This window comes from Cibotium barometz, chromosome 57 (assembly GCF_041138505.1).
Source record: "Cibotium barometz isolate CiBa-2024 chromosome 57, ASM4113850v1, whole genome shotgun sequence".
NCBI classification, from domain to species: Eukaryota; Viridiplantae; Streptophyta; class Polypodiopsida; order Cyatheales; family Cibotiaceae; genus Cibotium; species Cibotium barometz.
Genome location: NC_141102.1, coordinates 32833216 through 32977394, shown reverse-complemented (window position 1 = coordinate 32977394; position 144179 = coordinate 32833216). Strand labels below are relative to the sequence as shown.

General features: G+C 42.5%; 4 protein-coding genes across 6 annotated transcripts; 2 read left to right on the top strand and 2 right to left on the bottom strand.

Moving 5' to 3' along the window:
* The first annotated feature begins 15679 nt into the window (after positions 1–15679).
* LOC147606665 (uncharacterized) lies at positions 15680–18268 on the top strand. Its single transcript, XM_086791673.1, has 2 exons — positions 15680–16728; positions 17474–18268. The coding sequence occupies exons 1-2, from the start codon at positions 16073–16075 to the stop codon at positions 18180–18182; spliced, it is 1365 nt and encodes a 454-aa protein (XP_086647799.1). The 5' UTR covers positions 15680–16072; the 3' UTR covers positions 18183–18268.
* Positions 18269–42148: 23880 nt separating this feature from the next.
* On the bottom strand, positions 42149–42722 carry LOC147606664 (protein STRUBBELIG-RECEPTOR FAMILY 8-like). The gene is made up of 2 exons (XM_086791720.1): positions 42568–42722; positions 42149–42467 (listed from the first exon to the last, which is right to left on the bottom strand). The coding sequence occupies exons 1-2, from the start codon at positions 42646–42648 to the stop codon at positions 42324–42326; spliced, it is 225 nt and encodes a 74-aa protein (XP_086647846.1). The 5' UTR covers positions 42649–42722; the 3' UTR covers positions 42149–42323.
* Positions 42723–42983: 261 nt separating this feature from the next.
* LOC147606663 (uncharacterized) lies at positions 42984–105221 on the bottom strand. 3 transcript variants are annotated; one of them, XM_086791718.1, is made up of 8 exons: positions 104882–105221; positions 104401–104533; positions 103792–103863; positions 103615–103680; positions 103389–103460; positions 103232–103303; positions 44117–44370; positions 43918–44034 (listed from the first exon to the last, which is right to left on the bottom strand). In XM_086791718.1, exons 1-7 carry the CDS (start codon positions 104958–104960, stop codon positions 44163–44165), a joined length of 702 nt encoding a protein of 233 aa, XP_086647844.1. In that variant the 5' UTR covers positions 104961–105221; the 3' UTR covers positions 43918–44034; positions 44117–44162. The 3 variants fall into 3 exon arrangements, 1 of the variants encoding a protein (XP_086647844.1); XR_015264938.1 differs by lacking the exons at positions 103232–103303; positions 103389–103460; positions 103615–103680; ... (1 more) ...; positions 104401–104533; positions 104882–105221 and adding exons at positions 42984–43116; positions 43332–43467; positions 43781–43837 and having other exon boundaries at positions 44117–50071; XR_015264939.1 differs by lacking the exons at positions 103232–103303; positions 103389–103460; positions 103615–103680; ... (1 more) ...; positions 104401–104533; positions 104882–105221 and adding exons at positions 42984–43116; positions 43332–43467; positions 43781–43828 and having other exon boundaries at positions 44117–50071.
* A 1834-nt stretch (positions 105222–107055) lies between these two features.
* On the top strand, positions 107056–109581 carry LOC147606662 (uncharacterized). The gene is made up of 10 exons (XM_086791940.1): positions 107056–107540; positions 107626–107724; positions 107833–107997; positions 108087–108241; positions 108331–108459; positions 108550–108723; positions 108815–108952; positions 109031–109127; positions 109205–109303; positions 109390–109581. Exons 1-10 carry the CDS (start codon positions 107394–107396, stop codon positions 109480–109482), a joined length of 1296 nt encoding a protein of 431 aa, XP_086648066.1. The 5' UTR covers positions 107056–107393; the 3' UTR covers positions 109483–109581.
* Positions 109582–144179: the final 34598 nt, after the last annotated feature.

Sequence of the window (144179 nt, the reverse complement as noted above, 5' to 3'; positions counted from 1 at the left end):
CCATACTCCTTCACATGTAGCAATAGCTGCACCCCTATATTCAGCCTCTGTACTACTAGATAAAGCAACACTAGGTTGCTTCTTGCTGCTCCAACTCACCACTGCACTTCCAAATGTAAAGGCATAACCGCTAGTAGACCTCTGTACATCCAAGCCTTTACCATGCTCATAAAGAAGACCATAATGTGCAGTGGTCTTTACATAGCGCATAATGCATCTCATTGCATCCAAATGAGGTTTTCTGGGGCTTTGTATAAATTGGCTTACTAGCCCCATAGCACAACTGAGATCCGGGCATGTGATAGTCATGTAAATAAGACTGCCCATCTTTCTATACATAGATGGATCATCCAACTCTTCACCAAAATCAGGCTGCACCTTTACATTTTGCTCCAAGGGTGTACTCATTGGCTTACACCCTGTCATCCCATATTTTGCCAACATATCCAATGCATATTGGCGTTGCACTAACCATGTCCCTGCATGGTCTTTGATCACTTCAATCCCAAGAAAATATCTCAATTCACCCAAGTCTTTCATATCAAACTGCCCACTCAATGCCTTCTTGACATGCATAACATCTGTAGCATGATCTCTTATGACAATCAAGTCATCCACATAGATGACAAGTAAGACAATCCCATGATCTATTTTCTTCACATAGAGTGAAGAATCTACTGAAGAAACTTGAAATCCAAGGGAGATAAGATATCAGCTTATCTTATCACTCCAAGCACGAGGTGCTTGCTTCAAACCATATAATGCTTTCCTTAATCTACAAGCAAGCATGAGGTGCTTACTTCAAACCATATAATTCTTTCCTTAATCTGCATACATGAGTGGGGTACCTCGGGTGTACATATCCTTCTGGCTGTGCCATATAAACTTCCTCTTGTAAATCACCATTTAGAAATGCATTTTTCACATCCATTTGATGCATTTTCCAACCATTTCCTGCAGCCATAGCAATGAGTGCTCTCATTGTTCCCATCTTTGCAACTGGACTAAATGTTTCATCATAGTCCAAGCCTTGGGTTTGTGCATACCCACGCTTTATGGCGCTCAATGGAACCATATCTGATTTTCATTTCACCTTATAACCCCATTTACAACCAATGATATTTTTGCCTTGTGGGGTAAGGCAACCAAATCCCAAGTTTCATTTTGAACCAATGCGTCCATCTCAACATCCATTGCCTTCTCCCATACATGCTTCCCAAGTTCATCAAACACCACATCTCGTGAGATAACCACTTGCCTAGTTTGTGGATTGTAACATTTATATGCCTTGCGATCCTGTGCATACCCAACAAAAATGCACTTTTCTGCCTTAGGATCCAACTTCTTTCTTCTCTCGTCTGGCACATGCACATAAGCCATGCAACCAAACACTTTGAAGTGTCCAATGTCAGGCCTAAAACCTGTAAGACGCATCTCTGGCGTACTTTCATGTATGGCTGCTGTGGGTGTCTTATTAAGTACATACACCACTGTGGCACACGCTTCTGTCCAATAATAGTCTGGCATGCTATTTTCATTGAGCATCGCCCTAGCCATATCACAAATGACTCTATTTTTCCTCTCAGCAACACCATTTTGCTAAGGTGTGTACCTGCAAGTTAGCTGCCTTCTTATGCCATGCTTTCTCAAGAAATTCTCAAAAGCATGTGAGGTGTATTCACCACCTCCATCTATCCTCAAACATTTTATCCAAGAGCCATATTGCTTCTCTGCAAAAGCTTTGAACTCCATAAACTTTCCCAACACTTCACTTTTCTCTCTGAGAAAGTAAATCCAAGTCATTCTACTGAAATCATCAATGAATGTCACATAATACAAGCTGCCTTTAATAGATGGGTTTTGTGCAGGGCCCCATACATCACTATGAACTATCTCAAGTGGCCTGCTACTCATGTTGCCTTCTTTAGGAAATGGCAACCTTGTTTGCTTTCCAAACTGGCAAGCATCACAGACATGCATATTCCCATTATACTTGAATCTAAGCAGCCCACTAATAATGCCTCTTGCCTACATGTTCTTTAACCTTTGTATGTTCACATGTCCAATCCTTTTATGCCACATGTCTGTCCTGTACCACATTTCGGCTTTTAGAAAACATGGCTAATTTCAACTCAGGAATCCCAGCATCTAACTTAAATAACCTGCCTTCTTTCTTGCCTTTGGCAACAATGACTCTACATCCATTTTTGAAATCCTTAAAACGAAGCAACCATGCTCGTTGAAATAAACATGTAAACCCTGTATACAAGACATCTGCCATAGACTTTGTTTCACCATTGTGCATAACCAATGGTACACTTCCAACATGTGTGATAGCATGTTGGGTATCATCTCCTGTCTCCACATAGCCTTTCACATCCATAGGCTTCATATGCTCAAACCATTCGCCATGAAAAGTCATATGGTTTGATGCTCTGGAGTCCATATACCAAGTGTCATCACTGTCACCATTTGTCATCATAGATCCCACGACATGTTTCATAGCAAACAAGTGATTTGTGCTGCCTTCATTACTGCTTGATGCAAAATTTCCACCATTTTCATAATTTCGACCATGTTGTGTATAATGTCCACCATGTTGTGCTCTACCCCCTCTCAAATCATTTTGTTTGCGGAAAAAGCCACGTGCCATACAAGGATTACCTTTGCCTCTCTGAGGTGTATACGACCACCACTAGCACCATATGTAGGCTGAAAATTCTGTTGTGGTGACCTATTCTGCCATCCACTACCATTACCATGACCTCGTGATGCAAATCTCCCCCTGCCTCTAAATCCCCTTTGTGAATGGAAAGCCTAATTCCTGCCATTATCATTATGGCTAGTAGATGCATCATGAAAAGAGTCATTGAGTTTGATTTCCTCAACAAGCAAGAGTGAAACCAACTCATCAAAATCTGGTAAAACTGTCCTCCGAACAGAAATAGATGTATCAAAAGACTTGTACTCCTTGCCAAGACCACGCAAGGTAATGTCTACCAAATCATCATCAGGCATGGGGGCATTGATAGTTGCAATGCATCTGTATACTTCTTTATCTCTTAAACATAATCATGGATACTCCTTCCTTTCCGCTTCACATTATGAATCTGTTGTCTCAACTGAGACTTACGAGCACTAGTATCTGTGTATCAAACAGCTTTACCAATGTATCCCATGCATCCCTGGGATTCTCAGCATCATGTATGTGTATGAGTATAGCATCCGAGATACATATAGACAAGTAATGCAAAACTTTGTATGCTCTCTCTGACCATTGCTTCTTATGAGCTTCTTCCGGCTCTGGCTCCACACCTGTAACAAGGTTCCAAAATCCTTTTCCCTTCAGAAAGCTTTTAATCTTGTACTTCCATGCCTAGAAGTTCTTTCTATCCAACTTCTCACCCACAATCTGTACTTGGTTGTCTGACATATTTGCTCAATGCAAATGCACCTTCCGCACACGTCCAATTCTGTAAACGAGCCTTCTTTAGCTCAACCACACTCTAATAAGTGTTCTAGATACTCCAAAGTACTCAACGAACTTCACTGTTGATGCATTCAAATTGAACTGGCATACGCAGTCCAAAGTACCCTGTTCTGGAGCGCTTTCCAAGGCTTCAAATTGCAATGTAGTGGTTCAATCAAGTGTGGATAACTTGCATTGACACCTAAAAAAGCTCAATGTTGCATATCAACAACAACCAAGGTGCGTACATACCAAAAATATCAAATCCCCTTCTCTGTTTTGAGAAAAACTAGTAAAAACCAGTAGCTAGTAAAAGTGCTCTAATTCCTTTGATTCTTGTCCAAATTGAGAGACCAGGCATTCATTAGCTTAGCAATGATGTCTACTAACTCCATGTAGGTAAAAGGAATTAGACTAATTGTTTAAGTTGAGAGAGTAATTAGCCGATTAATGACCCTCTGTTTCACTAATCACTATAGATAGCCTATTTAATCAGCTCATAATCAGCTCCTTAATGTGTAATTGCTTCAACCAACCACATAGCAACCTTCTCAAGTGTGTGTACCACAAAATTGCTAAGCAACTTCTAAATTTAATCAATCACCAAAGTAGAATTTGGCCTCCACTTTGCAAAGTATAGAGATTTCTGCTCTGTTTTTGCCCTACAGGTTGCGCCGCCGGCTCTTGAGGAGATTTGAGAGGTTTGTAGTGGCTATTGAAGGTATAGGTGAGTTTCCAACACTCTTAGGCATGTGCACAATCCATCAATGAGGTGATTTTTGTAAAACACCGGCTTTAATTTCATCCACAATGGACATCTCTTCTCTGTTTTTGTGAGGGCTTCAAACCAGTGAATTTAAATCACTTATATGCATAAACTTTGCTCAAAATTCAATGCAGGGCTTGCACATGAGTTGCCAATACATTCCCATTTGCGAGATACATGATTCTTTGTTAGATTTGCAACCATTTGCCTCATACATTCACCACACTCAAGCTTCAATGGAGAGCTTGCAAAACATTTTTCTTTGCTTTGGGCAACTCAAATCTGGTGTTGTTTGTGTTTTTGCACCTGCAATCTGCTCAAGGATGTTTAGTAGTCCTTACCTGGTAGGCCAAGCTCTCAGATTTGATGAAAATCGGTGTGCTCCAAGCTTCACAGCTCTAATGGCAAGCTTCACAGCTTCTTCTCCTTCTTCTCTCACTCACTCAAAAACCCTAATAGAGAGCACCAGGCTCTGATACAATGATGAAAAAAACAGGTAGAGGGAGAGGAGACACACACACAGGAGCAAACCCTAATGTATTATCAGACCCTAACCATAGAGGGAGGCCATCTCCCTTGTCACACAATGCATAAAGCCATAATCCATAATCTACAACACACATGTGTTGTGTCCACACTGCTAACCCTAGCTAATGTCCACACACTATGACCAGCTGGACGCGGTCATTTATGTCTCACACATGTTACTACCTAACATGCCAGCACATAGTGCAACTAGCACAAGCTGACATCGAGCTTGAATCTCAACACCATAGGGATATCATGAGATTAACTCAATATTCTTCTCTTCAAATCTTCACCTTCGAAAACATATAATTGGTTGTTCAAGTTCATCTTCTAATCTGTACCCTTAGATTTTCTTCATCTCCTAGGCTATCTTGCTTTCCTGCTTAAGCAAGGCAATGTGATAGGGATGAAGAATTTGTCAAATTTAATTTTCTCCTCGATTTTAGCATGTAAGGAATTGGAAAAAATAGCTATCGAGAGAGCGAGGAAGCTTTTTTGCTATGAGTGCATCTCAACTATATTCTCCTTCCATGATCTATAGTTAATCTCAAAGTTGAACTCTTAAAGAGTCTGCATCCATCTTCTTTGCCTCATGTTGAGTCACTTTTAGTGAAGATCCATTTATTATATGAGTCACCAAGATAAATTTTTTCCTCCTGAGAAGATAAGGTTGTCATAGCTTTAAGGTATACACTATTGTAAGCACCTCTAAGTCATGGACACATCATAATTTCCCTCATGAGGCCTCAACTTTTGGGATTCATATGCTATAGGGTGTCCGTCTTGCATTAGGATTCCACCAATAGAAAATCCATTAGCATAAGTGGTAACTTCAAAAGGCTTACCAAACTTTGGTAGCTTCAAAACATGATTTGTTACCAACACAACCTTTAACTTATCAAAAGGCACTTTGGCACATAAGGGGCTATCGAAACGGAGTATCCTTCTTGAGAAGTGTAAATAAGGGAGAAGCAATCTTGGCATATCGATGGATAAAAATCTAATACCATCTTGTTAAGCTTGAAAATCCCCTAACTTCTTTTACCATCCTTGGTTTAGGCGGGTTAATAATAGCTTTCACCTTTGTCATGTCAGCTAAAATTTCATCCTTTGCTACTATGGACCCTAGATATTCAATACAATCAATAAAGAAGGTACATTTACTCTTCTTAGCAAAAAGTTTGTACTTCTTGAGTGTCTCCAAAACTTTGCATCATGCTTCTCATGGTTAGTAGCATTTTTGAAATAGACCAAGATGTCATCAAAGAAGACCAATCAAAAATCATGTAGATGCTCTGTAAAGATCTCTTGATTGAAGGTAGCGGGGGTATTTGTTATATTATCTGAATGTCATTACTATAAATTCATAATGTTCAGTATAAAAGATAGCCTATCCTACTCCCTAATCCTAATTTGATATTACCTGAATATCTGGGCACTTATTTTAATGGTTAACTAAATTAATCCTCAACAATCAATACATAATCCTCTTTTGGAAAAGCATGGACACATCCCCAAGGAGATACACTAGGTTGAAGAAATCCTTGTTTTTCAAAAAGTTGCCCCATTGTTCCTTGAGTTCAATTGCTTCTACAATGACATCTTATATGTCCTTTTTATTTGGTTAAGCTTGAGGTATCAGATCAATCTCGTGATCTACTTCACGAGTTGGAGGCATTATAGTCAAGTCTTAAGGGAATACATCAGCATATTCACTTAGTCATTCAAGTTCCTTGGCATTAAATTCCTTGCCTTTATGATTTAGCTTAATAACATAAATTGTATGCTTCTTCTTGAGTTCCTTCAATAGCTTGGATGCCTTTACAAGTTGTTAGGTAGGAGCTCCAATTACTCTAATTCCTTGCACCTTGTTCTCATGTAGATCATGAAATATTTTTTCCTTTGTGGAAATAGATATCAGCTTGATTTTGGGTGAGAAAATATATCCTAACCAAGAATTCCATCATATACTCCCAAGGGAAAAATTATAATTTTACACTCGGTCAAGTTTTTGTCTACAGAGAACTGAATCATGTCTATATCATGGTATGTGAAAAGAACTTTTCCACTCACTAATTTCACTTACATTGGTTACCTTACCTCTGGTCAATTACTAATTTATGTAACCATCCAAGAGAAATGAATGTAAATGAATGCTTCTTGGTCAACCAAAAGCTTAAAGTTCTTACCTTAGTAATTTGTTGGGGACAGGATTACTAAAAACTATTGATTTGACCTTGATGCTCAATGGTGGCATGAATCTTACCTCTCTCTTCTTCCTCCTAGTAATTAGTAATTGTAATTACATCCAATACAATTGACTGGGTTAGAAATTATCTTCTTTGATTTCCCTAATTATGAGACAAGGGTCCTTGATTATTTTGCACTGAAGTTGTAGGTCTCTAGTCTTGGGATCCTACTTTGAGTTGGAAAAGTGAATAAAAAGAGAGTTCAGGCAAACCAATCTAGCATCTAAGGCATTGCTTTCTCTCCTGAGTAGGTATTACAATTCCGATACAAAATATAATTTCTCAATTACTAATGCCATGTTTCACTAATGATAGTATACAGTCCTATTAATCACCTCTTAATTAGCTCATAATTGATGTTTCCAACTCCAAGATTCTTCGAGAAGCTTCTCCACACTCACATACACATATTTTCTAACCTTCATGTGCATTCAAACCACTCATATGAATCTGGAGAGCATCACACTTGTAAAATCTCAAAAAACTGCTCCAAAAGCTTGTAGATATAGCACTGCTTGCTCCTAGTGGATTTTGGATGCTTAAGCCTTAGAAATTGACCTATGCATGCTACCAACACTTCAATGCTTCCAATATTGTAATAACGACCTCCAATGGCTCCGATTTTTGCATACATTCTCTGTTTTTGTGAAGCTTCCAAAATAGTGATTTTCCCTCTCGTATAATGCATAGATTTGCTTCAAAATCAAGCTGGGGTTTGCATACAAGTTTCTATTGTTCACCAATTCCACATACATATGTCCTTCACCCATTACATGCATTTTCCTCTTTGCATTCAAGATCTCAAGCTTTCCATTAAAGCTTGCAAAACAGAATTTCCACTTGCTTTGGGCAACTCAAATCTTGCTTTGCTTGTGTGTCAAATCACCTGCAATCCACTCAAGGGTGTTTAGCTTTGATTACATGTGGTCCTTAGCTTTCAGATCTGTTGGGTAGATGTTTACTCTAAGCTCCAAGGTCTAAAAAACAGAATTTTCTCTCTTCTTCACTCACTCACAAAACCCTAATAGAGAGCCCCAGGCTCTGATACCATGAAAAGAGAGAAGAGATAGACACAAGGGTAGAGAGGCAAACCCTAATTAGCTCTCATTATCTCAAACCATCAACACATACATGAAAGAGAAGCTCTATAACTTTCCTTCATTGCACACCACAAAACACAACACTCTATCCTCGTGATAAGTTCACACTGAAATAACCTAAGTCTAATGTCCACACACTTGGCCAGCTAGATGTGGCCATTATTGTCCACACACACACACACTGCTAGACTAGTGCCCACATGCTACCGCTATCCACCAGATCTCGATGAGCTTACATTCTCAACATGTTGGGGACTAGCCTAGGGCTTAGCTCTAATTTTTTAATCCATTCCAAGCTATTAGGATCACCCAATATTTTCCGATGTTGATTAGGAGGTCACTCTCAAAAAACATACAATTTAGGACCATTAGATGTGCTTTTTTGTTATGTGTGATTTTGATTTGCAGTTTATTTTACATTAGGGAATTCTATGTTCATTTATTAGTAGGGCAAAACCCGAGTTCTTTGGTGATTTACATGAAACTAGAGCCCAAGAGACTTAGATTTCATTGCTTCTTTGATCCAGGGATTACCTTAGCAATTGTGATTAGGAGAGGAATCCACTCCAAAAACATGAGCATTGAGCTCCATTAGGTTGACTTAAAGTGGGATTGTCAATTTTTATTCATACATTTTATATTTTTTCACAATTTGTTCATGCATTGTTGACATGGTAGAGTAGAAGTATGCAAAACTATCTAAAAATAATAAAAAACACTAAATTAGTTACATAACAATTATTAACTAAGATTAGTTACATAGCAATCATTAACTAAGATTAGGACCCTTAATCTCACCCCATCAAATCCAAAAAATCATAAAACCACAAAAAATCAGACTAAACTAGCTCTCGAGTAGGGGATGTGAGTCCACAATCCCACATAAAAAGACATGAGTCTAGACATGTGAGCCCATAGACATGAGCCGATAGTCCCATGTAAAAATATGTGATTCTAGACACATGAGCCTGTAGATGTGAGCCTAGATACGTGAGTCGTGAGTTTGGACACATGAACCTAGAGACGCGAGTCTTGAGGTAGGTATACCTAATATATATGTACAAATTATTAATGCCATAAGACTCGTACTACTATAAACACACCTACCCATGTCCTTGGAATATTTTCGTTATAAAATCTGTACTAGCTACAAATTCCAAGGAATAGTGGATGTACACATTGGTTTGTTAAGCACAGACAACAATTATTTGAGCTTTAATCTTCATCATATATGACATGGAAGATGTACACTGGTTTGTTGAACACAAATAACAATTATTTGAGCTTTAATTTTCAAATCATTCTTTGGTTTGTCAACAAAAAATTACCTCTGTGAACATTGAGATTAGTACTAATCACAATCAATATTTTGAGCCTTTTAAGAGTTCCAATTTACCATTGTGGTGTTGCTAAATCTTTGTGCATCATCAAATTCATTTTATCCCTTGGTTTGGTATTCCAATTTGCTCTCCCAAAATAGGGCACTTGGGCGAGCTTGGTCATGGCCAAATTTCTCATAAAGATTACAACTTTTAGAGTGCCTTTTTATGACACTATTATTATTACTCTTATGTGTGGTAGAGAGCCTAGTTAACCCAAAATGAGGTTTATATGTCTTCTCTATTGTGCTCTAATTTAATGTGATCTATCTTTAAGTTCCTCTATGTAGAATCAATCACTATCTAAGGACCTATAGAATGGGATAGATTGGGGCTAGCAGCTCCAATCTATCCCATTTTTATATTTTACAGAGATAATATAAGCATTGGTTTTTATTGTGACAAAGTCGATAATATAATTTTTTATGCACATCGGTATATTTGTTGGTATGTATCGATGTATACTAATTATAGAACTAGTATGAACTAAAATTCTCCCAAGTATATAACGTCAATATGGGGTTGGTCTCTTATAGTGGATCATACCAAATCTATTCTATAAAACTCTCACACAAAAGGTGCATCATAGTACATTATATGTAAGCTTCTCCGAGCCGCTCACTTTGAATGTATGCTTATCCATCCATCTCATTCATGTGGTACTAGATCCCTTTATACAAATGTACCTTAGCGTATGAACCACACAAATAGAGGACACATGCCTCCCCTTAAATACAAATTGTTAATGTCCTCTTTTGTGTACAATTGCTCTCAACAGGTCCTTTCACCTTGTAAGGATTAGGCTCTATATTGTTAGGCTATCTCTCAACCCTCGCTGAGCCTTCTAAAATTGGCTCTAAAGGTGGCATACCCTCATCACAAGGGCTTGAGTAAGAGCTTAAGCTATGTCTTCTTGAAGTTTAAAGTGGAACCCATTTGATTCTAAAGGTCATAATCTCTCATTATTATCATCACAGCATTAGCCCAAGCCTTGCTTTGAGTATTTATATTTTTAGCTGTGCCTCTCTATTTTCTTCCTCTATTTTCATTTCCTTTGTAGTAGGAAAAAATACTTCTCGAGTCCTAAGAGTAGTGGAACATCTCTCCACATTCTTTGAGTGATACAGGGTTATTCCGCGGCACGTCGCGCAAAAGTTTATCCTGGCACAAATATTGTTTGAGGAAGTACAATTTTTGAGTATTTATTTAATCCGTTGCTAATTGCAACATGCATTAATTCATTGCTCATTGCTTGACCATAATCACCTAATTGAGCTTCTTGTTTTGTTTCATGTTATATCTAAATAGTCCCTTGGCATAGTCCAAAAAGGCTATTGGATATAATGGGAGAGGATACACTCCTCTCGTCAATTTACTCTTCAGTTCTTGAAGCATTCTCAATTCCCTATACTACTGGTTTTAATAGATTCCAATCCTCTTTAGGCAAATACACTCAATCCTCTTTAGGCAAATACACTCAATCAAGTGCTAGCTCGAGTGACAAGGTCCATACTTAACTGGAGGATCTAGGGTGGTTAGATGCACTAACTTTTGGAGTGAAATCATCACCAATCACTCTCCTAGACTTTAAGCACATGTGAATGGGTCTAGATAGGCCAAATTCCACTCACCACACACTTTTGTCAATGTTTTGTCAATTTTTTGGTTTCCAAAGAAATCAAATTTTCATGCATGAAAAATTACTTGGTTTTTCATAGCATTCTCAATTTGCTAGTACTGGTTTTAATAGATTCTAGTCCTCTTTAGGCAAACACACTCAATTCTTAAAGCGTTCTCGATTCCCTACTACTAGTTTTAATAGATTCCAATCCTCTTTAGGCAAACACACTCAATCGAGTGCTAGCCCGAGTGACCAGGTCCCATACTTAACAGGAGGATCCTAGGTGGTTAGATGCACTATCTTTTGGAGAGAAATCATCACCAAACACTCTCCCAATTTTTAAGCACATGTGAATGGGTCTAGACATGCCAAATTCCACTTATCACACACCTATGTTAATGTTTTGTCAATTTTCTAGTTTCCAAAGAAATCAAATTTTCATGGTATGAAAAACTACTTGGTTTTTCGTAGCAAAGTTTTCCACAATGTTAACTCCACCTTCCAAATGATTTTTTTTTCAATGTATGATGTATGCTTGAAAAAACTAAGCTCTCTCTTAAATTTTGGTTTGGGGGTTTCTTTTGATGCACACTATTATCCTTTGAAGATCAAGGATGTAAACCTTTTCTTACTCAAAGAATTTTAAGATTTTTACGGGTATAAAAAAAACCAATAATTTAGTTTTTCACGGTGTGAAAAACTTCATATTTTTATGGATAAGAGGATAAGATTTTTTAGATAAGGAGTTACTATTCTTAGCTAGGTAATCCCTACAATCACGACATGATTTCAAGAAGTTTTTCATTATTCTTTAGATGAGGACTTACTATTCTTAGCAAGGTAATCCCTACAATCTCACGGTGCGATTTCAAGAAGTTTTTCATGACATGAAAAACCACTTTTGATAAATTCTTAGATTTGGAAGTGCAAATGAATGTTTCTCCTATCAAAAAGGCAACAATCATCATGGGGAGCTGACCTTACCTCCTAAAGCTTGGGTCTCTTGAAACTATCTAAGCTCAACTAGTGGTGAAAGCTCTCTCCTCTAAGCTATCACCAAGGAAGCTTCTTCGCCTCTCCTGTGTAAGGACTCACTCCTCCTCTCACTATCTACTCTCTCACATGAAGCATAGATAGTAACATGTACTAAGACTTATTCTAACCTCTACTCTCCACTCTCTCTCTCTCTCTCTCTCTCTCTCTCTCTCTCTCTCTCTCACACACACACACACACACACACACACACACACACACACATACACACACATACACACACTATCTACTCTTTCACATGAAGCATAGATAGGAGCATGTACTAAGAATTAATCTAACCTCTACTCTCCTCTCTCTCTCTCTCTCTCTCTCTCTCTCTCTCACACACACACACACACACACACACACACACACACACACACACACACACGATCAAAGAGCAAGTAGATCTAGAGAAATTGACTAGCACAAAGGTAGATTGTCTCCTTTCATTATGAGAAAATGCTTTATATATAACTGGCCTTTATTCTTCATGCTTGGGCGTCCAAAACGCATAAACTAATTGAGCTTAGTCAAGGCTAGCTTTCTCATAAATATTACAACTTTTACAGTGTCTCATGTGTGGCAGAGAGCGTCTGATTAACCCAAAATGGGGTTTACATGTCTTCTCTATCGTTTTTTTATTCAATGTGATCTATCTTTAAGTCACTCGATGTAGAATCAATCACTATCTAAAGAGCGCCTTTTCATAACCAGTTTTCTCATGAAGATTACAACTTTTAGAGTGCCTTTTCATGACACTATTATTAGTATTATCATGTGTGGCAAAGAGCATCTAGTAAACCCAAAATGGGCTTTACATATCTTCTATATTGTTTTTTGGATTCATCTTTAAGTACCTCGGTGTAGAATCCAGTACATGTAGAATTGGATAGATTGGGGGTAGCAACCCCAATCTATTCCATTTTCATATTTACAACCTTTGGTATATTTTTTTTTATAGAGTTAACACTCTAAGTTTTTTTTAAACACATTGGTATATTCATCAGTATGTACCAATGCGTTTACTAATGGTTCCATATTGCCATATACTAATGAGTGGACTAGTTTGAACCAAATTTTCTTAAGTAGATAATGTCAATATGGGGCTGATCTCTTGTAGTGTATCATACCAAATCTATTCTATAGAACTCTCACACAAAGGTGCCAAGTACATTATATGTAAGCTTAGAGCTACCCACCTCAAAGACTAACATTGAATGCATGCTTATCCATCCATCTCATTCATGTTTGTTTGGTACATTTCTTTATACAAATGTACCTTAGCCTATGAACCACACAAATAGAGGACACATGCCTCCCCTCAAATACAAATCCCATGTACAATTATTGAGAATGAACATCTCATCAGTCTACACACAGACCCATGAATTTTACCAATATGCTACTATATTCAATCAAATGAAAAACTCACAATCTTAGGAGTGCGCAAGACAGAAAACTATGTTTTTCAAACAACTAGTTGGCCAAGTTTCCAATTTCTTGCAAACCCTAAAACTTTAAGGCTATCCTATTTTGATAATTTTTTAACTTGTAGACCAACAATTGAGCCATTTGATCAAATTTAATCTCCAAACCGTAATCCAAGTATTCGCGCATGTAAAGCATTGATTCAAGTCCTTTACATCCATACATCACATGCATATCACCATGTTTTTGTATCTACACTAGGTAGTCTTCCACATGTCCTATTTTTACCCTTTAGTGTTGTCATTGCGCCTGACACTTTTGGTCAACTTTCCTTTGACTTATGATGCAAAAACTTGCACAAGTTGTTGTGGGATGCAGCTCTATCTAGACATCATCATGGCCAAGGTAGACTAGGATGATAGAATCAACAATAGTGACATTATCTCTAGGTTTTGGTTAGATAGAAATTGTTGCATATACATATCATCATGAACAATGGTTTCTAATCTCATAATTGTTGTCCTTTTTATTTGGGTGTTACAATAGGTTGCACATGGTGAGAATGGTGAACCCGTTGTTTCATTCATCACACCTCCTAATGATTTCCCTTGTTGGTTGCCACCTTGGTTAGGTTCTCACACTAGGTAGGGTTTTCCTCTGACTAGGGCTCTTTCCACATTGTGCTTGTTGCAAGATGGACCTTGGTGGGGATCTTGATTACTATGAAAAAGATTGAGTGAGTATGCACTATGAAGCATCAACAATAGTGATGGGTTTTCAAAATTTTGACTAGACATGTAAATTGTTGCACACGTGTGCTACTTCCTACCTAGTAGCATAGATCAAGCAAGTACAATAAGTGAACTTATCGCAAAACAAATTATAGTAAAATATTCCAACAAACAAGTTACAAATTATCATTAATTTGCAAATGACGTCAACCACCCCCAACATTCAAAGGAGAATACTGTTAATATGAAAAAAGGCAACAAAGAAAATGTAACATTAAGAAAATATAGAAATATAATTATTTAACCAAGATCATCCAATCATAGCCCTTGATGGCTGGCACATTTGACAAAACCACTTTTGACAAAGCCAATCCCCCCCACTCCTCACAAATAAGGAAGATTGCAAGACCAAAAATGAGTTGTAGAAGTAAAACATACTTATCAATTTTTGACATAAAGGCTACTAATGCATTTCAACTTAGGAGTGTGGGGGACACAAACAAGTTGGTGGGTAAGGCTAGGTTCATACTAGAGTAATGAAAAAGGGAGACATCTAAGGTGGCAAAAAAGGTTGGTTGAAATCCATGTCACTAGATTCCCAAAGGGTCTAGCCTTTAGGGGTCAACCGCACAACGAACATCTCACAAAAAGATAACTTAGGCCGCAATTCGTGGAATTTGAATTGAGGACCCACCACACAAAGGGAGGAGCTCTGACTACTTGAGCTATGCCCATGTTGGAGTACATATAACAATATCGACATTGTGTTAACTGTGGGGGAGATTCAGGGGGGTCCCTTTTTTGCCGCACGGTCTGAAACAACCCTTAGTGTTATAAGTCTTCGTGGGACTTGGCTCTTATATACACAACGTCATGACGTGGACAAATAAATTGTTATAAGTCTAAAACAACCCTTAGTGTTATAAGTCTTCGTGGGACTTGGCTCTTATATACACAACGTCACATAAATTGTTGCATCAGCATGCACTGTGCATGCTATCTTCGCATCATCTTGACCAAAGGTTGCGGTCTCACAGCTGGAAGGGTTCCCTATTCCGCCGCACGGTCTAAACCAACCCTTAGTGTTACAACACTCGGCTCTTATATACACATCGTCTCATGACGTGGACAAATAAATGGTTGCATTAGCATGCAATGTGCATGCTAACTACACGATGCTATCTACACGTCATCTTGAGCAAAGGTTGCAATCTCACAGCTAGCTGGAGGGGTTCCCTTCTCCGCCATGCGGTCTGACAAGTCTTCGCGGGACTCGGCTCTTATATACACGTCGGCATGACGTGGACAAATAAATTGTTGCATCAGCATACAATGTGAATGCTATCTACACATCATCTTGACCGAAGGTTGCTGTCTCACAGCTGTTGTCCTCTATATTTATGTGTATTGAGGGTGTGAGAGGACGGTGAGTCGTGAACCCTTCGTTTCTTCCCCGTCGTTTCCATGGACGACGACTATGGTGCTTCTGATTAGGGTTTGAATGATCACAATGAGTTAATCCTAATCCTCATCCTGCGCCTCTTCTGCGGAGTCTTGGCCTCACACTCCCGGCAAAAAGCATCATGAGCTTGGGAAGACAGCCTCCACGTGATAGCCTGCCATGGCTATGGTGCTTCTGATTAGGGTTTGCATAATGATAACTAGTTAACATGACGACTTTTGGAGCCTCATGTGCTTGGGTACAGCCGCCTCCATGTGAGAACTCGCCTAAGCATGGAATTGGAAGCGCTTAGGTCATCTCCGAAATGGATGCCAAGGCTTTTATTAGAGTGTCAGTAGGCTCGCTAGGGTTACGCATCCCTGTCGCTTCCAAGGCCGCAGGTGCAGGAATCCACGCAGCTGCTTCTCCCTGCTCGTGCGAGATTCGGCTACACAATTTTCCTGTCCAAACGGCTCCGGTTCCCTTGATTTCTGCAGAATCTAGCCCTAGTCCAAACCCTAATCCTAAAGCAAACAGTATTGACCCTATCCCTAACAGCATTGCCGCAAGCTTCTACCTCGACGAGCCCGCTTTGCGCAGGTTGCTCCATCTCACATGTTTTGGAGCTTCCAGCCCCTTCCTTGAAATTGTGGTTTTCACTGGACGCCAAGGAACATCATGTGGAATCAGTGCAGGGAAACAGCTTGGCAGTTGCAAGATTAGGGTTTGTCCTGAGTGGGCAGAAGGTAGGCCCTTTCAGGTTCATCATGGCTGGACTAGCATTGGGAAGAGAAAGACGGATGGTGGCAGTCCAAGTGCTGAGCTTCATCTCGTAGTTAAAGTGGAACCTGACCCTAGGTTTGTGTTCCAGTTTGATGGCGAACCTGCATTGAGCTCCCAGATCATCCAAGCCACCCAAGGGACCAGCACGCAACCAATTTTCAGCTGCAAGTTTAGCCGGGACAGGAGCTCACGGGGCAGGTAAGTTTTTGGACTCTATAAGATCGTGTGTTCTCTTATTAGCATACCTTTTGTTGCATTAAAATGGGGTTGAGAACAAACACCAAGGGATCTTTATGCTTACGGCAGCATCCAACATGCCTGGATGGATCAGCTGGTAGAGCACCCTACTCGGACTGGGGGAGGCATTCCCGAGCACGAGCCCTAGCTGGCGCTCCGGTACAGCACCTCTTCGGGCGTGCACACTGTACTCTACTACTAGGAGGAAAGGCCTAGATCCCGAGTTCAAATCCCCATAAGCCCCCATCGGTATTTTGGCCACTTTGTGGCAACTTAGTTGTAACGCCTTCAGGCAGGAAGACCAAGCTGTCAACTACAGAAGGATGTACATGGAAAAGAGAGGGCTTGGATGGGTGGGAGCTCTAGTGTGCATGCATATGGAGCCTTAATCATTTGTCCTTTCTGTTTGCACCCTTTCTTAAAGGGGGCATGTTTTCCATGTTTTATATAACCTTGTAATGAAACGGATGGCTGTGTGCTGTTCTATTACACTACTCTCGAGCCCCCTTGCATTAAATATAGAAGCCTTTGTCTTGGGAAAGGGGGAGCATGCCATTTTGAAAATCTTCCTTGTAAACCTCAGGTTTGAGGCTGTTGAAACAAAGTCTTTTTCCTTCGTGCTTTGAGTGAATTTAAGGGTTACCAGATAGCAAGGTTCTCTCTTCGTCTCTGCTGTGACAGTTGTCATGTGTGCCTTCTGTTACAGATTGGACAATGCTTTCAAGGGATGGACAATTTCATCTGACAGTGACAGAGACAAAGAGACGAGGGAACGCAAAGGATGGCTGGTCATGATCCATGATTTATCTGGTTCTCCTGTGGCGGCTGCATCCATGGTGACCCCATTTGTGCCATCTTCAGGTTCCAATCTTGTGAGCCGCTCAAACCCAGGGGCTTGGCTGATCCTCAGGCCTGAGCCAGGTGGGGTAAGTTCATGGTGCCCATGGGGACGATTGGAAGCTTGGAGGGAGCAAGGTCTCAAAGGTGGACTTGGCTACAGATTTCAGCTGGTGCCAGAAGGTGGGGGTGTGAACGGTGTTAGTGATGGCATCTTGATTTCTGAAACAGTCATAAGTGCACATAAAGGTGGGGAATTCCTCATTGACACAGGTAAAGCTCATCCAGCCCTCTCTTCTCCAACAGATAGTCCTCAAAGCAGTGGTGATTTCACCTTCAACATGGCTCTTTCTAGTTTGGATGGATTTGTCATGAGCTGTAGTATACAAGGAAAAGGCAGAAGTAATAAGAAACGTGTAAAACCAGTAGTGCAGCTTGCTGTGCGACATATCTCATGTGTAGAAGATGCAGCTGTCTTTATGGCATTGGCAGCTGCTGTTGATCTTAGCATGGATGCTTGTCAGCCTTTCACAAGAAAGCTAAGAAAAGAGCTTTCTGATGCCATTTCTTCCATGTAGTAGGATGGCTTTTGCAGACTAGAGGATGATGTACTGAGAGTTTTACTTGTTTATGCAATGGGAATGGAAGAGCAAGGTTTCCTGGCTGTTGATTCTATTTAATTTAGGCTGTGTATATCTCTACTTGGATATGATTGTTAAGGTCATAAGTGCTGCTTTTGCTGACCTTACACGCTACCACAGAAAGATATGTCTTGAAGTTGTGAGAGTGCTCTGTTGTACAGTTTGCACTGTCAAATTTTTGCTTGAACAGCCTGTGTGTGTGTGAAGACCTGTCTTTGCCTGACTTAGTGATTATTGGTATTTGGAGATTTGAGGCCTAGACATTTGTTACACATTGAAGCCTTCCTGTTGATGGGGTCTCGGTTCATGACCATCTGAGCTTAGTGAAGACCTCAGATAGGAGCAACAATGCTCTTGGTCAGGGCTTCACTCAAAACATGCTTGGAAAGTCTATACAGCTGCAGCTTTCTTTAAATATGGTGTGCAGAACTGAATATGTCTCATTGGTTGTAAGATGAGTGCCTAATCGATCAGCTTTACCTGCCTACTGTGGATGCGGTGGAGTCCTAGGCAGCAAGGATGGGGGAGGGTGTGTGTAATGAAGTAGATTTGGTGCATGTGCACATGGGGAATGGACTTAGGCACATTGGGCGTAGGGACATTCACATGTGTCTACTTTTTGGGGCCTTGGGCTATATTAAGGGCTCATGGTTATTGCATCACTTTACCATTTTATCATATGATATACCTTTTTGGCTATTGCCTTGAGATGGTGACTTACTTCATGCCTTGAGTAGATCCATCCGAGTATCTCAACTTGGTCATGTTTCTTTTCTTGCATTGGTATCAGAGCCCTTGGCTTAGATTTTGATTTTTTATTAGAGAGTGATTAATACTTAATCTATTTTTGGATTAGTATTTTTATAGAGTTTTAAAATTTTTGTGATTTTGTTTTGAGTGAATTAGCAATGTAATTAAAAATAAACATTTTTGAGTATATGCTAACCATAGATTTCAAAAACCTTAATTGTCTCACAAATTTGAGAGAATCTTGATTTTTTTTTAAAATTTTTTAATTTTTGAATTAAAGTTTTCAGTCATATTCAGAGTTATTTTCTTTTTAAATTTCTTTGATTAGTGTTTCTTTTCATCAAATCTATTCATAAATCTTGTTTTTCTTTTACATTTGTCTAGTTTTTGAGAAATTTAGTCATTTTTGGACGATATTGAGAGTTGCTATGCAATTTTTATCAAAAAAGAATATACATTTCATATTACAGTTTTGATGTATATTGAGCAGAGATTATAGTGCAAAGTGCAGATATGTTGTAAAATATGTTATGCAAAGTGGTGCAATTTTCAGATGTGTAGTAGATCTATGCGAAGTTGTGCATAGTATTGTTTACAAGTTTTTTAGTACAGATTTATAAAGAAATATAAAGACAATACAAAAATCAAATCTTGAAGTAATAGTGAGTGATTCTTGATCGAAACTTTTTTAACCTTGATCAAAATTATGTTTGTTTAAGAGATAATTGTTAAAATTGCAAGAAATCAAGAAATATTACATAATTTGACACAAGATATGCGGTGGTTTCGCTTAATTTGATAAAAGTAAGCAAGATTAGTATATCTTAATGAAAGATTATGATAATTGATTATGTGATAATTTAAAACAATTGGAATAGCTATTGATCAAGAAAAGTCATTAACATTACATTAGTGATGATCTTGTGATTAGTAAGTAATCTTGAGGAGACTTAATAAATTTGAAGCAATTTGGATAGTTTAATGATCAAGAAAGAGAAATCTTGCAATGCTTTGATAAAAGTTATAAAAGATTGAACACACAAGGAGGTTTTAGCAACCATTTCAATATGAGCTTTGCTGGGAATTGAATGGAGTCCATTGGTGAAACTAGTGTAATCTATATACCATAGGGTCTCTTAGACACTATGCGAGCTAGCTCAACAAACACAAAGTTAAGATAAGGTTTCGTAGAAGAGCCTCTCAAGACTAGGATCTATGATGCTAGGGAAATCTTGATCCGAGGTTGGTGAAACCCTATGGGTATGACTTAACAAGTCGTGGTAAAGTTTTTGGGCAAACATGGACAATGGTATACATGGCCTTATTTTCAACCCTTGACAAATACAAGAAACAACAATATTCAACAGTGAGCTGAAGATTTTTTAATATGTCAAAGATTTAGATCTTAATGTCCATCTCTTGTTTCATTGTCAACAACACAATGAGATGCATAGTTCATTAGTGGATGTAAGTAGGTGCCTAGCAATCCTTGAGCTTTTAAGCTCTCTAGACTGCACAAGCACCAAGAGGGTAGGTTGAGCGTATCACAGATAGTGCCTTCTTGCTTGGAACCCTCAACATTAGACGAAGTTACTGTTTCCTCCATTACTTGCTTCAGGGTTGTAATGCTCCTGAAGTGAAGTATCATCACCTTCCAGGCCTGATCCTATCGCCTTCCCATGGCACTCTTCCCAGAAGGATTGGTATTTTGTACAAACAAGGTTCCATGCTCGTCATGACCAACAACAAGCAGTGAGACTGTGACATGGACTCGTCACCACCTTCTCCAAAACGTATTAGTATCACCATAACTATCAAAAGCGCACATACTTCGAACTGTGACGCAAGGTAGAGACTGCGTAAACCCACTGTTCGATGCCATAGCTGCTAAGCATAGTGGACGTTTTAAAGAAAAGCATCACTGCCTTTGACAAGGCTCAACTCTCAACCTAGCGGCAAACAGAGCAGGCCACCAAGACAACGAGAAGAGAAAAAAAAAATTAGGTTGCTGCTTGCGTGTGAGAAAGAGAGAGCCTAGGGTTCTTTTGGCCATCTATATTGTCCATGAGCTTTACCCTACCCTTATCCACATCAACTTGTTCGACGGTGGTGTATTATTTTGGGCTTTTTACACATTATGCTTTGAGGTGTTCACACTTGACCTGCGGGTCTTCGATTTGTTTACACGCCTTGAGCATTTGTGAGGGATTATTCACACGTGACCATTTAAGTTGGCATCATTCACGCGTATTGGCACTTTATTTGGGGATTGTTCACACGCTTAGTGCTTTGTGAGTGTGTCTTCACATTTTTTGTGTTCTGTGGAGTGTTCACACATTTGGGATACCTTGTGGAGATTGTTCATGCACACTTAGGATTTTTCCTACAATTTTTACCCCTCATTGGATTGACACTCTACACCGCATCATCATCATTGACATCACTATGTTACCATCTCATATCTTGATATTAGGAGGTATACTCATGCATTATCTTTCATGGCTTTACACTCGTTATCTCGCGAGCTACCATTTCGTGTCATAGGGTCATATTTCTTTTGTCGCATTCACACATACTTTTGGCACTTTGACGTTTAGGCCTTCAAATCCTCATTCATCAATTTCATGTTATGATGACATAGCTTATTCATGCCACATGTGCTTTTCGAGGAATTGATGCCTAGTCACTTCAAACATTTGTTTGATGAGGTGGATGTTTGTACCGGATGGTCCGCACATAGGGATTTTATTGTGTCATTGCTTGACTTCTTTCACACGGATGGTTTACTCTTGAGCCATTATTATGTCCCTGAGGATGTGGACTACACCAACGTAGATTCAGATGATGATGTATCACACCCACATACCTATGATGGTGTATCTCATACACATACACATGATGTACCACACACACACTTATGATGATATTGGTACACGTGCACATGATGACATACATGCACGTGATCATAGTGGTACACATGCATATGATCATAGTGATACACATGCACATGATGCTATTGCCACAAATGTACATGATGATGATAGTGATGTGTGTGAGTTGGATCACGTGGGCATGATCACAAGGGAAGAGGGTACCGAGCACATCGAGCATTGATACTTTGATCACAAGGAAAGAGGGCAATGAGCACATCGAGCATTGATACTTTTACGCCTATCTTCCTTTTTACCGATCATGAGTACATTAGTTAATTGTGGGAGCATGTTAGAGGATAGTATGCATTCATTTAGTGATATATCTAGTATAGCACACGAGTTTAGTGATACTTTGCATGTAGATTTTGGGGATACTTATGGGCATAGGTCTAAGTTTCTTGTGCTAGATAGGATAGGGTATTCTTCTAGGGCTTTTGCATCTGGAGATGTTTATGCATAAAAATCTTTTATGATGAAAATCACACTTTAAATATATAAAATATCTTCTATGCATATATTTATGCATAAAAATCTTTTATGATGAAAATCACACTTTTAATATAAAAAAATATCTTCTATGCATATGTTTATGCATAAAAATCTTTTATGATGAAAATCACACTTTTAATATTAAAAAATATCTTCTATGCATATGTTTATGCATAAAAATCTTTTATGATAAAAATCACACTTTTAATATAAAAAAATATCTTCTATGCATATGTTTATGCATAAAAATCTTTTATGATGAAAATCACACTTTTAATATAAAAAATATCTTCTATGCACCCATTTATGCATAAAAATCATTTATGATAAAAGTAACACTTTTATTTAAAAAAAATCTTCTATGCATACTTTTATGCATGAAAATCAAATATGATAAAAGTAACACTTTTATAATAATAAAATAATCTTTTATGCATGAAAATCAAATATGATAAAAGTAACACTTTTATAATAATAAAATAATCTTTTATGCATACTTTTATGCATGAAAATCAAATATGATAAAAGTAACACTTTAATAATAATAAAATAATCTTTTATGCATAAAAATTAATTATGATGAAAGTAACACTTTTATAATAATAAAATAATCTTTTATACATACTTTTATGCATAAAAATCAATAATAATAAAAGTAATACTTTTATAATAAAACTAAATTTTTTTTATACAAATAATCAAAATGCATCTTCTATGCATGAAAATGACACTTTAGAATATAGAAACCATAAGGATTACTCTTTTAGAATAATAAAAGATAATACTTATTTCTAAATTCTTAAAAAATTTTACCATAACCTTCTTTGTATGGCTGACCATTTTTCAATTTTTAAGTCTTTAAAATTAATTAAAAGTGCACCAAGAGTATTTAAATTATTCTAAAGTAAATATTTTTCTACTTATTTAAGAGAAACATTGTGAAAAACTTGATTTTATTCATCATTCATCTAGGATAAAGAATGGTTGGATTTACTAGAGAAGAGAGGGGAATGCCTTTTTGTAATGAGGCATAACATCATTTTTAATTTAGAGAAGACAAAAATCATAAAAAACCATAAAAAGAATGAAAAAGAGAAGAATCTCCAACTTACATAGATAATTTGAGAGCTTTCCTTTGGCTTGATGGTTTGAGGGTTCAACTCTTGTTTGAAACAAGAGTGGCCACCAATCTTTTGGAAGAGGGAAGGTCAAAAACTAATGAATTATGAGTAAAATTCACTGTTTTTGGCACTTGGGAGAGGCAGGGTAACAGTGCAAAACACTATTGAGTTTCAACAAAGGGGAGAGCTTCTATTTATAGAAAAAAGTGAGCTTCTAACGAAGCCAACTGATTCTAGAATTTTCCATATGAGTTTGGTCAATTTTTGACCATTTTTAGGTCAGTTTTGCTCACTTTTTGGATCTAGTTGAAACAGGAGAGAGGAGAGATAAAAATTTCTCATTATTTGGGAGTTTAAAACTCATTCAAGCATGTGAAATAGGCACCTCCTTCATGAGGGAAATTCCCCCATGCAAAGGTGTCAAAAATGCATCATTACTTCTAAATATCTCCCTTTTTTAACTATTAACCTTGTCCTTAGTCAACTCTTCATCTTATGTGAGTATTTACTCATTTTTGGGAGATTTTTCTTTTATTTCTTCATTTATCTCCTCCCTACATTTGGATGAATCTTATTGGTCCATGGGAACCTTAATTTAAAATTTCGAAAAAATCTTCACCCCCAGGATAATGCCTCTTGAACAGATTATACTTAATTTCTAATGCACCTTCTGAAAATCTTTTTGAACTTCTGTTTCAGGGGAACTTATTTTAATAAGATTAGGTATTTGGCACATATTTCTTTAGAAGGCTTACATGAAATACATTATGAACTTTGAGATGAGGAGGAAGAAGAAGCTCGTAGACTAAGTCACCTACTTTCTTTGTAATCAGATATGGCCCACAATATCTGGGGGATAACTTCTTGTACTTCCCAAGAGATAAAGAACTTCTTTTGGGCCGTACTCGAATGAAGACCATATCTGCTTCTTTGAATTCTTTGTCTGTCCTCTTCTTATCTCCATATTGCTTGTGTCTATCCTGGGCAGCTTTTATATCTTTACGAATTTCGTGCATCTGCTGCTCGATGTCGTCAAGCATCTGTCTGGACATCTCGACCCTAATCAATGGGTCGGACCAAGTTAATGGAGTTAAGCAATCTTGTCCATACAGAGCTTTAAAAGGGCTCATCCCGATACTTCGGTGATAAGAAGCATTGTAGGCAAACTCGACTAGGTGCAGATAGCTTAGCCACTTCTTGGGTTCCCTGCCCACAGTATGACCGAAGTATATCTTTGATTACTTGGTTTACCCTTTCAGTTTGACCATCGGTCTCAGGGTGATAAGCTGTGCTGAGATCCAAGAAAGTTCCCACTGCTTCGAAAAATGCAGTCCAGAACCTTGAAGTAAACTTGGGATCTCGATCACTTACTATCCTCCTGGGTAGGCCATGCAATCTGAAGATTTCTTTGAGGAACACTTTAGCCACATCCACTGCAGTGTAGGTTTCTTTTATTGGGATAAGATGGGCAACTTTGGTTAGTCTGTCAACTATCACGAAGATGGAGTTGTAACTTGATTGCACTGAAGGTAATCAAGTAATGAAGTCCATACTGATACATTCCCACTTCATCTGGGGATGTCCAATGGATGTAACTTCCCAGGCATTTTTACTCTTTCAACTTTGACTTTCTGGCATGTCAGACATTGACGTACATGATTCAGTACATCTTTTTTCAGACCAGGGCAAAAGAAGCTTTTCTTCACAGACATGTAGGTTTTGATGAAACCTGGATGTCCTGCTACTATAAGGCTGTCATGGGCTTCATTCAGAATTTGTTCCTTGGTTTCCTCGTCATTAGGAATGCATAGCCTGCGATTATAATACATAATGCCATCATCCAGGCTGTACCCTTGAACTCTATTCAACTCCTGTGGAGTTTTGCTTTCCTGCATAAGTAGGGTAGCAATAGGGCCAAAGAATCTATCCTGCATGATCTTCTCTCTTGCTTCAATAATCAAAGGATTTGATATTACAGTAATTGCAAGCAAGGAGGCTTTTCTGCTGAGGGCATCTACTCTACTATATTTTCTTTGCCTCGGCGGTACTTGATTTCAAAATCAAATTCCTGCAGGGTCTGCATCCACCTTCTTTGGCGCATGTTGAGGCCCTTCTGAGTAAAGCTCCACTTTAAGCTCTGATGATCTGTCATCAAAGTGAATCTTTTTCCCAGTAGGTAATGTCTCCACAACTTTAAGGCATAGACTACTGAAAGTAATTCCAGGTCGTGGACAGCATAATTCCTCTCATGCATTCTGAGCTTTCGGGATTCATAGGCCACTGCATGACCTTCCTGCATGAGTGCACCTCCCAGGGTAAAACCACTTGCATCAGTTTTACTACCTCAAAGGGTAGAGAGAAATCTGGCAGCTTTAGAACGGGACTGGTTACCAAGGCAGTCTTCAGCTTATCAAAAGCACTCTGGCACTGGCAGACCACTGAAATGGGGTATTCTTTTTGAGAAGGTTAGTCAGGGGGGAAGCTATGAGAGCATACTTTGGTATAAAAATTCTATACCAACCAGTCAATCCCAAGAATCCTCTGACTTCTTTCACTCTCTTTGGTTCAGGCCAATCTATGACTGCTTGGACTTTTGCGGAATCTAGAGAAATTCCATCTTTGGATACCAGAAAGCCAAAGTATTCAATGTGGTCGGCAGAGAAAGTGCATTACTCTTTTTGGCAAAGAGTTGGTGCTTCCTTAGAATCTCAAGGACTTTTCGGACATGAGTCTCTTGGTCAGCTGCATTCCTTGAGTAAATCAGAATGTCATCAAAGAAAACTAGAACAAAATCATCCAAGTATTCTCTGAGGATGTCCTGCATTAGGCGATTGAATGTATCTGGGGCATTAGTTAATCCAAACGGCATGACAATAAATTCATAATGCCCATAGTTGTTCTAAGACTAGCTTACACAAGCATCCAGGGGAAATGAATGAATGAGAACTGCCAGAATCAATCAAAAGCTTAAAAGGCTTACCCTAATACTCTGCTTGAGTATGGATGACTGAGAACTGATGGTTAGGCCCTTGATTTTTAATTGCAGCATAGATCTGCCCTCTTTCCTCTTCTACTACATCTGAAATTGTGACTGCTTTGGCTGTTGCAGTCTGAGGCGGAACTCTTTCTCTTTGGTTGCCCCAGTTATGGGAAGGAGTTCTGAGGTTACTCTGGACAGAGGCAGATGGCTGAGTTGGAGTTCTTCTGGGGTTACCCTGGCTTGGGCGAGACGGACCCTGATTAGACTGGTATGAAGGGGTTGGTCTCTGAACTCGGGGTCCTTGACTTCCCTGTCCCCTTGACATGGCAGGAGTCGGGCAGTCTTTTAACTGCTGACCAAAACCCTGGCATCCAAAACATCGGTTTTCAGTTCTGAGGTCATCCCTCTGATTTCTTGAAAGAGGTGGGGATCCTGAGAAAGTATTCTGGGGGAAGGGTCTTCCTTCACTTCGAAATCTTCCTGCATCCTGATTCTGATTCCGGCTTTGCTGCCTCTTCGGGGGTGGAAAGTTTGAAGTACTTCCCTGGGCTTGGAATCTTTTAAAGTAGAGGGTGCAGGCTTTGGTGGGACCTTTACTACAAAGGCTTTGGCGAAATCCTTTGCCATTCTTATTGCTTCAGCCATGGACACTGGCTTGGCATTTTTGACCAGTGTGTCCAAGGGTTCGTTCATTCCCTGAATGAACCTGGCCATGAGTTGTTCTTCATCCAGAGGTGGTGAATATTTGAGTAGAAGAGCAAAGGCCTAGTGATATTCCTCGATGGTTTTGCTCTCCTGCTTTAGCTCTAAGAATTCGTTCATTTTGGTTTCCAAAAATCCAGGGGGACAAAATCTCCTTCTTAGATAGGTTTTTAGGTCGTTCCAGGACTGAGTATTTCTGTCCAAACGGTTGGTGTCACAGTGGTTCCTCCATGCTACCCTGGCTGTTTCCACTATTTTCAGCCGGACAAGAGCCATTTTGCTCTGCTCATTGTAGCCTGTGACGTCAAAATACTCTTCCATGGCTTCCACCCATTTCTCCACAGCCTCGCCCAGGTTCTCCCCTTCTCCCTTGAAGGGTCCTGGTTGAGTCCTATGAAGAGCCTTGCGAACATCAGGGTCAAGCTCGTCATCTTCAGAGAGAGGGTCTGGCTGACGACCACGGTTTCCTCGTCTCAAGATTCTGCCAAAAATTTATATATTATTAAATTTTTATTTTGATATCATCCACGAGATCCTAAGACTTAAGAGATTCGGAAAACAATTTCTTAAACAAGACAATGATCTTATTGGAGATCTATGACATGTCCGATAACAGATTTTTCTTTATCAGATCGTGCGTAAACAATCACTTATACAATAGGAAATTTTTCTTCAGAAAACATTTGTATATTTATATAAAAGTTGCGATATGTACATAGAGCAGCTCGGCTCCAGAATCACCGCCTCAGTCGTAATCATATAAAGAAGAGATAAAGCGGCTAAGAAGTCTAAAAAATCGGCATGAAGTTCTGAAGTTCCTGGGTGAACGATCACAGAGTAGAACGTGCTGAACAAGCCCTAGTCTTATCAGAATCATGGCCAAGGAAATATTTTGCCTGAGCCTCTGACGCTGACTGGTACTGATGTTAATACACCATCCTCCACAGAACCACATATACCGACGTCGCTCAAGAGGATCAGGGAAGTAAAGACTCTCAAAATGGCGAGCGAGTCTCACTCTGCTCATTCGGGTCGTAGCAGAGTTGATGAGGTGATCAAACACAAAAGCTATCATATCCTGACTCTAAGAGAGTCCAGGAATTCCAGATAGGTTGGGGGTATCCATCTATAAATTTCCAATTCAATTTATAAGTTTTCAATTTTTGAAGTTCATTCTCATAGTATTAACAAGTGAAAAACATTTCTTTCCCAGATTTCTATTAAAAATTTAGGTAATTTTCACTCTGATACCAACTGTGAGATCCCTCTGTCCCCCTCCGGACTCCCGGTATAGCTGACAGCGGAAGCAGCCCCCTCATGCACGGGGCAAGGTTTCTCACTCGAGGCCTCGCCCACGAATGTCCAGGCACGAGACTAGGCTGGTGGTCACTCCGAAAACCGAAACTGGGAAAATTTCCCATGCCCGGAAAGCGGGGACGATTCCACCTTTTTGAATTTTTCTTAACGAGTTTTCTAACGAGATCAAAATCTAAACTATCCTCCACCTGAATAAACCAGATAGAAGGAAACTATCACTGATATAATTTGATCATCTGAGCAATTCAACGGTTTTTTCTTAATCAAGATTAGGCACAGCCGTTGATCCACTCAATCGAGAAATTTATCAAGGAATTAACTATCTACTCGAATCCTAGCGTAATCCTAAGATTTTTCAGTTTGATTATTAAAACTCCACTGATTCCAGCCTAACCCCATCCGGCCCATGGGTTAGCCACCACCCTACCACTGGAATCGATGGAACCAAACAAGTACTCACCCACCCATAATTGAAATGCCTTTCTTAACTTTAGCTTTAGAAAACAGATACGCACACTCCTCTTTAAAACTTTCATATAAAATAATCCATTGACAAAACAAATATGGTCACAGATTTCATAATTCAAAATTTTCATTCAATCCCTTGTTTCACAAAAACAGTACCACTCTGGACTCTCCGTTGGGACCAACTGGTCAGCAACAACGAGATCCAGTAACAGATTACAATAATCATTTCGTCACCATACATATATATATCTTCCTCGACATACGCATGGGTGTCCTAAGCACCGCGAGCCCGTGCATCTCCTGGTCAGAACCCTCCAGGATCCTCCTTAGGTGTCCTGGCACTTCACTCAGGGACCGCTTCGTCGGTCCTCGCCCATCGTACCGGAAGCGCACCATTTTTCACCATACCCAGGTTGGTCAAGACCTGGGCAGGTTTTTGCTGCGTGAGCTATCCCTCGAACACTCCCCACCAGCTGTTGCAACCGAACTTCCCTTAGATAAACATATATGCCAAATTCTCCCTCCAGCATTCTGGCGTAAGACAGTCCTTCAAGAAAACAGGGTTTCTATGCAAGTTTTTAGTTTTGATTTTGTTTGAATACCATGAATAAATCTTAAATCCGTATCCCAATACTTTTAGATCCAGGTCTGAATTCCAAACAGAATTCCTCGAATTCTGTTAACTTGATCCTCAGATCAAAATCAAAAGTCTTAACTTAGTTTCAGATTCGGTGGGTGTTTTGAGTGCATTTTTCCTGAACTGAGCACATCGTCATTAACGAAGGAATTAGGTCTTGGTCAATAGTCTGAATCGGAGTTTGGGTCTGGAAAGGTTCTTCCTACACTATCTTTCTCGAAAGGTACTATTTCAATTTCTCTTTTTCTAAATTTCATTCGACGAATATTTGTTTACAGATTTCTAAAACATGAATTTCTTATGAGAAAAAAAATAATCATTTATTTCGATCTCCGACTTCGATAGTTTAATTGAATTTTCTCATTACCATCTTAGTGAATATGAAATGGTAGAATTTTCTCACATATTATCTACCTATTTATTTTTCTAATTTTTACGAAAATTAACAGAAGATTAAAGAGAATCCTTATTTAATTATAAAGATTCTATATGCATCTAATTATGCATAAAATCCAATTCTGATGAAAGTCACACTTTTATCATCATAAAAATCATTTATGATGGAAATCACTCTTTTAACATGAAAGAATTTCTTTTATGCATATATTTATGCATACAAAATATTTATGATGAAAATCACACTTTTAATATAAAAAAATATCTTCTATGCATATGTTTATGCATAAAAATCTTTTATGATGAAAATCACACTTTTAATATAAAAAAATATCTTCTATGCATATGTTTATGCATAAAAATCTTTTATGATGAAAATCACACTTTTAATATAAAAAACTATCTTCTATGCATATGTTTATGCATAAAAATCTTGTATGATGAAAATCACACTTTTAATATAAAAAAATATCTTCTATGCATAAAAATTATTTATGATAAAAGTAACACTTTTATAATAAAAATAATAATCTTCTATGCATACTTTTATACATGAAAATCAAATATGATAAAAGTAACACTTTTATAATAATAAAATAATCTTTTATGCATGAAAATCAAATATGATAAAAGTAACACTTTTATAATAATAAATTAATCTTTTATGCATACTCTTATGCATGAAAATTAAATATGATAAAAGTAACACTTTTATAATAATAAAATAATCTTTTATGTATACTTTTATGCATAAAAATCAATTATGATAAAAGTAACACTTTTATAATAATAAAATAATCTTTTATACATACTTTTATGCATAAAAATCAATAATAATGAAAGTAATACTTTTATAATAAAACTAAATTTCTTTTATACAAATAATCAAAATGCATCTTCTATGCATGAAAATGACACTTTAGAATATAGAAACCATAAGGATTACTCTTTTAGAATAATAAAAGATAATACTTATTTCCAAATTTTTAAAAATTTTTACCATAACCTCCTTTGTATGGCTGACCATTTTTTAATTTTTAAGTCTCTAAAATTAATTAAAAGTGCACCAAGAGTATTTAAATTATTCTAAAGTAAATATTTTTCTACTTATTTAAGAGAAACATTGTGAAAAACTTGATTTTATTCATTAATCATTCATCAAGGATAAAGAATGGTTGGATTTACTAGAGAAGAGAGGAGAATGCCTTTTTGTAATGAGACATAACATCATTTTTAATTTAGAGAAGACAAAAATCATAAAAAACCATAAAAAGAATGGAAAAGAGAAGAATCTCCAACTTACATAAATAATTTGAGAGCTTTCCTTTGGCTTGATGGTTTGAGGGTTCAACTCTACTTTTGGGTGCATCATTTGCTATTTGCAATGTTTGGTTTTTAACTATGTGGCTCGACATTCAGATGCACCTATGGCACATCCTAGTCTTGGAGTACACGATAACTCTTTTGTGCTAAGATATTTTGACATTCCGGCCATGAGTTTCGAGTTCATCATATGGGTTTCTTCAGTGTCGGATTCACATTATGACTGTGAGGATGGGCTAGTTGTTGGTCTTCCCTTTGACACACGAGGATTTGGGACTAGCCTCATGTGCGCTTTTGCCACACAGGTCATAGCTGGGGACTTGCCGAACACCGTATGTGAGCCACGAATGGCTGCAAGCATACAACCAGGGAAGCAAGCTCAAACAAAATGCAAAAGGTGTGTCACTCACCGCTCAACCGCCGCCTTGAAGGATTCCCGCGTTGCAATGAAGAAGGAGCCGGCATCGCCGCTCTACCGCCTCTCCGCCGCCGTGCCACTACACAGTGCTCGATCGCTCTCTCACTCTCTCTCTCTCTCTCTCTCTCTCTCTCTCTCTCTCTCACACACACACACACACGCAGGAGAAGGAAACCAAGGAGATAAGGCAAGAGCACTCTTGTATTCACAACACATGAGAATGAGGGTTTTAGGGTTACATTTGACTCTTATAGGTGACTTGGCTGTTCACACATGGGCGCCCATACATGGCCGGCCGATCCTAACCCTTACCCTGCTGATATTCAAGGTGCGCCTCTCATCGGCGATCACCCAATCCCTTTATCCTTAACATATGGTGCTGACAAGCCCGGCCCATGACTCAGAATATTTAAATTAATGATGTAAAACATAGTATGTCTTAATGTCCGTCTAGGTTAACATGCCCCCCTTCCTGATGTAGATTCCGTCCTCGGAAGCTATGGTATGGTAAGATTGATAGGGTGGTTGTGGTGGACTGTCTGCAAAACAGGAAAGTAGAGTGAAAGTATGCTGGAATTCAAAAGATATAAAGTGTAAAATTCAAGCATGTTAGACCACAATGAATGTTGCTATGAGAACTTAGTTTAAGGGTCACATGAATAAGCTAGTGTAGCAAATTAACAGGAGTTTAAAATTATTGAAAGTAAATCAAGAGTTAGCAAGGTGTCAAAGGTTAATCAAGGTTTATAACTGGCTTAAGTCAAGGAAAATAACCAAGCTTAATAAATAAACAGATGACCACACTGTGTCTACTCTAAGAACAAGTTAATACCACGAGCCTAGGGACACAAGAAACATCAGAGTTACAGAAGCTTTTTGCCTTTATTTCTTTACGCACGTGATAATTTTTATACACAATGGCGACCTTCCTAAGGCAAAACTAACATCGATTCTGGTACCATGTTTAACACAAGGCATTATCCAGGAATCTATTAGCTCACTTTAGGCAAGGCTACCCCCTACCAACATAGTCATCGGTCTGGAGTAGAATACTCCTCGCCTACCAAGTATCGATAAGGCGATAGGCCAACATTAAAGCACATCATAGACTTGTATTGCCATTTATTGTAGGCTTTTTGTTTTTTGTTTTTTTTTTAATAATTTCTTTTGATCTTCGCTCCTGAACTATAATTTATCTTGCATCCTTTCGACAAAGGGGTAAAAGCTATGTCCTAGAAGTCAACACACACATGGCCAGGTGTCAAACATTAAGATGGTTTGACCCTAGACCTAAGACAATCGTATTCCAAGGTTAACTAAAGACGTAATTCTATGAATAACCTCACATATCATTTGTTGCTACTCCTCTAGATTAGTGGCGCTAGATGTAGATCGTAGGACTTCTAACCAACCTACATGGTATGTGTAACCCGTGTATAGGTCAGTTAGAGTCTCTGTGTGTAGATCATATTCCCAATTTTCATTGAGAAATATCCCATCCAGACTTGGTGTGCCAAACGGTTCTCTTGAAGTGGACGCAATGTCACTTCTTATGGGTTGGCTTCTAGGGACCTCTACTTTAGGAAGAGCATAGGAAGGTGGTAGCTCAGTAGGGCCCTCATTAAACGAAGCGGGTAGAATATCCACATGGACACTCTTTGGGAGGGTAGGGTCTACATAAGATGTGAATGGCGAATCCACTACCCCTCCTTCTTCATTTACTTCGCTTGTCGCATGCTCAGAGCGTGTAGCTCTACTAAAGGTCTCTATTAGACGACTAAACATGCTAGATCCGGGTTGTGGGGCCCACACTGGCATGTTTTGGCTTGTCTCCTCAGGGTTCTTGGTAGGGTGCCCTTCCATGGCTTCTGAGTCAGAGGACGAGTCACTATCCACTATTCGTGGATCTTGGGTTCCAGCCGAAGGCCAAGATGCTAACGTGGAGGGATGGTGTGAGCCTGCGTAAACTGAAACGCTTTCTAGTGGCTCAGGCTCTAGCACCCGACGAGAACGTAGCTGCATGTGACGTGGTTACCCCACGTGCGTTGGTAACTACCCTTGAAGCCCACACAAGTGGTTTCTTGGGTATTTCGCACCCCTTTTTTACTTGTTTTTAGATTGTTTTTAACTCGTTTTTGACCCCCTTACTTACGGTCGAACTTGGACTAGGGCGTGTGATAGCTCAAAACAAGCGTATCGTTTAAAGGGTCCTAGCGTGCTTTACAGCACCGTGTTCGCCTATCCAGAGCTCTTGTGGTCCTCAAAACAGTGGGGGAAGGGGCGAAAGCTTATTTGCTTGTGGAGGAAAGGGTGAGGGCTTTATCCCACATGCTCACTTTACTCCTTAGGAAGTGGGCTACATATAGGGCACAACTTCCCATAAGCTCTCACTTGAAAGAAAGCTATGGAGGCTCACTCTCCTATATATATATATATCAAAAGACCGAGACCGAGGCCGGGGTCGTGGGTCAATTGGGGTTTTTTCTTTTCAAAATTTTTTTTCTCCAATTAAAAAATCTTTCCTCTCCACACGTTTGGTTTTTTCTTTCAAAATAAAAATTTAATTTTTTTATTTTTTTATTTTTTGAAATTAAATTTTTTTTGGGATAAGTTTTCTAGGGTTTCTTTCTGGGGTTCAGCCTTGGCCGCGGCGCAGTTCGCACACAGCACAGGTCTGGGGATTCAGAAATCCCCCCTCATACGCAGAAAACCAGATAACAGAACGCACGCCCACACGCGGAGCGAAAAAATAACAAGAGAAACAGAAATGCAGAAGACAAATTGCAGAAACAGATTACAAAACACAGAAACACCTCAACAACAAACACACAATCGCTTTCCTACAGTGTAAATTAAACTTCACGCAGCAGCCCGAGCTACAAACTGGAGCTTGGTGCAGGGCAACTCCCCGGCAGCGGCGCCAAAAATGTGCGCTTTTGCCGCACATGTCGTAGCTGGGGACTTGCCGAACACCGTATGCGAGCCACGAATGGCTGCAAGCATACAACCAGGGAAGAAAGCTCAAACAAAATGCAAAAGGTGTGTCACTCACCGCTCAACCGCCGCCTTGAAGGATTCCCGCGTCGCAGTGAAGAAGGAGCCGGCGTCGCCGCTCTATCGCCTCTCGTCGCCGTGCCGCTACACAGTGCTCGATCGCTCTCTCACTCTCTCTCTCTCTCTCTCTCTCTCACACACGCAGGAGAAGGAAACCAAGGAGATAAGGCAAGAGCACTCTTGTATTCACAACACATGAGAATGAGGGTTTTAGGGTTACATTTGACTCTTATAGGTGACTTGGCCGTTCACACATGGGCGCCCATACATGGCCGGCCGATCCTAACCCTTACCCTGCTAATATTCAAGGTGCGCCTCTCATCGACGATCACCCAATCCCTTTATCCTTAACATATGGTGCCGACAAGCCCGGCCCATGACTCAGAATATTTAAATTAATGATGTAAAACATAGTACGTCTTAATGTCCGTCATAGGTTAACACCTCATCATCGGCGTTGGTCTTCCATATTTTCTATTTGATCGAGATGGTTGGAAGGCCATTCTTTTGGAGTTTGGATGGTCCAGATTTCCCTTCAATCTAGGCGATTGCATGATTAGCTTCGTCAACGGGACTCTATTATCCTTTCCATTTTACCCTAGGAGTCATACGACTCCTTGGCTTTGCTTTCGACTTAGAGGATATATTGTTAGCTTCATTATCAGCTTTGCACTACATTCCTTTCCATTTGATCCAAGAGGGGTCATATGCCTTCATGTCGACATTTACATTAAGTTTTTGGTGGATATGATTTTTGGCTTTGTATATAGCCCTTTACGTGTGCACGACTATCCTTTGATTTTGAGGACACAATAATTGTAAGAGGGATGGTTTGTAATGAAGTAGATTTGGTGCAATGCACATGGGGAGGGCTTAGGCACATGGGGCTTAAAGACATTCACATGTGTCTACTTTTTGGGCCTTGGCCTATATTAAACATGGGGCTCATGGTCATTGTATCACTTTACCATTTTATCATATAATGCACCTTTCTTGGAGCTTTCATGGCCCAAACTTCCAAAGCCTTTTTGGCTATTGCCTTAGGATGGTTATCTACATCCATCCTAATATCTCAGCTTGGTCATGTTTCCTTTCTTGCAGTGTGTGAGTGTGTGAAGGGGGTGTGCCCATCTCAAGAATCTTATGGTGGAGATAAACTTATGATTGCAGTTGGGATGGGCACCTAGCTTTTATGTGAAGCACCTTAGAGTTGGCTAGACATAACTACACGAAAGGGTGGGGATCTACTACGAAAATGGTAGCCCATGAACCTTCCAATCTTTTTTGATGTGAATGTCTTTCTATTTAGGTTGGGTCCACAAAGGAGTGGATGACATCTCGACCAGCGGGGCAGTGTTCGAGAAACATTTTTTTAGTAGTAAACTTGACATGAATCCTTCTCACCACCATGAGTTGTAGAGGAAAACACAAATTTTGAACAAACATTTTCTTCATAATTTTAGCCAATTACTAATGTTTTTTGAAAACTTAGAGGCAACACTGTTCCCTTTGCTCTCAAGATGACGCGTATTTTTTGAAAGTTGACCAAACTCTAAGATAAAGCGAACCCACCTTTTCCCGAATCCTAGCTACAGGTTTAGATTCGCTGCCTATCCATGTCATAGACACCTTGCATAAGAGAAGTTTTCGGCCTCATGCGCTCAACCAAGCAGAGGACACAAATTTAGTTAAAATGCCAAATGTATTGTTGCCAAAGGTGGGGTCTGAACCTTGGACCCATAGAGCTGGCACAAGCACTCTAACCACCTAGGCTATTCCCATTTGTCGAATCCGTATAGTGTCAAATGTATTTTAAGCTGGCAAGAGTCCTTTGTGAATGGTCTTGCCAATCAATAATCATCTTAAAGATATTTGATAGATTAAACATATTTGATAGATTAAAGATATTTGATAGATTAAGAATTTTTCTTCCTTTTGGTGTCACCAAAAAATGGTCTTTCTTTTCCAAAGATAGATTAAAAATGTAATCACCCTAGCCTTTGAAGAGTCGTTCCCAATCATGTTGAGACATTTACATCTTGAATTGCCACTCAACCTTTCTCAAGGCCATTGACAACATGGGAAAGGCATGTTAAGGACTATCGATTGGCCAGAATACCACATCACATTATACTTAGATTTATGAAATTCATATCCTCTCTCTCTCTCTCTCTCTCTCTCTCTCTCTCTCTCTCTCTCTCTCTCTTTTTGGAAATATGTACTCTCTCTCTCTCTCTCTCTCTCTCTCTCTCTCTCTCTCTCTCTCTCTCTCTCTCTCTCTCTCTCTCTACACATGCATACAATAAAGTTTTCCTTACATAATATCATGTGGGTATATATCTTATCAAGCATGGCTTCAGGTGAGAAGCTTATAATTAGTTCAAGTGACAGATTAGCAAGAAAATATCCTTAGGTCTTTCTTACAGTTTTAGTGAGTTAAGTATTCTTTTTGTTGTCATGTTAGACAAAAGGATGTGTGTTGTTTTTGTGGTGTTTAAACAGTGTTTAGTGATGGCTTCTCCCTCCTTGTGTGAAGGTCTACAAGGAGAATAAGAGGCAAAAGCGTGGATGTTGCAACTGTTATGCGGAGCGGTCGCTCTGACAATCATATCCGCATTGCACCATAATCCAAAGCCCCTTGGTTTTCTCATCTTAGTGCAAAGGTTCTTGAAGCTAGCACTGTTAATTCCATTTGCATTGTGGAGCCCCTCCTCCTTCAAGGTGAGGTAGAACAATAGCCATCCTTGATCATGTTGAAGGGGCAAAGAGATCATGTTGAAGGGGCAAAGACAAAAGTACGAGGTAAGATCTTGGGTCTACTTGTTTTCAATGTTTAGCCATGTATTACTATTTTTCATTTCATACAAACTAATGGTTTAATGTGGATTGATTATTCTTGTTGTACGTGATGTTTGTAAATCTTGTGGGAATCTACTGAGACACACACACACACACACACACAAACAAACAAACAATGCCAAAAGAGGCTATTGTGGCTGACCTTATTTTCCTCCATGCATCATGGCGCAGACACAAGACCACCACCACATTCGCTTCACTCAACTTTTTTCGCGTGGACGCATCCCCTACCCACCTTTGTGACACCCTTAAGGTTGTGATTGCCCATGCATGTTGCCTACATATTTCACTATGGGTATCATTTTTTTTTTCAGATCTCACATCTCACGGCACACAAACACATGCACTTGTAACTAACCTCATCAATGCCAACCTTCTAGGTACATCTTTGGATGGGGGGACCATGGTGGACGCAAGCCTAGCCCGTGGTACGACCCATCGCCTAGAGAACCCCCTGACCTTGCAAGTACCTCAAACGAGCTTCAATACATGAAACCTTTGCTTCGACCCTAATTCAACACCAACAAAACCTCGCCATGGCTGATGTATGCACCACAAAGAAGCCCGATCTTTAGGCATCACACTATGAGCTTGGGTTATCATATCATATCGCACCAAGAAGATCCGAACCACCATTTACTTATGCAAATCATTACATGGTGGTCCTTGCCCTCATTCCACCAATAATAGGGTGAGGATCATTTCTACCAATAATCTAGTTCTGAAGGGTCCCAATCATTTCCCCGCAATAGAAGGAGGAGGCCATGCACATGAGAACTTCTACATTGCCTGTACCCTTCATGCAACCTCGATAAGTTACCTACCACTAAGGCTACCCACAACTTTTTACCAGCATGTCCTACAGATCGGTCTCGAACCATGCCACTTAACCTTGCATATGCTAACTTCATGGCATATCCTAGACCTTCCACACCTCCCTCCCCCACCAGCAACAACTTCACCACCAACTTGGGTGACACGAGGACATGGTCACCATATGTTAACATGGTTTCACCCACCCAACCAATCATAAGCTACTTTTCCATCTAACTCGCTCCAATAGGCACTTATCTTTTATAGGATGGTGTTGGAACATATGAGGTGGCCTTACGTTATGCTTAGTGTCAACTAGGAAAAGTCTAAGGATTTCGTGTACATACTTTCCTGAGATCAGACCATTTTTAAGTTTGGCTGACCTAGTGTGAAAACTAGTCACTTGTGTATAAGTCATTTTTCACAATAAGAAATACACAATCATTCCCTTGCATTTAGAAACTTATGAGCTCTCCTATTCCCTCTTCTTGCTTGCATATATGCTATTGAATCTTGCATGTTTGATGGATGCTTGCTAGATAAAATTGGTTGTAGGTTTTTTGCTTGCATTAGTTTAGCTTCCTCTTTATCCCCTGCCTTTTGTGAGAAAGAACCATCGCAAAGGACCATCTCTTTTTGCCTCCATCTAGGCTAGAGATCTCTACCTTCATCGCATTAGCAAGGAGCATTCTGGATGCGATGAGCGAGCTAGTGCACCCACATAGGGAAGTTGTAATTACAACTGTAAGGAAAGACCCAATGACATATGTTACTAAGGTAAGCTCTTTCCTTGAACAAAGTTCTAACACCATTTTACAAAAGATAAGTGCCCAATCGAGCAAGTAAGATAGCAAAGTGCCTTCGAGCGAGTGAAACGTTGTTAATCTACCAAGCCTTATCATCGACAACAATCTCTAAATGGAGGGACTAGGGTGGGTAAAATCCTGGCCCATAGCCACTCACATAGCTAGCACAACTACACTAAATCTCATCATCACAGGCTCAAGCACATCTCTGGATGGGGGGCCCATAGGCAGGTGAAAGCCTAACCATTTGCCTCGATTCCTTTTCAAGCGTGTAGAAACCTCCCAACATCCTCAATGAGAACAACTCCTTGTGGTCTTCATGAGACTATTTGTCTCTTCTTTGACTACACAACAAGAACCTCACCACTAAAAAACAAGCAACAACAACAAAGCACCCCAATCTCTAGTCTCCCCATGAGATCTGAGAATTATATCTTGCCAGAACAAATCATTCACGACCCCTATGGGTCATTGCCAATCAAATGAAAGTGGCCTTGGTGCATGAATTTACAAGCACCCTCGTTCCTTGTATGGGCCCAACAAACTCACAAACCCGAAGATGAGGCCTTGCATAGCATCTTTTCCTCCACATTACAATATATGAAGCCTCAACATACTTCTTGACTCCAAAGGCCAACCAAACCCTATCCTCCAATGGGCCTCGAAGCATGTGGACTAGTCTCTTCATCGACTATATCATTAATCCATTCACACTGCTTTGGAACCAGTAGCATCTGCACCACCCGAGCTTAACGACACGAGGACGTGGTGGGGAGTATGTTTACCACTTCACATGGTTTCACTTGCCCAACCTGCATGTTTAACACTTCATAAGTTAAAATGGTTTCATTTACCCAACCTACATGTTTACCACTTCACAGGTTAACATCGTTTCACATGCCCAACCTACTGTAAGGCACTTTGCCCTCTTACCCACATGCACCAATTCTTATAAGACGGCGCTAATATCTATAAAGTGGCCTCACCATGAGCTTAATGCCAAATAGAAAAGTGATAAACTTCATGTGCACATTTCATAGGCATAGTTGGTTTAGGACTAGAAAAAGTGCCAATGGACTATTTTTAAGTTTTATCTGTTCTAGTGTAGAAGCTAGTCACTTGCATATAAGTGAATTGTAACATTAAGCAATAGAGATTCATTCCCTTGCAATAGAATACTTGTTAGCTCTCCCTCTTCTCCATTCTTACTTACTTATGTTGTGTTGGATGCTTGAATAGGTATTCTTGTAGGTTTCTCCCTTCTCATTATCTTCTTCTCCATCCGCCTTTTGTGAGAGAGAACCACCGTGTGAAGGCTTGCCTCCATCTAAGCAAAGGAAGCTCTTCCTTCACCCCCATAGCCATGGAGCATTCCGAACAACAATAGAGTGAGGATGTGACAGACACACTAGCACACCCACATCGGGGAGTTGCTCGAAGCAAGACCCAATGCCACTTGATTCGCCAAGGCAAGCTACGACCTTGCCTTAATCGTATAATAATAAACAAGTGCAATGATCATAAGGACCAACATATTGGTTGGTACGTTGATTCCACATGGATCTTTAGTTATGGATAAACTACCCAAATTTCATGAAGCTACAAGCTGATGCCTAAAAGTCAGCTTAACATGGTTAACTAGTGTAAAATTTTAAAAAATTTGCTTCTATAAAAGCTTTAGGCTATTCTTATCCAAATAATCTTATTGGGAGATTATTTGTGGTTGGTGGGATATTACTTCTGCAAGTTGCACCTATTGCAATAGAACTGCATTTGAGATGTCTTTTGTTGCACCTATTGCAACAGAGCTGCACTTTATAAAAAAATTGTAATCCAATTGATTATATAGTAAGGAGAAGTGATTAGAGTGCAAAAAGCTTATTGGTTTTCTCTATCATCAGATATGGTGTTCAAAGTTATGTTGATACTTTCTATGTGTGCTCAAAAGGGAGCATTATGTTGATCCTTTCAGACCTATCAAGCTGAAACTTAGAATTTAGACTACAAATTAGGATTTTGGCTATAAATCAAGACTTGAATGTAGCTTAGGGTTTTTGTTGCAAATCAAGGTTTTGGAGTGCAAATTAAGGTTTTGATTATAAATTAGGGTTTCAAACTCTGCAATTAGGGTTTCTCATAACATAATTTGTGTTTAGAAAAGAATGCTCTATAGGATCACCAACTACTATCATAACATTGACTGCAACATAGCAATCTTTGTTTCCTTGCTTGAAAGTAAGGTACAGTAGTGTTTATGCAAGATACAATCACTCTTGAATTCACATAGATAGACAAGCACCATATTAATCAAAATAGACAATAACCTAAGAAGAGTCTCTCAATTTGAAAGGTGGAGACCTTCCAAACACTCTAACTAGCTACATTCTAATAACTTTTCCTTATTATATAATCAAGTTGGATTATGACAGGCAATTTTGTTTATAGTAGATTGTACAACAGGTGCAATTTGCAGACATAATATCTCACCAACCACAAATCAACTCCCAATGCAATTTTGTGGGTGGGGAGTAGAATTTTATGGAAGAGAGTTTTTCAATATTGATTAGGAGAAGAATTTTATAAATAAAATAATCAAATTAGACCTACCTAGACAAAAATAAAAGAAGATTCTCTCAATCCGAGAGGTGGAGAGCTTCTAAACAATCTAACTAGCAAGCTTGTTGCATTCTCATAACTTCTCCTTATTGTATAAGCAAACTAGATTAAAACAGATAGTTCTGTTTATAGTAGATTGTACAATAGGTGCAACTTGCAGAGAATATATCTCTCCAACCATGAACCAACTCCCAATGAACACCCCTTTTTTTTTTTTTTGGGTGAAACCACTGTTCTGTTTATTAATTAAATGTACAAAGGAGTGTGTCTCACTGCAAAACACACTGGTCATGTGTATCAGAGCTTCTACTGCGACACAAGGATGTAAGAACATTTGAGGAAGACACCTGGGGCAAGAAGATAAACTACTAGGCATTGTCCCCTTTCTTTGGTGGATTACAAAGAACCGTCCATAGGGTCATGTGTATCAGAGCTTCGTTGATCTTCACCGGACCTCCGCTTACTCAGAGTTGCACGCTGCATCAGTCTCACTAAAGACTGCACCACTTCTGACATAGGCGGCCGGAACTCAGGCTCAGGCTGACACAGCCATCTTTTGTCAGTTCCAAGATTGATCAACAGCGTCAAGCACTCCAAACCTGAACCTAAAGAATAATAAGAGGCAAGAAGTGAAGGATACCTGGACACACAGGGCAATAATGTCTGCAAACCGTGAGAGAGACTTGGCAGGGTACATGCCCTTCAAAACTGGATCAACCATCTTTTCTAGGGCATCAATGTCGTGAAGCTGCGGGATTGCCCATCTTACAAGAGACTGTTCTCCCCTTGGCCTTGCACTGCACAGGCAGGCTACATCAGCACTAGGACTTCAAGTAAAGACACTCTCACGCAAGAACATGCCAAGGATAAGGCAGACAAACATCACAAGAATCTGCTCAGATAGCTTGACCAACTTCATTTGTCATGCATGGCATGTATACCTTTGAAGTCCTCACTTCATGTTGCCAGTCCATATATCTCATGAATGCAATGGCTTCTCCACCTGTCCAGAGGCTTCCATCCTGTTAAGAGCTCTAACATCACCACACCAAAGCTATACACATCACTCTTCCACGCGTAGATTCCAGACATTGCATACTCAGGGGCGCTGTACCCAAATGACCCCATCATTTGTGTCGAGACGGAAGGGCAAAATAAAAAAAGCCCTTGTTAAGTCTCCAACCGAATTCTGCCGATTACAAATCCTGATTAAGCTTACGACCAAATTGCATATTCAAAACAAAAGATTCCAATACATGCTGAGCTACAGCACATGCACAAAAATTATTGCCAATGCAACACGAAGCTTATGACCAAATCAAAACCTTGCTACCAATATTTGAGATTTAAAACACAGCCAACCTGCACATGTGCGTGTGTTAAACTGAATTCAATGTAGAGTACCTGGCGCTCTGGATTTGGTGAGAATGCAGCAATGCCACAATCCGAAAGATAAGGATTCAGCTCATTATCCAGTAGAATATTAGCAGACTTGAAGTGCTTGTGCACCAGAGATGGCTGGCAAACCTAATGAAGGTATCTGTATCAGCAAAAAGATCAGTACCAAGATCAAGGTTGCACACACGAGCACCTGCTGTGGGTTCTTGAGAGACTGTGTTACCACTCAAGCAGAACATTGCTTAGGGGCTTTTACACACATTGTGTAGGCCCCTGGAAAAGTTAAATCTCTCACCGGCCTGTCCCACATAGGGGATGGGGCGGGGTCTCCCCCAACCAATCCAGTCCAAAGGGATGGATTAAACCCCCATAGCCAAGAACACAAGTTAAGCGGTCCTTATATAGATAGGAATATGCGTTGCTACTACGGAGCACAAATGGAGGGAAATGCTTACTCGAGGGCGCAAGCCATGCCCAAGGCGGACATTCCAGGTAAGCTCCCCCTTGGCAGTCTCATCAACAACATGAAGTATATCACTCAATGCCCCTTTGCCAAAATACTCATAAACCAACAGACACTGGCCATGCTCACCAGCTCAGCTATATTCCCATGGCGAAGCCTAGAAATATTTGATACAATTTCCATAAAATCCTCATCTCTTTGAACTGAAGTGGATGAGGTGGTATCGATCCTCTTAACAGCTAGTAGCTGCACAAAACAGAAACATCAGAGATCCCATCAAATCCCTTGAGAAATTTGAAAAAAAAGGGTTTAATTTGTGACAGCATACCTTGCCATCCGGAAGCTCCGCTCTATACACGCGACCCAAAGTGCCCTCACCCACGAGGTTCTCCTGACTGAAGCTGTTGGTAGCAACCTGTAAATCTGCCACAGAATACATCAAAGCAGTAATAGGGCTCTTTATTCTTTTGTGGGATGGCTTTTTCCCCGACGGTTTCTGCACTGCTTGGGCTAGTGGCGGAGGCTTCAAGACCAACTCTGTTGGTGAGGATGTTAACCTTTGCTCGAGGTTCTCCTTGATGACTGCTATATCACCAAATAAAGAGTTGGTTGGAATGCAGATTTGTCTAGTCATTATAGACACAACGCCAACCTCTCTCTCTCTCTCTCTCTCACACACATTACAGACATGTATGGCTGACCGCGAAAAAGACATCACAAAAATGCAAAACACTTTGGAATCATGTAAGGCAAAAGTGGCTACAGGTGAGAAGGAAATGCATTCATGGGCTGAAATTGCCAGTGCCACAAAGAAACAAATTGAGGAAGTCAACCCATGGATTGAAGTAGTAAAAAAATAGAAGGATACACCAGTCAATAAAGTAGAGGTGATGAATGCTACATTGGAAGAAGAAGCAGACGGGCACGTGCCTTACATGTACGTGTAGTTGGGTGGGAAGATAAGGGAAATCCCCAAGAGGATGCAAAAGCTCTTGCAACAAAAATCGGAGCCACTGATGGACCCATTACAGGAGCATGGCAAGTAGGCAGAGATGAAACCAGGGCGAAGATATTGATCATCAAGTTTGGTGACTTGGAGACCAAGAAGGCCTTCCTCTCCAAAAGGATGGCCCTTAAGGGGGAAAAGATTTATTTGGATGAGGACCTTACACCGGCACAGATAGCACACCGGAAGGAACACATGCCGCGTGCGCTTGAGGCAAGGAAAGAGGGGAAATGGGCGGTATACACGGATTGCCGAGTCATCATTACAGAGAGGAGGCCCGCTTGACGGTGCGCGGCCTATGAGACCTTGCGATTCACGGTGTGGAATTGCAACGGAGCCCTTTGAATAGAAGCAGGATACTTTGAGGATACTTTCAGACACAGTGATATTGCTATGTATACGGAGACCCATCAGTGCACAAACAAGAGGCTTCCTGACGTACGGGGTTATAGATGGGAATCAGTTTTCCCCCCTCAGCCACGCACAGTGGGAGGTACCAGAGGATCTAGAGGAGTGGCAATACTTTACAAGGAGGAGCTTCATGACAAAATACATGTGGAACATAGAGGTGCAGATGCGAGGTACATGTGGGTCCGAATATGCAGAGAGGGGCTCCGCGAGCTATATGTGGCGGTATGCTACTTTCCCCCAGCCCACTCCACGTTTGCACCATTAGGAGAGTCGCCCTATATACCACTATATGATGATATCATGAGGTTTGCCAGCATGGGAGACATATTACTATTGGGAGACTTTAATGCACGTACAGGCACAGAGCAGACAGAGCTGTATGATACTCAAGAGGCTATGTACCAAGAGATCACAGCAAAGCATGTAGGGTTGCAGAGATCAGCACAAGATGAGGAGGAGATTACAGATTATGGCAGGCATTTTCTCACACTCGGGAGTGCACATGGGTTGGTCATATACAATGGCTTATCGAGATGGCAAGGATCAGATGCTCTCACACACTAGAACTCTAAAGGGGGAGCGAGCACAATGGACTACTTGATGGGATCTCCTTCATTGATACCTAATGTGCGAGGGGTTCACGATTTCTAGTAGGCCCATTGGCATAGCAGTCGATCATGCATACCTGAGTTTCACACTAGTAGGTAGATCCCCGAGAGATGGGTCAGCCACTCATCTACCTAGGTACCCGAGATATCAGTTTACACGTGAGACAGTTGGGGTTTACTGAGATGCAGTATCTAATGGCTTGTTCGCTTTAGACCCGCATAGCCCTCTAGACGAGATCACGAGAGCATTGGCAGGTGTACTACATGCATCCGCCTCATATGCATTTCCCTGCACTATGATCCCTTCCACCCACCCCCGCAACACTGCCCCACAGAACAGTTGGTATCATGATGAGTGTCGTGAGACATGAGCACAACTACAGCGTAGTCCATTGTGCACGAGACACTTTGGCTCGGCTCATCGTACATGTGTTTAATCGTGCCATTTGTGAGGGTTTCCTGACAAGCTGGACAGAGCATATCATTGTACCACTCTTTAAGAGTGGGGATTCCATGGTACCAAGCAACTACAGGACGATCATGATTGGTCATTACTTGGCCAAACTATATGGCTCTATATTGAAGTCGGAGCTGAGCCGATGGGCAGAGGCGCATGGTCATCGAGCACATGGACAAGCTGGCTTCAGGAGAGGATTTACTACCTTGGATCACATACTGACACTTTGGGCACTTATTGAAGAGGATAGGGCACAAAAGAGAAGGATATACTGCTGCTTTGTGGACTCCCGCAAAGCCTTCGATACAGTACCACGTGCCAGGCTTATGCACAGATTGCATGACATTGAGATACCCGAGCATATGCAGTGGGGGATATATGCTTTGTATGAGTCTGTGACAGGCAAAGTCTATCTGATAGGGTGACCAACACGATAGGGGTGAAGCAGGGATGCCCGCTATCGCCCACCCTCTTTGGACTATACATTATGTAGACAGATTGGGAGGCCCAAGGGCATGCCTGGCAGGGGTGTTGATACCCATCTTCTTATATGCTGATGATATTGTTCTAATCTCAGACTCTCCGGAGGGATTACAGACACCTGGATGCATTACAAGCTTTTTGTGCGGATAGAGATCTGACACTGAACCTTGGGAAAGCCAAGGTTATGGTGTTTAACACCACACAGACATGGGTGACGAGATCAGAGCCTCAGTTCACTTTCCAAGGGGAGTCGGTAGAGTACGTCAGGTCATATGTCTACTTGGGAGTTACTTTCACAGGACCACGTTTCTCCCTGAAGCAGGCAACAGCAGCTAGATTAGCTCGAGGGCATGCAGCCTTGGGGACACTTGAGAGGCAGTGTGCACCTACAGTTTCAGGAGCCACGCACCAATTTGTGGCTATTTAATACACTTGTCACACCGACCCTCCTGTACGGAGCTCCAATTTGGGGACCCAGTATACATCACAGATCTCAAAGAGGGACATATGAGGGATGGAGGCAAATGGAGAGACCACTTATTATGGTGATTGCCTGCATGATTCGGAGCAAATAATCAGTACCACATGAGATTGTTCGGGCTGAGCTGGGTGCCCCACCAGTAGTAACCGAGGCCCTATTCCAGGCAGTTACCTTTTTATAGCGGCGGCTATGGGAGCTCCCTCAGCAGAGGTACTCTTGATTGGCATTGACCTCATCCATACAATTGGCAGAGGATGAAGATACTCATTGCTCGTACGCTCAAATGAGATCATGGTTTGCGGATAGAGGCACTACCACCCTATCAATACAGTCTGGATTGTCCATTTTTGGATCTCACCCGCTCAAAGCAAAACCGCGTGATCAGGATGGATATCATCGTGAGGGATGGAGGCAAATGGAGAGACCACTTATTATGGTGATTGCCCGCATGATTCGGAGCAAATAATCAGTACCACATGAGATTGTTCGGGCTGAGCTGGGTGCCCCACCAGTAGTAACCGAGGCCCTATTCCAAGCAGTTACCTTTTTATAGTGGCGGCTATGGGAGCTTCCTCAGTAGAGGTACTCTTGATTGGCATTGACCTCATCCATACAATTGGCAGAGGATGGAGATACTCATTGCTCGTACCCTCAAATGAGATCATGGTTTGCAGATAGAGGCACTACCACCCTATCAATACAGCCTGGATTGTCCATTTTTGGATCTCACCCGCTCAGAGCAAAACCGCGTGATCAGGATGGATATCATCATGAGGGATGGAGGCAAATGGAGAGACCACTTATTATGGTGATTGCTCGCATGATTCGGAGCAAATAATTAGTACCACATGAGATTGTTCGGGCTGAGCTGGGTGCCCCACCAATAGTAACCGAGGCCCTATTCCAGGCAGTTACCTTTTTATAGCGGCGGCTATGGGAGCTCCCTCAACAGAGGTACTCTTGATTGGCATTGACCTCATCCATACAATTGGCAGAGGACGGAGATACTCATTGTTGGTACACTCAAATGAGATCATGGTTTGCGGATAGAGGCACTACCACCCTATCAATACAGTCTGGATTGTCCATTTTTGGATCTCACCCCCTCAGAGCAAAACCGCGTGATCAGGATGGATATCATCAGAGTGGACACAGAGAGGACATGGAGTAGCCCCCTTGAGCCCTTAGGCACGAAAATGGCTCATTACAACAACCATTTTATACACCTCTCACCAGATGATTTTATCACCTGCCCGGCGTACATGGATGTACAGCTATCACATGGGATACGTTGTGCCATTAGACAGATCTGGACCTCATCACACCAGCTGCGGATTGAGACAGGGCGATATGTGCATCAGATCTTGGATGACCGCATTTATCAGCTATGCTACCAGGAGGTAGAGACACAGGAACACTACATTTACCAATGTACAGTCTATTATGAGATTTAAGGGAGATATCACTGCCTCTTCAGAGAGGGTTTTGGGCCGTTACGCATGGTCATGGAGTTTGAGGATCAGAGATGCCTAGGATTGTTTCTACTTGAGCTTAGGAGACATAGAGAGACCCTCTTGGCAGACACGCGGCCGAGCCATAATGTGTACCTAGACAGAGGACCCTGACAGATTTCTTCGGCACCAGCACCAACATCAGCAACCCAGCTCACACATCTCCTAATACCTCCTCCATTGGGCCATCAGGACACCGACCACGCTCCCAGGGAGTCACCACTGATCGAGCAGTTATCTTATGTCGTGCTCGTCGGCCACGCCCACCAGGATCCCGACCACGGCATCCTCACCATCGCCAAATCAGAGCCATTATTGCTCGGCATCGGAGGCGCCTACCTCGCTTCTACGACCTCTCCATTCTAGACAGCCCCATGGCGGAGATACTTGATTTAAGGAGAGGGCAACACTTCAACTAATTAGCATACATGGATCTACATGATATACATTTTTCAGTATTTTCTAGTATTTTCTACTCAGTATCATCTTGGAGTCTTGCAGTTCTGTTCTTATAACTGTAGGACAATCAGTTTATTGTACTTTTTAGTCTCATTTAGTTGTTCTCTTTGATGAGACACCAACTTCAGATACTCTCTCAGTTTTGGTCTCATAGGCCATTATGCCTCTTAGAGACGTTAATATATCATTTCATTTCTGTAAACAAAATGGGCTAACCTTTCCATCACCCAAGTGTGAAAGATTGGTAAGCTCATGGAGTTGTTATTCAACGTCTTGTGTTCGAATCTCACCCCGTCGGATAGATCATATTTGGTCTCTTGGGATTGTTCTTATGACGTTAAAAAGGGCTTCTTCTTCTCCTCCTCTCTCAATACCCGGACCACATGCTAGTGCAAGAGCTCAGCCGAGAGGTGTGACACTCGACAAAGCCACTGAGTTATGGAGAGCCCACGGCCACGCCACCACAGAAGGATCCAGGCCATTATCTCCCATCATCGCAGAACCACCTTGCGCCAGCTCAGTTTTACCACCTTAAGAACCATGTCACAATGGCCCATGAGGGATGTATTAGGGTGATATGAGAGCTCTCTCCTCATGTACCTAGATCATATTTTATAGATCTAGATTTTTGTTATCTTTATTTATTATTATTTTGTACCCAAGATGATGTACCTCATGGATATGATGTAACCTTTTGGTCTCATAGGTTATTTTGGCCTTTTGAAGACGTTAATACAACTTTCTTTCTTTCTCTTGTTGGGACAACTGCACGAGCTCCAGCTTCCACCAGACATGATATGGAGTGTGGTGGCTTTATATGAGGCAGCATGAATGGCAGAGTATGGGCACCAAGGGCTCTTTGGGGATACTTGTAGCACTATTAGGGTCAAACAGGACTGCCCACTCTCTCCCGCACTATATGGTTTGTATATTGACACAAAAGAGGAGGAGAGATAGACCTAATATACTGTGTAGCGACAAAACATGCTATATATACAGTGATCTTGCTGATTCATAGCTTCATGTAAATGATCTTGCTGATTCATAGCTTCATGTAAATGATTCACAGCTTCATGATGCATATCAAAGATCCTTGCAACCCTCTACTTGCAATCAGACAAGAGAAGCTCCTGTTGATCCACCACTGTGTCCTTGCTGTCTTGCAAACTCTGACAAATGGATCCTCTTGCTCTTTAAATGATGATACTAACGAATGCTGGATGATCCTATTTATAGGTAAAAGGTATGAGTTCGTAAAATTCATAATCAAGTCGGTTTTGCCACAAAACATTGACCAAAAAATTATATTTTGTGTCTAAACTATGCCCAAAAGGCGTCCCAACCATTGGGCTATGTCTTGGGCACTTCCAGGAGCCTATAGGGCTGCAAAATCTATTCTAAATCTGCCCATATAGTTGCTAATGAGAATAAACATGTCTATGAGCTCCGATTCCATTCTAGTCCAATTGAAGACTCCACTTCATATCCTTCGGCTCGATCCCCAAGCTCTCTAACTTGGTCTTTGGATCTTCTGAATCACATGTAGTCTCTTCCTCCTCCTCATAGAATTCGGAGAGATTTTTTGGAAGCTTCTCTGAAACTGTCATGCTGACCTCATCCTCCTCCAAATAGAATTTGGAGAGATCCACCTCCTTGGGAACTATCAAGCTGACCTCATCCTCCTCCAGATAGGATTTGAAAAGAACCACTTGCTCGATCTACGGTTCTGGTTTTGGATTGCCTTCTGGCTCTGGCTCTGGCATCGCGGGTAATGGCACCTCTTTGCAAACATCTTCCTCTATAATATCGTCTCGCAAGAACTCCTCTCTTGGAAGCTCCTCTTTCCTTGGGTCAACGCTCTCGATCTTGGGCTACTTCACAACCCTAGGTGATTCTACCGTGGCCTCTAGCCATGTTGCCATGGATGGTTTTATCGCTTTGAAGAGCTTTAAAAACACTTTATGAATCTGTGCTTGCCGTGCTTCTAATTGAAGCAATTTTTCTTTAAGCCTTGCAAGAAGCCATGATGCTTCTTCGTTTTCAATCTTCTCCAACAAAGCCTCTCTTCCTTGTCCAAGGTTGTTAGAGGCCTCAAAGGCGTTTGGTACAAGGCGGGTATGGTACGCACCTCGAAAGACTCGTATTTTTTAGAGACGTTAGAGGCGTCTGTTATAATATTTATATATAATATTAATAATAGATACATATATATATAGATAGTGATAGATAGATAGATTATTAGAGAGAGAGAGAGAGAGAGAGAGAGAGGGTGTCACCTAGTGTGTAAAAGAGAGGGAGAGACAGTGTGTATCAGAGAGTGAGAAAGTGTGTTAGGGACTGCCTTCAGCAAGGTTTAAGCCTTAAGGAAGGGGGAGAGAGTGTGTATGAGAGAGGGAGAGACGAGAGAGAGAGTGTGCGTGAGTCTTGAGAGCTTAGAGGAGCCCTTATAGCCACGTCTAGAGACTCAAACGGGCACAAACAGGAAAATCCCAAATGGTAAGAAATGGGCAGAATCCAGAAACAGTAAAAAAATAATAATCAATTATGCCCAGATGCCTTGAATGCTCGGAAGACTCGTACACCTCAAACACCTCTAACTATTAGAGGCGCGCCTCGTAACAACTATGTCCTTGCCAAATTCCTTCCTTCATATCTTCAAGGCTTTCTATCATGATCGAAGTGAGAGAGTGTCTAAAAGAAGCCTTTTCCTACCTAGGTTAGACCTACGCTATGTCTTTTGCATATCCTACCCTACATGCAACCTATGCTACATGAAAAAATAGGTGTAAACCCTAAAAATAAAAAACCCTAATTTGGTTTTTTCACTTTCCACATTGAATCTAGGACTGACAACACTGTTACTAGGACTGAACTCATGTGTGGTCAATAGACGAATTAGCCATTCTAATTCCTCAACATTTCCCTCGCTGGCTAGTACATCTATATGACCCAATTCGGTTTTCATTACAGGATAGCACATGTGAAATATCTGAGAAAGGTACAGATGATACCTCTCAACAAAGGTGGGAGTGGATGAAGTGTGTGATGCTCATGCATCTGCCATATCTGCAAACACAGATATAGCATCAGTAGGTTCATGAAGACAGGTCAATCTTGTTTCTAATTGTGTGCGGATAACTCTCCTCTTAATGTGCTCTTGCTCTTTTTACTATTTTTCTTTTCTTTTCTTTTCTTTTTTGTGTATGAAGTTATATATATACATTCCCTCGTATTTGGCAGTTACATGGTCAGGAGAGAAGGTTAGGGAGAAAGCACTAGAATGTTGAACGTGAGTACATGCTCCCCTCTTCCTTGGGTAGATCATTTTTTTTGCAATGATGTTGTAGCCCCTTGGAACCAATTTGTCCAGTGGATTATAGGTGGTGATGTGGGCAGATAGCTTGATAGCTTTTTATGACCCTTGTGGCCACATCAAGTTGCAGAGATAGTAGTGTACGCTCCCACGAACGAACGGAGCATATGGCCTCCGACGATACATTTACAAGGGGAGACGTAGACTCATCGGTTTCTTGGTGGGTATTGACAAAGGTAGGTGTAGAGCGTGCAGAAACTTCTATATCAACGTGTGAATGGCATGAGGAGCTAGAAGCTTCCTGTCACTCCCCCCTTCCTGAGCTAGATGGTATCGTTCGATATCGTTTGGGAATCCAAACTAGCTCTGGAAGAAGTGGTGTGAAGTACTCCGTTACCTTTCCCTTACCATGGTCTTGAATTGTCGTTGGGGTGGCAACATTTGGCTTACAAGATTTTACAGGCGATGCAGAGGAATTCAGCTTATGTTTAGGGACCCAAATCTGGTCATTCTCTTGGTACTACCCTTGGACCGCTAATAATATTTTAGGAATCCAACGTGATGTTACCTTGCCTTTTCTAGGGCGGATAGCTGCTTTCCTACTACGAGCCTTCTTGTCTGAACGAGATTGAGCAGTAGAGGTAGCCGTTAACGAAGCTTTTGGGACCCATTTGTATGTACTCTTCGGTAAAGTAAGCGGAGCCTTGGGGGCCACACTGCCTGTCTCCACTCTTGGCATTGAAGCGTTAGAGAGGTGCAAACAATCAAAGATGGTGTAGCCACTTGACTTTGTGATTTTTCCTTATCTAGCGTTTTGTCCTGAGTTGATGGCTTAGGTGCGGGACCCTAAGTGGTCAGACTGAGAGCTGGTTCTTGCGTTGTAACTCGCCTGGTTGCCCAATCAATATTGCACTTGGTGGCTAACATTCATTTGCGCCCTAAGTTTACAGTTTCCTGCATAGTATCAGCAGGCATAACTAAAAAGCTTTGAACCACAGTCCCCTTGTCATAGGCAACAGGAGTGTGCAGAATTCCCGAGACAGTGGTTTTCTTCTTATTGATACCCTTAACTTGGATGGTGCTCTTGGATAAGGGTGGTTTTCCAAGTTGACACCACACTCCATATGACAGCAAATTGTGTTGAGCTCCCGTATCCAATAATGTATTATATAGCACCTTCCCGTAAGGACTCTGTAGCTCAATTGAGTATCGTAGAGGTGGGTCAGATTCTAGTGAATCCTCCTTTGCCTCCTCGAAAAATGCTTGCATAATCTCCAAGTTGGCCTCTCGTTGGCACCTAACACGCTGCTGACGTTCTTTAGCTTCAACGCTCGCTTGTATCTTCTTAAGCTCAGCCTGTTCTTTAGCTGCCTTCTTCTGACGGATTGCATGTAATTCCTCTTGGCTTAGGGGATCATAGTATCTTTTGAATTTACTCCCATTGAAGAATCCAATGGTTTCAACTCCGTCAAGAGTCTCCACTCGGATGGTACCTTGCGGGGTAATTTCACATACTCTGTACGGTCCCTTACTAGCATATTTTAGCTTCTTCTTTTCGTTACGCACTCGATACATCAGGACTTTATCCCCAACTTTGATGTCCTTGTTTTTCAGGTGGCGATCAAACCATTTCTTCCTTCTAAGAGAGAGAGTAGAGAGAGGAGACACCACACTAGGGATCGAAATAGTCTTGGGCCGATCCTCCACCCCTCCCCCCCCCCCTCCCCCCCGAGTTATACTAAATAAAACTCCTTGGAGGAGTCTTGAGTACAGGTTCTCAAAGCTAGAGAGCTCTCTTGTCTTTTTACATGTCTTAAGAACTGAATTTATAGTTTTTGCCCAAAAGCACTTAAGAAAAGCACTTCTCTTTTTAGTAATTAAAAACAAACTAAACATTTCGCTTCTCTTTTACATACAACCGTTATATGTCAGAAGACACAAACTCGTGCACACATGCTATAAGAAAAGCTCTTACTAGTGTGGTTAGACAAAGAAAACTCACAAACAAGATCTTTACCTGGAAAATAACAGCTTATGCAAAAGTAGTAGACAAGATACGAGAGAATGGTGTATCAAAAGGGGCAAGAATACAAAGATGGCAGCCTCCCACGCCGTGCACTTCTGTGAAAGAAGCTTAGATGGTTGCTTGAGAAGCTAAGGGAGTAGAGTGGCTAACAACGGAGAGGGTATGCTAAGTGATGAACTCTAGACTTACTTCTTGTGTGTGAAGGAAGCATGGGGTGCCCTTATATCGAGCAAACAAGGCCCCTCCCTAGGCGGCACTATCCTAGGTAGGTAGGAAGCTTCTAGTGAAGCTTCCCTCTTGCTAGGTGTCATGTGGGAAGCTTCCTCATGCTGGCCCCTTAGTTGGAGTAGGTTCCCACATACCTTCTCGATCCAACTTGTGCAAGACCCCTGGTTAGGGCCCGTAGAGTCTAGGCAAGGGCCCAACTTTGATGCGTATCTACCCGACCTGCATGCCGTTAACTCCTCAACGGCCCGCTCCTATGAATAGCCAATCTGGCCATGTGCTAGACCTACCATAATCATCCAGCGACGTAGGCCATCGTCTAGTGTATAAACTAGGCTTATGTGTAAAGTTGATCAAACACGACTTATCCTCATAAAGGGGGCCTTACAAACATGAGCAAGCTTCACCCATACAAATGTAGAGTGAGGGTGGACTTTGATATCCAACACCCCCCTCAATGGACACCCCATACGACTAGGTATCCAGCCCAATGCCAAGCTTCCCCCAATATCAATCAAGCTCGTCCTTTATCAAAGCTTTGGTGAACATATCTGTGCAATTCGCTGACATATGGCAGTGGACAAGCTGCACCTCCTCCTGTAAGATAAGCTCCCACACAAAGTGGTAGTGAACCTCAATGTGTTTGATGCGAGCATGAAAAAATGGGTTCTTTGCAATTGTTATGTAACTCTGATTGTCACAATGTAACATTGTAGGTTGCTCCTGCTTTGCATCCATGTCCTCCAAAACCCATCTAAGCCATAAATCTTCAGGGGCAGCTAAACAACTGGCCTTATGCTCACTCTCTGTTGAAGAGAGGGCCACCATTGCTTGCTTCTTGCTAATCCAAGAAATAGGTCCTGATGCAAGCATAAAGCACCAACCTATAACTAAGCGTATGGTATCAACATCACCAGCCATAAAGCACCAACCTATAACTAAGCGTATGGTATCAACATCACCAGCCGAGTCTGAATCACAAAACCCACTGAGAGTTTTCCATGAAGAGTGGTTTGAAGTATAGGTGATGCCATATGGAAGAGTCTCCTTCACATATCGTAGCAATCGCATCCCCGCCTTCCAATGACTTTCTCATGGCTTGTTGTTAAACCTGCTTGCAACATCAACTGACTTGGCAATGTCTGGCCTAGTATTACACAGAAAAATAAAGCTCCCCACCTAGTGCATGTACATAGTCTCGTCGAACTATCCTCAGTAGATAGCTTTAACCTAACCTCCATTGGCATTGCCGCCGGTTTATAGTTAGTCATCCCAAATGCTGCCAAAATCTATGTGGCATATCTTTGTTGAGAGATGAAGATTCTCCCTGGCTGCTGATGAATCTCTAGATCCAAGCAATAATGCAAGAGCCCCAAGTCTGCCATTTCGAACTCCTGTTTAAGAGCTTTATTTGTCAACACAATCTTCTCATGATGACTACCTATAATGATCAGGTCATCCACATAAACAACAATATTCATGCACTTCCCATCCTCATGAAACACATATGAGTTTGAATCAAATGGACTCTGAATCAGACTGATACTCTTCAAGTAAGCATCAATCCGCTAGTACCACGCCCTTAAAGCCTACTTAAGACCATACAAGGCCTTGTTCAACCTCCATACCTTGCTTTCTGAACCAAGGATCTCAAAACCTTGGGGCGGTTCAACATACACCTCCTCCTCGAGGTCCCTGTTTAGAAAGGCAAATTTCACATCCATCTGATACACGAGCCATTTGTCCTCAGCTGCCAAAGCTAAAACTGTGCAGCTTGTTGTCATTCGTGCTGTCTCCTAGTAATCAAACCCTTGGAGCCTGCTGCATACCTTGCTTTCTGAACCAAGGATCTCAAAACCTTGGGCCCGTTCGACATACACCTCCTCCTCGAGGTCCCCGTTTAGAAAGGCAGATTTCACATCCATCTGATACACGAGCCATTTGTCCTGAGCTGCCAAAGCTAAAACTGTGTAGCTTGTTGTCATTCGTGCTATGGGGGAAAAGGTCTCCTAGTAATCAAACCCTTCTATCTGTGCAAATCCTTTTGCCACAAGCCTAGCCTTGTACTTCTCCAAAGTGCCGTTACAGTTGTACTTGGCTTTGAACACTCATTTTGAGCCTATGACTGCGCGCTTTGGGGATCGATCAACTAGACATCAGGTGTTATTCTGCATGATGGAATCATCCTTTGACTGCATGGCTTCCATCTAACGAGAATACCCCCAAGCCCCCTCAAAAGAAGAAGGCTCCACCACCTCTGATGTAAGGGCATAATTCACCAAGTTTGCTTGAGCCCTCCTTTGTTTCTCTATCCTCCTGGATATCCTTATGTCAAAAGTTGGCCTGTCATTGATAGCCAATGGCGGTGCTCCATACTTGTACCACTTAGGGAGTGAGCTATCCTTGTGATGTGGCACAATAGCCTAATCTTCCTCCTCTAATTCCACATAATGTTAGACTGCCTCCTTCCCGTCTCTGTGCAGAGGGGAGGCTGGCCTCGTAAGCATTGGGGGTGTGATGTCTTGGATTTCTTCATCCTCACTGTGAGATGAGGAAGTTGAGGGGGCTTCCTTCATCTCCTGAGACTCCTCTTGAAACTGGACATCTTTGCTCACAAGGACCTTCTTGGCCTTTGGGTCATAGAGCTAATATGCTTTTGACTCTATCCTAGAAAGATGCATTTCTTGCTTTTGGGATCAAGCTTCTACCTCTCTGCATCTGGAACATGCACAAATCAAGTGCAGCCAAAGACTTTGAAATGAGCAATAAAGGGCTTCTTACCAAAATAAGTTTCCTGCAGCGTCTTGTTTGCCACAACCTTTGTTGCACTCCTATTGAGGATGTACACAACTAAGAGTTTGTGCCATCTCCACAATAGTGCGGTTCTTGCACTCTCTAACACTATTCTGTTGTGGAGTATAAGCGGTGGTTAATTGGCGTTGATGTAGCATGCAAGAGGTTGATCGTCTTAACACACAACAAAGCCTTCTTTATACCCGTGAGTTTGTGCAATTCCATTTAGAGAGAGAGTAGAAGACAGAGAGAAAGCAGATAAGAGTCGACACAGTATTGGGTCCCAATTTACCCACAAAAGGGTCCCTCCTTGCAAGCAAGAGTATTTGCTTATATTTCTTTGGAGAACTTACATTGAGTATGAATGATGACTGAGGATTGCCAGACCCAAGGATGATGTAGACCAAACGCAAGCTGATCCGAGCCCTCCCCCCCTTCTGCCTCTCCAGAGCACTCTCGTCGCCCCCCAACAGCCCCTAACCCAGAGCGGAGGCAACCGGCGGGATCACTACGTCGCTTGATTTACCAATTTTCCAAGTCAATAGAGATAACCATTGCTGCCTCCCCGATGAGGGCTCTAGTCTTTGGCAAGTAAGGCCACTTTTGCAAAGGAAAAGCATGAGCCCTATTTAGAGCTGGTCGACTCAAAAAGGAGAGGGGTGCCTGAATCGTAAAAGGAAGAGGAAAGGGCTGCTTTTGGAGGATGCGCAAAAGCTGGCAGCAATTAATGCTCCCTTTCTCTCTCTCTTCTGGCCGCCTTCGAGCTGGTGGTTGCAGTTGTGTTGCATCTGCCTTTCTCTGGTTGCCTACAGATTGGCAGACTACAACATCAGTGTGTATTCTTTTCCTCTCTTTTCTCCCACTTTGAAGCTGGTCGCCTATAGGCTGGCCAACAGCTGTGTGCTACTACCTTTTTGGCTGACAACAGCAGACTGGAGAATCCCACCTTGTGGTTGCAGCAGTGTGCTGGCCGTACAGAAAACAGGCTGGTTCTCTATCTCTCTTTGTTGACTGGATTGTGCTGAGGAGCAGGCCGTACAATTAGAAGTCTTTTTCTTTACTGGCTCTTTACTGGCTGCTCTTCAAACTGGCTGTACAGCAATGTCTTTCCCTCTCAATAGTGGGTTGTTTTGGGGCAGGGCCTCAATGCTTTCATAGACGAGGCGTCCTACGAGGCGAGATTCAAAGAGCCATAGTGGGGGGACCCATAGACATTCTTTTCCTCCAAGAGCATCTTCTCTCAGAGGGGCGCACCCGCAGATGCGGGAAGATTCTTCCACGTAGGAGACACTTTCTGGTCCCCATCCTTCAGTGAGCAACTGCTGCCAACAGTGACTAGCTCAGGAGTCACCATCCTCAAGCATGCACAGTGGATTACCATTACTATTGGAGAGGATAGCGTTAGCTTTCTCAACATTTACTCTCCGAACGCTGTTGTAGGTAGAGCCCTCTTTTGGAGCTCAATACGGCAAACCCTCCCTCAGGCCGACTTTTGGTACTTGGGCGGTGACTTTAACATGATAGAGGCAACATAGGACAGACTTGGAGGTGACACGGCCATAGTTTTAGGAGCAGAGTACTCAGCCTGGGAGGAGATGATTCTTGCAGTCAGGGGACAGGACCCTTGGCGTCTTCCAGAGTTTGGGCATAGCCATGGAAGACTTTGCTTCTCGAGATCGGATAGGAGGAGCACCGGCCCCAATCTCTCTAGACTTGACAGAATTTATGTTGATGAGTGGGCTTGCAACCGAGGGGGTAGGATTGGTATTTTGGCAAATACTTCATTCTCTGACCACGCCCCGGTTATTTTGTCCTTAGAGGACCCCTGGAGGCATGATAGACATGTGAGCTCAAGGATTCCTGACAACCTCATTCAGGACCCCGAGATTTGCACCAAGATAGAGCAGATATGGACAGGACTGTATTTTCTTGCAAGCTCTGCTGCGTGCACATTGGATGCGGACTTTAGGGGAGATCAACCATTTCTTGCAGGAGGCAGCCCAGAGCCAACTAGAGGGTTTCGAGAGCACGAGAGGAGTTTGAGGAGTCTTGCCTCTTTACAGCGGCTTGAAGAGAGGTCCCCGGATAGCCAGTGGATCGAGAGTCAGCTTGCCACTACTCGCACAGAGATTAGATCCATAGAAGAGAGGAGGGTGGAGTTCAGGTATCACGCCAAGGCCTCTTTCTGGACTCAAGCAAGCGATAGAGTCATAGGGGTTTTGAGATAGCCGACCCCCACAAGAGGAGAGACGGTATTCGCAGCACCCCCCCCCCCCCCCCCGAGTGAGAGCCATCGTCACGGACTTTTTTCGATCCCTCCTCACTGGTGCTGCAACATCTCCACAGGTGGTGGACGCACGCGAGAGGGTCTAGCGGCATATGAGGGAGGTGGTTCCCCCTTCTCTTTGGTCATTCTTATTGACACCATTTACTGCTGAGGAGTTGACGGAGGCATTGACGGCACTTCCCAAGGGAAAATGCCCGAGAGTAGACGAGCTTCTAGTCTCCTTTCTTCGCCATTGGGACCTCATGGAAGGTGGCCTTCGAGCTGCCTTCAATGAGACTATGATCACAGACGTCATGCCCGAGAGGCTCTTAGAGGGCTTGATTCACTTGATTCCCAAGGAGGGTGGTGACAGATTGGAGATCCGACAGCAGGAGACTTCAACCTTTTCTCCCAGACTTGATCCACGGCACTCAAACCGGCTTTGTTCAGGATCGGAGCATTCTAGACAACATCTTCACCTTTTGGGAGGAGACAGCTTCGGCCAGGATGCGGCGGCAGATCCTCATTGTGCTACTCCTAGACTTTGAGAAAGCTTATGATAGGGTGGATTGGAGCTTCAAAAGCAGACAAGCTTCTAGTCTCCTTCTTTCTTTGCCATTGGGACCTCATGGAAGGTGGCCTTTGAGCTGCCTTCAATGAGATTATGATCACAGATGTCATGCCAGAGAGGCTCTCAGAGGGCTTGATTCACTTGATTCCCAAGGAGGGTGGTGATAGATTGGAGAACCGGGAGCAAGAGACTTCAACATTTTCTCCTAGACTTGATCCACAACACTCAGGCCGGATTTGTTCAAGATCGGAGCATTCTAGACAACATCTTTAGCTTCGGCCAAGATGCGGCAATAGGACCTCATTGTGCTGCTTCTAGACTTTGAGAAAGCTTATGATAGGGTGGATTGGAGCTTTCCCAAGAGCATACAAGCTTCTAGTCTCCTTTCTTCGCCATTGGGACCTCATGGAAGGTGACCTTCGAGCTGCCTTCAATGAGAATATGTCATGCCAGAGAGGCTCTCAGAGGGCTTGATTCACTTGATTCCCAAGGAGTATGGTGACAGATTGGAGATCCGACAGCACAGGAGACTTCAGCCTTTTCTCCCAGACTTGATCCACGACTCTCAGACCGGCTTTATTCAGGATCGGAGCATTCTAGACAACATCTTTACCTTCTGGGAGGAGACAGCTTCGGCCAGGATGCGACAGCAGGACCTCATTGTGCTGCTCCTAGACTTTGCGAAAGCTTATGATAGGGTGGATTGGAGCTTTCTAGACGGCACTATGAGCCGAATGGATTCCCCATGGAGTGGATTCGTGGAGTCTCGGGACTTTACTCAGCCTCACACAGCCAGGTTCTCATTCAGGGAGCCCGTGGCAACAAATACCCTCTCCCACTCGGTTAGATAGGGATGTCCTTTGGCACCTTACCTCTTCCTATTCGTCGCCGAGGCCATGAGTAGTTTTCTCTCCGCCCAAGAGACCAAGCTTCAGGGATTGCATCTTCCCCTCCACATGCAGGAGGAGCTGTGACTTGGTTGAACACGATGCTAATCAATACACTAAGATTTAATGGAGAACATGCTCAATGCAAGTAGTAGTTTGCTAAATTGACAAGAGACGCACAATGAGCCAGAACGTATGGCCTCTCCCTCAAATAAAGTATATTGATCTTGGGAGAATCAAGTACATAGTGTCATGGGCATTTCTGACCAGATTTCCATACCAATGCATATGAATACAGTATTGCAAACAAAGTTGTTGTCAGTATAGACTTGCAACTCACACTACCCTCTAGAGTGTCCATACTCTCTTCCATCTGCTCTCTACAATACATGGTAGCAACAATCTAGAAAAGAGCATGTAGGACAAGAGAAGACTACACAGGGTATGTGATCTTGAAATTCGGTTCCTCCCTCCTGCTACTTGCTTCCATATTTAAGCATAAAAGCTTACCAATTGCAGTAGAGTCGATGATAGCGGAAGTCTTCGCGATGGAAGTGCTTAAAGTGTTGAAATCTTCAATTTGTTGCAATTCTTCGCGACAAAGGTCTTCGAGAGGATGAAGGGAACCCTAGAAAAGCTTCCCCTATTGTTTAAATTGAGAAAGGAAGGCTAAAATAAGGGTTTTTAGCAAAAAGACCAAAAATTACAGCAAGAAAGAGAGCTGTTTTGCTGAATTTCAATCATTGGGAGTGTAGGAGAGTGAATAGCATCCAGAAATACTCTTGGAAGCTTGGAAAACACCTTAGCAAGCTTGGATATGGAGTTGAAAAGAAGAAAGTGCAAAAAATACAGCCCCAAAAGCCCTCATGAAGGAGGCGCCTTCTTCTAGAGAAAGAGGGAAGAGTGAGGTGGTGAGGTAGGTGCTGTGTGGAGCAAGCTAGAAAGAACACAAAATGGGCTACTCCCTTTGTACAAAGGAGATAAGGTCTAGACGGTGGACATTGGGTTTTGTCCACCTCGGGACATCAGTGTGTATGAACACCAAGCTGGTCATAATTTATAAGTGAGTTTTGGTCGTCCAAAACTTAATGAAATGTGTACACACTCACTTATAAATTAGTACTAATTTCTAAGCCTGGGTGTGCGCTCTTGCCGCACGTATCGGAGCTAGGGACTTGCCAAGCACCGTGTGCGAGCCACGAATGGCTGCAAGCACACAACCAGGAAACCAGCAAGCTCAAAACAGGGAGCAATGGTGTGTCACTCACCGCTCAGACCGCCATCGTGAAGGATTCTCGCGCCGCGATAAAGAAGGAGTCGGCGCCGCCGCTCTACCGTGCCGCCACGCAATGCTCGATCGCTACACACTCTCTCTCTCTCTCTCTTTATCTGCCTCAGACGATTACCAAAACCCTACAGGGCAAGATGGAAGCAGTAAGAGAAGGATGGGTGAAAGTGGTCAAGAAAAACATTAAGAAAGAAGTACAAGAGGACACGCACATGGTCCAATCCACACTAGATGAAGAGAAGATGAGGAGAATCCGTCGCCTGAACATACGCGTGACAGGTATTCCAGAGACAGAGGGGTGCTCCCCTGAGGCGGACGGCCGAAACTTATGCATAAAATTAGGCCATGCGGAGGATGCACCACTTCCATTCACCAAGATATGGAGGACAGCCCCACCCAAGGACCCCACCCAAAGTAAAGCCCTAGTGCTACAGTTCGCAGACGAAGTGAGCAGGCAAACCTTCATGAGACAGAGAGTTATTCTGAGAAACCTACCAGGGAACCCCATCTACTTTGATGATGACCTAACTTGGATGCAGAGACAACAGAGGAAATCATGCATGCCACAAATTAAAGCAGCACGTGCTGAAGGAAAAAAGGTACACTACAGAGACGGCCATGTATACATAGAGGGCAAGATGGTGGCATAGCGCCATATGGCCTATGAGACACAGGAAATTATCAAGAAGCACAAGGAGATATATGCAGCAGTTTGAAACTGCAATGGGGCTCTATGGACACATCCAAGCAGACTAGAGGAGGTTATGGAGAACTGAGACATCATGTTTCTGACAGAGACACATGAAAGCCCAGAGAGAGGCTTACCACGGGTAGTAGAGTACCAGTGAGAATCAATGTATAGATAAGGGATACAACAAGACACTTCCAGAGGCTCAGGTGGGATCGCTATACTATTCAGACGAGCACTACACCAACCTATCAGGGTGGTGTCGAGAGACCCAGAGGCACGCTACATGTGGATTAGCCTACAGCTCTCAGAGGTGAGAACAGTTTACTTGGCAATATACTACTTCCCGCCGAAGGGGTCGAGATGCAACACAGGTCACATGGAGGACCAGATTGGAGGAGGAGAGGAGAGAGGGGGCGCTTCCTAGTGAGTCTCCATACGCCACTCTATCCGTAGATATCCTACACTATTCGACCATGGGGGAGATTCTCCTGATGGGGGACTTCAATGCATGCACACAGAATCGACAGTGTGAATCATTCGACTTCACAGATCCCCTCATCCTACAGGCACTAGACGATGTAGATGCAAGGACCACGAGGATGTCAGAGGACAGTGGGCCAGACAGTACAGGTTATGGGCAACACCTTCTGGACCTGGGAGCTAGACACCATCTCGTTATTTATAACGGGATGTCACAATGGCCAGAATCGAGAAGACTCACATGTTTCCCATCATCAAGAGGCAGCAACACTGTGGACTACATATTGGGCTCGCGGGAGAGCAAAGACTTGATAGACTCTTTCACTATCCCTACATGCACCATTGGTGCGGACCATACTTATTTAGCTTTTTCTCTTAGGAGCTCTCTTGATCTGCCACCCCCGACCACTACGGCATCTCGTACCATCTTCTACTTTACCCAGGAGCTTGCAGACGTTTATGATTCAAAAGTACATGATGGCCTCTTTGGTATGGACCCTACAGCATCCATCGATGTACTGACGGCCCAACTTTCACACAACTGCACACAGCAGCTAGCCACAGCTTTCCACACCATCTCCAGACAGGAGAACCACCTAGATCCGAGGACATGCCCTAGAATAGATGGTATAATAATGAGTGCAGAGAGCTTCATCGACATCTCCGAGCCCAGATAGCGAAAGGGAAAATAACACAGCAACAGGCCAGTAGACAGATGCGGTCTCTTACACGCCATAAGCGACGCACATATGAGGAGGCTCAATACTGGGACATCTACCACATGCTCATGAGCAAAGATGCAGCCACTGCTTGGCGACGACTCAGAGAGCCACGCCTCCCCACCTCGATTACTGATCCTCAACGCTAGCAGAGTTATGCAAAAGAGCTTTATGATGTTCTGCAACAGCCACTCATCCCTCGCCCCACTGAGACTCCACCGACCTCATCGGTTTTCTTTACTACCGATATGGTATCTCGAGCTATACATAGATTCCAACATGGGAGAGCTGAGGATCACACCGGCTTACAGGGTGAGCATTTTATTTATGCAGCTGACACACTCTCTCCTTTTATTGCTTACCTCTTTAACAGGGCTCTGGTAGAAGGTTTCCCGACTGAGTGGATGATGCACACTATTGTACCGATCCACAAAGCTGGGGACATGTTGGACCCCGGTAATTACAGGACTATCATGATTGGTCATACCTTGGCCAAACTCTATGGGGCTATCCTGGAGGCAAAATTGAGCACACACGCTGAGAGGGAGGGGCTACGTGTCCCTGGTTAGGCAAGTTTTTGGCGAGCCTTCTCTACTATTGATCACATTTTCACCCTGAGATGCCTGATTGACCAAACTTGGGCACGGAGACGGAGACTCTATTGTTGTTTTGTGGACTTCCGCAAAGCCTTCGACACAATCCCGAGAGAGCGCCTCTTCCACCGCTTACACACACTGGGCATACTCCCGACATGATGTGGGGGATTTACAGATTATATGAGCAAGTGTTTGGACGAGTTAGATGCCCAGGGGGACTATCAGATATGATTGCCAGCACCATTGGTGTGAAGTAGGGCTGCCCTCTCTCCCCGACACTCTTTGGCTTATACATCGACGAGGTAGCAGACTACGTCATACACGGAGGAGGCTCTGGGATTGACATCTCAGGTACGATTGTACACATTCTATCATATGCTGATGATATCATTCTTGTGTCGGATACTCGGACAGGGCTACAAAGGCATCTACAGGCCCTGGATACTTTCTGTGCGGAGCGAGGACTCACAATGAACCTTGGGAAAACCAAGTTTATGGTCTTTCATACATGGCACCACAACTACACCACAGAGAGATCGCGGCCATCCGGTCTCGACACCAACAGGAGATCCAGGAGCAGCTGGCACATTTTCGCTCTGATCCAGGACGCATGTTCCAGACATTTACGGCATCCTCAGATCGGATGTATGACATATTCTACCTAGACTATGGGACTGAATGGAGTTAGGAGTAGATAACATATCATACTTGTATCACCCCTTCAGCATATAGAGATGCATTAGTAGCCCTAGTACTCCATCCACACCCTCTCGTTTGTACACCACCATTGAGTCCCCTATGTCGTGTTGTCATACTTGTACATTTTATTCTCACTCCACATTTTCCTCTTGATGATTGGAGGAACATCATTGTACTACTTGTTTGTCTCATAGGCCAATTTTGGCGTTTATTGCAGAAGTTAATATCTTTCTTTCTTTCACTCACTCTCTCTTACACACACACACACACGCTAGGAAAAAAGATCGAGAAGATGAAGCAAGAGCACTCCTTGTATTCAACACTCCGAGAATGAGAGGTTTTAGGTTACATTTGACTTCTATATGTGACCTGGCCGTTCACACATGGGCGCGCCCACACATGGCCGGCCGATCCTAATCATTATCCTAATGAAATTCGAGGTGCACCTCTCATCGGCGATCACCCAATCCCCTTACCCTTTACATGTGTTGCCAACAAGCTCGGCCCATGACTCAGAATACGTAAAATAATTATATGACGTAAAAAGTAATACATCTCAATGTCCACCATAGGTTGATATTCCCTTCTTCCTTATGTAGATTCCGTCCTCGGAAGCTATGGTATGGTAAGCTCGACAGGGTTTGTTGTGGTAGACTGTATCTGCAAAACAGGGAAGTAGAGTGAAAGCATGCTTGGTCTTCAAAAGATATAGCATATATGATTTAAAAAAAAATCAAGCATGTAAGACCACAATGGAAGTATGCCATGAGAACCTAGTTTAAGAGGTCACATTAAGGAGCTAGCGTAGCAAATTAACAAGAGTTTAAAACTATTGAAAGTAATTGAAGAGTTAGCAAGGTATCGAAGGTTAATCAAGGTCTACAACTAGCCTAAGTCAAGGAAAATTACCAAGCTTAATAAATAAACAGATGACCACAATGTGTCTATTCTAAGAACAAGCTAATCTCAAGAGCTTAAGGACACAAGAAACATCAGAGTCATAAGAGTCTTTTGTCTTTATTTCTTTTATGCACGTGACAATTTTTACAAACAATGGCGACCTCCCTAAAGCAAAACTAGCATCGACCCTGGTGCCATGTTTACCACAAGGCCTTCTCCAGGAATCTACTAGCTCACCTTAGGCAAGGCTACCCCCTACCAACCCAGGGCATCGGTCTGGAGTGGAATACTCCTCGCCTACCAAGTATCAATAGGACGATAGGCCGACATGAAAGCGCATAACAGACATACATTGCCATTTTTTGTAGGCCTTTCTTTTTATTTTTTATTTATCTCTTTGGATTTTTGCTCCCAAATTATCATGCGTTCTTACATCCTTTCGACAAAGGGGTAGAAGCTATGTCTTAGAGGTCAACACACACAGCCAGGTTGTTCAAGCATTAAGATGGTTTTAACCCTAGACCTAAGACAACCATATTCCAAGGTTAACTAAAGACATCATGCATTCCCAAGAATTTCTAAAATAAGGTTAAACTCAATTAATGATTTACACTAGCACCTTATGCAACTTCAAAAACTAAGTAGTGCTTGACAAATTCCATGTGGTCATGCATTATAGTTCATGCAATCAATTCAACAGTAAAAATGAAAGAGAGTGGGCATGGAAGAATTACACCTGTATTTTGGAGATCTCCTTTATTCGATGAGAAATGCCCGCAATTTGATGTAGATATCCATGTATAAACATTGCGACAGTCCCAAAACTATGAAAGCGAACCCACAAACTTTTCAACCTGTACAATTAACTAACAAGCACGATACCTCGAGAGGCATATCAGTGGGAAAAAATAAGAACTCGTTTAAGGACACAAAACTAGAAACAACTTGAAAACACTAACCTACCTACCAGCCACCACACTAATACTGAGGATCAAGGTAAGAAGATGTTGTAGAGTTCTGGCTGAAGCCCTAAGGCTTAGCCTCTATCCGCATCATCAAAATAAATAAAATCAGCCTCGGTAGTGCCATGAGTCTCATCCGTCCATTCATCGTCAATATATCTTCTTCGCCCTCCCATCCACATAGACTCGTCAAGAATGTAACTATGCGAGGATAGTCATCCTCTGGAAAAGTAAAGACTTGGACTATCGGAGATACATCCTCTACGGAGTAGGAGTCAGTCGTGGTCAATAGGCGAATTAGCCATTCTAATTCCTCAACATTTCCCTCGCTGGCTAGTCCATCTATAAGACCCAATTCGGTTTTAATTACAGGATAGCACATGTGAAATATCTGAGAAAGGTACAGATGATACCTCTCACCAAAGGTGGGAGTGGATGAAGTGTGTGATGCTCGTGCATCTGCCATATTTGCAAACACACATATAGCATCAGTAGGTTCATGAAGACAGGTCAATCTTGTTTCTAATTGTGCGGATAACTCTCCTCTTAATGTGCTCTTGCTCTTTTTACTATTTTTTCTTTTCTTTTCTTTTCTTTTCTGTGTATGAAGCTATATATATATATATTCCCTCGTATTTGGGAGTTACATGGTCAGGGGAGAAGGTTAGGGAGGAAGCAATAGAATGTCGAACGTGAGTACATGCTTCCCCCTTCCTTCGGTAGATTATTTTTTTTGCAATGATGTTGTAGCCTCTTGGAACCAATTTGTCTAGTGGATTATAGGTGATGTGGACAGATAGCTTTTTATGACCCTTGTGGCCACATCAAGTTGCAGAGATAGTAGGTTCGCTCCTACGAACGAACGGAGGATATGGGTTCCGACGATACATTTACAAGGGGAGACGTAGACTCATTGGTTTCTTGGTAGGTATTGACAAGGGTAGGTGTAGAGCGTGCAGAAACTTCTATATCAACGTGTGAATGGCATGAGGAGCTAGAAGCTTCCTGTGACTCCCCCCTTCCTGAGCTAGGTGGTATCAATCGATATCGTTTGGGAATCCAAACTAGCTCTGGAAGAAGTGGTGTAAGGTACTCCGTTACCTTTCCCTTACCACGGTCTTGAATTGTCGTTGGGGTGGCAACATTTGGCTTACAAGATTTTACAGGCGATGTAGAGGAATTCAGCTTATGTTTAGGAACCCAAATCTGGTCATTCCCTTCGTAGTACCCTTGGACTACTAATAATATTTTAGGAATCCAACGTGATGTTACCTTGCCTTTTCTAGGGCGGGTAGCTGCTTTCCTACTACGAGGCTTCTTGTCTGAACGAGATTGAGCAGTAGAGGTAGCCGTTAACGAAGCTTTTGGGACCCATTTGTATGTACTCTTCGGTAAAGTAAGCGAAGCCTTGGGGACCACACTGCCTGTCTCCACTCTTGGCGTTGAAGCGTTAGAGAGGTGGCAAACAATCAAAGATGGTGTAGCCACTTGACTTTGTGATTTTCCTTATCTAGCGTTTTGTCCAGAGTTGATGGCTTAAGTGCGGGACCCTAAGTGGTCAGGCTGAGAGCTGGTTCTTGTGTTGTAACTCGCCTGGTTGCCAATCAATATTGCACTTGGTGGCTAACATCCATTTGCGTCCTACGTTTACAGTTTCCTCCATGGTACCAGCAGGCATAACCAAAAAGCTTTGAACCCATAACCAAAAAGCTTTGAATCACAATCGCCTTGTCATAGCCAACAGGAGTGTGCAGAATTCCCGAGACAGTGGTTTTCTTCTTATTGATACCCTTAACTTGGATGGTACTCTTGGATAAGGGTGGTTTTCCAAGTTGACACCACACTCCATATGACAGCAAATTGTGTTGAGCTCCCGTATCCAATAATGCATTATATAGCACCTTCCTGTAAGGACTCTATAGCTCAATTGGGTATCGTAGAAGCGGGTTAGATTCTAGTGAATCCTCCTCTGCCTCCTCGAAAAATGCTTGCGTAATTCCCAAGTTGGCGTCTCGTTGGCGCCTAACACGCTGCTGACGTTCTTTAGCTTCAACTCTCGCTTGTATCTTCTAAGCTCAGCCTGTTCTTTAGCTGTCTTCTTCTGATGGATTGCATGTAATTTCTCTTGGTTTAGGGAGTCATATTATCTTTTGAATTTACTCCCATTGAGGAATCCAACGGTTTCAACTCCGTCGAGAGTCTCCACTCGGATTGTACCTTGCGGGGTAATTTCACATACTCTGTACGGTCCCTTACCAGCATATTTTAGCTTCTTCTTTTCGTTACGCACTCCATACATCAGGACTTTATCCCCAACTTTGATGTCCTTGTTTTTCAGGTGGCGATCAAACCATTTCTTTCTTCTATCCTTCTCTACAAGGGCATTGTACACCGCCAATTGTCTTTCTTCGTCTAACCGCTCAAGGATATACAAACGCTCTACTAAGGGATTACCATCCCAGCCCTCTTGAGTAGCAACACGAAGACTAGGAATGACAAATTCCCACGGCATGACTGCTTCTTGGCCATATACCATCTTGGCCACTTTGTACGCAATACGATAGGCCCATAAAGCTGACGTAAGCTTTAGATTCCAATCCGTGCGATGAGCCTCAACTGTCTTTGTCAGAATAGAGATTAAGGTCCTATTGGTACTCTCGGCTTGGCCATTCGCTTGCGGATAATAAGGAATAGATTTATAATGGGATATCATGAAATTTGTTGTACAACAATGCTTGAAGATCCACATAGAAAACAAACTTGGTGGCAAGAAGGTAATAACGAAATTTCTTTATTGCATATATCATTGCCAACCCTTCTCGCTCCGTAGTGGTGTAGTTCATTTCAGCATCGTTCAACTGGCGACTCGCAAAGCTAATGGGGTAGTCTAGTTTATGTTCTCCAGGTTGAGTTAGTACACACCCAATAGCAAAGTTTGATGCATCAATATGCACATGGAAGATTAAATCCCAGTTAGGCATTCGCAAGATTGGAGCACTCGCCATGGCCTTCTTTAATAACTCATATGCACGGTCACAATCTTCGGTCCAAATAAACTCGATGAGAAGCTTGTACAATGGTCGAGCTATCTCAGCGAAGAATGAAATAAACCTTCGATAATAACCAACATGGCCCATAAAGCGCTGGACTCCCTTATAGTTGGTGGGTGGGGGCAATTCCAGAATGACCTTGATTTTACTTTCGTCGGTGGAAATCCCATTTTTGGACACTATATGCCCTAGAATAACTCTGTGTTTAACCCAGAATCGGCATTTGAAAGGATTCAATGAGATGCGATATAATCTACACCTTTCAAATACTTTTCGTAAACACATCAAGTGCTCCTCCCAAGAGGAATGAACACAAAGATCATCTAAGAAGGCTTCACAAAAGTCCCTTAGATATTCCTTAAAGGCTGTGTTTATCAATCGTTGGAATGTTGCACGTGCATTGGTTAAGCCAAAGGCCATGACGCGAAAGGCAAACACTCCAAACTCCATTATAAAAGCTGTTTTAGCTTGGTCCTCTACTGCAATTGTGATCTGATTATAACCAGAGTACACGTCTAAAAAGCTATAAGCCTCCTTGCCTGGAACTCTTTCAAGCACATGTTCTGAATACGGCAAGGAGTAATGATCTCTTCTGGTGGCTGCATTAACCTTTTTGAGATCAACGCACACTCTGAGTTTCCCATTCTTCTTTGGTACAATGACTATCGGAGAAACCCATTCTGAGTGCTCAATACGGTATATGAATCCACATTTTATAAGCTTTTCAATTTCCTCTTGTACAATCTTTGCATACTTAGGATTCATTGGGTAGGGACGTTGCTGGACTAGTTTAGCAGTGCTAATCATTGGAATTGTGTGTGGCACCACAGAGGGTGGAACACCCTTCATATCATGGTATGTCCAAGCAAATATGTCCTTGAATTCTTTAAGAAGCATCTTAAGTGTAGCTTCTTCCGTCTTGGTGAGGTCTTGAGCAATAAAAACTAGTTTAGACTCCTCACCTGGATCTGCTAGTTCTATCTCCTTAACTACTGCCGGGCCATCGTAGACACCGCTACTCCCATTGATAGGCGTTCGTTGGGCTTTTGTGTAGACGACTTTACGTTCCCCCATGGTAAAAGATTTGAAATGCTCGGGTGCAGGGTGTAAGTCTACCGGTTCTTGTTGTGCCATGCTTTTTTCTTTAATTTCCGCTTCCTTTTGTTGCTGAGCTAGCTCTCGGTTTTGACGCCTTCTCGCAGTACGACTTAGTTTCGGCTTCTCTTCGATTTCTAATTGGGCGATGTCATGAGGTTGCAGACTACACCACATGACACTTTGGAGGTATTCTCCCCAATTATCCACTAACTTCCGATGAGCGTCATAAGCTCCTACATAACTAAGCCATTCTGCAGTGAATCTCTCTTTGTTTATTCTAGCTCGTACATTAGCTCGATAGCGTTGTTGCTTATGTCTCGTCTTCTTCTTACCTAGTTTTTGATTTTTGTTTATATCAGATTCAGACTCACTTCATCGATCTTCACTTGTGTCCCCCTCACTCTCGGATGAACCGCAAGAGGTTACTGTCCTAGGCCTTGAGCACGTGGCTTCCACACCTGGGTGAATATTCAATTCATACCCCCTATCAGGCTGAGAGTCAGTTTCTTCTTGAGATTCGGACTCGGAGTTGCATTGGTCAAAGTCTTCGCTACTTTCAGTGTCAAGGGAGTTTGCCACTTTCTTGCCATCAGAAGTCAAGTGCATAACACCTATCATGTTTACTGGCACTAATGGTCGCATATCTTGCCCCTCAGGTGCTACCCAACTTGTGCCTCTATTTTCCCATATGTCTATGATTGCCGCTAGGTGTACCCAATCTACGTTATCTGACTCAGTCATGCCCGGTAGCACATCCATATAAGGAGAATCTTCCCCATCATCGGTCTCTTTTTTGCATGTATAGCAATACTTTAATGGGGCTGAGTGAATAGTGGTATCCGATCGATTATCAATGATAACCTTGCTTCCTAAAGGATGTGCGCGACCATTCTCAAGATCAACTCGAATGACAGAGTCCTGGAATTGTAAGTAGCGACCAGTCATGCACCATTTGTGCTTCCCTCATGAAAGGACGTCCTAAGATCATTTGATATGACATAGAATGCTTAGAGAAATCCATTACAATGAAGGTATGCCTTACCTTGTATCCCAAAACCTTGATCTTAAGGTCCCTTAGCATTCCAATAGGTTTAGCTATAGTTCCGTTTGCCATCTTAACCACTATGTTTGTGACTTCTAGGTGAGGTCTTCCCATAGATTCCCAGCAGTTTTTAGTCACAATGCTCACTCCAGTACCACCATCAAGGATTCCCTTTAGAGTTAATCCCTTGGTAGTAATGGGGAGGGTTGCATTAGATTCGTCACCTTCAAAGTACTGTCCCAACTTGTACAGGTATTTCAACGACCGAGTCTTCATCTTGGTTGGGCTGTAGATCCAAATGTTCCTCCACATCTTGAAGCATGCCGGGTCTATCCATATTTACAAGTGGTGACCCCACCTTCAGTTCTCCATTGAGAAATGCCCGAAGAGCTAAGAAAAGCTCAGGATCTCCGTATAACTTGGATATGATCGTGGTTCTCATTTCAGAGGACATGAAATCCATTAGTTTGGACACATTCAATGGTACTTTTTGAGATATCGGCCCTTGACTAGGGACTGGTGAAGATGGAATCACTTCCTCTTCGATGGGGTCACGCATTCCCTCACTAAACATTCTTTCAAGCAAGAAGGGTGTCTGCCCACTTCCTGATGTCCTATCCTCACTTTCTTCCCGAATGATACTAGGTATAGCTAACGGTTTATGGCTCCTCTAAGGCTGAACTTGTGTAGGAAACACTATGTCTGGGATCTTTGATTTTTGTAGGTTGTGGCTCCAGATCTCTTTGTGTTTCTTCCACCAAACCCCTTAAGTGTTGCACTCGTTCAATCTCCTCTACTGGGTTTGGGTAAGTCTCAATCTTTTTCTTGAGGGTTTTTGGCCCACGTGGCTTGTCTTTGAGAGTCTCAGTCAGTTTGGGTAGCCGAGAAGGCATTAGCTGACTTGGTTGTGGGGTAGGAGGAGTTTCCTTTTGTTTCCCCCGATTTTTGTCTTTGCTTGATTCTCCTTCGTTGTACTCCCGAGCGGGTTCCTCCCTTAAAGTAGTGGCTTTGGTCTCCATGGTTTCTATTGGAATCAAAATCATCTTCAGGATCATTCATATACACAAGATCGTCTCCTGTCCCTATATTAGTCTTTGAACTAGATTTGAAGCTTGTGGCATTAAACAATCTCTTCCGTCGCATTTTCTTTTTCTTTGCTCCAGCAATTGATGCAGTATCTCTCTCTTCAAGAATGTAGTTTTGATTTTGAAGCATTGACTGTGTGACTACATTTGCGGGTACAACAGGTGTGGTTCCTAGTGCCTCATTGGTGACCTCAACCAAATTCAGTGGCGTAATCTTGGGTGCACTTGAACTATGTGGACATTGAGCAATCAAATGATCTATGCCACAACGATTACATGTAAGTATGGACATTCCCGACGTACTCCCTTGATTTGGTTGCATTGGCGTAGCGATCTTTTGTAGCCTATTAGGGCACTCCGCTACACGATGCGGTCCACCACAATCGTAGCATTCAAGAGGTGGTCTCCTGGCAAAGGTATTAAGGTTTTGCCCTCTTGTGGCGAGAGCAGCCCCTTGATATATACAGGCTTGACATGCCCGAAATGATCCTCCATGTAGTACTAGGGAGTCATTTCAAACGTATCAATTCCATATGGAACACTCGGATCTATATCCTCTTCATAATCCCCACACGCACTATGTGACTCACAACCCATCTGGTTTATAGGAGTAACCCTCGGATGCGGAGGTTGTGGTCCTAGCACTGGCGGTGGTAACACCACAGACTAGACTAAATTTGAGTTCCTTGGAACTATGTGCTGTGACGGTTGCTCGACAGGTGGTGCAGGTATCCGCGCGGGTACTTGAGGTGCGTTTGACCAGGCTAGTGGTGCCTGATTTGCTAACATACGCTTAAGTACTAGGCAATCCTTAGATTGATGGCCATACTTACCACATGTATTGCAAGTCCCGTTCAATTTAACTCTGAATGTGGGACATTCACTCGTGCTATGTGGTCCGAAGCAAACCGAATACCATTGTTGCTCTCTTCTTAGATACATATGGCTATTTTGAGGACCTCGATTACCCCTAAAGTATTCTTGGAGAGTGTTAGTAAGGTCAACTATAGACATTTCGGATATCTTGGGCTCCTTGCAATAGGTTTTACAGTCATTGGCTCGTGCCCAGATACTTTCGAGCTAACAGACTTTGTCTCCGAAGACACCTTTTTACCTGCAATCATCAAGTTGTCTTCTAACTGGATTGCATTGCCAGCGACTGCTTCCCACGTCGTAAGACCTCTAATGACTAGGCCATTGTATATGTCCTCGTGGCGCAATCCTCGGATGAATCTATCAAGAAGTTGGTTGTTATTGAAGCGCTCATCGGGAGTACAGCGAGAATTTAGAGGCTTTAGTCGACTAATAAAGTCTCTCACTGACCCTCCTTCCTCGCGTTCAGCTTTTTGAAATTGCTACACCCCAAAGCACACCCTCACGTATGTATTCTTTCAAGAACAATCTCTTGAGAGTGGGATAGTGAGTACGCTCTTCAACCCTTAAAGTTCGATACCAATCTCCGGCTTTTCCACTCAAGGTTAAGCCTAAGGCTTTACACTTATGTAGCTCATTGTGCTCTTCCAAGGAATCACACACGTGTTCAAAAACTTCAATGTGCTTCCTAATATCTTCGTTACCACTGAAGTTCTGAGTGAGCTTGGCAACTTGTACCGCCTTGCTTCTAGGCTCTTTCTCAGGTATGCTGTAACTCGCGGCGGGTGCCCGGGAGACTAGGGCCTTTGACACACTTGTTGATACCATCAATGCATATTAAAACACTTAAACATGGCCACAGCCTTAACACATATCCATCATCACTTTGCATAAAACATAAAGCTGGACAAAACATCCACAAATGCTGAAAATGGAGCTTGCACGTGTGACACCGCGTAGAGGCCGGAATGGGCCGACCCCCCCCTTGGAGTATTTTATTACCCAAGGAGAATAATATCATGTACAAGCTTTGAGGGCCTTACTCTCCCCACGGGAGATGCCGGATTATCCATATACAAAGGCCATAACACAGCCCAACACAAGGCAACTGAGCCGGAACATAGGCTATAGAAATGCCGAGCCAACAATATAATCCATATACCTCCGTGTGGGTACTGATTCTTCCCCAAAAACCACGGTTCTTCATGCAATAGAGATGGTACAGCAAGTACAACTCTCCATTCAGTCGGTACAGCAAGTACAATGGCTAGTACAGTCGGTACAGTGGTTGATACAACAGGTACAGCAAGTACAAATGCTGGTACAGCAGGTACAGTGGCTGGTACAGCCGGTACGGTGGCTGGTACAGCAAGTACAGCAAGTACAGTGGCTGGTACAGCAAGTACGGTGGCTGGTACAGCAGGTACAGCAAGTACAAATGCTGGTACAACACATACAATGGCTAGAAATCATAATAAATGATTGAATACCCTTGCCTTCAGTATTTCTTCGCGATGGAAGCCTCCAAAACAGTCCCCAACAGCCGGTATTCTTCATGGGCAGCCTTCAAGAGAGAGAGAAAGAGAGTAGCCATCATTAGAGAAACCTTCAACGGTGGTAGAGGCTAGTGTGCAGCAAGAGAGCCTCTATTAATGAAGAGAGAGGGCTCCAATTTATAGATTTGGGCCTCCCATGAGCTAAAATGGCAAGAGAAGGCTACAATGACAAGTGGAGAGCCACACAATAGCTGAAGTGACAAGTGTGAGGCCACTTGTCTCACTTTGATCCATTTTCTAACAAGTGTCAGGCCACTTGTCTCACTTTGGTCCACCTCCTTGCCACATGTCCCAATCTAAGAGATGGGTCCTTCCATAAACTTTATCTCTAAAAATATCCCAACCGGTAGACATTCTGTCATAGGCACTTTGCCAACTCTTGGTATCTGCGTAATTCCAGATGTAATGACGCGAACAGAATTTCCATCGGAGTCGGGCCAAAAATAGCAACTCTCCTAAATTTTAGGAGTGTGGTCCTTTGTATTCTAGGATAATCCCCCATTCCCAAAGCTTGTACTTTCCAAATATTTAAACATCCTGGAGTCCACCAGACCCCTTTCAGACTGGGAAATGTCCAGGCTGGTGACATCCTCCCAGCTTCTTAAAAGTTGTCCGCAACTTTAAGCTTCAAGCCATATATTCAAGATATAATCATGTCCCATCGATTGGGCGAGACGAGACAGTCTCAAAAATCCAATATAACTGAAGAATCCATGTCCCAAAGAAATGGGCGAGACTAAATAAGTCTCCATAATACCAATATCAAAATCATGTCCCAAGGTAAATGGGTGAGACAAAAACAGTTCCATAAGTCCAGATATTATAATCATGTCCCAAGATAAATGGGCGAGACAAATCAGTCCCATAAGTCCAGATATCATAATCCATGTCCCAAGTAAATGGGCGAGACAAAACAGTCCCATAAGTCTAGATATCATAATCCATGTCCCAAGTAAATGGGCGAGACAAAACAGTCCCATAAGTCCAGATATCATAATCCATGTAGATCATCAAGGAGCTGCCTTGACGCCCGGCCCGACTTCAGTGCCCATATTCTCTACCATTGGCTCTATGTTCTACCAAGCAAGGTAGCAACATCTTGAAGAGCACTTAGGTCAAGAGAAATACTACACAGGGCGGCTAAACAAGGAGTCCTGAAAACAATCACTCGCAGGCATAGATAACCTGGTGTTCCATACGCATTTCTGCTACACATAGTTTATAGGCATTTCGGCCACCAACTCACACTACCCTCTCAAGTGCCCATGTTCCCTTCCATCTGCTCTCTATTGTTCCACCCTCACATGGTAGAAACAATCTTCAAGAGAGCACGTAGGACAAGAGAACACTACACAGGGTATGTTGTGCTTGTCACTACCCTTTGAAGTGCCCATGTTCGCTTCCATCTGCTCTCTATTGTTCCACCCTCACATGGTAGAAACAATCTTCAAGAGAGCACGTAGGACAAGAGAACACTACACAAGGTAAGTGAACCATGAGTTCCATAAGTCCAATGCATCCCAAATAAAGGGAGCCAAAAAGAATAATCCATAAACCTGAGGATGGATCCAAATTCCTAGAAAAGAAGTCCAGGAATCCATACACCTGTATACCATAATCCTTGTATACCATAACTCTTACCACATACTCCGTGCTAACCACACACCTTGGAGTAGAGGTGGACTTTATCCATAAAAGCATCATATCTATGAGATATCCAAAGATTTCTTCTCTATAAACTCGGACAGATTCGTCCATAGAAATTGCTTGTGAAGCCCAATATTTATATAAATCTCGTCCAAGAAAGAAATCTCCATAGAAATAATCCATCCCAATAAAGAGAGCCATGAAAAGAATTCATCCCATTAAAGGGAGCCATAAACAATGTTTCCCTGAAACGATCTCAAGGCAAACAACAACACCTTTCTCCTTGCATAGCTATACAAGGGTTAGTGAACATCAAAAACACTTCATAGCAAAAGCACTAACTTTGCAAACTCAAAGTATACTTAGCTTTTCTTTGCCAGGTTGGTCATGAAGCCAAAAGAAATATCTCGCCACCATATCCTTAAGATATCCCGAGATATATCTCCATATAGCTTGCCTGTAAGCTTGATAATATAATCCACAATATCCATATGGAAAGAGTGCTAAACGTGTGCACATAAAGCCAACTTCACACTTCCACGATAAAATTCTGTGAATTCATAAACCCTTAGATCAACAAGCTGTCTACTGCTCATGCTCTTGCTTCATAAGCTATGAAGCGGCTGGCCATGCTTAACAGCAATGATGGTAAGTGTGGTCCCCACTTGAGATCTTTTCTCTTCCTTATTGATAGAAGGAAGCCTCCGCTTCCAAGAAAGCCTATGCTCTGATACCAATGTAACTCGCACGCGGGTGCCCGGGAGACTAGGGCCTTTGACACACTTGTTGATACCATCAATGCATATTAAAACACTTAAACATGGCCACAGCCTTAACACATATCCATCATCACTTTGCATAAAACATAAAGCTGGACAAAACATCCACAAATGCTGAAAATGGAGCTTGCACGTGTGACACCGCGTAGAGGCCGGAATGGGCCGACCCCCCCCTTGGAGTATTTTATTACCCAAGGAGAATAATATCATGTACAAGCTTTGAGGGCCTTACTCTCCCCACGGGAGATGCCGGATTATCCATATACAAAGGCCATAACACAGCCCAACACAAGGCAACTGAGCCGGAACATAGGCTATAGAAATGCCGAGCCAACAATATAATCCATATACCTCCGTGTGGGTACTGATTCTTCCCCAAAAACCACGGTTCTTCATGCAATAGAGATGGTACAGCAAGTACAACTCTCCATTCAGTCGGTACAGCAAGTACAATGGCTAGTACAGTCGGTACAGTGGTTGATACAGCAAGTACAGCAAGTACAAATGCTGGTACAGCAGGTACGGTGGCTGGTACAGCCGGTACGGTGGCTGGTACAGCAGGTACAGCAAGTACAGTGGCTGGTACAGCAAGTACGGTGGCTGGTACAGCAGGTACAGCAAGTACAAATGCTGGTACAACACATACAATGGCTAGAAATCATAATAAATGATTGAATACCCTTGCCTTCAGTATTTCTTCGCGATGGAAGCCTCCAAAACAGTCCCCAACAGCCGGTATTCTTCATGGGCAGCCTTCAAGAGAGAGAGAAAGAGAGTAGCCATCATTAGAGAAACCTTCAACGGTGGTAGAGGCTAGTGTGCAGCAAGAGAGCCTCTATTAATGAAGAGAGAGGGCTCCAATTTATAGATTTGGGCCTCCCATGAGCTAAAATGGCAAGAGAAGGCTACAATGACAAGTGGAGAGCCACACAATAGCTGAAGTGACAAGTGTGAGGCCACTTGTCTCACTTTGATCCATTTTCTAACAAGTGTCAGGCCACTTGTCTCACTTTGGTCCACCTCCTTGCCACATGTCCCAATCTAAGAGATGGGTCCTTCCATAAACTTTATCTCTAAAAATATCCCAACCGGTAGACATTCTGTCATAGGCACTTTGCCAACTCTTGGTATCTGCGTAATTCCAGATGTAATGACGCGAACAGAATTTCCATCGGAGTCGGGCCAAAAATAGCAACTCTCCTAAATTTTAGGAGTGTGGTCCTTTGTATTCTAGGATAATCCCCCATTCCCAAAGCTTGTACTTTCCAAATATTTAAACATCCTGGAGTCCACCAGACCCCTTTCAGACTGGGAAATGTCCAGGCTGGTGACATATGCCACGTATGTTTTCGACAATAGATCGTCCAATCGTTTGAGCAAACGTTGCTAGATCACCTTAGTGAGCATACATAGCTGGTGGAGGCACTTCTGGGATGGCCTGGTTGACAGGAGTTGGTACTGGTCTTGGTATGTATGCAACTGACGCATGATATGATATGTGACTAGGCATAGCTGCTCTTGGATGAGGGTTCTGATAAGGCATTCGTGGAGCATACGCCATTGGCATAACATGAGGCGTAGGAGCTACATTTGCATGAGTAGCGATATGTACATATGGTCGATATGCACTGGTACGCACTGTTGTAGGTACTGTACCACTAGGTAGCAGTGTTGTACTAACTACAGTAGTAACGGGTGCACTTTCCGTCATGCTCATCATCGGAGTAGGCATTGTGGATTCCCTAATGGAAAGTTGAGCCAAAGTTGGAAAGCTAAAGTTACTGCTCGTGGGCTCAACCTGCATTGAGACTCCAGGTGAAACAACATACGAAGGATCTACGGGACTCACCGAGGGAGTCTCTAATTGCAACAGGGTTGGTTGTTTAGCCTTGCCCGTATCCAAAAAATCTCATAGGGCCAGTTGAAACTAGGTTCACTCCCCTATTCTGCCTCTCGAATTGGATAATTCTATGGATAACTTTACATATCATTTGTTGTTGTTCATCTAGATTGGTGGCACTAGATGTAGATCGTATGACTTCTAACCAACCTACATGGTATGTGTAACCCGTGTATAGGTCAGTCAGAGTCTCCGTGTGTAGGTCATATTCCCAATTTTCATTGAGAAATATCCCATCTAAACTTGGCGTGCCAAAAGGTTCTTTCGAAGTGGACGCAATGTCACTTCTTGTGGTTTGACTTCTAGGGGCCTCTACTTTAGGAAGAGCGTCAGAAGGTGGTAGCTCAGTAGGGCCTTCATTAAATGAAGTGGGTAGAATATCCACATGGACACTCTTTGGGAGGCCAGGGTCTACATGAGATGTGAATGGCGAATCTACTTCCCCACCTCCTTCGTTTACTTCACTTGTCGCAGGTTCAGAGCGCGTAGCTCTACTAAAAGTCTCTAATAGACGACTAAACATGCTAGATCCGGGTTGTGGGGCCCGAACTGGCACGTTTTGGCTTGCTTCCTCAGAGTTCTGGGTAGGATGCCCTTCCATGACTTCAGAGTCAGAGGATGAGTCACTAGCCGCTATTCATGGATCTTGGGTTACACTTCCTTGGGTTCCAACTGAAGGCCAAGATGTTAACGTGGAGGGATGGTGTGAGCCTGCGTAAACTGAAATGCTTTCTAGTTGCTCAGACTCTAGCACCCGACCAGAGCGTAGATGCATGTGACGTGGGTATTCTACGGGCGTTGGTAACTACCCTTGAAGCCCACACAAGTGGTTTCTCAGGTGTTTCGCACCCCGTTTTTGTCTTGTTTTCAACCCGTTTTAACCCCCTTACTTATGGTCGAAACTGGACTAAGGTGTGTGATAGCTCAAGACGAGCGTATTGTTCAAGGGATCCTAGCGTGCTGCACAGTGTTCGCCTATCCGGAGCTCCCGTGGCCCTCAAAACACTCTATTTGTGCCTAGGTGTGAGGCTTAAATTAGAAAGTCCAAGGGTGCTTGTGGGGGGAAAGGTGAAGGCTTTGTCCCACATGCCCACTCCACTCCTTGGGGGAGTAGACTATATATAGAGCTTCACTCCTCTTAAGCTTTCACTTGAGAGAAAGCTATGGAGGCTCACTCTCCTATATATATATATATATATATATATATATATATATATCAAAAGACCGAGACCGAGGCCGGGGTTGGGGTCGATTGGAGTTTTTTCTTTTTCAAAAAAAAATTCAATAAAAAATTTCTTTCCACGCAAGTTGGTTTGATTTAATTTTTATTTAAACTTAAAAAATATTTTTAGAAAAAAAAATCTTAAGGATAATGTTTTAGCTCATGAAAAAGTGTAGGTGAGAGTGGGCAGCCTTGCTTAACCCCAATAGTGCTAATATATCTCCCGAGGTCTTACCGGGTGCACCAAGTTAGTTCTTCTACTCCTGGCTCGCTGAAGCTCGCGCTCCCCCCCCCTGCTCGCGCTGACTGCACACCCTCCCCCCATTCCCACCCTCGCGTCTGCTCCCCTCTCCCCCCCCCCGCCTGCACTCGCGCTTGCCCCCCCTCCCTTGCCTGGTTGTCCAGCGCGCCCCAGCGCTATAGCGCCCGCCGTCCCCTGCTCCTGCTCCTCTCCTTCGCGCCCTCCCGTTCTTCAGCACCCCGCACCCCCTTTTCGCCGCCGTCGCCTTATCTTCCCCCCCGCCCCCTGTTTCGCGCTGCTTCCGCCTCCCACCCAGGGGCTTTTTGTCTTCGCCGCCTTGCCTCCCTCCCCTCTTTTTTCTGATTTTTCCGTCCCCTGGGGTCTTCCTTTCTTTTTTGCCTTCCGCCTTCCCCCTCCGTCTTTTGTATGCAGCTCGGTTCTTGCAGGACTCTCCACATTCGCTCCGCCTTCGACATAGCTTCAGACACTGATGGAGGCTCCTCCCGCCCCACCTCAGAGGGACTCTCCCGCAGCCCCCTCGCCCATCCCTGAGGATACCCCCATCAGGCTCTCTCTTTCGCCAGAAGAGGAAGCGAGCCTCGCCGCAGAGGTGGAACGCCTCCAGGAACATTCCACCATCTGCCGTATAGTCGGCACTCGCCCTAGCCGAGGGGAGATCCGGGATCTTCTCCAAGCCCGCCTTCTTGCAGATGTGGGCAAGATCCTGGACGTTCAGCTACTGGGCCGTGGTCACTACCAGATCGAGTTCGAGACAGCCCAGAGCGTGGTCAAGGTCCTAGTCATGAGTCCCCTAGAACATCAGGGGTGCTCGGGCATTCTTCAGACCTTGGCAGCATGGCTTTGACCCAGCAGCGGCCGAGCAGGGAGAGCGCCTTTCCCATGTTACAGTTTGCTTCCCTGGACTCCGCCGTGAGTATCCGCCGCTCCTTTCTAGGCTAGGAGCATTGGTGGGTTCGGTGCTAGAGACTGGCCCCACAGCAGCTTCAGTGGTGGCTAGAGCAGCTGGGTTACCTTCGGTCAGAGTTTATGTTGCTGACATCTCCTCCCTTCCGAAGGTCATTCAGCCACCTAGGATGGGGGGGGATGGATTGATCAGAGAGTGGAGTTCTCGGGGCTCCCGAACCAGTGCTTTATTTGCAGGCAGGTCGGCCATCTAGCCAAGGCCTGCCCTCGCAGGAGACCCCGACCTTCACCATAGCAGCAGGCCCCTGATGGCCCACCCACAGATGCGGCTCGGCAGGCAGCCTCCGGGACACCTGCTCAGGCCACAGAGACCTCGGAGTGGCAACCTGGACAGGGGCGCCGTCGAGGGAGACAGCCATAGCAGCACGCCCAGAGACCGATGCAGCAACAGCCACGGTCTCAGCATCACTGGGTTCCCGTGAGGAACAGCTTTGCTCCCCTCCAGGAGGAGACCCCAGCGACGACTGAGGACTAGGAGATGCCAGCACCCCCTCCCCCACCCCCGTCCCCCCCTACCGCCTCGCTTCCACCTTCGCCGCCTCCTGTCCCTGCTCCGGTTTCGGCAGCGGCTCCTTCTCCACCCCCCCCCCCCGCCCGCCTCAGCTCCCCGGGAGGCCCTGACAGTCCCCTGGCATTCACCTGCAGTCCGGAGGGCTCTGAGCACCGACCTTGCTCGAGCACCGCAAAGGAGACTTACCATGCCGATTCGGGCTTCACGGATATCATCTATCCGCAGTCGGCTGAGTCGCCTCGGCACTAGACAGCGCTCGGAGGCTTTTGATTACTCCTTCACGGGGCTTTTTGGAGCAGAGGGCCCCCATGAGCCAGCACCTATCCGAGTTCATGTAGTGATACCTCCGGCCCGCGGGGAGGAGGCACTTGATTCAGCGGTGGCCTTCTCGTTCCCTCTCTGTGGCCCATGCGACCGGGAGTGGACTCTGGAGCTCGCTCTTAGCACTTTGAAGACTCAGGCAGTTGAGTTTTCTCACCATGTGAGCGATCTGGAGGTGACAGATGTGATAGGCCGACTATGGGAGTTGGCTCATTTTTTCTTGGATCCCGGGAGTGTGGATGCCTCAGGGATTCGTCATTTGGTCGTTCGCATAGTGGCAGACTTAGCACGCGACCCTGGATATGTATGCATACACGAGGTTGCTCTATCTGAGCGGGTGTCTGTCGCCATGGGACACAGCCACTGGCGCCTGATCCGTGATTCTTGTAGCACACCGGGTGGGCATATTCGTAGCCGCTCGGATGGGGACTATTCTCCATCCAAGCCGCTTGCGAAGGCCCGTCGTACGGCTGAGACAACATCCACCTCAGCAGGTCATCCATGAGGATCATCTCATGGAATGTACAGGGCCTTGGCGGAGCACATTATATACGCTATCGTGGTTGCTTGAGGCAGGAGCTGCAGAGATGCCTGGTTGGTGGCAGTATTGATATTTTGATGATGCAGGAGCACCACTTGGGTGAGAGCAGGATCCGGAGATATGGTTCGGTGATGCCTGGTAGATGGGACACCTTTTGGTCTGCAGGGTTTGGCCCTTTGGGTGGACAGGGAGGAGTATGCATGGTCATTGCAGATGTATGGCGGCAGGCCATTGTGGATCGAGGGATCATTGTGCCTGGTAGAGCACAGTATGTCATTCTGAGGATGCATGATGAGCTCTTGGGCGTGCTCAACGTCTATGCGCCCAACCATGCTAGTGCCAGAGCAGAGTTCTGGACCCAGGTTACGGATGCATTGCCAGAGGCCGCACATTGGTGTGTCGAGGGAGACTTCAACATGCTTGAGGACCCGGCCGATAGGGTGGGAGGCAGTCAAGTTACAGTGCACGGCACGGAGCTTGCAGCTTGGGAGCGATTTTGCATGTCATTGAGGATCACTGATGCATGGCAGCATGGGGCCTTCTCCTGCTCTCAGGACAGTCTTAGTTTCTCTCGGTCGGATCGCCGGCAGGGAGGGACTAATCTATCACGAATTGATCGCTTTTATGTGGGCGACTGGTTAGGGGAGCGAGGGGGCTCCGTTGGCATTCTCGCTGGCACCTCATTTTCAGACCATGCGCCAGTTATTTTGACACTTGAGGAGAGGACACGGGAGCCCAGCTTGCAATTGAGGATCCCAGAGAGGGTACTTACAGATCCTAGTCTCGCTGAGGACATTGAGAGGATCTGGCATGATAGTCAATGCTCTGACCAGGATGCAGCAGGCCAGTGTGCCCAGGGACTCATCGAGCTTAGCTCTTTTCTGCATGCTGCAGCTTTGACACGGCTGGGAGAGACTCGCGAGCGGGAGCATCGGCTGAGACACAGCCTTGCTTCGCTTCAGCGCCTTCAGGAGCAGCAGCCTGCATGTGAGTGGGTGGCGTCCCAGCTGAGCCAGGTCTCTATAGAACCCAGTGGCAATGGCTCTGATCTCCCCAGGCTCAGTAGCTACCGATCCGGCCGGCCTCCCAAGCTGACGGACTCCTGCTCGAGCATGGCGGGGTTGAGTAATCTCAAAAAACTTCCCAGTCACTCTATCACCAAGCTGCGTCCACTGAGAGGCTTGGCGACCATAGTAAAACTCATGTCTCTGCTCCTCTGCCTCTCTAGCCTCCTGGCGTGCGTGACTCAGCTGGGACGCCACCCACACATGCAGGCTGCTGCTCCTGAAGGCGCTGCAACGAAGCAAGGCTGCGTCTCAGCCGATGCTCCCGCTCGCCAGTCTCTCCCAGCCGTGTCAAAGCTGCAGCGTGCAGAAAAGAGCTAAGCTCGATGAGTCCCTGGGCACGCTAGCCTGCTGCATCCTGGTCAGAGCACTGACTATCATGCCAGATCCTCTCAATGTCCTCAGCGAGACTAGGATCTGTAAGTACCCTCTCTGGGATCCTCAACTGCAAGTTGGGCTCCCGTGTCCTCTCCTCAAGTGTCAAAATAACTGGAGCATGGTCTGAAAATGAGGTGCCAGCGAGAATGCCAACGGAGCCCCCTCGCTCCCCTAACCAGTCGCCCACATAAAAGCGATCAATCCGTGATAGATTAGTCCCTCCCTGCCGGCGATCCGACCGAGAGAAACTAAGACTGTCCTGAGAGCGGGAGAAGGCCCCATGCTGCCATGCATCAGTGATCCTCAATGACATGCAAAATCGCTCCCAAGCTGCAAGCTCCGTGCCGTGCACTGTAACTTGACTGCCTCCCACCCTATCGGCCGGGTCCTCAAGCATGTTGAAGTCTCCCTCGACACACCAATGTGCGGCCTCTGGCAATGCATCCGTAACCTGGGTCCAGAACTCTGCTCTGGCACTAGCATGGTTGGGCGCATAGACGTTGAGCACGCCCAAGAGCTCATCATGCATCCTCAGAATGACATACTGTGCTCTACCAGGCACAATGATCCCTCGATCCACAATGGCCTGCCGCCATACATCTGCAATGACCATGCATACTCCTCCCTGTCCACCCAAAGGGCCAAACCCTGCAGACCAAAAGGTGTCCCATCTACCAGGCATCACCGAACCATATCTCCGGATCCTGCTCTCACCCAAGTGGTGCTCCTGCATCATCAAAATATCAATACTGCCACCAACCAGGCATCTCTGCAGCTCCTGCCTCAAGCAACCACGATAGCGTATATAATGTGCTCCGCCAAGGCCCTGTACATTCCATGAGATGATCCTCATGGATGACCTGCTGAGGTGGATGTTGTCTCAGCCGTACGACGGGCCTTCGCAAGCGGCTTGGATGGAGAATAGTCCCCATCCGAGCGGCTACGAATATGCCCACCCGGTGTGCTACAAGAATCACGGATCAGGCGCCAGTGGCTGTGTCCCATGGCGACAGACACCCGCTCAGATAGAGCAACCTCGTGTATGCATACATATCCAGGGTCGCGTGCTAAGTCTGCCACTATGCGAACGACCAAATGACGAATCCCTGAGGCATCCACACTCCCGGGATCCAAGAAAAAATGAGCCAACTCCCATAGTCGGCCTATCACATCTGTCACCTCCAGATCGCTCACATGGTGAGAAAACTCAACTGCCTGAGTCTTCAAAGTGCTAAGAGCGAGCTCCAGAGTCCACTCCCGGTCGCATGGGCCACAGAGAGGGAACGAGAAGGCCACCGCTGAATCAAGTGCCTCCTCCCCGCGGGCCGGAGGTATCACTACATGAACTCGGATGGGTGCTCGCTCATGGGGGCCCTCTACTCCAAAAAGCCCCGTGAAGGAGTAATCAAAAGCCTCCGAGCGCTCTCTAGTGCCGAGGCGACTCAACCGACTGCGGATAGATGATATCCGTGAAGCCCGAATCGGCATGGTAAGTCTCCTCTGCGGTGCTCGAGGCTCAGAGCCCTCCGGACTGCAGGTGAACGCCAGGGGACTGTCAGGGCCTCCCGGGGAGCTGAGGCGGGCGGGGAGGGGGGAGGGGGGAGCGAGGGGGGTGGAGAAGGAGCCGCTGCCGAAACCGGAGCGGGGACGGGAGGCGGCGAAGGTGGAAGCGAGGCGGTAGGGGGGGACGGGGGTGGGGGGGGGTGAAGGAGGGGGTGATGGCATCTCCTAGTCCTCGATCGTTGCAGGGGTCTCCTCCTGGAGGGGAGCAAAGTTGTTCCTCACGGGAACCCAGTGATGCTGAGACTGTGGTTGCTGCTGCATCGGTCTCTGGGCGTGCTGCTGTGGCTATCTCTCTCGACGTCGCCCCTGTCCAGGTTGCCACTCCGAGGTCTCTGTGGCCTGAGCAAGTGTCTCGGAGGCTGCCTGCCGAGCCACATCTGTGGGCGGGCCATCAGGGACCTGCTGCTGCGGTGAAGGTCGGGGTCTCCTGCGAGGGCAGGCCTTGGCCAGATGGCCGACCTGCCTGCAAATAAAGCACTAGTTCGGGAGCCCCGAGAACTCCACTCTCTGATCAATCCATCGCCCCCTATCCTAGGTAGCTGAATGACCTTCGGAAGGGAGGAGTGTCAGGAACCAAAACTCTGGCCGAAGGTAGCCCAGCTGCTCTGGCCACCACTGAAGCTGCTGTGGGGCCAGTCTCTAGCACCGAACCCACCAATGCTCCTAGCCTAGAAAGGAGCGGCAGATACTCACGGCGGAGTCCAGGGAAGCAAACTGTAACATGGAAAAGGCGCTCTCCCTGCTCGGCCGCTGCTGGGTCAAAGCCATGCTGCCAAGGTCTGAAGAATGCCCGAGCACCCCTGATGTTCTAGGGGACTCATGGCTAGGACCTTGACCATGCTCTGGGCTGTCTCGAACTCGATCTGGTAGTGACCACGGCCCAGTAGTTGAACGTCCAGGATCTTGCCCACATCTGCAAGAAGGTGGGCTTGGAGAAGATCCCGGATCTCCCCTCGGCTAGGGCGAGTGCCGACTATACGGCAGATGGTGGAATGTGCCTGGAGGCGTTCCACCTCTGCGGCGAGGCTCGCTTCCTCTTCTGGCGAAAGAGAAAGCCTGATGGGGGTATCCTCAAGGACGGGCGAGGGGGCTGCGGGAGAGTCCCTCTGAGGTGGGGCGGGAGGAGCCTCCATCAGTGTCTGAAGCTATGTCGAAGGCGGAGCGAATGCGGAGAGTCCTGCAAGAACCGAGCTGCACACAAAGGACGGAGGGGCAAGGCGAAAGGCAAAAAAGAAAGGAAGACCCCAGGGGATGGAAAAATTAGAAAAAAAAGAGGAGGGAGGCAAGGCGGCAGAGACAAAAAGCCCCTAGGGGGGAGGCGGAAGCAACGCGAAACAGGGGGCGGGGGGGAAGATAAGGCGACGGCGGCGAAAAGGGGGAGCGGGGCGCTGAAGAACGGGAGGGCGCGAAGGAGAGGAGCAGGAGCAGGGAACGGCGAGCGCTACAGCGCTGGGGCGTGCAGGACAGCCAGGCGGGAGAGCGGGGGCAAGCGCGAGTGCAAGCGGGGGGCGGGGGGGGGACAGACGCGAGGGCGGGAATGGGGGGAGGGCGTGCAGTCAGCGCAAGCAGGGGGGGGAGCGCGAGCTTCAGCGAGCAGGGGGGGAGGAGCTAACTTGGTGCACCCGGTAAGACCTCGGGAGATATATTAGCACTATTGGGGTTAAGCAAGGCTGCCCACTCTCACCTACACTCTTTCATGAGCTAAAACATTATCCTTAAGATTTTTTTTTTCTAAAAATATTTTTTAAGTTTTTAAAAAAAAATCAACCCAACTTGGGTGAAAAGAAATTTTTAATTGAAAAAAAAAATTGAAAAAGAAAAAACTCCAATCGACCCCAACCCCGGCCTCATTCTCGGTCTTTTGATATATATATATATATATATAGGAGAGTGAGCCTCCATAGCTTTCTCTCAAGTGAAAGCTTAAGAGGAGTGAAGCTCTATATATAGTCTACTCCCCCAAGGAGTGGAGTGGGCATGTGGGACAAAGCCTTCACCTTTCCCCCCACAAGCACCCTTGGACTTTCTAATTTAAGCCTCACACCTAGGCACAAATAGAGTGTTCTGAGGGCCACGGGAGCTCCGGATAGGCGAACACTGTGCAGCACGCTAGGATCCCTTGAACAATACGCTCGTCTTGAGCTATCACACGCCTTAGTCCAGTTTCGACCATAAGTAAGGGGGTTAAAACGGGTTGAAAACAAGACAAAAACGGGGTGCGAAACACCTGAGAAACCACTTGTGTGGGCTTCAAGGGTAGTTACCAACGCCCGTAGAATACCCACGTCACATGCATCTACGCTCTGGTCGGGTGCTAGAGTCTGAGCAACTAGAAAGCATTTCAGTTTACGCAGGCTCACACCATCCCTCCACGTTAACATCTTGGCCTTCAGTTGGAACCCAAGGAAGTGTAACCCAAGATCCATGAATAGCGGCTAGTGACTCATCCTCTGACTCTGAAGTCATGGAAGGGCATCCTACCCAGAACTCTGAGGAAGCAAGCCAAAACGTGCCAGTTCGGGCCCCACAACCCGGATCTAGCATGTTTAGTCGTCTATTAGAGACTTTTAGTAGAGCTACGCGCTCTGAACCTGCGACAAGTGAAGTAAACGAAGGAGGTGGGGAAGTAGATTCGCCATTCACATCTCATGTAGACCCTGGCCTCCCAAAGAGTGTCCATGTGGATATTCTACCCACTTCATTTAATGAAGGCCCTACTGAGCTACCACCTTCTGACGCTCTTCCTAAAGTAGAGGCCCCTAGAAGTCAAACCACAAGAAGTGACATTGCGTCCACTTCGAAAGAACCTTTTGGCACGCCAAGTTTAGATGGGATATTTCTCAATGAAAATTGGGAATATGACCTACACACGGAGACTCTGACTGACCTATACACGGGTTACACATACCATGTAGGTTGGTTAGAAGTCATACGATCTACATCTAGTGCCACCAATCTAGATGAACAACAACAAATGATATGTAAAGTTATCCATAGAATTATCCAATTCGAGAGGCAGAATAGGGGAGTGAACCTAGTTTCAACTGGCCCTATGAGATTTTTTGGATACGGGCAAGGCTAAACAACCAACCCTGTTGCAATTAGAGACTCCCTCGGTGAGTCCCGTAGATCCTTCGTATGTTGTTTCACCTGGAGTCTCAATGCAGGTTGAGCCCACGAGCAGTAACTTTAGCTTTCCAACTTTGGCTCAACTTTCCATTAGGGAATCCACAATGCCTACTCCGATGATGAGCATGACGGAAAGTGCACCCGTTACTACTGTAGTTAGTACAACACTGCTACCTAGTGGTACAGTACCTACAACAGTGCGTCCCAGTGCATATCGACCATATGTACATATCGCTACTCATGCAAATGTAGCTCCTACGCCTCATGTTATGCCAATGGCGTATGCTCCACGAATGCCTTATCAGAACCCTTATCCAAGAGCAGCTATGCCTAGTCACATATCATATCATGCGTCAGTTGCATACATACCAAGACCAGTACCAACTCCTGTCAACCAGGCCATCCCAGAAGTGCCTCCACCAGCTATGTATGCTCACTAAGGTGATCTAGCAACGTTTGCTCAAACGATTGGACGATCTATTGTCGAAAACATACGTGGCATACCTGAGAAAGAGCCTAGAAGCAAGGCGGTACAAGTTGCCAAGCTCACTCAGAACTTCAGTGGTAACGAAGATGTTAGGAAGCACATTGAAGTTTTTGAACACGTGTGTGATTCCTTGGAAGAGCACAATGAGCTACATAAGTGTAAAGCCTTAGGCTTAACCTTGAGTGGAAAAGCCGGAGATTGGCATCGAACTTTAAGGGTTGAAGAGCGTACTCACTATCCCACTCTCAAGAGATTGTTCTTGAAAGAATACATACGTGAGGGTGTGCTTTGGGGTGTAGCAATTCCAAAAAGCTGAACGCGAGGAAGGAGAGTCAGTGAGAGACTTTATTAGTCGACTAAAGCCTCTAAATTCTCGCTGTACTCCCGATGAGCGCTTCAATAACAACCAACTTCTTGATAGATTCATCCGAGGATTGCGCCACGAGGACATATACAATGGCCTAGTCATTAGAAGTCTTACGACGTGGGAAGCAGTCGCTGGCAATGCAATCCAGTTAGAAGACAACTTGATGATTGCAGGTAAAAAGGTGTCTTCGGAGACACAGTCTGTTAGCTCGCAAGTATCTGGGCACGACCCAATGACTGTAAAACCTATTGCCAAGGAGCCCAAGATATCCGAAATGTCTATAGCTGACCTTACTAACACTCTCCAAGAATACTTTAGGGGTAATCGAGCTCCTCAAAATAGCCATATGTATCTAAGAAGAGAGCAACAATGGTATTCGATTTGCTTCGGACCACATACCACGAGTGAATGTCCCACATTCAAAGTTAAATTCAACGGGACTTGCAATACATGTGGTAAGTATGGCCATCAATCTAAGGATTGCCTAGTACTTAAGCGTATGTTAGCAAATCAGGCACCACTAGCCTGGTCAAACGCACCTCAAGTACCCGCACGGATACCTGCACCACCTGTCGAGCAACCGTCACAACACATAGTTCCAAGGAACCCAAATTTAGTCTAGTCCGTGCTGTTACCACCGCCAGTGCTAGGACCACAACCTCCGCATCCGAGGGTTACTCCTATAAACCAGATGGGTTGTGAGTCACATAGTGCGTGTGGGGATTATGAAGAGGATATAGATCCCAGTGTTCCATATGGGATTGATACGTTTGAAATGACTCCCCAGTACTACATGGAGGATCATTTCGGGCAAGTCAAGCCTGTATATATCAAGCGGCTGCTCTCGCCACAAGAGGGCAAAACCTTAATACCTTTGCCAGGAGACCACCTCTTCAATGCTACGATTGTGGTGGACCGCATCGTGTAGCGGAGTGCCCTAATAGGCTACAAAAGATTGCTACGCCAATGCAACCAAATCAAGGGAGTACGTCGGGAATGTCCGTACTTACATGTAATCGTTGTGGCATAGATCATTTGATTGCTCAATGTCCACATAATCCAAGTGCACCCAAGATTACGCCATTGAATTTGGTTGAGGTCACCAATGAGACACTAGGAACCACACGTGTTGTACCCGCAAATGTAGTCACACAGTCAATGCTTCAAAATCAAAACTACATTCTTGAAGAGAGATAAGGACACCCCATGCTTCCTTCACACACAAGAAGCAAGTCTAGAGTTCATCACTTAGCATATCCTCTCCCTTGTTAGCCACTCTACTCCCTTAGCTTCTCAAGCAGCCATCTAAGCTTCTTCCACAGAAGTGCACGGTGTGGGAGGCTGCCATCTTTGTATTCTTGCCCCTTTTGATATACCATTCTCTCGTATCTTGTCTACTACTTTTGCATAAGCTGTTATTTTCCACATAAAGATCTTGTTTGTGAGTGTTCTTTGTCTAACCACACTAGTAAGAGCTTTTCTTATAACATGTGTGCACGAGTTTGTCTTCTAACATATAACGGTTGTATGTAAAAGAGAAGCGAAACGTTTAGTTTGTTTTTAAATACTAAAAAGAGAAGTGCTTTTCTTAAGTGCTTTTGGGCAAAAACTATAAATTCAATTCTTAAGACATGTAAAAAGACAAGAGAGCTCTCTAGCTTTGAGAACTTGTACTCAAGACTACTCCAAGGAGTTTTATCTAGTATAACTCGGGGGGGGGGGGGGGGGGGGGGGGGGGGGGGGGGGAAGCGGGGCGGGGAGCGGGGGGAGGATCGGCCCAAGACTATTTCGATCCCTAGTGTTGTGTCTTCTCTCTCTACTCTCTCTCTCTTGTTTATTTTCAGATTTTCTAAAGGTTTTATGCGTGAAATTGTTGTTTTCTTTAAGATAAGCTAAGTACCATTATAGTAACATAAAAACGTGTTTCGCTCTCTCGAAACGGCATGAAACGTTTCGAAACAAAACGAAACCTGTCCATCGAAACGGCGTTTCGCCCAAATATAAAGTGAGGTCAAAAAAACGGGTGAAAGCTTTTTTTTTTGGAAATGTGTTTTTTGCAGTCGTTTTCGCTCATGTTTGCTGCCCATTTGTCACTTCGCGCATCCCATGCTTCTTCCCAACTGTAGCCCGTTGTTCCATCTCTTCTTCTCGTCCACTCCTCCTCTTCGCTCCTTGACTTCTTCTTCTCCACGCCTCCTCTTCCTCTTCCCTTTTCCTCTCTCTCTTCTCCTCCTCTTCGCCCCACTTCTTTCCTCCTCTTTCTCTCCTTTTCTTCTCACCTCCTTCCCTGTTCTCCTCTTCCCTTCCAACTTGTTTCTTTCCTTCTCTCTATCTCTCTTTTTCTTGTCCAAATTTTGAAAATACCCAAAAACTTACTCCCAAAATAATGAATTTCATACCCACTAGTCCCAAAAAATGCATCTTCATCTTTTTGTTGGCTATGTTATAAATTTGATGTGTGTATATAAGAAGTGCCATTTCGAAACCTTTGCATTTCGTCCAAAACAGACGGAACGAAACCTTAAAAACGACGAAACGTTTCATGTTACTTTGGAACCCATTCCATAGCCCTTACGAAGGTTTGTTTCATCATTTGCATAAAGTAGTAGGGATGGGTATGCCTGTGGACCATCCCCGCCTAATCTTTCAATGAAGCTCGAGAACTCATCAATGTAGAGGCCAAAAAGTATGGGTGATAAGAGGGCAGCTCCGTTTCATCCCAGTAGTGTTGGAAATCTCCTGTGATGTACCTCTTGGGACTCTCACTCGCCCAGTGACGAACTCACAGAGGGCGATGATGCTCGAAACCATGTCAGATAGGACTCCTATCTCCTGTAGACGTTGGAGGCGGCGGGCTTGGGGTGCACTATCAAAAGCTTTGCGGGAATCCACAAAGCAACAGGAAATCCTCCGATGTCGTGCTCTACCCTCCTCGACGATGGCACAAAGGGTGAAGATGTGGTCAAGGGTAGAGTAGCTCCTTTGAAAGCTTGCCTGTCATGAGGCTTTGCATCCCTATCTCTCTGCAAATGAACTCAGCTCCGCCTCTAGCACCGTTCCATAGAGTTTTGCCAATGTGTGGCCCTTAGTTTTGCCGAGGTCGACGGTGAGGTCTCTCTTGTCAGAAAACCACTGTAGCATATCCAAATGCCGCTTCAAAGTCTGAGATCAAAACAATGCCGCTTCAAAGTCTGAGATCAAAACAATGCCATTTGCATACAATAGAATGTGGAGCCAATCGTGAGCGTGCACCCGCAAATCTCCACGAAGAGTTGAGATCTCATCTGTCATGTGCATTAGTTAAAGATCAAGAGGATCCATTTGTCATAGTCTGCACGGCAGCAAGGACACAATGGTGGATTAGCATGAGCTTCTCTTGTCCGATTGCAAGTAGAGGGCTACAGAGATCTTTTGTATGCATCATGAAGTTGTGAATCGACAAGATCATTTGCACGAAGCTATGAATCAGCAAGATCATTGTATATATAGCATATTTTGTCAATATAGAGTAGATTAGGTCTATCGCTCCTTCTCTTTTGTCTTTGCTAAACATAGGATTAGCATTAATCTTCTTTGCTTAGCATTAATCATGAACACGCTTTTGCAATGCATTTCACATTGGTATCAAAGCCTAGGTCGTCTTAGAACAATCTTTGGCTTATGTTTTGTGCACATTGAATTAGAGTTTTGGAAATTAGAACGAAGAAATGGTTTGATCGCCACCTGAAAAACAAGGACATCGAAGTTGGGGATAAAGTTCTAATGTATGGAGTGCGTTACGAAAAGAAGAAGCTAAAATATGCTAGTAAGGGACCGTACAGAGTATGTGAAATTACCCCGCAAGGTACCATCCGAGTGGAGACTCTCGACGGAGTTGAAACCGTTGGATTCCTCAATGGGAGTAAATTCAAAAGATACTATGACCCCCTAAGCCAAGAGGAATTACATGCAATCCATCAGAAGAAGGCAGCTAAAGAACAGGCTGAGCTTAAGAAGATACAAAAGAGAGTTGACGCTAAAGAACGTCAGCAGCGTGTTAGGTGCCAACGAGAGGCCAACTTGGAGATTACGCAAGCATTTTTCGAGGAGGCAGAGGAGGATTCACTAGAATCTGACCCGCCTCTACGATACCCAATTGAGCTACAGAGTCCTTACGAGAAGGTGCTATATGATGCATTATTGGATACGGGAACTCAACACAATTTGCTGTCATATGGAGTGTGGTGTCAACTTGGAAAACCACCCTTATCCAAGAGTACCATCCAAGTTAAGGGTATCAATAAGAAGAAAACCACTGTCTCGGGAATTCTGCACACTCCTGTTGCCTATGACAAGGGGACTGTGGTTCAAAGCTTTTTGATTAAACGTGCTAGTATCATGGAGGAAACTGTAAACTTAGGGCGCAAATGGATGTTAGCCACCAAGTGCAATATTGATTGGGCAACCAGGTGAGTTACAACGCAAGAACCAGCTGACCACTCAGGGTCCCGCACCTAAGCCATCAACTCTGGACAAAACGCTAGATAAGGAAAAATCACAGAGTCAAGTGGCTACACCATCTTTGATTGTTTGCCACCCCTCTAATGCTTCAATGCCAAGAGTGGAGATAGGCAGTGTGGTCCCCAAGACTCCGCTTACTTTACCGAAGAGTACATACAAATGGATCCCAAAAGCTTCGTTAACGGCTACCTCTACTGCTCAATCTCGTTCAGACAAGAAGCCTCGTAGTAGGAAAGCAGCTATCCGCCCTAGAAAAGGCAAGGTAACATCACGTTGGATTCCTAAAATATTATTAGCGGCCCAAGGGTACTACGAAGGGAATGACCAGATTTGGGTCCCTAAGCGTAAGCTGAATTCCTCTGCATCGCCTGTAAAATCTTGTAAGCCAAATGTTGCCACCCCAACGACAATTCAAGACCGTTGTAAGGGAAAGGTAACGAAGTACCTTACACCACTTCTTCGAGAGCTAGTTTGGATTCCCAAACGATATCAATCGATACCACCTAGCTCAGGAAGGGGGGAGTCACAGGAAGCTTCTAGCTCCTCATGCCATTCACACGTTGATATAGAAGTTTCTGCACGCTCTACACCTACCCTTGTCAATACCCACCAAGAAACCAATCAATCTACGTCTCCCCTTGTAAATGTATCGTCGGAGGTCATATCCTCCGTTCGTTCGTGGGAGCGTACACTACCATCTCTGGAACTTGACGTGGCCACAAGGGTCATAAAAAGCTATCTGTCCACATCACCACCTATAACCCACCACCTATAACCCACTGGACAAATTGGTTCCAAGGAGCTACAACATCATTGCAAAAAAAATGATCTACCCAAGGAAGGGGGGAGCATGTACTCACGTTCGACATTCTATTGCTTCCTCCCTAACCTTCTCCCCTGACCATGTAACTCCCAAATACGACATACACAACTGGACAAATTGGTTCCAAGGGGCTACAACATCATTGCAAAAAAAATGATCTACCCAAGGAAGGGGGGAGCATGTACTCACGTTCGACATTCTATTGCTTCCTCCCTAACCTTCTCCCCTGACCATGTAACTCCCAAATACGACATACACAAAAAAGAAAAGAAAAAAAAAATAGTAAAAAGAGCAAGAGCACATTAAGAGGAGAGTTATCCGCACACAATTAGAAACAAGATTGACATGTCTTCATGAACCTACTGATGCTATATCTGTGTTTGCAGATATGGCAGATGCACGAGCATCACACTTCATCCACTCCCACCTTTGGTGAGAGGTATCATCTGTACCTTTCTCAGATATTTCACATGTGCTATCCTGTAATTAAAACCGAATTGGGCCATATAGATGTACTAGCCAGCGAGGAAAATGTTGAGGAATTAGAATGGCTAATTCGCCTATTGACCACGACTGACTCCTACTCCGTAGAGGACGTATCCCCGATAGCCCAAGTCTTTACTTTTCCACAGGATGACTATCCTCGCATAGTTACATTCTTGACGAGTCTATGTGGATCGGAGGGCGAAGAAGATATATCTCACGATGAATGGACGGATGAGACTCATGGCACTACCGAGGCTGAATGGGGTTAAAGATTTGGATGCTACAGATTTTGGTCTTGATGATATGGCTTTCTTGGTTGACATAGATGATAGTCTCCTTGATGGCATCACTGGTAGTAGCCAAGCATGATATCTCCTTACTATTTGCATGTCACCTTGAGGCTTGGACTCTAGACTTGGGTTGTTTCTTTTATCTAGGCCGTGGGCCACATTTTGTGCCTTTTGTCACTTATGTCATGTATGATGTGGGCTAATTTATTTTGACTTTTGAGATCTGTCTAGTGTTAGTATCTAGCCATGCAAATTGTGTGGTGCACTAGACTTTAGTCTCTAATTTGGTTATATAAATGAGCATTGTATGTTAAGATTTATTGTCATTTCTAGTAATTATCTAGGTCGTTTGTAACTTGGTTGAACACAATGCTAATCAATACACTTAAATACACTAAGATTTGAAGGACACTTGCTCAAATACAAGAAGTAAATTGCTGAATTGACAAGAGGCACACAATGAGCCGGAACGGCCAACCCCCCCCTTGAGTAAATTGTATTACTATTGGAGAAATTCAATACATAGTTTCACGGGCATCCATTGCCAAATCCTCCATGCCAATGCATATGAAATTCAGCATTTAGAAAACAATGGTATGTCGATCACGAAGGAGCTGCCTTGATGCCCGGCCCGACTTCAGTGCCCATATTCTCTACCATTGGCTCTATGTTCTACCAAGCAAGGTAGCAACATCTTCAAGAGCACATAGGACAAGAGAAATACTACACAGGGCGGCTAAACAAGGAGTCCTGCCCTTCTACTGAGTAAGTAATGACAATACGTTGTCCAATTACCTTACCAGTCTTCGTAGAAGTTGTTGCAAGCGGAAGCCTTCGCGTTGGAAGCTTTAGAAGTGTTGATATCTTCGATTTGCCGCAATCCTTCGCGACAAAAGTCTTCAAGAGGATGAAGGGAACCTTGGGAAAGTTTCCCCTATGGTTCAACTTGAGAAAGGAAGGCTGAAATTAGGGTTTTCAGCAAAAAGACCAGAAATTACAGCAAAAATGAGAGCTGTTTTGCTGAATTTCAGTCATTGGGAGTGAGTAGGAGAGTGATTAGCACTTGGAAACACTCTTGGAAGCTTGGAAAACACCCTAGCAAGTTGGGTATGGCTATGGAGAGCTTGGAAATGGAGAGAAATGGTGGAAAAACAGAGTTTTCAGTCTCCAAAAATCCTCATGAAGAGAAAACACGAATTTCTCTTAATAAGTAAGTGAATTGGGGTCCAATCAGGTGAAGGGACATGGGGAGATACCCATTTATGAGTAAAAGGGGAGGATCAGGTCCTGGACATTGAGTCTTGTCCGCCTCGGGACTTCTGTGAGTGTGAACTTGGAAGAGGTCATAATTTATAAGTGACTTTTGGACGCCCAAACTTTAATGAAATGGGAACGCACTCACTTATAAATATTGGCTAAGTCCTAAGGGCTATTTGAGCCTAGATTGGGAAATACTTACCACCTGTTCACATGCCACACAACCATGTCAGCAGACAGTTTCACACGCACGGTTCACGGGCGGGCGTCCCCTTACCCGGAACTACACATAGGTCATGCAGGCATGAAAACAGCATGCAATTTCAGTTGCAGGCAAGCACATAAAGATGCTATGCAATGCAGCATTGGCATGAGCAATTTCCGTTCATGAAACCATATAAGACCAGGCAAGTATACGCAATACCAGACCTAGTGGAAAGCCAATCCTCCAGGCGTTTCCGGGCATGTACACAAAGGCACAAGTCCAAGCGGAAAGCCAAGTCCTCCAGGCGTTTCCGGCATGTACACAAAGGCACAAGTCCCAGCGGAAAGCCAAGTCCTCCAGATATTCCGGGCATGATAACATCAAGTCCCAGCGGAATATCATATCCAACTATACAGCATGACACGTGACAATCACCTGCATAGGCATATTCCATAAGCCATGGACACTAATCCAATATGTACATAGTGTGAAAGCAAGAGTGAACCATTCGGGTGGCCAAATGGTGACATCGTTCCTTGTTTCCGTTCCCCCTTTTTCCCGTTCTCGTTCCCCTAGTGGTGCTTTCGTTCCGTTCCCTTTCCGTTGCTACTATGCTTGTGGGGCCTGACATGGTGTACATGTATAGCTCATGGAGCCTGACATGATGAAATTCTCTGGGACTAGCTATATTGGAGATCTTTTGTATTTATGTTCTAGGAAGGTTCCGGAAGGATCATGAGCCCTAGACATTTTATCGGATACAACGGAGCAGATGGGTATTTCTTCCGGTCTAGCTGCACTCATGTGTGTGCATGACTTTGATTTTATCTTTGGATGACTTGTCTTGTTTACCTGGACAATGCCTGAGATTTCTGTCTATGTTGTCCATGGGGTCGAGGACGCCTGGGCACCCTATGGACGTGTATGTCCACACCTGTTTGGGATTGACAGGTGGTCTACATGTGTTTTGCAGGCGGTAAGTATTCCCAAAAACTCAATTTACAGCTTTAAGAGTTCACATGCTAATAATTATTGGTGCAAGTTCACACTCGCTTATAAGTGATCGGACAATTTATAAGTGAGTACACATTGAGCAGGACTTATTTAATACACGTGGCGGCCAAAAGCTAGGCATTGGACAATATTTGGGCGTCCTTCAAGTAGGCACCCCCTTCTGGACCAAAAAAGCACACGTGTGAGCTATTTTCAAAAGAGAAGCCCTATTATGGGAGAAAAGTCAAGTTCTGGGGTAGACGGATGCTTTTCTGGGTCGACTGTTTTCTCTCTGTTTACAACTTGCTGCAACCATCTATCGCGACAAAAATCTACCAGGTGTCAATAGAAGGCTGGCCGACTGGGATTCTCCTACTGCTGGCGGGCTGTTTACAAGTCTGAAAAGCTGCTAGCCAGGGCATATAAACAAGAGGAAGACCTGGTTGAAGGGCGGGGAACAGATCCTCTACTGTTTGAAGACCTTCTAGCTTGTGTGCAGCTGCTGGTCGATTTCTTATGTGGCTACTGAGGGCTAGTTGACTACTGTCGAGCTCTATGAGCCAAACAAGAAGAAGACGATGATGTTGAGTTGTCCCGGGCTAATGTGGGAGTGCTATGTGCTGTCCATAGTTGTCCTGCATGTGCTTGATGCCGAGAATGCTCACTTGTGTTGAGAATTGTCAGCAAATTCAGTTTATGTTATGTTTTCTTGTTTTCATATTGTATTGGAAGAAACAGGTGCAACCAGTGGTGAACCCTAGGCACCCGCAAAGTTGTATTGGAAGCAGACTCCTTTTTGGTAATCTAACCATTAAAGAGGGGGGGATCAACCCATCTTCTGGCCCCTAGTGTGGTGTACTGTGCAGATTTGTCATCTTGTTTTATCTGGCATGCTTATGTGCATAGTTGTTTCTCGTACGCGTACGAACAGGTTCGTACGGTACGGTACGAGTGGTACGATGCCGTGCGATATCGTACGGTATTTTTAGGGTTTTTCCCCCCCCCAAAAAGCCATTTTTCCTTGAAAATTTTTTTCCCAAATGCTTAAAAAAAATATAGAAACCTTGCTTTACGAAGATCCCAAATGCTCGCAATACTTCGCAACTTTTGTGTCCACTCGGTATTCCATATGGGGTTGTTGAGAGACCTAAAAAATTTGGCGAGGTAGACTGGTAGTGTACACTTGATTGGTAGGATGAGAGAATCTTGCTACATCACTTGGGGATCCCTGGTATAGGTAGGCTAGACAATTAGATTCTCAAGTTATGTACGAGGGAGAAGATTTGAACATGGCCATTTTGATCTATAGAGGAGTCCCTAACATTATCACCCTAGATGCACTCCTCGTATTTGTGCAAGGACGGTCCCTTAGTCATAAACGCTACACTGGGAGACATTTGGTATTGCATTACCCATCCAGGTTCTTTTTTGGAGACAATCGGGAGATCCAACCGGGAGAGACACATATCCATGTTCTGGTTCCTCAAGCACTGTAGACTCCTCCCCTCCCAACCTTCCCTCACATTCAAGCTTGAAGCTCCATAGGTTGTAAGTGTAAAAAATAAAAACCGTATTTTATCGTACGGTATCCGAAAATTTCATATCGTACCAAAAATTCCCGTACGGTATTGTATCGTACGGTATTGTATTTTCGTACCGTGACAACCATGCTTATGTGTATTTTAAGATTTCATGATTGATAAGATTTTCCGTGTACAGTTGCCCTTCCATTTACAAAAAAACACTTATGAACCCAGCCTAAATAAAACAAACTAGGAGGAGACTCTGGATACCCCCTTTTTCCATACACAGCGCGGCTAGGCCGCAGGATTCAGATGCGGGAAGTTGATGGCACCCCAACAGTAGTACATTCGCAGACTCACAGTCACAAGGCTTCTCACGGCGTTTTCTCTCAGATTTTTGGAAGAGGCTCTCGAACAATTTTCGACCCTGAAAGATCACCCGCTTTCTTTGGTTGACGGCACACAGGAGCTTGGCGGTTGGCATGTGGTTGGCCATTGGTGGTCAACCAGCAGCGTGTTCGAGATGCGGCCACCCTCAAGAGTCTCAACGACACTGTCTTTGGGATTCACTGAAGGCTCAATAGGTTTAGCAACGGATTCTCCCCATCTTCACAATGGACAGGACCTCGACCCGTATCATTACATGGGGCACTGTCGCTTGGGCCTCAGAGGTTGAGGTTGTCAGGGCGTATGAGGAGGAAGGTGGGGAGCTAGCCCTTTAGGTCTCTCAGCTTTGCATATCGGCAATACCAATCGTCGCAGCCCCATCTACTGACCACCACTGGAGACCGGGCTCATGCCAGAGATGAGAGATTTGCAGTAGTATTGCAACTTGGCACATGTGGACAGCTAGATGCAATGAAGCCATCGAGGGTACCCACACTCCGATTGTGGAGTCTATCACGAGCATTTGGCTCGACATCATCCATACCCTCCACAGTCAGCAAGGGAAGTTGCAGGGTGGCTTTCACCACATGCGAAAGCGGTGGGAAGCTTTCTTGAGGCTCTGGCGGCCTGACCCTTTTCTCATCGACAGAGGTGGTGATCCCACTTGGAATTACAGACCACCTGTGTGGTTATTCCCCCCCCCCCACCCCCCCCCCGGGCGCCCGACAGGGTGGCTCTGACCACATGCAAAAGCGATGGGAAGCTTTCCTGAGGCTCTGGCGGCCGGCCCTTTTCTCACCGATAGAGGTGGTGATCCCACTTAGCATTACAGACCACCTGCGTGGTTATTCCCGCCCCCCTTCCCCCCCTTTTATGAGATAGCCTTCTTCTCATAGAGCCGCTAGCCAGAGGAGAAGTGCATCTTTCTCCACCTTTTGATCATTTGATCCCTGCCCTGTACATGGAGGCAAGTTTGTATCTAGTCCTTCGTTGTTGTATGTAGCCTTTTGAGGCTGTTTTTTATTAACTAATAGAAGGATCTTTTCCCTGGAAAAAATAAATAAATAAAACAAACAACCCAAATGTGAAATTATTCCTCTTCAATGGAAGGAGACACAATGAGAATCATATTGTATACGGCACAAAACAAACTCCCAGGGGAACCTTAGAAGGTCTACTACAAGGTCTACTACGGTTTCTCTCCAAAACTGAAAATTGAACATTGACCTTTCTAGTAAGAGAGCATGCTGGTGCCTTTTTGCATAAAGGCAGCACCTGAGGTTAGAATAGAATGCAATGATCAACTTACAAGACAGAAAGATCAACAAGCTTGGAAAACATGTCCGTGAGGCTTCCAGTCAGCTGATTATGACTAACATTCCTGCACAAGTAATAAATATAAAAGAGACATCTCGCGAACATTTCTATGGAGGAAAGAGAGCACATCAAATGCCTTTGTCACTTACAGATAAGACAAACTCGTCATGTTGGAGATTGAATAAGGCAGATTATTACCAAAACTGTTATTTCCTAGATTCCTGCATGCGACTTCACAAATGAATAAGATCATCCAAACTGGCCTAAAACATGTACAAAAGAATTCATGTGTTTATTGCAATGTGACTGTATTTGACATGTATTATCATGGCACATGCTTTAAAAAGACGGTGATGAGAAGCTTCCAGAACTTACAATGTCTGAAGATTGGGTGGAAGTTGATATGGTAAACTGCTAGAGATGAAATTGTTGCTGACATCCCTGAATTAATTAAGCCAAAAAATTCGAATTAAATTGGCATTTCACCAGGCAATGCAAGAAAGAAAATTCATATTGTTCAACAAGAGGAATAAGAAAATACTTGAAACTTACAATACAGTGAGAGAATTAAGCTGGGACAACTGGTACCCGAGCTGACCAGTAAGACCCAAACTTCCAAGATTTCTGTACAAGATGGCACTTGCAAAAATGTGGATTCAGTGACAGCATAACATAGATACATCGACCAATAGAAGTGATGTGGTTGTTATAGACCATAACATAGATAAATCAACAGGTAAGAGGCAAATGATGTATGCTACATAGAGAACTAGCATTGTTCCATGAGAAAAATAGAGATGGCATATGATCGTCAACAAACTGAGATGAGAAATTGTATGATCAAGTTGCACCACATTGGTCCATCAGCAAAAATACAGCTGAATCAACATAACATGATGCATGATGCAGCATTTAGCATTATAAAATAAAGATGGTGTATGATCTCATCGACAAATAGAGATGGCTTGTGATCATGCAACGCGGCACTTGTGCAATGCATTAACAAAAGGAGAAATTGATCATTGACATATGAAGACATGGGTTGATAAAGAACATGGATGTGGATGAATCAACTAATAGCCATTGATGTATGCTATGATTGAGGATGTGATGCAGCATGTAGCGACGAACAAAGTAGAGATGGTGAGGGGACCCACGTACAGTTGGGTCACTGCAGAGCCACTGCATTGTACACCTTTCCAAGATTGGCCGCAAGGATCTCCGTTGGTGGCCATCCACGATGTTAACTGGCTCGGAGAATTGAGACTGCTATACAGATTTCCAAGGGCAGATGCTGCCCAACAAAAACAAGAAGCAAACAACTTCCTCAACATACATATGGGCATTATTTTCAACATACCTGGGCATACTTTGACACGCCCTAATCCCTAAATAAACACAAAACCCTACTTTTGGCACAAGAACACGGCCCACATCCTCAGAAGGAACCCTACTCTATAGAGAGCATAACACAGTGGGCATGTGGAGAGCAGAAAAGAGCTGAAACACTCTTGAGGAGCCCCTAATCCTCTGGATGCAGAAATTCCTAATCTCTAACCCTCCTTTATCTGAGAAACATTAAACATACATTCTCTACGGCACGCAAGGAGATTAAAAAAATGGAAGAAGGCAGGCATTGTACCATCGCCAGAATCGGTGACTGCCAGAGAGGGCGGAGGTAAAGCGAGGACGAAGAGCAGCGCCAGATAGAGCGTGACCATAGCTGAGCGCGCCAAGCTATGGTGAAACGGGAAGGAATGTGTTTTCGCCCAAAATGTAAGGCTGTTCAAAATGCTCTGAGTGTTAGCTGCGTTGAAGAGCGTAGACAGGAAGAGAGAGAGAGAGAGAGAGAGAGAGGGAGGAAGTATAAGCTATGTGAATGCAGAGCAAGTGGCTATGGCAGGGTTAGCAAGAGAGTTAGTTGCCTGGTGTACAAGGGTGCTGCAGCAGGAATTAGTGTTGAGAGAGAGAGAGGGGGAGAGAACTTGGTGGTGGTGCCGTTGCACTTGAGAGGGAGACGTGTGTAATATATGGTGGGAGTAGCAATTAAAGGTTTTTTTCAACTCTAATTTGAATCTAAGAAGATCTCATCTCACATCTTTCAATGAAATCTTTGTATACATGCTTACATACCTATAGATACACACACTTATATATATTATGTATGTATGTATATCTATAGGTATGTAAGCATGTATATATAAATAGTGTGCATGTGCATGTGTGTGTGTGTGTGTGTCTTTGTGAGAGAGAGAGAGAGAGAGAGAGAGAGAGAGAGATTACATGTAAGATGCATTTATTTGAGAGTGAGCACACCTCACCACTCATCCTTACCATTAAAATTTAATCTAAAATTTAATTAATTAAAATTATATATATGTGTGTAAATCTATTTATGTGTGTGTGTGTGTGTGTGAGAGAGAGAGAGAGAGAGAGAGATAGTTTCTATGTGAGAGAGAGTGTGCGTGAAGAGAGAGAGAGAGAGAGTGTGTGTGTGTATGTGTGTGTGTGCATGAGAGAGAGAGAGAGAGAGAGAGAGAGGCTAAGAATTTCTATGTAGGAGATAGTTTGTGTGGGAGGAGATAGTGTGTGTTTTCATTAGTGTATGTGCGGTGTGTACATGTGTGTGTGTGTGTGTGTATGTGTTGAGATGGGACAGACCTAGAGAGAGAGTGTGTGTTTTCATTAGTGTATGTGCAGTGTGTACATGTGTGTGTGTGTGTGTGTGTGTGTGTGTGTGTTGAGATGGGGCAGACCTGGAGAGAGAGAGAGAGAGAGAGAGAGAGAGGTGTAATGAGGGAGGGTGAAAAGAGAGAGATAGAGAATAAAAAGTATCTTTTAATAAAATATAAATTAAATAGAAAACATATATGTTTATGTGTGTATACATGTGTGTGTGTGTGTGTTTTTATTTACATTTATATATACATACATACATATGTATGTATGTATATATATATATATATATATATATATATATATATATATATATATATATATATGTTTGTGTGTGTGTGTGCCTCGGGCTAATTAAAGGCGATGAAATATTTAAAAAAAACATAGTTCATCAATGCCCGCCGTCTCTCTCTCACCTCAGAAACAATAAACGACTCGCGCGTTCCTTCTATCCCCGAGCAAGCACAAGCACAGAGACAGAGAGCTCCCAGCAGAACCAGTAAACCTACGCAATCCCTAGTTTCTTCTATCCCTGAGCAAGCACAAGCGTAGAGACAAAGAGCTCCCAGCACAAGCATAGACTCTGCACCCAACATTGCATGCATCGCAGTAGTTCACTCTACCTTCTATCCCTGAGCAAGCACAAGAGGAGCGCAGACGAACCGAATGCAGTTGAGAAAAGAAAGGCGAGTGTTCTTTTAAGGAGACGAACGGAAGGTTGGTGCCATTTTAATCACATTATTTAGCGCCGATATGTTTGTACCATAAATGTTAGTGGGTTTGTGTCTCTATTACTGGTGCCTTCCACACCTTGCAGGCTAAGAGAGCAGCTAGCTGCATACTTCTGGCTTCTTGCAGAACACAATCGCTATTGAAACATTTCTGTTAGGCTCTCTCTCTCTCGGTGTGCGTGGGCGCGCGTGTTGATAGATAACAGGTTTTCAAGCCATATTTGTTTTGAGATTTTTAAAATTTTGAACCATCAAAGACTTCAAAGAGAGATCGGGCTTGCGCTCATACAATCTTTGTGAAGTATAAATTACCTTTGCATTGAGTCATTGAGTCATACTTGAGTTGTGGATGAGCTTCACATGCTTAAGAAAAGTTAACTAATGTATGGTGTTTTTTTCATAAGGTCGATGGCCACCGATGAAACACAATTGTTTGAGGATGTTTTGCTTGACGACGATCGTACCGCTCGTTTGTGCATTGCTACAGAGGAGTGTCGCAGGTTGAATGTACGATACCTCAGGCGAGGTGATATGATGGACCATTTGCGCAAAAAGCATCATATCAATGTAGATATTCCTATGTGAAAGGGTGGTCGTCCTCTAGGTCGTCGCACTCAAGAGGCCCCAAGAGCTTTGTACACAAAGCAATGTCGTGCGCGCTTTGAAAATCCAGACCAGAAGCTCAACAAAAACACGAGGACTCAAGAAGCTCGACTTAAAAAGAGGACTGAAGAGGATTGGGACGCAATGGGTGATGATGAAAGATCGTGCTTTGAAAGCAAGGATACTTACATTAGAGAGAAGGTCGAGAGTGCAATGCAAAAATACCTCGCGGGAAAGGATGTTCGCTTGAGTCGCATCAACAAGCGGATTGCTGAAGGCTATGAGAAACATGTGAGTATAGAATAATTGCTTTGGTTGGTAGTGCATTATATTCATGTGTGTTTGCATCATTTTAAGTAGTGTTTTCTTAATTTAGAGGCGCTTAATAGCGAAGGATAATGCAACGACATCCACACCCACCGCCAATCCTTTAAATGATGGATCACATGAAGTACGTGACGAAGTAGTCACTCCGGTAATACTCTCCTGATAGAGGCTTAATGCTTTTTTCTCATTCTTTTTTACAACATGGTAGAGGTTCTTTTATTGTCATTAAATTTATATTGCTCATTCTCTTTTGTAGGAGAAGTTGGCGAGCTTTGACGATCAAGGGCCACTTTTAGCTCCTATGAAAGAGGATAGCGCTCGTACGTTCTTCGAGGGAAGCCGAATCTTGTTCTCATTGCAAATCGGTGAGCCAATGGAAACTCCCCTTGCTACTCGTGCGCAAATGGCCAAAAAAGCGAAGGTGTGTTAAAAATAAATTCCTTTATGTAAACGTTGCTTTCATAAAGTGTAGAATGGATATGTATCAAATGTTTCTCTAATTTTGCATAGGTTGGCATATCCACAAGGCTTGGGTCTCCTACTATTATTAGTGACTCCCCTTTATCTAGCACAAGTGCTCCCATTACCGTGGTCATTGCGAATGGAAGCACAACTATAGATGCTAACTTAAGTCAACCTTTGAAATGTGATGATTTCATTAAGAGGTAAGGCTATTTAATAGAAGTCTTTTATCTTTCATGTGTGAATCATTTTCTACTTGCATGTATGATCATACGTCTTTTACACTATGTAGGTTTGAGAGTGGTCTTGCTATTCAGTTTGTGTCTCATGCATCGAATCAAGTTGTTGAGGTTGATGGTAGCCTTTTGGAGTCAATTGTGACTCAAAAAGCATCGACACGAACAATGAATTTGTGTCATATGTAAGTCTATTTTTTTAAAAAGGCTTGATCTTTTCCATATGCATATGTATATTGCACGGGTGTGACATCAATGAACCGCTTAATTTATAGGTGGTTCGAGAACACAATGCCAAGCCATGTCTTCGAAAAAGCATGGTTTTGTGACAGCCTTTGGTATGCCTTTATGAAGGCATGTCGAAATCAAGAGGCAAAAAAGCTTGATAGTTACTTTGGAGAGGTAGATGTGGCAAAGTACTTATTTATCTTCTTTCCAATTGTGGATGGGTAGGTCTACTAACTTAGTACCTTTGATGTTCAAACTATCTATTAGGATGCTTAATGGATTAATGTGTTCTTGTTGCTTCTCATTCTACAGACATCATTGGCAACTTTTTGTGTTGTACAACAATATCCATAAAAGGCTAGTGCGTTGTCCATGGGAGACTCATGGATTACTATATCTTGATCCACTCTCAAGGGTAGTGTCTCCAACTCATTTGTCATCTGTTTACAGGTACATATTGGCTACTTGTTTTGTTATCTTAGAACAAAAAAGACCTTTTTTTACCATCTACACCAACTATGCTTTTAGGGCTTTGCAAATCATGGCTTCACATTGCTCTAACAACTCATTGAGGGAGTTTATGGAGAGGCCAAGGAAGTCCTTGGATACCTTGGAGAAACCACATGTAATAATCCTGGCACCCTTGTGATCACTGACCATGCAAATTTGTATTGGTTCACTCATTCTTTGATTCTTTGGCAGGTGCCGCAACAGCCTAATGCTATAGATTGTGGATTCTATGTCATGGCCTACATGAAACGGATGATTGAGGGGGCATACGGCAAACGATCGAAGAGCTATGTAAGATGCTTCTCTTGAGTCTTATCTCTAAGTTTCACAATTAAGGAGTTGTACTCATTCGATTTTATTTTCTCTAATGTGTGCAGTTGACTAGGACCTGGTTCAAACATGAGGCCGTGGAGCAGTTGAAGCTAGATTTGGCCGCATGGGCGAAGAAAAAGATCTTGGAGATACAATGAGTTCACCTTCTTTTTGTCGGCATAGTTTTGGCTTCACATGATACTCATTTTGTATTGTGGCAACGATTTTGGGAATGATACTTTGCATTATTGCAAAGTTAGTTTGTATCGCGGCAAACTTATTGACAAACTTGGTTGTCTTATGATAAATATTTTGGCAATGATATTTTGCATTGTTTCTTATCTTCTCTTGTTTTTCATGAATAACTCTACTATGTTGTGAATGTGAAGTCCCTCATGCTTCTTTCTAATGTGAGTTGTTGTTGTTGGATAATTTCTTGGCAAACACAATTTCTTCAAAGATTGTGGTTCTTTCTTAATATTTAACTCTATTGTGATGTGAATGAGAAGTCCCTTATGCTAATTTTAATTGTCAGTGGTCGTGGATAAATTTTTAGCAAACACATTGTCTTTATGGATTGTAAATCTTCCTTGATGGAAAACTCCATTATGTTGTGAATGAGAAGACCCTTATGCTAATTTTTAATGTGAGTGGTTGTGGGTAATAGACAGACAATGGTATGTACTCCCTTTGTTCTCAAAAAGGGCTCCTAAGTAGATGAACATAATCCTTAGAGGGTATGTGAATAAGATACTCATGCTTGTAATCCTTGTGTGATCCTAAAGTGAAACCTATGTGAACCTAATGTGAACCTTGTGTGAACCATGTGTAAACCCAATGAACTCGTCATGGCAATGAGTCCCGAGAACATGTACCTTCGGGAAAATATTCATAGGGTTGTAAACTCTGAGTGAACCGAGTGTGAACCATGTGTGAACCAAGAGTGAACCCCATCAATTTATGGCAATGTGACCCGAGAGCATACAATTTTAGAAAAGTATTAGCAGGTAGCGAACCCTGTGGGAACCATTTGTGAACCATGTGTGAACCCAATAAATTCATGGCAATGTGACCCGAGAGCATGCACCTGTGGGACAATATTCACAGGGTTGTGAACCATGTGTGAACCCATTGTGAACCATGTGTGAACCCCATCAATTCAAGGCAATGTGACCCGAGAGCATGAACCGAGCATGAACCTTTGGGAAAATATTTACAGAGTTGTGAACCCTGTGTGAACCATTTGTGAACCAAGAGTGATTACCATTTATTAGATGAAGCACTTAACATCTTGAATAGCAAATTTAGCTCATTTATTGCAATCACGGAAGAAGGCGAACCGTTCTTCAAATCTTTGCAGCAATTTTTCTCCTTCCCGTAAACGTGTTGTTTGCTGTTGAGTATGTCCATAGATATTGAATCATCCGGAGTCAACTAAGAGAGGAGCAAAGGAGTTAAGTTAAGAAGTGTGCATATTACTATGCAAAAGCAACCAACATAGTACCTATCTCTTGTTTTTGCTTGAAAAACTCTAATAAGGTCCCACCGATGCGAGTGCCACTTTGCGAGTCACCAATGATTGCATGTACCAAGTCCAAAACAGATCGATTAATCTGTGCATTCAATAATGTGTACTTTATATATTGCCATAGTCTCTCCACAAGGTTTGTAGTGTCCACATTTCCATAATTGAAGAGACGACCAAATCTTGGCCATCTAGTTTGCCAAGGGCAATCACTCCCACACCAACCATTTGTAACATATCTCTGCACATTTGTGTTTAACTCATAATTTTGCAAGAGAATTTTGTAGTTAAGCTCAAATGCAGCTTCCATAGAGCTATTCAAAAGGGTACACATTGAGGAGTAGAGATGGTCTTGGGACTCCTTGGGAACCTGTAGAATACATTACCAAACATTAATGAAGTGTATGGTAACCAATGAGAAGCATTACATTGGAAGTCAATGAATACCTTTGGGAGTAAGTTCTCTACCCACGAAAAGGACATCCACACCTTTTTGATTTTCTTAGCCTTCTCTTGCTTCCTTGCCTTCGAGGTTCCCTGCCTCTATGACATGCATAGTCAATTACCTTTTTCTTTCCACATGAACTATTTCTGGAGCGAACAAACACTAGCCGTACTTTGTGCTCAATGACAATGTCATCTAGTGCTTGACCCAAATTAGAAACTGCGATGTTCACGTATTCCTGCTTTGCTAGATTTGTGTTCAACCTGTTAATACCATTTGTTCTAAGCGCTCTTTTGGAATCTTCACTAGCAACTACAGCTATGTAGAAGATCTTTTGCAAACTGTATTGGGATGCCTTGCCTTCTTATATCCATGCACCAGGCACTCTTGAGCATGCACAAAGTGTCATGAATATCACGGTGGGATACTCCATCTTCTACCATGTGACATTCTCTAACAATTGTGGCCCACTCATTTATATGGGATATTTTTAAATGTGGTGAAGAGACCAAGCATAGGTTAGAGCACCCATCTTCATTCTTTTCTAGTCCCATAGTTTTCTCCATCGCTTGAGATCCAAAGAACCTGTGCTGTCACATGCCTTTATCTCCTCTAATCTCGTGGAATCATTATTTTCAAGAGCTCCCTTCATTAAGTTGTAACTTGCTTTGTTGAAGGAGTAAAATCGTTGAGAAACATACCAATGTGGATCAAGCGGGAAAAAAAAATACTTGAGTTGATCTCCAAGTCGAGAGGTGGTCTTGGGGCTTCGCATGAACGGCCTTCATTGGAGCTTGTTTCAACGATATTGTCCTTGGATGTAGAGAGCTCACTGTTAGTAATACTATCATTGGATGTAGAGAAGTCAGAATCATACTCACTTGATTCACACCATAGCCAATCCTCAAATGACCACACTGGTCTGTCAAGATCACTGCTTGCAAAGAAAGATGCCATAACACACTCCTTGAATAGTTGATAACTTTAACCTTGCACTAGTTTACTAAAAAAATCCCATCATTGTTTAAACCAGAAGCCGACCCATTCACATCAAGATCACACAAGGTTCACACCGGGATGACATTGCTAATAGGTCACATTATACTCAGAAATAAGCCTCACCACTAAAGGGAGACGAAAGGGAGCTAAATGCCAAATGGGGATAAATGATCCAAAGGGGGTGATAAAGGAGCTTTAATTCAAAAAAGATGCCTTGCTTTAAAGTCCACACCCTCTTTAATGCTGACAAAAGCGCGTCCTGACCCCCGCCGCCGCCCCTAGTTCACACAGGGATCACAAGATGGGATCACACAGGGTTCACACTTGGATTTCACAGGGATTACACATGGATCACAAAATCCGACGGCCCACCCGATCCTTGATTTTTGAGCGATAATGTCCGCCATTGATCCCCTTTGAAAAAAGGGGTGTCAAATAGTCCCGAGGGTGTGTGTGTGTTTAGATGTGTGTATAATATATCTATCTATATATTTAAAAGTGACCACAACTTATCACCCATCTCCGCATATTAAAATTTAATCAAAATTAATTAAATTATGTTGATGTTTGTATTTATATTTTTAAATAATTTATTCGAGAGTGAGCACACCTCACCACTCATCCCTACCAATAAAATTTAATCTAAAATTCAATTAATTAAAATTATATATGTGTGTGTAAATCTATTTGTGTGTGTGTGTGTGTGTGTGTGTGAGAGAGAGAGAGAGAGAGAGAGAGAGAGAGAGAGAGAGAGAGAGTTTCTATGTGAGAGAGTGTGCATGAAGAGAGAGAGAGAGAGTGTGTGTGTGTGCATGAGAGAGAGAGAGAGAGAGGCTGAGAATTTCTATGTAGGAGATAGTTTGTGTGGGAGGAGATAGTGTGTAATGTGTCTACGTATAGGTTTATGTATCTAAAACATAATATTGTATATACTATATATTTACATATGTGTATGTGTGCGTGAGAGAGAGAGAGAGAGATTAAAAGAGAGAGAGAGAGAGAGAGAGAGAGAGCGCTTCTATGTGTGGGAGAGTGTAAGAAGAGAGAGGGAGTGTATGCATGTGTGTGTGTGTGTGTGTGGATATATGTGTGTGTGTGTGTGTGTGTGTGAGAGAGAGAGAGAGAGCAGGTGTGTATATGTGTGTGCATGTGAGAGAGAGAGAGAGAGTTTCAACATTTGAGAGTGTGTACGTGATAGAGAGAGGGAGAGGGTCATGTGCATGTGCATGTGTGTGTGTGTGTGTGTGTGAGAGAGAGAGAGAGAGAGAGAGAGAGAGATGGTTGTAGAGAGGGAATAGTTCCACCTCCCTCCACGTGGGCAAAGGAGGTCGGGCTATTTCAAAATAACCACAACCCCACCTCCCTCCACGTGGGCAAAGGAGATGAGGCTATTTCAAAATAACACAACCCCACCTCCCTCCACGTGGGCAAAGGAGGTGGGGCTATTTCAAAATAACCACTCCTCCTGCAAGCGTGAGGAGGAGCCAAATCTCACATCTTCCAATGCAATTTTGAATTTGAATCTAAGAAGATCTCATCTCACATCTTTCAATGAAATCTTTGTATACATGCTTACATACCTATAGATACACACACTTATATATATTATGTATGTATGTGTATCTATAGGTATGTAAGCATGTATATATAAATAGTGTGCATGTGCACGTGTGTGTGTGAGTGTGTGTGTGTGTGTGTGTGTGTGTGTGTGTGTGTGTGTGAGAGAGAGAGAGAGAGAGAGAGAGAGAGAGATTACATGTAAGATGCATTTATTTGAGAGTGAGCACACCTCACCACTCATCCCTACCAATAAAATTTAATCTAAAATTTAATTAATTAAAATTATATATATGTGTGTAAATCTATTTAAATGTGTGTGTGTGTGTGTGTGTGTGTGAGAGAGAGAGAGAGAGAGAGAGAGAGAGAGAGAGAGAGAGAGTTTCTATGTGAGAGAGTGTGCGTGAAGAGAGAGAGAGAGAGAGAGTGTGTGTGTGTGCATGAGAGAGAGAGAGAGAGAGAGAGAGAGAGAGAGAGAGGCTGAGAATTTCTATGTAGGAGATAGTGTGTGTTTTCATTAGTGTATGTGCGGTGTGTACATGTGTGTGTGTGTGTGAGAGAGAGAGAGAGAGAGAGAGAGAGAGAGAGGCGACAGACAATTTCTACGTAGGAGATAGTTTGTGTGGGAGGAGAGAGTGTGCGTTTAGATTAGTGTATATGCGGTGTTGTGTACATGTGTGTGTGTGTGTGTGTGTGAGAGAGAGAGAGAGAGAGATGTAATGAGGGAGGGTAAAAAGAGAGAGAGATAGAGAATAAAAAGTATCTTTTAATAAAATATAAATTAAATAGAAAACATATATGTTTATGTGTGTATACATGTGTGTGTGTGTGTGTTTTTATTTACATTTATATATACATACATACATATGTATGTGTGTATGTATATATATATATATATATGTATATACATATATATGTATATACATATATACATATATATGTATATACATATATATATATATATATATATATATGTTTATGTGTGTGTGTGTGTATGATATATCTATCTATATATTTAAAAGTGACCACAACTTATCACCCATCTCCGCACATTAAAATTTAATCAAAATTAATTAAATTATGTCGATGTTTGTATTTATATTTTTAAATACATGTATATATGTATAAGCATATGTGGCTGTATAGGTTTATGTATCTAAAACATAATATTGTATATACTATATATTTACATATGTGTATGTGTGCGTGAGAGAGAGAGAGAGAGAGAGAGAGAGAGAGAGTAAGTGAGAGAGAGAGAGAGATTGAAAGAGAGAGAGAGAGAGAGAGAGAGAGAGAGAGAGAGAGAGCGCTTCTATGTGTGGGAGAGTGTAAGAAGCGAGAGGGAGTGTGTGCATGTGTGTGTGTGTGTGTGTGTGTGTATGTGTGTGTGTGTGTGAGAGAGAGAGAGAGAGAGAGAGAGAGAGAGAGAGCAGGTGTGTATATGTGTGTGCATGTGTGAGAGAGAGAGAGAGAGAGAGCAGGTGTGTATATGTGTGTGTGCATGTGAGAGAGAGAGAGAGTTTCAACATTTGAGAGTGTGTGTACATGACAGAGAGAGGGAGAGGGTCATGTGCATGTGCATGTGTGTGTGTGTGTGAGAGAGAGAGAGAGAGATGGTTGTAGAGAGGGAATAGTTCTTTTCTGGAACCTTGGTCGGCCGCCGCAGCAATACGCGGGTGCAATACTAGTAGAAGATTAACAGCAACCCCACCTCCCTCCACGTGGGCAAAGGAGGTGGGGCTAATTCAAAATAACCACTCCTCCTGCAAGCGTGAGGAGGAGCCAAATCTCACATCTGCCAATGCAATTTTGAATTTGAATCTAAGAAGATCTCATCTCACATCTTTCAATGAAATCTTTGTATATATGCTTACATACCTATAGATACACACAAGTATATATATTATGTATGTATGTGTATCTATAGGTATGTAAGCATGTATATATAAATAGATATATATATATGTCGATGCACATACATGTATGTTCATGCACACACAGACAGCAGCACATGATACGCGCACACACGCATACAAACACACATACACACACTCGCACGCATGGACACACGTGCAACATAGAGAGAGAGAGAGAGAGAGGCAGGTAATTTCTACATAGAAGATAGTTTGTGTGGGAGGAGAGAGTGTGCGTTTAGATTAGTGTATGTGCGGTGTGTACATGTGTGTGTGTGTGTGTGAGAGAGAGAGAGAGAGAGAGAGAGAGAGAGTGAGAGATAGAGAATAAAAAGTAAGTGAAATCACTACGACCATCCCAATCCCCATTATGCATACAAGGCACTTGTTTTTTTGTACTGCATATATTGCAAAACCTTTAGTCATAATACTACGCAGTGTCCCAATATATCTACAATTAATTCAAAACCTCTATCTCCCGTGCAACAAACAAAAACAGTCCAAAGGGTAGAAACTGCTCAGGAAACAGTTAATCGAACACTTCAGTGTTTCTATTGTCGTGGACATTGGACACACAAAGTGGCAGACTGCATAGTCTGGAATACTTCCATGACGACTGTCACTCACACCTTGCAACCCATATGTGAATAATGTGGCATTGATCATATGTTCCAAGATTGCCCAAGGTGAGTTTTTTCAATGCAACCTATCTCACAAAATACAACTCTTGACGTCTTGAGTGTGCAAAATGGGTAATTGTCCACGGTACCCCTGAATATGCTTACGCAATTACAAGCCAAATCATGAGAAATGGTAAAAAAGAACGCAAAAGATAACACTTTGAAATGGGTAGAAGAACATGCCTTAAAGCAAAACCAAAAGAGAAAACAAAACCTTCTAAACCCACGAAAAACAAGAGACAACAAACTATCAAAACCAAGGTTGAAAGAGAGGACAGGGAAAAGGAGCCTGTAGAGGACCTAACCCCAAAAGAGCCAAAAAGCTATACATGATGCAGAAGCATCCACCTCAAAGGCTACCACACAAACCACAACACCCATACGTGCGACACAAAATACAAAAGCCCGAAAGAAAATCTGTTCTCGTCGCATGGGTAAATATAATGAAAACCTGACGATCCAAAGAAAGTCAAAAGATGAAACAAGTTCTAGTATGTCACTAAGTGAGGATAAAACAAGTTCTAATTCAGCACTAGGTGCACCTCACAGACCAATCCAGAAACTAGAACCCGCCCAACCACCCCAAATTGAAAATCATGATCACACGACATATGCGAAACGTAAAAAGCAAGCTCAAGAGAGCATGCTTAGCATGGTTGAGTGTCTTACAGGATCACCAGTTGTGATTGAACTGCATAATGCCAATCCTAAAAAAGTAACCAAAATACAAGAACTTGAGGAGTACCGCTTTCCCTTTCACGAGACGAGGACGACATACTCTCTATGGAAAAGTCATTAGAGGTAGATTATACGAATTATGCGTTTGAAAAATCACGTAAGGAATTCGATGAATACCTTACAAATTTAAAGCAATCTCTCAAATCCTCATTTGGAGGAGTGCTTTTCTCTCATAGTAGTAGAGCCAGCATAACATCAGCATTTGCACCTTTAAAGGCTTAACATAAGTTATACCAAGACATAAAGAGCTCCATATAACGGGACTGTATGGATTCGCAAGTGTCCAATCAGACCTCAATTAGAATTGTCAAAGGACCAAGTGTACCATTATACACATTGGGTACTATTGCAAAAGCTGAGAGCCAAAAAGAGGATAAAAGTGAATGGGAACATGAAACTGAAATGGGATCTAAAGCTAAAACACAAACTAAAATATCCATGGTTCCTCTTGAAGATTCTATCATGATATGGTTGGATTCCCTACACGCAATGATGTAAATATGCATTGATTAGCTCTCAAGCTAGTCATAATATCTTGACAATAGACACTTGGGTTGGGACAACCTAAAATCACCCCTAAAGATAATGGTCTTGCAAGAGGAGCCAATGGACAAAACATTGAAGTTCCAGGTAACTTCAGCTATGCTACTCAAACAATCGGTGGAGAAGCGAAATTCAGATTCCATGTTACCACATATCCCCTTAAGTATGACGTCATCCTTGGTGGAACTTGGATACGTGACTTGTATTTGGTTGATGAATCCATGCAAACAAGTCACCTTGAACACTCATGCAGGCATTATGCAATTGCTATTATGGGAGGAAGACACCTTGGAGGAGCTAGAACTTCCAACATATCTTACTAAGAATATCCCAAGAATTATGGTTGGATTAGATCTTTCCAATAAAATCACCACAGTCCAAGCATAGCTTTATCCAACACGAGAACACAATCTCATGATCCTCGAGTTATGGGATTTATTAGGTCAACCAACACTCACGGCTCATTCTGAAAGAATTACATTCGCACAAGACTTGAACATGCCATGTTTAGGGTACTTTGAACATACACTGTATATTGAAACTAACCCCTTACTTGCAAGTTTTTGGTGGTTGAGTATGTGTTGAAAGCAGATTTGATCTTGGGGTATAAATGAACTATTGCTGCCCAAGCACCACTGTGCTTTACTAGCAATAGAGTCATCATGATGGTCAATGACACAAAGTTGACATTACCATACTGCAAGGAAGAGGATCCAACCCTAATGGATTTCTATGATACTAAACGAAAAAAGTTACAAGCCTCTTTCACAAAAGCCCCTCTACACAATGCCCTACCATCAACCTCACTGACCAACTCTGATAAAGCATCTACTCCTTCAGCTCCATTCTCACAACAAAGTCCAATGCCACAACCTCGCAATCCACTTCTATTCCTGAAGAAGTTCCCCAAGCGCAACTATCTAACAAGGAACTCAAGGGAAAATCCCTGGAGCAAATTCATCAACTAACCTCACCAAAAGAGGGGGCTGCATGCTCAAAAGACTCCACATTAGTAACCACCACTCTCCGAGAGACTCGAACCTCATCGACGTCAAAAATTCCCATGAGTCTCAAACCTGCAACCTCAGCTCCAACCAATGTGAAGGAGGGCCCAAAACCTTTCACTTCCACCAAAAAGAAAAATCCACCAAGACAACACAAATCAAGGTATCTTAATGGTATCAAAAGGTGGGTGGAGAAGAAGCTACTTGTAGCCCAAGGCTACTACGAAGAAACCAATCCAATTTGGGTGCCTTGATCATCAAAGCATCTTCCTCAACGCAACACTCAGAGGCCAAGGAAAAAGAAAAGTACTCCACAACATCGTCCACAAAAGCCTATGCGAATTCCTCCAACGAATCCCATCTCAACAAGTGTGGGTACCACAAATATTACTCCAAGCACAATGGTACTATCAAAATAATACCAATGCTTAGATTTCTAAAGGCATCACAAAGTCCCCTAAGCTTGCACAAATAAGGAAGCATCAGCACTAAAGGCATCAGCTCCCACCAATTTATAACGTTCATCCAAAGATGGGTGCCTGTGATGCGCGTTTCTTATTTATAATGGATGAATCGACGTTGCGAGGGAATTCTGTGAGTTTAATGCTATTTTTTTCTATTTTTTGTGATTTAAAATAAGCATTAATGAAAATTTTTACCAAAATATCGCATATTTTAGTGTGGATATTTTTGGTAAAATGAATTTCCTAAATTTTTATAAATTTTAGGATTTTTTTTCTAATTATTTAGAAAATTTTAGAGCATTTTTATGGTTAAAATGTATTTTTTATACATTTTTGCAGGTTTCCCACGGATATGCAATCAATTATTTGTCAAAATTCTATTAAAATGCAGAATGGGGCAATCAATTGATGCATTGGGTTCTCTCCCAGGTGCGTAAATCTCATTTCTTCCCTTAAATTCTGGATATTCTTTCTATTTCTCTCTCGTGCCCATGAGAACAACTCTTAAATGGCATAATTTGCTTAAACATTAATCATAATTAATAATTTATGATTAAGTTTAATTAAAGCTTAATCCTCTCTGTTAAAAGGAAAAAGAGAAGGATGGGGTGGTTGTGAGAGTAGGATTGAATGAGAAGAAGGGGAGGAGTGAGGAGAGGGGAGGGACCTCTCCCTCTCCATTGAATTTCATCGCGCATGGGGGGGGGGACTACGCTGCTGTGCAGCCCGCCAAGTGGAAAAATGCTCCTCCCTTATATATATATATATATTTTGTAAGCTTTAAACTAAAGCTTAAATGCTTTTTTTAGCTTTAAAAAACTATTTAAAAGAGATTTCTTTTTTTCAAGATATAAAAGGAAAAAAAGCTTGGAAAAGGGAGAAGAAATCTGGAAAAAAAAGATTTTATTTCTTTGCAATTTTTATTTTTCCCTCTGAATTTTTTTTTTCCTTGGAACCTTTTGGCTTTCCGCATTCCCGAGAAATCTTTTGACCTTCCGAATTTCGGGGATCTTTTGACCTTTCGAATTCCGAAAACTTTTGACCTTGCATATTCCCTTTTTTTTTTGTCTTTTCATTTTTCCAAAACTGTTGGCTTTCCATATTCTAGGAAGACCGTTAAGATTATGAAAATTTTTGGTCCGTTCGTATTCTAAATGCGTTCGAGGTAAATTAAAATTTCAAAAAATTCATGAAAATTAGACAAAGGTTATTTTAAATTTTTGGAATATTTGGGATTGGTGATTGGCATGTGTGGTGTGTCCATTCAGGCACCCATGACCATTCAAATTCTTTTAAAAATCTATTTTTGGGCCAAAAATTTAAGAAATCCATTAAAATTTTTAAGTTTTCATTGGATTTGAGAATTGTCGGGCGAAATTGGAAATTTCGTGGTGGACGATGGGATTCTCATGAGAAATTAGGAATATTCTAGAAATTATTTTTAGAAATCCTAGAAATTGGTATTTTTTAAATATCAATGGTATTTTGGCAAAATTATTTGCTAAAAAATTTCTCAAAAATTATAGGTTTAGAGTGCCATAAGATGGGTTTTGGTGGTTTTCAAAATTAGCATATTTTGAGGCCCTAGAAAATTAGGAAAAAATCATGTTAATTCTTTTTTCTCAAGAATTCTTATTTTCGAGAGATATTTGGTGTTATAGTACGTTTTTTATGTACTCACACTAAACAAATACGGGTTTTTCACATATTATTAATGCGAGCATGCCTTGTATTAATACTTTATTCGTTTGGATTAATTCTAGACGATGTTTTCATGATTTTTTAGCCAATATCTAGCCATGAAATGCTAATTGAAGCATTTTTCTTATGTGCAGTTGTTTCTAGTGAATTAATCTACTAGAACTTTTGGTCAAGAGGAGTCAAGAGAAGGATGAAGAAAAGTTTAATCCAGATTCATAGAGAACTCATTTACCATGGCTCATATTGACTTTTCGGTCAATGACATGAGTGATCATCCCAACTCTAGAAGGGAAGATCTTAAGTTCCATGAAGAAGAAGAGGAGGCAGTAGCAAAGAGCGAATTTTTGGAGGTGACACAACATCTCGAGGCTATGATAACAAAGTGCCATGATGAGATGGAATCACTTAAGGTGCAGATTTTAGCTCTGCAAAAAGCTCTTCTAGCCACCTCATCTACAGCTACCAAAGCAATTGCTCCATCTTTTGCATCAAAGGTGTATGCCGGGGAGAAGAAGGAGAAGACGATGCCTGGCTTAACAGGTGGAATACACACTTTACTTTTCACCCTTTCACTGATGTGCAGAAACTACAAATGGCACAGGGTTTATTAAAGGGGAAAGCTTTGACTTGGTGGAAGGATCTAAAAGAAGATTCTATTCCCACTACTTGGCTAGGATTTGAAGTTGCATTCAAGAAGGAATTTGTCCAACCAGAGGATGAATTCGAAGTTATTGCCAAGCTAGTTAAAAATAGCATGGCTAATCAGTTATTGCCAAGCTAGTTAAAAATAGCATGGCTAATCAATCTTTTGATAACTATGTGTAAAAGTTTAGACAGTTGGCTGCTAAAGCCAAGTCTGATGATCATACTTTGTGTGGTATTTTCATCAATGGTTTATCTCATGATTATCAATACGAGGTGAAGAAGTGCAAAGTTAAAATGGCTGAGGATGTTATTCAAGCTGCTCAGGTTTTTCATAAGACAATGGTTGGCGCCAATTCATCAAAACCAGTGTCAAGTGAAAAGAAACCCATGTTCACTTATTCAAACAGTGGACAGAAAAGGAAATTGGTTTTCACACCAAAACCAAAAAATGGTGATAATGCCAGCAAAAAACCAAAGTTTGTGAGTAAAGAAAAACTCACATGCTTTAAGTGCAAAGAGAAAGGGCATACAAAGAAATTTTATCCTTTGAATGGAGCTACAACAACTTCGGCGCGTGGTCAAAAGGCAACATCGAAAAAGTTTATTCCAAAGAAATCTGTACACATTACAGAACTTCAAAGTAAATTCTTTGAAGTCAATATTTTGCATCTTGAAGGAACCCAATGTTCAGATTGTACTTTCAGTAAAGACGTTTATGGTCCAAGCGAATTATTTTGTGTTTATGGATCAGTGAAAGGACATCAGGTTCATATTTTGTTTGATCCTGGTAGTACTCATAATTTTATTAATAATATTGTGGTACAGAAGATGAAGCTTGAAACCATGTAGAACAAGTCCAATTTTGGGACAAGAAGGTGTCAAAACTACCATTAGACATCCAATTGTACTCAAATAGACTTGATTTCCATGTCATGAGCTTGGGTCATGTGGATATAATTTTGGGAATGGAATGGTTTCATAGCAAAAATAAGAATTTTTCAATTGATTAGGTCAAACATTTGATGTCTTTCCATCACAATGGAAACCTTGTAATTCTTAAAGGAAACATTGTTGTACCCAAGGAAACTTTTATCAATGAGCTGGAATTAATGCAAGATATTTTTAACTATGAACTTTTCTAGTTAGTTATGGATATGGTCGTAGTGATTTCACTTAACACAAGGCATTTCTCTCGTCATTTGGAGAGGCATTAAGGATGGTTGAGTTTGAAGGATCTCATCCTCTCTTAGAGATGTTGGTTGTAAGCTTTTAAGCAAGGCTGATAGAATTCAGGGAATGACAATTTCGAGATCAATTTTTCTTTAGCCATTGCTGCACTTGGTTTAAATGAGGCACATCTCACATCATGGTCATCTTCCATCATGTTGTCATCTAAACGTATTTCTTCTTTGCAACATTGATCAAATGTTTCTGGATTGGATACAATGATCAAGTTGTGTAAGTTGTTATTCTTTCAGCCTATCATGAAACATCTCTTCAATTGAGCATCATTTAGTTTTTCCCATGACTCACATTGTGAGTCCAAGAGTTTTATCCAAAGGATAAAGTCTCTAATGGTTTCATTTGGTTTATGCCCAATTGAATAGAGTTTTGTCGCTGCACTACACCGATCACCTTGTCTTGAAAAGCCATGGATAAAGGCTGACTTTAAGGTTCTGAAGTTTGTCTTGATCATCGGCATCAATGTGTTGAACCATCGACTAGCCTTTCCCACTAAGCATAGGTTTAACGCATGTACCTTGGTAGGGAAGTTGGGATTTCTAAAGGCTTCATACCTATGTTCAAACATCTGTATAAATTGAATAGGATTAATTGTTTCATCATATTTGCCCATAATTTTGGAAATCTGTATGGCCGTATTTTTGTATGAGTCACTAAGGCCATATGTGAGTGCTCTTGTGGGTAGGGACTCACTTAGTCCTTGGCAACCCCCCTTCATAGACTAGTCAATATATCTAAGGTGTGGGTATCCAGGGGTTAGAAAGGGTTGGTACTTATAAGATTTGTGGAAATGTTAGATAAAGGACCAAAGCATGTTGGGATTAAAGTGACAGGGGCTGTAAAACCTGGTGACACTCTTATTATTGGCATGGTGAATGGTATTTGGAGGTACATTTGTGGCATGGATCTCAATGGCTCGAAGATATCAACCATTGGGTTCAGTGAGAGTGTCGATCTATGTAGTCCCTCTATCGTTGCCATGTCTGAAGCTGTCAATTGCTCCTTAATGAGTAAGCACACGTGTTTAAAAAAAAAAAGATTTTCTCATAGCTCGGATAGCCTCAAGAGGTCTGGCGTACCCTTCGTTGGGTCAAACGAGTGTTTGTTTTTGCCCAGATTAGCTGAGGCGCTACATGCAACGTGAACCTCTTAGAGATATTTTTCTAGAAAAGGTGCATGCTAGTAGCTTCCTAGATGAAAGAAGAAGTCTCAAAACCTATTTTCCATCGTTGTCTAAAGATGAATTTTTTTTTCTGAGAATTTTTTTCCCTATTTCGCAACCCATTTCTTAAGGTGTTCTAAAAAGAATTTGGAAAAACTCCGTATGAGAGAGATGTAGTATTTTTGGAGTACTACAACTTTGTCTCTCAAAGTCATTCGTGATTTTGTTGTTTAGACCCTCAAAAAGTAGCCCGAATATACTTCGTAGTCATTTTCGTGTTGTTTTTATGATTTTTAGTGCTTTTCGGATTGTTTATATTGGTTGGAGGCCAAAACGATCAATTTTGACTTTGGACGGTTCAAGAACAAATTCGATGAGCTCGATGTTGGCTTTTCGATGAGCACTAGAGCTCGTTCATCGGATTCACAGTTTAGAAGATATAGGCCTCCGAATAGAGGTGTTTTCTAAAGTCTTTTATTTTTGGGCCGACGGACCCCCTTTCACATTGTGAACTAGCAGAGTGCAGTTCTCACAGCGTGAAGTGGACTTCACGAATTTTAGCAAATTTTATTTTTTTATGCGAACTATTTCATGCTGTGAGATGCTTAGTGTTTCATGCTGTGAAGTGCTTAGGGTTTCACACCATGAACCGGACTTCATGGAAAAATTAATTTTGATTTGATTTTTTATTTTTGGGTGGGGACTTTTACGACGTGAAACACTTAAGGGTTCACGCCATGAACTGCTTTAGGACGTGGACCGATTTTTGAAATTTTTTTTTGGCACGGACCCCTAGGTGCTCATACAAAGGATTCTAAAAAAGAGAGAAAAAAGCTGACATATGTCCCATGCAAGCATATTTACTATATTTACATCCAGGTGCTTGGCTTAGAGCCTGTGGCACACGAGTTCATGCACCAAGCTATGCTCACTAAGGTTCTTGGCTTGGAGCCTATGGCACACGAGTTCATGCACCAAACTATGCTCACTAAGGTGGAGTTGTTTCAAGCACTAGGTGGGAGAGACCATAACATTGCTCCTTAATATTGTTTGATATAGTCATCCCAATCCATCTTGGTATTTATGTGCCACATTTCGGGGCTCCACTGATATTCATCCTTGCAATTGAACCTACGTTATTTAGGTGGGATGTGTCTTCCTGTCCACATTATGTTTTTGTAATCCACTAGAGTTGATGCATTTTTGGAATGTTGCCACGTGATGTTATCAAGGAAGTTTGAAAAGTGTCATATGATTTGTTTTGTTCTCTTTTGTTGTCATATGTTTCAATCTTGATACACATTTCTTGGTTTTGGTTCGGACTCTGAAGTGCTGACTATGATGGTGTAATTAATTTTGAATCGTAATGATTTGTATGTGACTTTCCATTTATACTAATGAAGTCTGAAGGTGTACTAGCCGTGAAGAAAAAGCTTTATACAAAAACACATGCAATCCATTCCTGGATGTGTTGAATTTGTGTTGCACACCTATGGTGTTCTCATTACTGGCCTTAGCCTTCTTGTGTGCATGTTCCTTGAAATGTGTTGCTTTCCTCGCTCTAAAAAGTTCGCTCAGGGAATGGGAGGACTCATCACACAATGAATGATTTCCCTTGTATGAGCAGCTCCCATGGCCTTGACTAATGCATGAACAATATTTGATAGCCCCTCCAAAAAGGCATCCAACCGATCCATCTACACAATCTCTAAAACAGGATTCTCCTCTAGGAATCTTATTGCACCTCACCTATTTTGCAGCTTGGTGATTATATGCCTAAAGGTCCCCAGTTTGAAGGGGAGGTCATGAGTAAGGAACCCAATGTACCACCATTGTAGTAAGGAAATATTGTTAGCCATGGAGGATGATGGGTAAATGTAATGCATATTACAAGGCCTTAATGTGATATTTGTATTCCATACTACTTTGTGAAGGACTTATGCTTCTACAAATACGAACCTTTGTATTTCTTTACTACATAGGTGATGTGAGGAGGGAAAAAGGATAGGATTTCAAATTGCACTCTCCACCACTCCCCGAATTCACCCTCTCCGATCTTTCTTGTATATAAGATGTCCTCGTGAGGCATCCCTATTAGGACTGAGCATTGTGCATTTTTGGAAGTAAGCGCTAAGTGTGTTGTACTACCTGTTGTGCTACTTACATATCGACGTGGCTTGATTCTCCACTATGAGGGGCCTCCCCATGGACTACTTGCTCTAAGAAAATGCGCTTCAATAGTGTGTGTTGGGAGTTTAATCCCTTTGCTCTCTTGCTTCTAGCTTTTTCTTCTTTCCACTTTCAATACAACAAATGAAGAGCACAGCCACGTGAAGAGCCGTGAAAATTTCAAAGGATCTATAAATGGAAAAAAACATTCATGCGGCTATTGACGCGGCTACCAGCACGTGACTACAACAGTATTAATAACTGTGTATACAGTTTGCGTTAATAATTGTATGTATAGCAGCAACATAGTTGCATGTATAGTAGTGTCTATAGTAGCTTATATAGCCGCATGTGGCTATAGCCGCATATTGTCTACAAAAACAACGGATACATAATGGGAGAGATTTGTGTTCCCACAAATCTCCCCCATTTTGTCCTTGTTTTTTTTATCACATTATTTATTTAAACACTATGTCATTTTGAACACTTAAACAATTGAAACAAAAATAATAATTAAACAACACTTAAACAATTGAAACAAAAATAATAATTAAACAACACTTAAACAATTGAAACAAAAATAAAAATTATCGATAAGCCAAAAATATCATGGATTATATTGTAAAATTTTAATTACATATTATATAGTTCATTACACCTAAATCCTAAAGTACATTTTACTGAGCTCATTGCACTTAATCAACAAGCTCAGGATGATCTATTGTTTCTTGTGTAGAAGAGATAAGACAAATTTATCTCCACTCTGTGATTGCTTTGGAAAGATTCTCTTGGGATTTGTTGATGTCGTCTTGAGTACAACCACCACACTCTTGTACACCACGAATAAGATTTGGACATAGAACATACAGAACTCATTATCATAGAACAATTCATTTAGAACATAGCATTCATACCCTTAACACAATAATGGTCCATCAGAGACCGAAAATTTCATTTGAACATTCCTCCACGAGAATTTCAGTTATGCAGGTTCTCAATTTGTCATCCCTTAATTAGATCCACTAGGTCAAAGGTTAACAGCAACAATCTGTCAGCACAATCCACTAATCTCATAGTGATTTGCTAAAGTCATAATCGTCATTCCAGTTACTAACATCATCACTGGGATTCATCCCATTCATCCTCATTGTGGCTTTGTTCAACTTATCTTCCTTCAACCAGAATTCAGGAATCATCATCTTTCAATCAGAATCCAAATCAACTCATCAATTGTCAACCACAATTCTAAAATCATATTAAACAGCATTCGAATTCATCCTCTGGATAGCATTTTTTCTTATAACTTCAAGGTCTTAGATTTACTCATATATATTGTCAGTAAAGAGCTGCAGATATACCCATGGTATATATGGGAAGTCATGGTCCTTGGAGTTATAAGGAATATACCATCATATATATTGTCAGTAAAGAGCTGCATATATACCCATGGTATATATGGGAAGTCATGGTCCTTGGAGTTATAAGGAATATACCATCATATCTAGGCCTCAAGCAAGTCAGGGATTCCATACAATTACGGTACTTCCATCTAAAGACCCAATTTCTAATTTATGAATCTTCATTCTGTATATCAATTTGTATGAATTTTATCATACAATTACAATCTTTTACTGTACTTCATAAATTTTTGACATTTCTGGCTTCTCAGTTGTTCCACTTTAGCCAATTCGCCTCTGATACTACCTGCTGAAAGATCCCTGCCCCCTTTGCGCAATGAATTCAGGGGGTGCTAGTAGCGGAAGTAGCACTTCTTGTGCCGGGCACAACCTCTCACTCGGGGCCTCGCCCAACACGGATATCGAGACAAGAGACTAATCCCTCGATTCTTCCAAAACCGAACCCAAAAACACTTCCCTTGCCCAGGAGAGACATAGGCGATTCCTCTAGGAAATTTTGATTCTAACGTAGTCAAGAGCCTTAACTAACCAAATTGATCTGACCAAATGCGTAAGTCACATGGTCAGATCAAGGAAAAGACTTGCACTTGGATCATAGAGTCCAACGCTTTTTTCCTCATCAAGAGACACAACCATTGATTCTTTTTCATAGAACAAGGGTTATCTGGGATTTACTTCAACTATCGTAACTTAACAGAATTGAGTCTCATTTTAGGGATCCATCAGTCCAGCCTAACCCCATCCAATCCCATGGGTTAGCCAACCGCCCATGGGTTAGCCAACCGCCCAACCACTGTAGTGATAGGATCCATTTAGGAATTTGGTTATGTTTTGCCTCAGGTACCAGGGAAAAGAGTTCCCAGGCCCCCTAGCCGGCGCTTCAAGCAAAGTTTAAGATAGTCACACCACTTACACACCCAATATGAAATTGCCTTTTTCACAGATTCAACTGTCTTTAAAACAATCTTTTAATGAAACCATAGTATCGCTGATCATAATCCTCCAAAGTTCAAAATAGTCACACCACTTACACACCCAATATGAAATTGCCTTTTTCACAAATTCAGCTATCTTTTTCATAGATTTAGCTATCTTTAAAACAATCTTTTAATAAAACCATAGTATCACTGATCATAATCCTCCAAAATATCTAGCTTGAATTCTAATTTCCAATCATTCCTTCATCGATGTACCTATGGCATCATTGGCTACAACCAGAAACGCTCACCACCTGTTCACTCAGGGGCCTTTTCGATAGTTCCTAGATCATAGTACTGGGTAATATAACCACATAAGAAAATCCAGATGGACTCTCCGTTGAAGATCAGCAAGATCAACCAACAGATCCATATAAAAGAGCCATGGACTCATCCGTTGAGGACCAGCAAGGACAATCAACCAGATCCATGCCTGAGTTCAGAAAACAACTCTAACACCTTGTTCCATTTTTCTTCCTCGACGCACGCGTGGGTATCTTCGGTGACCCAGAGCTCGAGTACCGTATGGTCAGCACCCTCTAGGCTCCTTCACAGGTCACCTAGCGCTTCACTCATAGGCCGCCTCCTTGGTCCCTCATCCTCCGTATATCGGAAGCTCACCATTTAAATCGAACCGAGGCTCATCAAGACCTCGGTCGACCTTGCTACATGAGATGTCCTCCGTTGACTCTCCGTCAGCTGGTGTAACTTTATCACTTAGGTCTCCATGATCTCATTCACAAGATGGTCAAAATGCGTCCCTTGCATTCTTGATATAAAACAGTCATTTAAAAATAGGTCATAAATACAGTTTCTAACTAACTCTCGTCTTTCCACATTGTTCCACATCATTTCTCGTTATTCCACATTCTTCTACATCAATTCACATTACTTATTTCACATTTAGTCATATGTATTCCCATCTTCTTCATCCATTCTCATCCAATCATATCATATTATGACTCATCACATCTATCCACATCACATCACATTCATCCACATCACATCTAATTACATCTATTCAGATCCTCATCACATCACGTCACATCCATCCTCATCACATCTCATCCATTCACATCTACCCATATCCACATCACATTACATCACATCCATTCACATCACATCTCATCCATTCACATCTACCCCGATCCACATCACATCACATCACATCAATTCACCTCACATCTCATCCATTCACATCTATCTAGATCCACATCACATCACATCACATCTCATCCATTCACATCTACCTAGACCCACATTCATCCATCTATTCACATTACATCACATCCATTTAGATATCATCATATCACATTCACATCCATTCACATCTCATTGCATCCACCCCATTGACATCTCATCACACCCATTCACATCCATCACACCCATCACACCCATTTACATCCATCACACCCATTCACATCCATCACATTCATTGCATCCTCATCACATCACATACATTCCATCCACATCTATCCTTATCATATCACATTCATTCCATCCATATCACATCACATTCATTCCATCCACATTACATTACATCCACATCTCATTCATTCCGTCAACATTACATCACATCCACATCTATCCATATCTCATCACATCCATTCACATCTCATCACATTCATCCACATCCATCCATTCATTCACATTCACATCTATCCATGTCCACCCATTCATTTACATGCATATCTATCACTTCACATCTCATTCTCATCCATTTACATCACATCACCCCCATTCACATATCATCACATCTCATCACATTCACATCCACATCCATTTACATCACATCACATCTCATCCAAATCTCATCACATCCACTCACATCTCCTCACATCACATTCAAATCTCATCTAATCATATCGCATCCCTTTACATCCCGTCACATTTATTTACATTCATTCGACTCTACATCACATCTTATTACATCCACTTTTAGTACTGTTTTCTACTTTCGATATCGATGAGACTTTTCTAAGTTTCTGCCAATTGCTTGGCCTGATTAAAGGTACTTTTTCTCGATGGATATTTTCATATTCTTTCTCAAATTTCTCAAGTGAAATATATTCAATATTCTTCTTTTGAGTAAAAGATTCATGGGATTTACAAAAATCAATTCTACCCATATTTCCCAATAAAATTAAAAATGCACGAAATTTCACTTTTGATAAATACTCATAATTTGAATTATGCCAAAAATTCTTCTTTTACCATTTAATTTCTTGGATCTCAATTATCATGGAAATTCCTCTTTTTGCATAAAATAAATTGACTAAAAATTCCTCTTTTACCATTTAAATACTTGATTCTCAAATATCATGGAAATTCCTCTTTTTGCATAAAAATAAATTTACCAAAAATTCCTCTTTTTCCATTTAATTACTTGGATCTCAAATATCATGGGAATTTCTCTTTTTGCATAAAAATAAATTTACCAAAAATTTCTCTTTTCTTTAATTAATTATTTATGCATAAACACTAAAATTTTATTTTCCATGAATTTGATGAAAATCATTCTTTTAGTATAGGATGTCCAATCCTAGAATATGGTAGGAAGTCCTCTTTTAGCATTATGCATAAAAATAATATATGTATTATTTTCTAAAATTTTTGCCATAGCTTCGCGCTATTACTGATAATTTTTAAATTTTCTAAAAAGAATAAGGCTTTGTAATATAATTATGGTAGAAGAACTATCCTTAAACATAAATCCAAATTATGGAATGAAATCATAAATTTACCATAATTTTATTAACATAAAAGCATAAAAATACTATTTTCTTAACTCTAGCTTAACGAGCTTAGAGTTTGGTTTTGAATCAAGAATTTATCAATGAGAAGCATTCTTTTTCTAAAGAATTAGCCATAGGAATGACTATTCTTTTGGGAGAGAGATATATACATAAAAAGCATTCTAAAATAAGCATTCATATTAACTTTTTGTGATTAATCATTAAAGTTCTTAGAGAAAGCTTGATTTGCATTAAAAACAACTAATTAGAAACTTCTCAAGCTTGAGAGGGGTTGAGAAGTGAAATCATTTGAGAATATTAACAAAAACCATGAAATTCCTTCTTACCTCTAGGTTTGGCTTGCTTCTTTATCTAGAAGTGAGGCCCCTAACCAATCAATTAGTTTAGTGAGTTGAGAAGAAAGCTCCAAGAGTTGTTGAGGAGAGAGAGAATCTCCAAGCTCTCCAAACATAGATGATTTTTAAGGGATAATAGAAAATATGATTATTTTAATGTAATACTGGCATGGTATAGCTCAAAGATGAGAATACAAAAGAATGAGGGTCTATTTATAGGTGAGGGAGGCCACTAACTGAGTCCAACTAAGTTCTAGAATTTTCCAGCTTCAGTTTGGGACAAGATTTGGACCAGTTTAGCTCCCATTTTGATCTAGTTTGATCCAAGAGAGAGGAGAGATAAAAATATCACAATTTTTTTGAATTAAAAAACCTTCCCATAAATGTGAAGGAGGCGCCTACCTCAAAGGTCTCCCCCTCCTCACCAAGGTGTCAAAAATTCATCATTTCTCTAAAATATCTCATTTCTTTAGTAATATCTCTTAATTTTTAACTAATAAACCTTGTACTCAGTCAACTCTTCATCTTATGTGAGCATTTACTTATTTTTGGGTATTTTCTTTTATTTTGTGGATGTATCTCATCCCAACACTTGGATTAATCCTCTTGGCCCATAGGAACCTTAATTGGACCATAATCTAGAAATTTTTGAAAATCTAGATCCTTAGGCTAAGGTCCCTTATATCATTTTTAATTGATTCCTAATGCACATTAGAAAGTTCATTTTGAACTTCTGTTTCAGGGGAAACCATTTTAGACACTAGGAGGATTTTTATATCCAACGATATCTCAATTTTGGATTACCTCTCTCTAGGCTAAAATAGGGTAAAACAAGATCTTTCTCCTATTTCAGAGAGGAGAATAATTACAAGAATAGAAGGGAAGGTTCTTACACCTTTACACCTTAAAAGCTAGAGGGAGGAATCTTACACCCCCTCCCCTTCATTGTCAGTGCTGGAGCGCACCGCCACCACCCCTCCCACCACCTCGCCCTCTACGTAGTGCCCTCCCATTGCTGTCCCCGGCTCCTCCTTCTATCGGCCTCTCACAGCTCCACTAGTTTCTCTCTGTAACTTGGTCATCTTGGAACATCCGTGAATACGGTGCTCTGTCATAGGTTGCCTCCACCAATCTGTCTTACCGGTGCACCATGCCCGTTCTCCCACCTGTAGAATGCATCTCCACTGCCACCACCAGTGGGCCCTCAAGCCAGCATCGTCTGACCATGGTGGCATCCTGACAAAGGTGGCCACCAATCCACCCCTTGGTTCTGCCCCTGCCAGTGCCATCTCCATCGATCTCGCAATGCCAGAAGGCCATGGGCCGGCTAAGCCGCCGTTGGTGCCATCTCCACCACCCCAGCCATCCACGCATACAACGCAGGGGCCTCTATTTTGCCTATTGCCCCCCCTCTGCCTCCCTTCTATCCTGGTCATTGAGCAAGAAGAGATGCAGCATCACAAGTAAGTCTTCAGGATTTTCCTACTAAGAACTTGATGTAAACACTATTGTATGAAATGTATAAAAGTAGGATTCCAAAACCATCAATTGAAGAGCCCTTTGATCTCAAAACATATAACAATAAAAACTTGATATTGATTACAAAGTGTTAACCAATACCACTATAGATCCACACATCACAAGAAGATTGATTGGAAATAGCTCCTACATTAATGCCCAGTAAAATGCAACAAAACATTATTATAGCTCTCTGAAATTATTTTTCCCTAGCGTGGATCTATAGAAGCCTCATTACTAATTGTAGTTGTTTGAGACACAAGAAGTCCTTAATATAAATCCAACATCCATACCTATTCCACACATAATTGATCTTTGCATGGCTTGAAGCTTGATAGTTTGCTTAATTATCAATTGGATTCCCCCTCCTCTTGGGGTTGTTAGTGTACCCTAAACCAAAAATACTTGTTCTGCTTGGTGGTGCTTCATCTCCTTTCTTTGTTTTGCTGCTCTTCCATAAGCATATTGGTGTTGTCTCCCATAAGCATGGTGCTCAATCACAACGTTTGTGTTCTACTTCCTTCTATGATTTTCAATCACAAGCTCGAGGGGTTCACTATATGTAAACCCTCTATATCACGTGCGTTCAAGGCTTACTTTAAAAACTCCTTATCTGTGAATTTTTTATGAATAAAACATACCCTTTTTCTATTTAATCTGTGAATACCCCCTTTAAATGGTACCCTTATGTATGTAAAAAATGTGTTAAAAAAAGATTTAAAAAATCCCTTCTGTTGAAACCATGTGCTACGCTTAAATATTTATGAGTGACCCCCCCCCCCCCCCCCGAGATCACAAGGTATGTTTTTTTTCTATGTCTTCTCTCTCTCTCTCTCTCTCTCTCTCTCTCTCTCTCTCTCTCTCTCTCTCTCTCGCACGTGCGTATTAATATTACTCTATTACTCTCACTTTCTTTATTGCTCTCACTATTCTTGTCCTTATATGTAATCCCCTCTCTTATTATCATTAAGCCTGCATCTATCTAGTGAGGGGACATATACATATGAAAGAAATCAAAAGATAGTGTTAGGAATAGACTCACCACCATGTTTTTGCCTCTGTCTTCTTCTTCACATACTTCTTTTTCTCACTTATCCTCCTCTTTGCCATAAGATTAGGGCTACTATTTCTAGTTTATCTCTTCAGCTAACTTCAGTAAATGCTAACTTTATCTCTTCACCTAGCTTTATTAAAGGTTAAGTAAAATTTATTCTATGTTGTATGTTTGTTTTGTGTGTTGTGAATATTCTTGAAAGCTCATATCTTCCTATAATTACCACTACTTTTGTAAAAATGTGTTTTTTCTTATTGACATGAATAAGCATGCTTATTTTTTCTTAACATAAGGTATTGTGACGTGAAAAATTGATATCTTTCATTGTCAATTTTGTGTATATTTTGATGGTTTCGCAATGGTAATAAGGTGGAAGCTTGTCCAAGAAGATTGCGGCGCCCACAATGGAATAACGGCGTGGTGATACGGCGGCTTGGCGGCTACCCCGATAACAGCATTCTATCTTCAAATATAATGGTTTTACTTGATTTAGGGTGCACACATAGTAAATGCCACAAGTATGCTTGATAAATACTTTGGTATGGTAGATAGGCTAGTGATGTGGAAAATAAAAGTGGGCCTTCATGCTCACATGGATTTTATTGTATTATCAATATGGTATTCACCATAAGGCTACAAGTTGGGGAGTGTGGAAGGCATGTGGAGGAGTGTGTGTAGGTGCATAATTGGGAAAGATTCTTCTAGAATGCCTACATGGAAGAGGAGAATTCCGCCATGTGTAAGTGGGATCTCCACCTACATGCCACTTAGGCTTGGCTATTATCTTATCACACTCTCAAAGTCAAAAAGTCTTCAATTTAATAATCAATAGAAGACTTAGCCTAAGAGGACAATTGATGGTGACATCTACCCTTATGTCACTGAAGGGTTGAAGATTTTTATGTTGTAATTTATAACAATGGAAGAGAGGGTGATTCTCCACCTATAAAAGGAGCCCTCCTCTCCCTTTCAAATCAAGGAATGAGCCTCCTCAATTGAGCATTTTGTGTCATTGCCATTCTCTTATCTTTCAAACCCCTATTCAAACACTCTCTTTACATGTGAATGTCTCATTTAGCATTAGCTCCTCATGCTTAACCCAATTTTGGACCTCTTTGATGATTCATGATAAGTGGGATAAGGAGTTATTATCTTGGCGGGCCTGTGACTTCTCAAGGTAGCCCTTGCCTTATTGCCGCCCTCCTTTGGAGGTACCAATGGTTTTAGCAGTAATGAGCATGTGGAAAGACTTTGGAGGTACCAATGGTTTTAGCGGTAATGAGCATGTGGAAAGACTTTGGGGACCAGGTAAATCCTTACGATTGTCTGCTGATGAGCAATGTTAACCCTTACTCTCTAGCTTGAATCATGAAGGAGATGAAAGGCAAGAGGCTATGTGAAAATTGAGGTTTCATGCAAAGAGAGAGAAGTGCAGTTTTTGTGGTCCAATACCCAAATTTCAACCGGTAATTACTCATCACTCGGGTATTGGTTTCTAAAATTGATCATATGGCTAGGAAGCTCTTTCTATGATCTTTCCACCCATGTAACTAATTTCTTAATCCCTTACTACATTGATGATCAGAATTTCTCCCAAAGTTGCTAATTTTTAGGCGAATTTTGGCAGTTTTATAGTCTTGTAGTAAAATGCTCATAACTTTTCGCTCGATTATCCGTTTTTGAAAGTTTTTATATGGGCACGAATCTCTCTTCAAGCTCTACGCATCTATCTAATCCTCTCTTGCACAGCCTATATGGATTTAAAACTGCAATTCTCTGTGTATCTCTGTTTTTATAAAATTTTTGGTAGTTTTATAGTCTTGTAGTAAAATGCTCATAACTTTTCGCTCGGTTGCCCGATTTTGAAAGTTTTTATATAGGCGCGAAGCTCTCTTCAAGCTTTACGCATCTATATAATCCTCTCTTGCACAGCCTATATGGATTTAAAATTGTAACTCTCTATATGTCTCTGTTTTTATAGACTTTTGGCCATTATTTCTTCTTAATCATGATTAATTCCTCCTAATCTCTTATCAAAAGGCAAACCCCATGTGTCTTATCCTCTTATAAGTGATTGCCATATTTATTTTCTTTAATATGTTCCGTCCAAATCGCCCAATTCGAACGGATGAACCTTACCAATATTCCCCGTATGTTTCCGTTCACATAATCCTGAGTCGGAAGATTTTCTTCCAACAAAGAATTGCCCTCTAGTTTGGAGCTGCAAGACTAGCAGAAATTCTTACTTCTCCGGAGCCCTTCATCTTTCCTTCCATGAATTATGATCTCACCTTTGATGTGTATACCTTTATCTTAACCTAGGGAGAGAAAGGGAGGTGAGGAGGCTGTGAGGTTTCATACAAGTGTGTTTTGATTCTAAGAAGTGACCGGAGTCCAAACCCCAACTTCGTGTCACATCTTTTGGTGGAGGCGGCGGGCAGGTTTTACTTAGAATTATTCTATTTTAACCTCAAGGTCCCGCATGATTAAAGGAAAGTTGTTTTGAAACAAGTAAATTTCCCTTGTTGCTACTCATCTTTTGGTGCAAGATGTTCAACATTCCGGTGTTCCAAGGATCAAAAGGAGAAGACCCGGGGAGTTATCTCCGAGAGTTTAACCGAGCCTGCCGCTTGACGGGTTGGTCTATGAAGGAGAGGGCAGAAATACTTCCAGATTTCTTGGAGGGTATGGCCTTAACTTGGCATGAGGCTTTGCCACCAAAGAGGAGTCCAAGAATGATTGGGAAAGGTTGACCAAAGCAATGAAGGAGAGATTTGGGACAGTGGAGTCGCCAAATGCTTTACTATTGCAGTTGGATTAGATTTTCCAAAAGGAAGGAGAGTCAGTTTCTGCCTTTTCAGTGAGGTATGAAGCCTTATTCATCAAATATCAACAAACTGCTTTACATGTTGTTGCTTCTTCTTCTTCACCTTCTATGGAAGATTCAAAGAGTTCTTTAGCAATGGAGCACCTTAAGATGAGCAAGTTTATTAGGGCTTTGGATCCCCGCTTGCATGGAAAAGTTCTTAGCAAATATCCCACTAATTTTAAAGAGGCTCTTCGTATTGCCTTGAAGAAAGAAGCCACTCTTCATATTGAGTCCACATTCCAATCTTCTCCAAGTGTGCCAACTCCATCACGAGTAGAGATAGCCTCAACATCTCAGGTACAAGCTCCATCCTTGGATCATAACATTGCACAACTTATGGCAGAATTTGCTGATTTGAAGTTACACTTAGTCAATGCAAGGCCACCTAGGGTTCCACGAGCTGAGGATAAACCTAGGGATAGAAGTAGTGTCACATACTATGAATGTCAAGAGAAGGGGCACTATCACACTGAGTGTCCAAAGTTGAGAAAAAGTGAGGATAAAAGTTTAGCACTTTTAGAGGAAACATGCTCAGAAGAAGAAGAGGAAACATTGATGCCATTAATGGCAAAAAGGGGTTGTAAAACTAGGAGTCAGGAAGAAGAACAAGAAGATAAATCTGAAGAAGAAGAGAAAAATAAGAAGAAGAAGAAGTCATCTAGGAGAAAAATTGGACAATCTGACTTTCCTCTTGGACAAGGATCTCTTGGTTATGACCTCTTAACAGATCTTAGGGAGAAAACGGCACAAATCACATTTGGGCAGCTTTTGGCACTCTCTCCAAAGCTTAGAAAGGAATGGGGTAAGCTGGCTAGCACAAGGGAATCTAAGAAAAAAAAGAAGAGGGATAATGGGACTCCTTTGGCTCAAAAGGTGGATATTGATGTAGGAGATGATGTGCCTGTGATTGATGTCATCATTGAGGGACAAACAATTTCTAATGCATACATTGATGGAGGTGCGTCAATCAATGTCATGAGTGAAAAAACAATGAAAGATGCTGATTTAAAGTTGTCTTCTGCTAACTCTCCCTATCGCATCAAACTTGCTGAGTGAAAACCTTAGGAATTGTCAGGAATTTGGGAGTGGATGTATGTGGTATTTCTGTGCCTACAACTTTTCAGGTCATTCCTACAAAGCCTGATGCTAGGGCTTACCCATTGATATTGGGTAGGCCATGGCTTCGCCAAGTGAAGGCAATTCAAAAGTGGGAGACAGGTGATCTTATTCTACAAGGTGAGAATAAGAAGGTCCACTACAACATCAAGAGTCGTCGCAAGAAAGTGGTAAGAGGTGAACCTTCAACTTCCGAAAGTTCAGAGTCAGAGTCATCCGATGAAGAAGAGACAAGTGGTAGCTCCGAGGATTCCATCTCAGAAGGGGAGGTGGAGGGAGTTGCATTTGGTCTTTCTCTGGGAAGGGATCGAGGGGATGCTGAGCCTTGGAAGGGGAAGCTTCTTCAACCATGTGCAAGAAAGGAGATGTGGACCTCACTAGTCTTCACCAACAGAATGAACTTCTTCTTGATGAGTCCATAGCAGGTACTGAAAGGGAGAATTACTTAAAAATGTTGGATAGATTTCCTAACCTGTTTGCAAACAGCTACTCACAAGTACGCCAAGTTACCTTAGTAGAGCACAAGATTGATCTCAAGCCCCAAAGTAAGCCAGTGGTACAGCGGCTAAGGCGTTTGGGAGTAGTGCAAGCAGAGGTGCTTAAGAAGGAGGTAACTAATTTGCTTGAAGCTGGATTTATTTTTCCAGTAGAGAATTTAGAGTGGATTTCCCCAGTTGTAGTCACTCCCAAAAAGGGTGGAAAATGGCGTGTGTGTGTGGACTTTCGCCCTCTGAATGCATGCACAAAGAGGGATTATTATCCTCTACCCTTTCAGGATGAGATTTTGGATCAAGTTGCAGGTCATGAGTTGTATTCAGTGTGTGATGGATACCCTGGATACTTCCAAATCCGGATTTGTGAAGAAGATCAAAGGAAAACCTCATTTATCACCCCTTGGGGAGTGTATGCCTATAGGGTGATGCCATTTGGCTTGACCAATGCATCAGCAACTTTTCAACGCTTCATGAGTCAGGTATTTGCACCTTACTTGGGGAAGTTTATAAGGGTCTTTTTGGATGATTTTTGCATTTATTCAAGCCGCATGGATCACTTGGAAAAGTTGAGGTTGGCCTTGCAAAGTATTGATGATGCAAAAGGGTGTCTTAATCTTGGAAAATGCCGCTTGGCACGAAGGAAGGTGGTTCTCTTGGGACATGTTATCTCAGAAGAAGGCATAGAGATGGATCCTGAGAAGGTGCAGGCAATTGTGGCCCTCCCACCACCTACCAATGTACGGGAGGTAAGGAGGATTTTGGGTAAAACAAAGTACTACCAATGCTTTGTTAAGATGTTCTCTGAGAAGATGTATCCTATAAATATGTTAACAAAGAAGAATGTTTCTTTCCAATGGGGGCCCGATCAAATTCAATCTTTTTGTTTGCTCAAGGAATGCATGAGTCAAAGTCCAATTGTGCAGCCTCCTAGGTGGGGGGAGGACTTTTATGTGAACCCAAGTGTCTCATCACATTCAGTGGGTGCTATACTCTTGCAAAAGGGAGAGCAAGGGCGTATGCAACCAGTGTATTATGCAAGCCGACAACTCACTGATGCCGAGGAGAGGTATGGTGAAATGGAGAAAGGTGGTTTGTCTCTTGTTTTTGTAGTAAAGAAGTTCAGGTCATACTTGTTACCTCGCCCTTTTTTCTTCCTCACATCTCAACCTTATTTCCGCAAGCCCAATCCTGCAGGAGGGAAGTTTGCAAAGTGGATTTGTGAGCTTCAAGAATTCTCTTTCACTTTTATTACAGAAAACACCACTAGGGCCTCTCTTGCAGATTTGCTTACCAGGAAGGAAGAGGAAGAAGGAACAGGAGAAAAGGAAGAAGTGTATGAAGATTTGGAGACACCACCAAGTGCTTTCACTATGCATTTTGATGGAGCCTTTAGCCCTTCCAAGCAATGTGGGGCTGGGGGGATAGTTTTGTTTGATCCAGAAGGAAAAGAGGTATGGGCCAAGGGTAGGGAATTTCCAAAGGCTATATCAAATAATGTGGCTGAGTACAATGCATTAATTTCAGGATTAGAAGATTGCATAAAAGATGGAATTAAAGAGGTAGAGGTTAAAGGGGATTCGCAATTGGTCATCCGACAAATGAGAGGAGAATATAAGGCAAGTCCTAACCTCCAAGAATTGTATATAAAAGGGCAATGGAGTTAAAAGAAGCTTTTGAGTTTTGTAAATTTGTGCATGTGAACAGGAAGGATAATCAAAAGGCTGATGAATGGGCTACTAAAACCTTGGCTTCTTTCAAAGAAGCTACTCTTGCATTAATGGATACAGGTTGGCCTGAGCTCCAAGATGTTTAACATTATTTAGATACAGGATACTTCCCTCCTTAATTGAATCCTCAACAGAAACAAAGGCTTACCAGGAAAGCTCATCCTTACACCATTCTAGGGGATGTTCTTTACAAGCAAGGTAAGGATAAGATTCTTAGAAGGGTAGTGAGCCTGGAAGAATCTAAAAGGATTATGGAATTATGTCATGAATGTTCAGGTCACTTTGCCTCAGCCAGCACAACTCGGAGGATCCTTAACATAGGGTATTATTGGCCTCGACTTAGCAAAGATGTCCATGAGTGATGCAGAAGCTGTGAAGTATGCCAGGCATATGGGCATAAGCAATTGGTTCCCGGACCCTTAAACCCTATCCCAGCATATGGTCCATTTGAAAGGTGGGGATTAGATTTTGTGGGCCCACTTCCTCGTTCCTCACATGGGAAGTATTACATATTGGTGGCCACAGATTATGCAACAAGGTGGGCAGAAGCAAAGGCAATGGTCAATAATAAAGCAGTGGCTGTGGCATCTTTTCTCAGGGAATACATATGTGCCCGATTTGGGTGTCCATTGGAAATCCTTACAGATGGGGGGAGGTCTTTCAGGAATGACTTGATTGAAGCTTTGGTGCAGAAATTAAAAATAAAGCATGCTATGTCAACTCCCTATTATCCCCAATGTAATGGTTTAGTAGAAAAAACTAATGGACTGCTTTGTGGATCTTTGTCTAAGCTAGTGGATACTATGAAGAGAAAGTGGGATGTGCATTTGCCAGAGGTCCTATGGGCCTATAGGACAACTCACAAACTCTCTCTTTGTTTCACACCTTTTCAGTTAGTTTATGGAATGGAGGCTATTTTGCCAATAGAATTGGAAATCACAAGTTTTCACACATCTTTTGCACGCTTGAATAATGAAGAAGAAACACATGCCCAACGCCTAGCACAACTGGAGATCTTGGATGAGAGGCGACTTCAGGCACTTCAAAATTTGGAGGCTGCACAACAACGGCGCAAGGCAAGGCATGACACTCTCACAAAGAAGAAGAAGAAGCCAAAACTCCAGCAAGGAAGCTTAGTCATGAGGTATGATGGACGTGTGGAGAAACGGCTAGATAAGAAGCTTCTTCGACGATGGGAAGGCCCCTTCAGGATAAAGCAAAAGTTCAAAAATAACACCTATCTTCTAGAGGATGCAAGTGGCCAGGAGGTTCCCGGACGTGCCAATGAGAACCGGCTAAAGATATTCTACCCTCGAGCACCATGGCTAGCAGACCCCCCAGACAAGCATGGAGGATCTGCTGGGGGGGGGGGAAGATGTGACGTGAAAAATTGATATCTTTCGTTGTCAATTTTGTGCATATTTTGATGGTTTCGCAATGGTAATAAGGTGGAAGCTTGTCCAAGAAGATTGCGGCGCCCACAATGGAATAACGGCGTGGTGATGCGGCGGCTTGGCGGCTACCCCGATAACAGCATTCTATCTTCAAATATAATGGTTTCACTTGATTTAGGGTACACACATAGTAAATGCCACAAGTATGCTTGATAAATAATTTGGTATGGTAGATAGGCTAGTGATGTGGAAAATAAAAGTGCGCCTTCATGCTCACATGGATTTTTATTGTAATATCAATATGGTATTCACCATAAGGCTACAAGTTGGGGAATGTGGGGAAGGCATGTGGAGGAGTGTGTGTAGGTGCATAATTGGGAAAGATTCTTCTAGAATGCCTACATGGAAGAGGAGAATTCCGCCATGTGTAAGTGGGATCTCCACCTACATGCCACTTAGGCTTGGCTATTATCTTATCACACTCTCAAAGTCAAAAAGTCTTCAATTTAATAATCAATAGAAGACTTAGCCTAAGAGGACAATTGATGGTGACATCTACCCTTATGTCACTGAAGGGTTGAAGATTTTTATGTTGTAATTTGTAACAATGGAAGAGAGGGTGATTCTCCACCTATAAAAGGAGCCCTCCTCTCCCTTTCAAATCAAGGGAGCCTCCTCAATTGAGCATTTTGTGTCATTGCCATTCTCTTATCTTTCAAACCCCTATTCAAACACTCTCTTTACATGTGAATGTCTCATTTAGCATTAGCTCCTCATGCTTAACCCAATTTTGGACCTCTTTGATGATTCATGATAAGTGGGATAAGGAGTTATTATCTTGGCGGGCCTGTGACTTCTCAAGGTAGCCCTTGCCCCTCCTTTGGAGGTACCAATGGTTTTAGCGGTAATGAGCATGTGGAAAGACTTTGGGGACCATAGGTAAATCTTTACGATTGTCTGCTGAGCAATGTTAACCCTTACTCTCTAGCTTGAATCATGAAGGAGATGAAAGGCAAGAGGCTATGTGAAAATTGAGGTTTCATGCAAAGAGAGAGAAGTGCAGTTTTTGTGGTCCAATACCCAAATTTCAACCGGTAATTACTCATCACTCGGGTATTGGTTTCTAAAATTGATCATATGGCTAGGAAGCTCTTTCTATGATCTTTCCACTCATGTAACTAATTTCTTAATCCCTTACTTCATTGATGATCATAATTTCTCCCAAAGTTGCTAATTTTTAGGCGAATTTTGGCAGTTTTATAGTCTTGTAGTAAAATGCTCATAACTTTTCGCTCGATTATCCGTTTTTGAAAGTTTTTATATGGGCACGAATCTCTCTTCAAGCTCTACGCATCTATCTAATCCTCTCTTGCACAGCCTATATGGATTTAAAACTGCAATTCTCTGTGTATCTCTGTTTTTATAAAATTTTTGGCAGTTTTATAGTCTTGTAGTAAAATGCTCATAACTTTTCGCTCGGTTGCCCGATTTTGAAAGTTTTTATATAGGCGCGAAGCTCTCTTCAAGCTTTACGCATCTATATAATCCTCTCTTGCACAGCCTATATGGATTTAAAACTGTAACTCTCTGTATGTCTCTATTTTTATAGACTTTTGGCCATTATTTCTTCTTAATCATGATTAATTCCTCCTAATCTCTTATCAAAAGGCAAACCCCATGTGTCTTATCCTCTTATAAGTGATTGCTATATTTATTTTCTTTAATATGTTCCGTCCAAATCGCCCAATTCGAACGGATGAACCTTACCAATATTCCCCGTATGTTTCCGTTCACATAATCCTGAGTCGGAAGATTTTCTTCCAACAAAGAATCGCCCTCTAGTTTGGAGCTGCAAGACTAGCAGAAATTCTTACTTCTCCGGAGCCTTTCATCTTCCCTTCCATGAATTATGATCTCACCTTTGATGTGTATACCTTTATCTTAACCTAGGGAGAGAAAGGGAGGTGAGGAGGCTGTGAGGTTTCATACAAGTGTGTTTTGATTCTAAGAAGTGACCGGAGTCCAAACCCCAACTTCGTGTCACAGTATGCTTATGCACGCCTTATTGTTTCTTGGCATAAGGAATGAGAGTAATGCATAAGCTCTCTTTATTTTGTGAGCTCACTTACATAAATTAGCTCTCATGAGCTATGCATAAGCTCTCATGATCTATGCATAAAGAGAAACATTAAATGAAAACTAAACTAAACTATTAAATTTGTGTTAATGTAAAGACTCTTTAGGGCTCCCAACTCTTTTAACTAGCTCTTAAGTTAAGTTCTAACCTTAATCCCAATGCTTTTGTTTATGGTTTTATAATTTTTTGTTGTATGTTTTACCTATGTTTATGCTTATGTTGCATGCTATTATGTTTATGCTTATGTTGCATGCTTCTATGTTTATGCTTTTT

Excerpts from the sequence above, each read along its gene's own strand:
- LOC147606662 (XM_086791940.1), top strand. The coding sequence starts at position 107,394 with ATGGGTGATGATGAAAGATCGTGCTTTGAAAGCAAGGATACTTACATT. Across the intron at positions 108,724-108,814 it reads TTCTTTCCAATTGTGGATGG|ACATCATTGGCAACTTTTTG; the intron begins GTAGGTCTACTA and ends CTCATTCTACAG. Across the intron at positions 109,128-109,204 it reads ATACCTTGGAGAAACCACAT|GTGCCGCAACAGCCTAATGC; the intron begins GTAATAATCCTG and ends ATTCTTTGGCAG.
- LOC147606665 (XM_086791673.1), top strand. The coding sequence starts at position 16,073 with ATGGATGCCAAGGCTTTTATTAGAGTGTCAGTAGGCTCGCTAGGGTTA. Across the intron at positions 16,729-17,473 it reads GACAGGAGCTCACGGGGCAG|ATTGGACAATGCTTTCAAGG; the intron begins GTAAGTTTTTGG and ends CTTCTGTTACAG.
- LOC147606663 (XM_086791718.1), bottom strand. The coding sequence starts at position 104,960 with ATGGTCACGCTCTATCTGGCGCTGCTCTTCGTCCTCGCTTTACCTCCG. Across the intron at positions 103,461-103,614 it reads CCACCCAATCTTCAGACATT|GAATCTAGGAAATAACAGTT; the intron begins GTAAGTTCTGGA and ends AGTCGCATGCAG. Across the intron at positions 44,371-103,231 it reads CTTGTTGATCTTTCTGTCTT|TCATCAAGGAGAACCTCGAG; the intron begins GTAAGTTGATCA and ends GTGATATAGCAG.
- LOC147606664 (XM_086791720.1), bottom strand. The coding sequence starts at position 42,648 with ATGGTTGATCCAGTTTTGAAGGGCATGTACCCTGCCAAGTCTCTCTCA. Across the intron at positions 42,468-42,567 it reads TTATTGCCCTGTGTGTCCAG|CCTGAGCCTGAGTTCCGGCC; the intron begins GTATCCTTCACT and ends TGGCTGTGTCAG.